This window comes from Schistosoma mansoni, chromosome 3 (assembly GCF_000237925.1).
Source record: "Schistosoma mansoni strain Puerto Rico chromosome 3, complete genome".
Classification (NCBI taxonomy): domain Eukaryota; kingdom Metazoa; phylum Platyhelminthes; class Trematoda; order Strigeidida; family Schistosomatidae; genus Schistosoma; species Schistosoma mansoni.
In genome coordinates this window covers 9,223,064-9,367,242 of record NC_031497.1, presented here as the reverse complement: position 1 = coordinate 9,367,242, position 144,179 = coordinate 9,223,064, and the positions used below count along the sequence as shown (strand labels likewise).

Sequence of the window (144,179 nt, the reverse complement as noted above, 5' to 3'; positions counted from 1 at the left end):
TGAAGCTATAAAAATTGGCAGTACAGTTGTGTCTTATTTGAACTACTTTGAAACTAATAAGTTTTACTAATATAAACTACAGCCAAGTCTTTTTTAATAAAATTCGAATGTCCATGTATTCGCATGATTTTTAACAATATCAACGTCACATCTTTGTGAGACTAGACAGTAATGATTATAGTAATCTTGTATTGTTCTTTTAAAAGTAATGATTATGAATCAAACCATTTGGAAGTATCAAAAATCTTTATATGTCTGTAATGAAATATAACGTAATAAGAGCCAGTTAGAAAAGAATATTTAATCAATACAATGTCTGAAAGCATAAACTTATCAAAACAGCCATGTCTCAGAGATAACGAACTAATATATAGTGAATAACTGTTGAAATTAGAATGCGTCAATGAGTCTCAGTGTTTTAATGGTTTGAAACTTCTAAAATGCAGTATTTTAGAACGGTATACATAAAATCTGTATGGTTTGAACTTAATTCTAGGAAAGATTTATTAACGATGAGCTTCAAAATGAAACGGAACAATCAACTAATAGATTTGGATTTTTAACACAACTCTCGAGAATATTTGAATCCTTGACCAAATAGTCAACAGGTTAGTTACTTAACATTAAAATCTACGTTTGGATACATTCTAATATATTGTTTTTGGATCGTAGCTAGTATTGAGAGGCATTACACTCGTTTCCTCTCATTCAGAACTTTTCAGCTGAATGCACCTGCATCTCAAAGCTTATTTACAAATCAAACCGAGTGCCTAACGCTTCAAACGGCAACATACTGTTCACCGAGCAACTAAATTTAAATGGATAATAACTTATTTAACCGGAAAACATGTTAATTGTTCGTGAGTGTCTGTATTTTTGAAGTGTCAGTATCTAAAATTGAATTTCCCTGTAGTTAAAAAGCATACTCTTAAGGTGCAGGTATCCCAAAAAAAAATGAGCAGAATTTAGTCCTGAACATTACCGATGAAGAAATACAAACCTTTATGAACATATTCTTATATATTTTAAAACAATATATACACAACACTATCCGAATGAATACCTTTTATAGGTACACACAGGTAAGAGATGTCTTTGAACTTTTATACTCACACATGATAACCTTTGAGAGGATTTATTAAGCTTACTACGTTTATTCCTAGTAAAATCTCTCTTGCATAATGACATTAATTCAGATTCTATAAGATACAGTATTTACATGGTACTATGCAAATCTATGTTTAATTATCAGTAACTATTTACGTAGTCCATCTATTCACTTGTGATTTTCTCTACTAAAATTTAGATTTATTTAAGTGACTTTCAATTACTCACTCATATACATCATAAATACTATACCAAATACTTTAGAATTGCATTTCAAAGACAATTTTAATGTTATCAGAAAGGGATTTTGTGGAGATTTTAGTAATTTCATATAGTTGAAATTATGGATTGATTGAAGTTAGACATTAACAACGTTGGATGCCGGCCAGCTCAGTGATCTAGAGGTTAAGCTCTCGTGCGCGAGACTGATAGGTTCTGGGTTCGAACCTCGCAAGGCGGGATCGTGGATGCGCACTGCTGAGGAGTTCCGCAATAGGAAGAAACAGCCATCCAGTGCTCCCAGGTTTCCCATGGTGCTCTAGCTTCAATTGACTCATGATTTCAACTATATAAAATTCTAATGTTGTTTAGTCTGTTTTTCGTAATCAATCAAATCTTTACTTTTATACACATCCGTTTACTTGGTAAACTGACATTTTTATTAGCAATTATAAAAACATGATATATGTAAGACTATAAGTATACACACACACACCTATATATACCATGCCTTATGTAATTTATTAATACAGAAATGAGTTACAAACTCATCAACAACTATTTGTTTAATATAGCTTGTATAAAGTTTTCTTTGATGTAATTCTTTTCATTCTATAGCTTATTACTTTATGTTACATTCTAATGAACATTTTATTGTTGTCTAGAATGAAAAATTTTCTACTATGCTTAGTGAAAACCTAAAAGTCAATATTTAAACATACATTAAACGATATTTTTATTCATTTAAACAATAATAATGATAATAAACAGACAACTATACATTGAGACATTAAGACCTTGACCCGAAATTCAATTCACATCATTCACAGAGCAGATAGAAAAAGAATTCTGTAAGATATTAGGAAGAGAAATACGTATTAATTTTATATAGTTGAAATCATGAGTCAATTGAAGCTAGACCACCATGGAAAGCCTGGAAGTACTGATAGGTCCTGCGTTCGAATCTCGTGAGGTGGGATCGTGGATACGCAATGCTGAGGAGTCCCATAATAGAACAAAACGTCCATTCAGTGCTTCCAGGTTTTCCATGGTGTTCTAGCTTCGATTGACTCATGATTTAAACTATATAAAATTACTAAAATCTTCACAAAACCCCCTTCTGACATATTAATTTGTTCAACGTACGTTATTATTATTATAAATGATTAACGGTGAATCTTTAGACTTCGTTTTCTCTAAACTTTAATTCATGAATTTTTCAATACTCATTGGAAAGACAGATCACTTGAATTACAAAATTTTATTGAGAATTTTTTGGATAGCAATGTCACTAGGACTGCGATACCTTAACTTAATTTGAAACTTCACATATGCGCTTCATTGTTCTCTATTTGTTTTTTTGTTTCCAACTTTACTCCTTCTTAACTTTCTGCCACTACTGTTATTGTTACCATTGTTAACTAACAGTGAGCATTTTACATTTAACCAAGAGTTATCTCACAATTTTCTATTGGCCTTCTGACTGGATTAACTACTTATATCTCTTTAGTTATTTACTTCATTATCGATATCCTGTTTAATTAAAAATTACTAGCAATACTACGGTTATTGTTTTTTTAGCGAGTTAGTTTTTCTACGGGATGGGGTCGCTAACCGCATGCCCAACCCTCCTCCTTTACCGGGTCTTGGGACCGGCAGAAACTCTAGAAGAGCTACAGGCGGAGTTAATACTAAGGTGAATATAATTGATATTACATTAATTGATCAACTGTTTAATACAAATTAATATATGATAACAGTTGAAATGCATGTATGATTACTGGTTTCGGTTTCTTAGTATCTGAACAACACTTATAAATATTCCCAAACTTGAACTCAGAAGTCTCAGAGCTAATTAGCCAAAAGTTTCACTATAGCTGAAAATTCTTTAGTGTTTAGTGAGGAGTAAAATATTTTATCGTCTAGCATTTAAGACTCTGGGCTCCAATTAAGTTTAAAATGAAGATATAAGGAATTTGTAGTTAAACTTCTTGTCAGCTGAGTGCTGGTTAACCCTATGTGAATCTATCCTTGTTTAAACAAATATCATACCAAACAATCATGTCAGTATAGGTGTATCATTTGTATCTGTCTAGTAATTTTGTACTGATTTCTATTAATTTCGATAGTTCAGATCATGAGTCAATTGAAGCTAGACTCATGATCTCAACTGTCGAAATTACTATAATATCCACAAAAACTCATCCTGATTTCTATTAGTTAACTGTTACCTTACATAAATGTACATTTTCTACATCTTCACCAGCATGTACATTTGTTTATCCATTTATTGTACATAATCTAAGGATTAACGTTTAACATTATTATTATTACCTTTACTCAATATTATATTTTTGGTACAATACAGGATTCTCAGCACAAAGTATTTCAACAAGTTTCTGTTCCTTATAAGAAACGAAGAAGTATACTTCTTGGTCGATCCTGACGATAAATATTGAGTGATCACCAGTTAGAAGCTAGCAGTACGGTCAATCGACATCTGAATAGTGTACATTGTTTTCGCTGCATATTGTCAGGAACCACGATATCTCTGATCAGGCCTTTTGTAACCTTTATATCGAAAGGTTGTACACTTTTCAGAAACACACCTGAATTAGGTTGTACGATTAATAACCATAGTGATGTATTAAAACAAACGAAACTACATAACTTGTTGAAATATCTAGTTCACAGGAACAGGTAGCCCAGATGTTTAAGCAGGCGACCAGTATATATATAATTCATTCAACGATTTTGACTTTCAAGTTCAATTCGTGCTCCATACGCTTCATTTACATGCATAAAATATGATACTTCTAACACATTTTGTACTGGACTTTTAATATCACGTTTCCAGTTAGTCTAATTATATAAATACTCCGTCTATATGTTATATAGCAAATAAAAATGGAATAGATCAATTATAGAGTGAGATGCATCTATAGAGAAGAAAAAACATCAAAAAAAAGTTCAGAATATTCGACTGTTAATTATGCTACAAGTATACTACAAGTATTATGCACTCCAACTCAGTTTAATTTGCAGGTACATTACTATAATCACTGAAAATAACCTTTGTTGATTTCTCTAATTGTTTATCCATCATGGTATATGAGAATTTTAGTCTATTGTTAAAAGTTATCATATGCATTTTTCATGTTTAGAAATTTGAAGTAATAATCTTTCAATAGTTGAAATCATGAATCAATTGAAGCTAGACCAATATGGCAAACCTCAACTACTGAAATTACTATAGCATCCACTAAAACCTCCATCTAATAATAATCTTTCTTTACTAATATCGAATATTGATGAAATCTATTATACGAACTATCAGTAAATGTAATTTTCATCAATGATAGTTTATACACTTCTAATAAAAATGAATAATATTCCATTACCTGCTGAGTTTGTAAACATTAGAAAGAAAATTTATCATCTATTTAGATTTAAACAAATAAGAATTTTTATTTTCAAACTGAAATTACAATAAAACAATTTCAAATCAACATAGAAGTTTACATACTACTATCATTTATCCAATACATTCTATGTGATTTTATATTGTTGTTAGCACAAACTTTTGTATTAATCTATCTTTTTTTCCCTTACCTACATATGATTTTTCCTATCCTACTCCTTTTTCGCCTACACAGTTTTGGTGCAGAACAGCAACTAAATAATACACATAATCATTCTATTTCTTTTGCCAATGCAGAAATTACAAAATTCACAGTTACTAGCAATTGAAAAGAAAGAGATACATGAAAAAAAGGATAAATAATTGGATGAAATTGTAAAATTCTTAATTCTATCCCCTCCCCCATTAGAAAATTTCCTACTTTTGGATTCCATCGGTCGGTTTATTTTTCAAGGCATAAAAAATACATATAATTTCCTCCCTTTTCATGATACTTTTACATATGGTGAAGTTGCTTTTGCTGATGCAATCAATGCCAGGTATCGTTTATTCACATATATAGGTTTGTAGTGTTATAGTGACCAGGTTACTTGTTAGGTTACCAGGATTCAAAGCTCTATTCCCTAGACCAACACAAAATGTATTTCTCCCACCTTATTCATTTATTGTTTAATTGGTAGAAAAATGACCAAACACTTATGAAAATGTGCAACTGTGTAAGTATGTATGGCTATACATTTTCATATAAGGTATACTGAAATAAACATTAGACTCCTATGATAGATATATTGTTGTAAAGATTAAATTTTCTATAAATATCTTTCGCTGGTATTGTTACTAACTTGATAATATAGATAAATATAACAATCTGTAACTATATTTACCGTTCCATTTAATATATGCTTCGAACAAACTTGTCTGAAAGGAATAATTATACACAGTGATAATACGGAATATCAAAATGAATGTTATTGAAACACCTCATTAAACTTACCGTTAATTGACAAGCAAGAATTATAAAACATAAAAAGTACTGTTATATAAATTTCATATTGCGCTTAATACTTCTGATTCCAAATTACCCAATTTAAACAACAATAACAACAACAAAGAGAGTTAAATACATATGCATTATATTTGTTTTTGGAACATATAGTCATTACACTTATAGATCAACTAACTTCTTTTAAACATAATTTCACCTAAATTTCTCAAATTTTAAATAATTAACTTGTGGATTGTGATTCTTTCATTAGAAATGCCGTTCATTTGCTTCAGCAGGTATTACACAAATATATATATACGTATGTATAATCTGAAACGCAAAAATATTTCTGCTAATAGTACTTTTATTATCAAAACTATTTTAATACTGTTATCAATACCATAGAGAATTTACTTTCCAATTTCAACCATACAGTTAACTTTATATTAAAAGTCAAAATATATAAACAAATAAACACGTGATATGATCACAAAAGATACTATGGAATTTATTTTATTAGTATTTAAGTAATATAGTTCCCTTTGTTGTTTTTTTTAATTTTAGTATCAAGAAACATTTACATATATAATGGAAGAAATTTGAATGATACACATGTATCTATATATAAATAAACATCTGAATTATCCGGTAAAAAATTAACTTATATGTGCATATTGTAATATTCATCTGAACAGTTTGCTTATCTACATTATGAGTATAAATAATCTGAATAATTATTAATAATATACCTTTTACGGATCATTTTACAATTTCATTATATGTAACAAGAAAAAATTATTAAAATTCTACTGTTTACACAAGAATATCAGTCAAAAGATTGAAGGAAAGATTGACGAAACAAAATAAAAGACAACATTCATCATATAATACAATGATTGATTTACCCTTTCAATGTCGGAACGAACAACGAATGGTAAGATATTCTCTTCACATTTGATAAAAATAAATTTTAGATCAAAGGGGGTTTTGTGGAGAATTTAGTATTTTCATAGTTGAAATCATGAGTCAATTGAAGCTAGACCACCATGGAAAACCTGGAAGCACTGGGCGGCCGTTTCGTTCTATTATGGGAATCATTGATTCTAGTTGGAAGCAGTGACCAGTGGAGTTCTACCAAGTCTGTTGTAGAGATATCAACTCACTGAAGACATTTGGTGAATGGTTGCTCAAAATCGTGGATTGGCTTAAGTTAGATATTAACACCGTTGGATGCCGGCTCACTGGTCTATTGGTTAAATGCTCTGGCTCGAGTCTGGTAGGTCCTGGGTTCGAATCTCGCGAGTGTGGGATCGTGGATGCGCACTGCCGAGGAGTCCCATAATAGGACGAAACGGCCGTCCAATGCTCCCAGGTTTTTCGTGGTAGTCTAGCTTCAATTGACTCATGATTTTCAACTATGAAAGAATAAATTTTCCTTATGTTAAATTACAAATAAATCGTCTATTATACCTGTTTAAATGAATGTAAACTTTCAGTTGTCATTTTTAAAAGTATTTTTTTAAATAAGAATCATGGAAATAATTGGTGAATAACTCTAGGATATAAGTATATCCAACTAACGAGTGTCAAGTAAGATGAAACCTATGTCCTGTATTTCATTACTAACAACTAACTAAATTCATTAATATATCTCTGACTTATTTATTTATTTAAACACACAAGCATTGGTACATGGATGCACCAGATATATGTGCGCCACACAAATCTCATTTGATTTGGGTGAGGGCTGTGATACTTCCCAGGTGCCCAGACCGAAGCAGGTGGCTTTCTTAGGGAGCCTTTGACCTAAAGGCCTAATCCACAAGGCAATGGAGCATCGTGAGGAGATATAGTCCCATGGTAGTCGGTGGCCAACGATTGATTCATACGCCACTTGTTCCCTCAGGATACTGGAGCCCATGTGCACTATTGGTTTGGAATCAGGGTTTTCCAACTCCCCTAAGTGGACTCTCCGTGCCCACCAACCCGGTTAATGCGCCGAACATTCGCTTTCGTGCTCTCACTTTCGTAAACAACACCCCTGGTGTGAGAAGGCAGTGAGTAGGACTTCCCTGGCAGAGGCTATATATGCGTGGCCATGTGAGAGCGTTCCGAGAGGAAGAGCAGACTCTCCCCACTTTCGGCCGTACCAGGGCATTTGTGGGTAATGTCCAGTCAATACATTTTGGACTAACATATGCCAATAGGAGATGATTAATTATGATCCTTAAAATATCACCAACGACAAGATTCAAACATAAAATTTCAATTGCCTCATTTAAAAACATTCCAAAGATATTTCAATATTATTTTGCATAGTTTTTCATATAATTCATTAAAAATAGTTCTTAAATAGAAATAATTGATAAATAATCAGATAAAATTCCCAAAGAATAATAAAAAAACAAAAAGTATTAAAGCGAACGTTCATTTTCAATAACCTCTTCGGCGAAACAATTATTATTATTGTATTACAAAAGATAAATCATCAACGTTGAAGTTAGACATTAACACCGTTGGATGCTGGCTCAGTGGTCTTGAGGTTAAGCGTTCGCGTACGAAACTGTAGGTCATAGGTTCGAATCCCATGTGCGGGATCGTGGATAAGCACTGCCGAGGAGTCCCATACTAAGACGAAACGGTCGTCCAATGATTCCGGGTTTTCCATGGTGGTCTAGATTTAATCGACTCATGAATTCAACTATCAACGTTGAATTCATCCATGTTATAAGTTGAAAACGGTAATTTTTATGTTGAATAAATAGTACAAAATACTAACAAATCAAAATGAAGTTATTGGTAAGATTGAGAATAGATCGTACATAAAGGCTAAGAAAATGAGTTCTAATTATTAAAATTTTATGTAAAAAATTTATACAAAATAGGAATTGTTCCATAGTGCTTATTTGAAACAGTAATCGTAACAATAATAATGATAATAATAATAACAATAGAAATAGTTATTGACAAAAACACCATGGAAAACAAAAAAGACGAGTGTATACATTAGTATAGGAAAAATGTCATGAAAGAGAGTGTAAATCATAATGAAGGGGTAAGGATAAAATTGAAATTAAAAATAAAACAATCCCAATCTAGGCCAAAATAAACAAACATGCTGAATCTATCTCGTTTGTATACACAAGTTAGGTTAATTAGAATTGGTGCCAAGTGATTCAGCCGTATAGCGTAAACATAATCTTGCACCTTTTGGTAGATTACTAGGAAACCGATAAGCTTTAGAAATGGATAGATTGCCCTGTCCAGGTTTCTATTTTAAACACATTCCATTCTATTGAACCATCCGACCTTCTGAAGAGGAGGACGACAAGAAATGTTATCTTATTGTTAAATTTTTCTTTTCACCCAAAACTGATCGAGTTGTCGTAAGTTGGTCGTTTTGTAGTAGATAGTTAATGTGTCATCTGTGTAGCGACAGTAGTATACTGGCTTATTAAGAGTATCGTACAATGGTCCGTTTCCCAGTTTGGATAGAAAAGGATTCTATTGACATAAAGTATGCTATTTTCAACTTATAAAATAGATTCATTCAATTTTAATACTTAAGTTATTACAGCTTACGACCATACAAAACTTGTGGTTTGTTAAGATATTCAGAATCATATAAATTCCCTCTTATTGTTGCCTGCGATGGTGTATACTAGCTTACTTGTACGTGTCAAAATTTGATATTAAATGGATCTATTAAGAGATTAAAAAAACTAAAGACAAAATGAATAGAGAAGCAACAGCTCGCCATTTGCTTAATAGAACATTGGTGTTTCAAAAATTTTCAAAATATTCGATATGTAAACAGTTCCTTGTTCATTGAGTTTTATTAAGTCCATCAACACAAAAATGTTTGGATTATTTTTATCCATTCGGGTAACAATATTGCCAACTTCATATAATTGTGATAACCTCAGTTTCCAACAATTACTTAGGTAATATCGTATATCACTGCATCATTTATAAATTCTTCTACTTTCTTGTTTTCAATATCAGATTTTCTTAATCTATACCATTAATCAATTCTTTTTGTAACTATCACTAATTAACTCATAACAGTAATGCTTCACCTAAAGAGAACTATCTTTATGAACTGCTCCTTTTTTATAATTCTCCTACATTTATTTCACTTACCTAGCTTAATAGTATTCCCAATCTTGCTCAACACTTTCTTTATATTATAGTCATAAAGTATGCAAACTTTTTGCTTGAAAATTAATGTAATGGTATAGAATCAGTTGTAAATGGCGAAAGAGGATCTGTGAAATAAATTTATAGAGGGGATGATCTGTAATATACATCATTATTACTAAATTTTGAAATTCAATTAATTTAGTCAATATTTATTTTTCCATTTATCCCTAGAATAACAATACTGATGTCATTAATAACAGTAATTCTTCTATGAATACAAATTCCTGTAGAGAAACTACCCTTCATTCTGATATTTCACCTTTGTTAAAACATCAATCACTTAGACAAGAACTAAATGAACCATGCCCAAAAAAGAAATTCAAATATCAACCTAAATCATCATCTTCAATTACATGCAATGATACGTTTAAACTTGTTCAAGATTATCATAAAAGTAAATTGAAAAGTTTAAAACATAATTCAACCATTAATCGAATAAACAATAAAATGAAATGTCATTATATCCGAAATGATAAAATGAATTATGAACTAGACACAATACATAATCCTTATGTTTTCTGTTCTAATTTATCAACAAATCATCAAAAATATGCACTATGGAATAATCATCGTAAACGAATTTCTACATTAGGATCTTCTATAAGATCTAAGAAGAAGACATCACAGCATGTAACAAAATCTATGAATAGATTGAATACAAATAATTTAATAGATTTAAAATCAAAATTATTAAAAAATGAATTTTCTAATAAAAATTTACCGCCTAAAATCATAAATCCGATTCAATTTAAAACAATAAATACAGAATACTTTTCACATCAAACAGAAACTATTGGTGATAATGATAATAATAGTCAAGATTGTGACAATCTTCACGATAAAATCTTCAAAGCAATGAATACAATTCATAGTAACTATGCATTTAATTATTTTAAAACTTCTGTTAATAATCAGAATAATAACTTTGAAAATAAGATCAATGATATTTTACAGCCTTTAACTCCATCAAATGAAATTAATCAAATTGTTCATGATAGCCATCTTCTTAAAAAGAATAATTATCTAACAAATTTATCTTTATCATCATCATCATCATCTACAGCAACAACATTAGCCCTACCAACAATATCATCATCTCATTTATCGGTATTACCAATCAAATCTTTATATGATAAAGAGAAACTATGCTCAAAACAAAATAATCTATTCATACAAAGTAATATAAGAAAACATTATCATAAATTAACAGATTCAATATTCAATTATAATCCATTATATTTAAATACATTATATACAATAAATAATGATAAACCATTAGATTTAAGAAATCCATTACAAATTAATTTAAATACTAAATTATATAAAAATTATAATAATGAAATTGAAAAATTGAATTCAAATGAAATTTGGTTAACAATTATGAAATTGTTAAATAAAAAATTGAATCATACTACTCAAATGGATCAAAGTAAAAATTTTTGGGTTTTAATTAATTTATATGTTTAAAGTAATTAGTCCCTTTTGATAAACTATTGATAGTGTAATTAAGAAAACGAAGGTTATCAGAATTCTGTGATGAGATATTAGCGCAATACACTTCGAACAACCTGATCACACATATACTTGGTAAGAACATTTATATATGAAAATAAAAAGTCAACTAGACTGGAAATGGGGGTAAGAGGAGACAAGGCTAATAACAATGTGGATGTGCACTGCTGAGGAGTCCCATAATAGGACGAAACGGCCGTCCAGTGCTTCCAGGTTTTCCATGGTGGTCTAGCTTCAATTGACTCATGATTTCAACTATGAAAATACTAAATTCTCCACAAAACCCCCTCTGATTAATAATAATGTGACAACAATTTGAAACCTAATCACTCTGGATAATAAGGTAATATTATCAGGGTAGGTTTAAGGTGAGAACAAATTGTTTTTGATTACACAAAAGGGGGGGGTTTTAATTCTCGTATGGCCAAGGCTTCAATAAACCTCAATATACGCCCTTTTACACTTTTATACAACACAACAAAAGCCGAGTTAAGATAAATATTATGGCCTGTTTCGATTACATATTTGGAAATAGAGAATGATGGATGTTTTCCTCTACTCTTATTGGGTCATTTGATTCTATTTGTTCCTGCAACCATTTCGGTACATGTTCACCCACCCTAATTTTCAGATCACGATTGCACCTCCCTATGTATGTGTGACCACACATATACATTTAAATTGGTGAATGCAGTAATTTTGCATTGGTTTTCAGGAGAACCAGACATTATCCAGACATCCACGTGACAACCCAAACAGTGCAGCTCAATCCCGTTTAACAGGAGAGCCAAACACTGCCCAGGCTTATCTTGAGCAGTGCAGCTCAATCCCTCCCCCTATTTCCAGTGTAGTTGACTTTTTATTTTCATATATAAATGTTCTTAACAAGTATATGTGTGATCAGACTGTTCGAAATGTGTTGAGCTCTTACATCACATAATTATAATAATCTTCGTCTTCTTATTACGCTATCGAAATTTATATATTTAAATAAGTACATTTGATTGTGTTTATATATAAAGTTGATTATATCGAAAGTTATGCTATTGAAAGTTATTCAAAACGCCTTAAATGTAGGTTTTATGTTTATCGGACTCACTAAACAAGTCATTTCTGCAATCTAGAATAACTCCAAACTTTCTCGTTAAGTAAAATTAATATCAAGGAGTTTTAATAAGTCACGAATAGTGAGAAAAAAGTGCACCATTGAAGTTAGACATTAACACCGTTGGATGCCGGCTCAGTGGTCTAGTGGTTAAGTGCTCTGGCGTGAGACTGGTAGGTCCTGGTTTCGAATCTCGCGAGGTGGGGTCGTGGATGCGCACTGCTGAGCAGCCACACAATAGGACTAGTTGGCCGTCCAGTGCTTCCAGGTTTTCCATGGTAGTCTAGCTTTAATTGACTCATGATCTCAACTATATAATATTCAAAAATAGTCATTATCGAATAAGGTAGTCCTAAATACTACTTAACAACTACGGAAAACTGCAATGTGGTTATTTGCCCCAATAAACAGATTAAACCTGACTGTGAGAGATCTATTACCACTAATGGTAGTCAGAGTAACAGTTGATAATCATATGAATATGGTTGTAGCCTATTTTCTTACTTTTAAGCATCATTACAGCAGTTCAAATCAAAATCAGAGCTCAATTTTATTCAATATCTTCACATTTTTCATTTCACAAACACTTTTATAAATAATTTTCGGTTTGACATTGAGAGATTCCTAAAGAAACATATGCACTAACTGTACTGGATTGTGATTTTAATCAACAGTTGAAGCAAATGACTTGTTTCATATTTTACTTTAACCCAGGAATTTAGAGGTTTTTTCTTACTACTGGACCCAATACGTAACATATTTCAAGTATGAGCGATATCAATACATTATAAACATGATTACTGTAATCTACTCCAACCTTAACGCCTTCAACTGACTCTGAGAAACCAGACTTGTTTTTCAGGAGGGCAAGATGATACACTGAGTTAATCAGAAATCAGGCAAATGACAGTTACACGCGATTGGCCACTGAAGTTTTTACATTTTTTAGGAATGAGATATACACTATTGGTGATTTAATTTTCTTAGGGACAGACACATACGCATTTATGTGAGTATACATACAGAACGATTGGATTGGTCAATAAACTTCCTTTATCATTCTTACTCTTTTCACCCGAATAGCCATTGGACTCATGTATGGGAAAACGGTGTATAAGTATCGAAATCGGACATCAAATAATACAACAGTCGCCCCTGACTACCAATGGACTATTAATCTTAAAATTACTATCATAATAACTAATAGCTTAGTGTCTTTTTCAAATATCCTGTTATGTTGTCTGAAATTTAGTTTGATTTCAAAAATTGTGCACACATTACAAAAGCTCATAATGTTTTAGAATCCGATGCAACAAAACTTGACCATACTAAGGAGACTTGTAATGACTTGGATTATTTTCTTAGAGGAATTAATTACTGTATTGATTTACTGATTTCAATTTTATGGTATTAAGCCATGTATGTATGCCAAAGTTAATTTTCTTGCTGAACTTAAACACATCATCAACTTCACGAGGAATAATTTACCATAAGAAGATAACAGTAATGATATTAATCCAAATAATTACACTGAAATACTTTATCCTAACATATTCTACTCTTGATTAGAATGCAATATAAGATTTTCTTAAATACACAAATCTTAATTCATTTTGTATTATTTGTTTAAATCTTCCCATTGATGTTTAGGACTGTAATTGATCCGTCTCTTATTGGTATATGTGCCTCGATATTGTCTTAAGTTACAAGTATTATAGGCAAAGATGGATGGTACATACAGCTGAAGAGTTCCAAATCGGACAAAACGCGCGTCCTGGATTCCACTGCCAGCCACCATATGCCAATAAGAAACTGATCAATTGCAGTCGTAAACATTAATGGGAAGATTCAAACAAACTATAGAAAAAATGAATTTAAACTTCAGCCCATTGCACAAGCGAGTAACTATCAGGACTCAGTAGCTAAATGGATAATGCGATGGCGTTTGAATTCGACAATACTGGGTTTGAGTCTCGGAGTGAATATCAGCTCGGGTGCAGGTATATCCATCTGATGAGTCCCAAATAGGACGTGGCGTGCATCCTGGATTCCGCAGCTAGCCATCTTCCATCTTTGCTTATAATAAAAATTTTAGTTAAAATGTTTTTTATTTAATATTCGATGCGTACGTCAATTTATTTGCAATGATATTCGGATCAGGGTTTCACCAAGTCTTTCCCACCTTTAAATTGAAAAAGTATAAGAAGCTGAACTTACTATTTCTCCTCGTTAATTTTAATGAGAACAAACGGAAATAATATTTATTATGATTTGAACCGTGGAAATACTACAATCTCCACAAATTTTCCCATCTAATAACAATCATGTGCTCACTAGTGATAAGCTTCAAGATTTAACTCCTGGAGTTTTAGTGAGAAGTGGTGACCAGCAGAGCTCAACCGTGTCGCGTTTGAAACAGTTACTCAACACAGGTAACGGATGAAAAGTTATGCAAGATGATGGATTGACTGAAGCTAGACATTCACACTCAGTGGTCTAGAAGTTAAGCGTACATGCGCGAAACCAAATGTCCTGGGCTCCATTCCTGCTTCCGGGATCGTGGATCCGCACTGCTAAGCAGTCTCATACTAGGATGACATGGCCATCCCGTGTTTGAAGGTTTTCAATGCTGGTCTATCGAAAATCGCTTCGTAATTTTAAATGTAAAAGTAATATTTATTTATTTTTGATGTTAGTTCTCTATTCCGATCCTAATACTTTCGTCAACAGGAATTTTTTCATTTATATATCGATAACTTAACACACTTATAACTTGTTCGTCAAATCAACGACCATATCCAAGGAGTTCCACGAACTAACTCTATCATACTATTCATCAAGGAGACTTTTCAGTTTACGAATACCATCCCATCACTTCAATGTTAGTTCACACAAATTTCAATAGCTATTTCATCTTTTATGTAAAGAGCAGGAAGAAACGTTTTTCCTTAGTTTGGTAATTTTTATGTAACCATATTGTACTTTTATTATTAAATTAATATGTTAAAATGTATTAACCTTAAACAGGTGAATATGCACGCCATTCTGTATTTTTGAATGTATTGTAATAAGCTGAAAATATTTAGTCATTTTGTTGTACTGTTTACTAGTCAGTTGTTAGTGCAATGTACTTTACTTGTTTAATCAAACGTTTTACTTTTTTTTAATTAAATGATGTATTACTGAAGTATTTGGAAGATTTCAATCATTATACTGGTAGGAAATAATTATAATACAACACTACAAATGACTATGTTTATAAGATGTATATCGACAGAGAATAAAACTGCTGTTATGAAGTCTTCTATTCTCACAATTATACATTTTTATAGAAATATCTTACGACAAATATTCTACAGTCCCTATATGATACAAAAACCTTTTTTTAATTAAATTCCAGAAGCATAGTGTTACATACTTTTAAAATATGTATTCACGCCATAAAGCTGATTCTTTCCATTAACATATAAGTTCACAGTCATTTAGTTTATAAAACATAAATAATATATTTGTACTTTTTACTCATTCTATTAAAATTATAAAGATTGTAAACATGCTTCAAGATCCTCGAAAAAAATGTTTCCTCCATAGACTGATAATAACTGAAACTAAGGAGCATTGATCAGTTAATTCAGCTAAGTTCCGGACTTCTTTAACCTACTAACCCGAAATTCCACACGATACCTAATACAAAACTTTTGGGTGTCTTTATGATCATGATATATAAAACCTGTTAAGTAATTTTGTTCATACTGATTCTTTTTTAAACAATTGAAAGTATAATCACTTTATGATATTGGAGATTAGATTACACAACAAACTCATGCTGGTTTAGCGAACCAGTAACCATCTGGACTTAATACCTCAGTGGATAACACATTTAAGTTTAACAAAGAGAGAACCATGTTCGAAGTCTCAGTATAAACATTAACATTAGGATGAAAATATATTCACCCGATATAACCCAAATAAGATGACACATATATCCTGGATTCCACTGCTTGTCACTCTTCAAATTTACAAAAAATAATTCAAGATCATTTGATTGAACTAGAATCATATTTCTATGATTCTATAATAATGTTACATTTATCACAAATTTAACAAACAAAATAAGTTTATTAGTAGTGAAATAAGTAGGGTGAAGCTTGAAATTCATTTACCACACACATTACTGTCTCGTTGTACTAGACAAATGAAACAGTTTATTGGTTAGACGATAAAATCAGAAGGGGTTTTGTGGAGATATTAGTATTTTCATAGTTGAAATCATGAGTCAATTGAAGCTAGACAACCATGGAAAACCTGGAAGCACTGGGCGGCCGTTTCGTCCTATTATGGGACACCTCATCAGTGTGCATCCACGATCTTGCCTCGTGGGATTCGAACCCAGAACTTATCGGTCTCGCGTGCGAACGCTTAACCTCTGGTACACTGATCTGGCTGGCATTCAACGGTGTTAGTATGTTACTTTAAGCAATCCACGAAATCGGGCCACCATTTCTAGTTAAACCGATAGGTCGTGGTTTCAAATCTCGAGAGGCAATACCGTGAATGCGCACCGTTGAGGAGTCCCATAATAGGACGAATCGGCCGTCCAGTGCTTCCAGGTTTTCCATGGTAGTCTAGCTTCAGTTGACTCATGATTTCAACTATGAAAAAAACGATAAAATGTCTGCTGTAAAAAAATAGTAACACAAACCCACAGTCAACTTTGAATTCGAATATCATGTTGGTTTTTGTAAAATTTCACTCGAGTCATTGAAAGCTAGTCAAAAACAAAATTCACAACTAAATGATGATAGTGTAAACAGTTAAAGAGGCAACATATTTACAATTATTTAAGTTATATTTATCTGTTATATGCTGAACCATCTTGTATAAACTGAATCTAATCAGTTGGCAAGTCATACAAATATATACACCTTACTACAAGTCAACAACATAACTCGTAATTACTAACAACTATGTGATATGCTGACAAAGATACGCTTATTCGTAACATATACTGTAAACAAAATTTGTCATATTTAGATACAATTTGTCATATTTAGATACAATTTAACGTATTGTGTATACATGTTGTCAAAAAATATACATACGTAGTACATCAAGGTGATTATATATATATATATCCTTAAGTGAATCAAGTTTAATTCATTCATCAATGAAAGTCTATTCTGATAAGTGTGCTACTTGAACGCTAGATACTGAATCCTCAGCCGCCTCTTAGATACTTAAACTTATCCTTCAATTGAGCCTTGGAAGTAGAGAAAACTCGGTAAATATAAAAGAAGTGTTACTCTAGGGTTAATATGGATACATAAACACAAGGTTATTTATAGGTTTACAGATCTCCCCGACCTTCCTGAAACTTTTGAGAGCATACTAAATCTACTGACAAAATGAATGATAATCCAACCAAAGTATGATACATAATTCTTCATTTTTCTAAAAGTTTTTGGAAAGTTCCTATGCAATGTTAATCAGGAGAAATATTCTCAGATTTTTCTTTGCTTTTGGAAGTTTTGCTGAGTAATTTTTTGAAGCTCTGAATCTATTTAATGGAAATATTCCTCATAATTTAATTATGTTGTATTTATTATGAGAATCTAGACAGTCAAACAGAAGTAAGAATACAAGTGTTTTAATAAAAATAAAACCCAATAAATGAGAATTGACTATTTCAAATCATTTTATACTACTCTTTATATACTACTTAAAATTTTATTTTAATAAATTTACTATTTAGAATTAAATCGTGTATTCAAAAATGATCATAATACTTAATAACTGACTATTCACTTTTTTATCAATCTAAATAACAACCTAAATAACTTTACTTCAATTCCCTGATCATTTCTATTTCTGATGTAGTAGTATATTCCACTACTGTACATCATGTTAATATACTATTATATAAGTGTACTATGTAAAAATATGAGCCAAGATTTCAGAATCAAAGCCTATAAATAAATTACTACTTAAAATCACACTATATCAAAAGTACATATATTTATATACCAATGAAATATTTATATGATACTCAAGATACTCATCAGTATAACTTTAATATAATATTGTTTAACAAATCTTAAAATTTTTCTACTTAACCATCTAATCAGGTTAAAAAGGTTAATGATTTATTATTGGAAAATAATCAATGTCATGTTATCCAGGATCCTGAGGGATCATAAGACGTACGAACCTATTCTTGGTTACCTACAATCCTGGGATAGCTATACACTGGGCATTAAACCTCCAGGTCAAAAACTGGGATAATGAATCCCTAGGAAAACTACCTGCATTGCAATGGTAGCCCGGGAAATACTCGAGCGCACACACAACTATGATAATTATCAATAGAGAAAACGCTTTTACTCATCCTCGCTACCTATATAAATTGCTATTGCAAGTAATTGGTTACATATAAATTCATTTTACGCTTCCTTATCCTTTCACTTCTTATCATTTCCATTTTACTTTTACTCTCATTTTCCAAATCACACAGCAGCTCGCCTGGGGTGGAAATTCTCTCTTATCTAAACGATATCAAGTCACTGACTGACTGAAATTTTAGTGCTACCACGTGATTCGTATACTGAAAAAGCCCTTCTGAAGTTACATATGACAATTCAAATCTCCTCCTTCAAAGTTCACACAGTGGTTCAGATTGGGAAAAATATAGGTTTGGCTATTCACTTGTAAAGTTTTAACACTGAAGTCTGTCATCTATCCAGGACCAGTATTCAAGACTCTAACGAAGTACTATGCACTCGCTCCTTATCTGTCGATTCAAAAAGCTCACTTCGCCTGTGTTTATCAGAGGATTCTGTGAAATCATCGTCCTGTTTTGCTGGGATCCGTATCCAACTAACTCCCAGAACTGGAACAACACTAATCCTCACTGATAATCAGCAATTTACTTTTGGAATAGAAAGCTCCAGATTGAGCAGAAATTGATGTAAGAAATGGCAACTTTTCGTTTCACCTACGAGTAGACAGATTGCAAACCGAATGCAGTCGAGAATTGGTTTCACCACCAGTCAAACATTCTTCTTAAGAAAGCATATATGACATAGAGTGTAGTGCTAGCGGGAGATTTAACCGCGTGGCTCGGGTGTCCAGACACAGAGGAGGACCAACTAGGTGGCCAACGGGAGCCCATCAGTCTCAGGTCAGATTACAGTGACCACCTCCTTTAGCTTTGAACAAACTACAACGTGTTTCATACCAGATCAACTTTGGGCGCAGTCATCGCTGATATTTTACTTGTCTTCATCCTTCTGCAACTCAAGCCTGAGCACAGACTGGTAATATCGTGTTCAGCTACAGTTTGCGTGGATATAAACAAAACTGCAGCTCCCTTTAAAGTAATTATATGGACTCTGATTACGCCCTTGTTTGCGCTACTCTTATCTTGAGTTTCAGGGGTCAACAAATTCATCGTCCTAAACGGATTGATGTAAGCTACTTGGCTGTAGCTTCTGTTAAATTCAAATACCAAATCCAGCTAAGTTTACAGTTACCTATAAACCTACGGTAAAGCATAAATGAGCGCTGTCTGTATTTACGTGATTCCATGAAAGTGATGAGTAGAATCATCTACAGCCTCGTGAAACCCACTAATAAGCATTGGGTTTCTGCAGGCTCTATACAACTCATTGAGTTATATTAGTCCGCTCCGGCATTTGACAATAAACGTAAATTCTTACGTAATAAAACTGCATCAAGTGTGTGTAAGGACAAAGAAGCCTGACGACCGGAGAATGCTAATGAGTTGGAAGCAAAAGCTGCATCTGACAACTGCCGGGAGTTCTTTCAACCCATCCAAGTCAACGACAGCAAGAAATCTGGTGCGCGCAAAACAATCTGTAAATCTGATAAAACGCCAATCAATAACCTCTACCGACGTCTTGAATGATGGACAGAGCCGAAGACAACTGATCCACCGGATGAGATGGAAGTCCTCAAGTGACTTTTACTCCCCAAGACCATTGATTCATCAGGCCTAGATGAATTACTTCCGGCTCTCTGTCAAGACGGTGGCGACCTTTTTTATTTCTTTCAAGCAGCTGGGACTCGTGTTTAATGTGACTTGGAACTGGTTAGCCAGTGTAGCTGTTCACATTGAGACTCAAACCAAGCACTTTTTTTTTAAAGCCCTAACATGTTATTCACTAAACTTTTGAGACCAGTTATCCCCTAACTTATATGATTATGAATTTCATTTGTATGCGTTTTTATTTTACCAGCTCAACTAACACTTCTGACTATGTGACAATATCAACATAATCCACTTAGGATCTATACATCCCAGGAGAGACTGATTAACTTCTGTTTTTAACATCTACTACGGCCATTTACAACAACTCACAAAAAATACCTGAAACTTTGACGTTTTACGTAAGTTTATAATTACATATTTAGGAATATCAATCATGTGTCAAAATATATTTCGATTATCCAAAACCATCATTTTGTTGAATCACCATATTAACTAATTCAGCTAACTGCTACATCCTATTCCCTAACTGCTCTACTTTTAAATTAATAGTAAGCAGAAAAATAAAGAACTGGAAATTAATTACAGATCACCAATCATTTCACCTAGTGCATATATATCAGAGACAAAATCAATAAAGTAAATGGCATTAGTAAAACTCTTACCTTAAGAATATCAGTGAATATGACCTTCAATAATAATAATAATAATACTCATTTGTAGCAAGAAAAACAAATAGTTTTACAATATGAGTAATCATAGTATAGTGTTATACAAACGCATATAATGTGTGCAACAGCTATGTTAGTTTATCCTGTGAAGCAATGATATACCATAAATTAGTTTGTGTCTTAAATATGTACTAATAAGGATTATTTCATTAATTGCAAGATATTATTAACATAAGTTTTTACTTTAGTTTTCTCTATCATATTAAAATCACCACAATCTCCACAAACCCAATTCTGATCATAATCGTCATATGGGGACTAGTGACTGGATTCAAGATGATTCCCAGGAATTCTGGTGAGAAGCCATGACTAGTGAAGTCCAATTCGTGTCGAGTAGAGACACGTACCTACCTCAAAGAATGAATATTTGAGCAGCCATTCATGGATCGATGGAAGTTAGACATTAACACCGTTAGATGACGGCCGGCTCAGTGGCCTAGAGGTTAAGCGTTCGTGCGCGAGTTCCTGGACGCACACTGCTGGGGAGTCCCATACTAAGATGAAACGGCCGTCTAACGCTTCCAGGTCTTCAATGGTGGTCTAGCTTACACTGACTCATGAATTCAACTATTAAAATCACTACAATCTCTACAAACCCCATTCCGATTTATCATATAAGACGACACTGTATATTCCGCGCATACATATACAAAAGAGAGTAAGTAGCTTATAATTTCAGGAGAAAAAGAAAGCACTAAAATATTTTTATGCTTATTTAGTCATATTACTAGTGAGGATATTTTAATTCAGTAATTTGTGAATATTGAGTGATAATAATAATACTCACTTTACACACTATCACCTTTGATCATAGCAAAGTACTTAACTGGCGAATATTCAAAAAATAGATATAAACATTAATATACAATGGTTGTTCGGATCTTCCCACTGATGCTTAGGGCTGAGATTGATCATTCTCTCTTGGCATATGTGCATCTTGGGCGGAATGTTTTGGTATTGTCATTAAGTCACAAGCATTTTAGGCTGAGATGGATGATGGCTACGATCCATGTCTATGTTTCGTTAGCATATGACGATTTCAGATTATGAGTTGTAAAAAAGATCTAAAATTCGTTTTCCTCCCCCTACGCACTGTCTTGCAAAGGAAAATTTTACTTTCTCATAATCACTTTGTTTTCAAACTATATACTTAGTGTATGCAATGGACATTTGTGTTATACGAGTTGAATTGTCTTCTCCATCTGGATCATAGATGAAATTTGAGCTGACATTGTATATGGTAAACGGGCAGATATTAGCTAAGATTTGATATACCGATTTTGTTGATGAAACTGCTCGATCGTTTTTTCCTATTGATAACTTTTTACTCATCCTAACTCTATTCTAATAAGGTAATAAAAAGTAAAACATGGAATGTATCTGTTTGCCTTTACATATGCTTTTTTCTTATTGAATTTTAATTAAGAGGTTTATTTTAAAAAGGAATGGATACTAATTTATTTTAATGTAAGATCAAACTTTCCTTAATATTCATTAACAATAGTCTAGATTAATACCTTCACATTTTCAGTCACTTGTATCTGTACTCAATACCAAATTAAATTATTTCAAAACGAACTGCTAGTTATTTCTCGTACGCTCACTATTATTAATGTCCACCCCTTCAACACTTCCTCTTGACCTATTATATTTAATTATTTAATATGTAGATGGCATTATTTTTCGTATCACTAAATCCCCCCTTTGTATGACTCATTACTGGAGGATACCTTGATAACTCGGTTAAACAACTAAACATTTCAATATTAAATGTTCTATTTCTGTTCAAAGTTTCCCAGTTCATTTTATTATCACAGTGTTTTTTTTATCTGATGTTTATACACCAATAACCTTTCCCTTCACAACTTATTTTCGAACTCGGTTTCTTTTTAAAAATGATGGATCATTCTCATCTCTAATCAATTTACCAACTATCAACTGTCAAAATAAATGACAAAATCAGATAGTTAATCACAAAACACACAAGCTATCTAATGTTTAAGAAATGAAGTATAACAAGAAAATATCCCAATCTTTTACATACTGTTTGTATACGTATATCATATCTGCTTACTATCTATTAATGTGAGAATTTTTTAGCAAGATGAATAGGTTACGAAAAGGTCATATCATATTTAACTAGTTAATATGAAATATAATTATTTCCCATTCCATTATTATAAGTAGAATAGTTTATCAGATTATTTATCAATGAATGCTTATAATGGCCATGTAATTTATCCATATTTGTATATAGATATATCTATATAGTATAATTTTCTCTCTAAGTAACTAATTTGAAATGTACAATAATATTAAAGATATTGTCAGGGCATTTTATTGACGTCCTCATCAAAGTATATACACCATTACATACTTGTATATAGATATATATTCATTGATGTGGATATATATATATATATATATATATATATATATATATATATATATATAGAATCTGGCAGAGTGACAACAAAACCTAGAATTTAGCTTAAATTTGACAGTTTGACTTCACGAAAACTATTTTCTTTTAATAATGAACTTACAATCTCTCTTCTATCTCATCCATACATTTTTTCTGTTTTTTCTCCACTTATCTATTTTATTTCTCCACAGAATACCAGTATATCATTTACTGGAATTTACTTATTTAATAACCAGAGAAATAAATCAGTCAGTCAGTAACTATTTCATTGATTTTATTTACAACAAAAACTTTTCACGTATACTACACTCTTTTTTTCTGTCTGTTGAATAATGCCACAACAAATTAATTGAGTGAAATGAATAAATAAATCGTGGGATAAGATTTTACACGTTCAAAAAATGACCTGTAGTTATATTAACCATGATGTGTCAGTTTTTGACAGGTTTATTCTATCAGTTATATATATATATATATATATATATATATATATATATATATATGAATATATATGTTTTGATATGCCTTTTTAAAAACATATCTACACTTAGATACGTGCTAAGTTAATTTCCCTAATGTAAATTCTCCCTATAAACAGTAAAGATGAGAACTGTCCAGAAAAAAAATAAGTGGGGTTGGATAAAGCAAAATTACTTATTGTCTAACTGTATATGTATATAATAAAGTTTCCAGTCGATTCATAAAGTAGGATTTGTGTACACTTGTATTTATATTTAATAGTGTAAATACCAATAGTTTATATATCAACTGTAACTTACCAAGGTACCTGATAAATTCAAAAGTAGTAAATAAACGAAGTTGTTATTTTTAGGTAAACTGTAAAAAGAAAACTAATTTGTATAGAGGAGAGTGAAGAGTGATGTGATTAATCTCCAAGTTCCTGTATTTTATTAGTTAAGTTTTTAAAAAAATATAAATCAAAACAATTAAAATGCAAGTAAGAGAATATAATAGTGGTTTTTATTCCAAGAAAAAATTATTACAAGAATGTTATTAATGGACGATCTTCAATCGACAGTAAAGTGGCCTTAGGAAAGTTCAACCACTTACATCAGTCAAAATAGGATTGTGAATTAGCGTGAGGAATCAGGATTAAAAGTTAGAATTAGAATTTAATGTTAGGAATACAAGTTAGAGTTTTCATCCCGAACCAACATCAGTTACAATGCTAAAATGTAATGTAGACGTATGGATGAATGAATTCCGGGTAAAAGTCTAAGAGTGATTATCTTAAGTCTGATTGGTTAGTTCATAAGTTATAGTGATCAACCGATTGCTTTGAAGACATTCAATGAGTTGCTGAAGTTTAGCATGAACATCTTTGGAACTTATCATTCTGCCCAAACTATTTATTTAACTAATTGATCTTACTTTTATTTCATCTAACAGATCACGGAGATTAGTTCACTTCAGTAGTATAAATGGTATTATGGTCATCATTAAACCCGAAAATGTAGGATTTGATTCAGTATGTGGTTAATAGTATGTAATAGGATTAATTATCTATTCAATCTTCCCTTATTTTCAATGGATATCTAGTTGATACCAGTTCTTCGAGAAAAATATCTCCTGCTCAAGCCTATAAGACACCCAATTTCCAACAATGTAATTATTGAAAACAAACTCCCTATTTTAGATTTGTTTCAAATGAATGATCATAGATCCTTATTGCATATACTCATCTGTCATTATAAAAGACTAACAAATCAATTATTTCCATTAGTCTTTGTTATATAAAATAGCTCACAAATATTAACACATTTCTGCTAAGTTAAATCAACAATTTTCATTATATGTGACTGTAAAGTTGCACTTCTGTTCGCTCTTTTTCCATCTTGTTGAAAAATCAATTAGATGAGTAGTATAGTAATCATAAGATTTCATTCAGTCAGATTTTTTTCATATTAGTCAGTTTTGTTTTTAAGGAACCATAGTATCAACTACTATAATTCATAAATGGTAATAATCCGTTCTATATTTTTTAAAAATAAAGATTTTAGCTAAGCTTTAAAACTACATTGAGATATGACATTTTTATGGAAAATAAAATCAGAAAAATATTCACTGAACTTAAAACTGTCAATTTAAACAGAATCGAAGTATATAAAGATAATTGCTTCGAACAATTTTTCCTTTTTATGCATATATATAGTCAATATCTTTAACTCATATTTATAGAGTAGTACGTTCTACATTATCGTATCTTCAAATAATTAACTTCAGGATATAATTAAGCAACAATTCGGTAACCCTTATTCCAGGCAATACATCAATTATTCTTGAAACTCAAGTAGTAACTTCTATTTCTTTAATGATTCACATAATAATCAGGGACAAAATTTTGCGGTTGCATAGTAACTAGAAGATCTAATAAACTATTACTTTTCATAACTCAATTAGTAAAAACTCAAATTGGTTGTATAAGAGTGATTGGTTTGAAACTTTTTTAGTTACATCCATCAACCATGTATGTAATAAAATCTCTTTTTTTTACTCGCCGGAATATTTTTTTCTATCTATCACACATTAGCCCAAATTGTATTCTGTTAAATTAATTAAAATAAGTTATTTTTTTGTTTAACAGGTGGCATTTTCAAATATACATTTTTCAGAGGGAAAATAAAAAAATCCAAAAGAAAATAAACAATGAAATATTCATATCACTAGGATACCTAATTAGTAAAAGAAAGTTTGTTTAAATGTGTATTTTAAGCATTTCAATATGTAGTTTTACATAAACATGAATTAGTCAAGATGTAAAGCGTCAATCATTGAAAAATAATTATGATCAGTAATAATAGTAATAATCACTTGCATAGAAATCATAATATAGCATGAAAGTTTCGAATCCCATGAGAGATTGAAAGTGTTCACAAATCAAATAGTTTAGAATAACGTAAAACAATTATTAGTGATATCTTGACGGATATGGATAAATAATATTTTGATAATATTCAAGAAATTTATAACTCATTAGGATTGTGGAAGGTTCTTTGTTCTAATACTAATCATGGATATGTGTAAGTTGACAAAAAATCTAAACAAGATGTTACTATCAAGTTCTGTTGACTGCTTGTTTTTATATTTGTTTGATTAAGTTAATTACTTATATTGTTATTAATGTAATCTTCACTTTAATCATAGTTGTCAGGTCAAACTGAAGAGCTAGCGGTACAATTTGATCAACAACTTGTCTTAACAACATATAAATGTTGTCATCTGTTTGTTATAGATAATAATTACTTCTATATGCATTTTGATTGACTTTTTTATCCACATGACTTGTAATTATATCTCGTTAGCTAATGGTCGAACTTCATGTTACAACGTTTGCTATTCAACATGACAGTTGAATATTAGTGTATGAGGTAAATAATTATTATAAAATAATAAGGCTGGGAAGCACTCAAAGAATTTTATTAACAGGAAAACATTTACACTTAGAAGTAGGAAATATTTCTCACACTGTAGATGGACCATTGAAATTGTGTTAAATGAGGTAATTTTCGAAAATTGAAATAAAAAATTACAAGTTTAGAGAAATTTTGATGACAACAGAAAAAATAGATCCACTCTAAATGGACTATTAAATATAGTATTTTAATTTTTTGCAAAAAAGATACTTTGACAATGAAATTTACTAACTAAATAGTGAGGTGTTGAATCTTCTGATCCCAATCAATAAAAGTATTTGAGTGATAAAACTTGATGATAAGTTTAAGTTACTCAGTCGCTCCAACAATTTAAAACAGTTCAATATGTACTAAGGTCAAACAGGCAAGTTAAGTACATTGTATGATACAAAAATAGATTACACTTCCTTTATTCACATTATATCCAAATACAACATATGGTGATAAACGATATTAGCGCCATTTCCAGTTTTACAAAACACCGGATTGTTAAATACCAAATACCGATTTAAATTCTGTTGTGTTTCAAGTTTCTTTTCATCGACAATTAATATCCCAAAATCACTAGAGTATTATGTTCAGGTTATTTGTTCAAGAGAAAAAGATCATTAACAAATGATCACATTAGATTGAAATCACTGACCGGTATAGGTTCTTATTAGACATGGAATAATAATCGTGGGCATAAGTTTCTCAGTTATTTCTTGAGACCATCGGAATCAAGCACGTATCACTGAACTACATAACAACCAGAATAAAATAACTTGAAGACAGGAATTTTTCGATGAGTTGAGTTAGATGGAAGAATATTTGGAATCAAAATGAAATCCAAACCACTGTATGCCTGCTCGGCGGCCTATAAGTTAAAAGATTACCGTGAAATCTGAAGATCCTGAGTTCAAACCCCAATGAGTTCGTGTCGATCATTCATATACTAGAATGAAAAATAAGGTCTATTTCTCACTGATTTTTTTAAACAATCATCTAAGGAATTTCAGTTTGTGATATAAAAACCATGAAATTCAATTGCTGAGCAATCGATCGCTTAATATAAGTTCATAATAAAAATTATCTATAAGTTTTACAAAATCTCTAAAACCCATTTAACTAAATAATTTAGGGTAACATTCGCTATAATTTTAAAACTATCAATGATTTACAGCAAAAGAAAAGTTAATTATATAAGTACATAAACATTATTAGCAATAAGATTAAAGATTCTTGCCAAATAAACCATTAGATTCTATAAAACCTGTTAATAATCCCAAATAATTTAAGTCACAATCAATTAACTGAAACTAATCGTGGATGCGCACTACTGAGGATCCCCACAATAGGACGAAACGGCTGTCCAGTGCTTCCAGGTTTTCCATGGTTGTCTAGCTTCAATTGACTCATGATCTCAACTATTGAAACTTATCTATTAACTAGGAAAAAATTGAAATTTGTAAATTACTGGTCTATAGTTTGTAAGTTATCATTATTTTATTGCATTAGAAGGCTATAAAAGTGTAATTTAATCACTTTAAAATGATTACTCTTACTTTATTATACCGTAAATAACCTATCACTTTGTTCAAGTACTTACCAACATTAAAGCATTCTATTATACGAAGTAGTTACTTTATTATTCTGAGGACATTTTACCACTATTATTTCTTATAGTATTAACATATTATTATAGTGGTAATATCTACCTTTATGTTAGTGTTAGTTTCGAATTGAAAACTAAAAATTATCATACTACTTAATAAATTTAATCTACATAATCATAAGCATAATGAGAAAAATTTAAAACTGATACAAAATTCAAAGCAACAAATCCATCAATCTTCAATCTCATTATTTTATCAACTGTATTTATTAATACATTAAATAGGGATAATATATTTGAAGTTAATCCTTGAAAAAGCTTGGACCAGATTGCCAGGCGAAACGTTTGATTTACTTCAAATTCATTCGCTGAGATTTTACAAATATATTATTCCTATTTAATATCTTACATCAACTCGGCGCCCAAATACTGTGAAACTATTCGCTCTAATTTAGATGAAAGTTCTTATGTATCTGTTAGTTATTAGTGATTAGTCATTTTTAATTTCATTTTTCATTCGTTACAATTTCAGGTTGTTGAAGTCTTTATTTCTTAAATCAAAATTCTAATTAATTCTTGATATTATTTACAAATTAAGAAAATGTTACAATGAATCGTTTGTATAAAACACTTCATTCATTTAGTAAATTATTCATATTTATATAGTTGAAATCATGAGTCAATTGAAGCTAGACCACCATGGAAGACCTGGAAGCACTGCTTGACGTCCGTTTCATCCTATTGTGGGACTCCTCAGTAGTGCGCATCCACGATCCCGCCTCGCGAGATCATATTTGTCACTTTTAACTAGAATTCAATGAAGTTTGTCGTATACAGTAGTCATTTGTTAGTTTATTCAATCAAAAACAAAACTGAATAGATCAGAATTATATGCTTCAATGAAGTCATTTACAAAATAACACAACTGTGATCTGGAATTTCTTTTGGCTTATATTAATAATTCATAGTTTTTGATAGAGTATTGTTCTCTGAGCTGGATGGATTGGTCATGGAGCTTTCATTGTTATTCTGAACGATATCATTAGTACAAACTTCAGATAGAAGTAAAGTGTTTCTTATCAAAAGTTTTCATTATTAGTAGATTAATGATTTTAGTAAACTTTAAAGAATTCCAATGATTTATTTTAAAATCAGCCTAATTTCATAACGATAGATATAAATATTGTTGCTAATAGATTGTGGAATTTCACATGGTACAATTCATTTTATATAAATTGGATTGTTCTTATTGTAAATAGAATAAATTTGGTATGTGTATAGTATTGAAGATATTCTTGACAAAATTATGTAATAAATTTTAATTAGGTAATGACAAACAGTTCAATAGTCAAGAGGATGAAATTTGTTAGACTGACAGGACCCCACTAATAATTGATACACATAAAGTATTAAATGAACTACAAGTGACATTTTATTCTAAATCCATTTTTAATACCTAATTAAATTCCAAGTATTTATGAGATTAAGAAAGAGAGTGGGCACCTAAGTTGAAAAACTATTTTGAATATTCACAAGTCAAATGAATATAAGCTCTTAAACTGTTGCACAACTGAATATATTTCGTTGATACTTCTCTTCTGTAACTGAACATACAGTACTGAATCAAGTCATAATAACTATTATTATTGAGCTAGATAGCACAAATTCGCTGAATATGAAAGAATATGAACACTTAACTTCTCAATTTGCTGTTCATCTATGATGGACCTACTAAAAAACCAAAAAGTTCTATAATGTATGTTGTTAATAAATTAGAAATTTACCTCTGTAAATTTCTTGAACTAATACGGTCTCCAAATCACTAATTTGAATTTTGAAACAATTCTAATGACTTCATATAGCAATTCAATAAATGAATATCTTTGTACCAACCTATACTGAGAATCTAAAATAGCATTAAATAACAGAGATACAGTACAATAAAATTAAAAACAGATTAACTTGTCTCTAACTGTATAATTATATCATGCATTTATCTTTGTTACATTAATAGCAACTTCTTGAGAAATATATCAAAGATCATCTTGTCTTGAGGAACACATATTTCACAAGAACATAGTTCTGTCCCGTTTTGTCAGCAGTAATCATCTGTGCAACAAAATCAAATCCTTCCTAATTATTCATTGTATTCTAACATATTTTCTCAACAAGATTAGTACTTAATGTTTTCACATAGAAGAACTAATAAGCGCTCAAGCCAATAACCGTTGTCTTTGTATGTAAAAAAGGTTCTACCCACTCTATGGTCAAATATGATTTAGTAAATAACTTTACTTCTTTTATCACTTTCCATTCACTAAATTAAAATCTTTTCTTTATAACTTGTAATCGAACTTCACTGAATTTTTACTCCTAGTCCCTTGGTATAAACTAACTTATAATGATGTTTTTTCCTAATATATTTGGTCCATCTTGAATGTTGAGAAAATTTTTATTGAATCATAGATTTCCTGTTATTATCATTATTATTACTAAGATATCTTATATTCCTTTGTAATTTGATTATTATATAACCAGTAAACATAATTCTAATCACTGGTGTACAAAGGATCCTCATTAATTTAGTAGGATATTGAGTCGAAATCAGTATATTTGTTAGATGGATACATACCTCGTCTGGCCATGAGAATTCTGGTTGCTCTGTTTAATCTCACTGAAGTGACAACGAAGATTATTTAATTCTTTTCATTATGTCTTAACATCTTATTAGGGTGTGATTTATGACAGCACATATTCACTATGTCACGCTGTTTTACTACTCAATACATTTTAAGTAGTTTGTACTCATTAAATAAAATAAGATACACAATTTCTAAAGCCAAAGATTTGTCTGATTGTAAAGACAAAACTTAGTAAAAATTACCATGAACATTCATATAACTAATTCTAACCATGCAAATATGTTCAAAAATAACAATGAAACTGTGTTCATGTTCCATGTATCCAAGTTTTCAGGAAGTATGTAGAATCGATTCATTTCATTTACTCTCTAACATTTGTTACCAGTTGAATAATAATACACGTGAACTAACTTATTAACTAAACTTGATCTATTCAAATAACTAAGGCCAATGAAAACCTTAATAAAGAATGAGTTATATAAACTGCTACTTATCGTAATTATTTGAGAAGTTAGTGTCAACAAACACTAGCGAATTTCAAGGGACTACAACTAAGTTAGATTAACAAGATTTCTATTGTATAACAAATTATCATTCATCTTTCTGCTCATTCGAATCATATAACCACCCATTTGTAAATTTTAAATGTTGTAGATACATCCAGCTGAAAAGTTCCGAATAGGACAAAACAAGCATCTAAGATTCTTCTGCTAGACATTGTTCAATTTTAACTTGTCAACTAGCAATTTCTTAACTTGATCTTACAATCCAATAATAAATAAATAAAATCACATCATAGGTAAATTACTGATATTATATTTTACCTAACTTCCTTTCATCGTTGTGACTTTGACGAATCGCGTAAGACCTTAATTGACTTCATCAGAGAATGGTAATTAGAGTTAGTTATTTATTTTCCAGATAATCCTCGATATATCTAAACAGTCTGATTATATTTATTGTGTACAACATTTGATGGTAACTTAACATCAGAAGAACGAATAACATCATCAAGCCTAACATCTAGGCGTAGAAATCCACGTCAATTTCAAGCCAATCAATGATGTATTGTAGTTTCCTTTTCTACAGATGTAACGCACCATTATAATTCATAATCTGTTTGTTCTTTACTAGACAAATCCAATTCTTTACATTTTCTCAGTGGGTTAACATAGCGAATGTAAACCACTGTCATTACTGATTAACAAGAATCAGCATAGGTTCACAATGTAAACACCTATCGATAATAACTATTTGCCTTCGGTAATAAATAAGCTAGACGAGTTAATTTTACTTAAATTGAGTACTCTTTGAATTAATTATACCTCCAATATGAAAACAGTAATTCGGATTTAAACATCTACGAGGGAAGTGAACAGAGCTCTGGCCAACTAGGTTGGAAAGCCAACTGAGTTGTCAAGAAGAAAACTCATGTTCATAAAGAAAGATCATCATAATACCGATGTTACTTCAGGGCATAAAAACGATTAGGAAATGAATTAGGATTATATCTTAAAATCATCACATCACTAACTGGTAGAATCAAATATCTCATCGTTTGGTATCCTTCTTAGACTCAGGCATCTTTCTAACATGATAGAGAGTTGTCTGTTAAGTTTATGATATCCTCACACCATAATAGATATCATATGAACCGCCATTCTCCAAATTATGAAGCATTGCTTACGGTCATAGCTCTGGTATTATACCAGACTTAATAACCCTTACAAACTTAGGTAAAAAAAAGGAACATATGAGCTCCATAACCCATGTTTTTGATACAAAGGGTTTTCTGACTTTACCAATAATACGAGTCAATCTTAGAAAATCAGCAAGTTTACGTTACACGCTTGTATGAAATATATATGCTATAGGCCCATCTAGGGTACACACAGATATAGATTCTGCTGTTAACCGCCCCAGAATAAGCTGTCAGCACCGTTGTTACATTACCTAGTAAGTTTTTTGAGTAATGCAGGTTTACAACAGAGTGTTAGATTAATCCCATTTTTATCAACCACCCATGTTGCTTTTTGAGACAAAACCTTAATATGACTCAAACACCCCATGAAAGTATGTGTCAGATTTTCGCCAGGAATGAAAAAGGTAAACATTTATACACCCTGTATATTACGCTTATTCGATGCATAAAAACTTATATTCATTGTATATGAATTTAAATCATCTAATAGTATGAAAAATTCATGTTTCTTAACTAAATTATACTTCTTTAATTCAGCTCAGATTTATTGAAGGCAACAGCATCTACCTACAATTTTATATTAGATTTTATATTGGACTGTTCAGTGTTGCAGAAAATACAATCCCCTTAGATCATATAGTCTATAATTAAATGATTTAAATGTCTAACTTCAGTTAATTTATGATATAGCGCGATAGTTAGATTAAACAATATTAAAACAAAAATCACAAGGTATTGTGAAAAAAACCCTTTTTAAAGTAAAAACGATCTAGAGTAAATATTAAAAGAAAAATGGTTCATTGTCTCAACTGCATCTTTAATTTCCATTAGTACTGATGCCACTACAACAGTAATAATAATAATGATAATAATAGTAATATTATTATTATTATTAGTAGTAGTAATAGTAGTAGTAGTAGTATAAATGACCTGATATAAATGCATGTGATGATGTGTAGTTACAATTTATAAGTGTAATTGAACCTTAGTTGTTATTGATATCACTATTACTATTATTACAACTGTTGATACTATTTTTAATGATACTACTAATACTACAATGTTTATAACAATTACGACCTGAAAATATTCTATTCTAATTACCACTTTAGAGAAACATATCAGTTTTTCTTTTTTTTCTGAAAAAAATTTTAATTAATGATAAACATCTTTATGAAGTTTACTTAAATGTTTAAAATAAATTTCAAGTAGGTTCCGCTAATATAACTCCTTTTGTAAGTAGATACTTCACTTCATCTGAGCGAAATTATTTACAATTTCATACATTTTACAATTCTTATAAGCACAAGTTTAACATTTTGATTTTGTCCTCGTCAGGACTTATCAGAAGGTATAATTTTTTTTTAATTTTAAAGGAAATTATGTAAGATAAGTTTTGTTTATGATAAATAACATACGGTATATTACCACTTTGGGAGGAAAATAATAATAGGGATTGGTTAGTGGATTGGAAATGAATGATTCTCTACTTAAACTGTGTTAGTTCTTGAAATTAAATCTGCTTGAAATGATCACATGATAAAATAGCGTAAAACTAAGGTAAAGTTGTTGATTATATCTGTATTTTCACTTTTAGTGATTCATTAGTCTACAAAAATATGTATAACTTCTTCTAATTCAGATGTTTGATTGGCAGGTTATCAGATAAAAATTTTATCATAATAGGTAATTGGAGATAGTCGACACAAACCTTAGCATTCACTGGTAGGGTGTAGTTGTTATTGTTAAGGGAACTAATGAGTCCTGACAGATTCAAAATAACGTAACCGAACTTCACAATATAAAGTATTGTCACCAAATTATACGGGCCTCGACTGACTTTCTATGGGACTGAGTTATCGACAATTAATTGACTACTCAGTAGTGACCTATTTCATGTTTATCTAGTCCTTTAAGTGCCGATCGAATACTATCGATCACGTTGCAATGTGGTCATTAGTCTAAGTGACTCAATATCGAGTGCATTGTGTTAATATGTTAATACTTAGAATATGTAGCTTCATAAATACTAATCTAATTAATCTGATATACACAAGCAAAACTTATTTTTCGCAAGAGTTATTTTGTGTAGTATTGTATGTTAACATGATGACTACATGTTTAATGTGAAAAAAATATTTTATAATAAAATAAAATCTGTCAATTGGAAATTTACGTAGTTCTCTTTGCTGTAATATCAATGCTTAACAATCTCATCTTTTATCAATGTGTACTTTCCTTTTTCTCATGGTGGTGTTTACATAACATACTAACAGACAATACATTAACTTATCACTGAATAGTAACCGATATCATATAGCCAATTTCTTATTATAACGTCATTATTAATGTGAGTGAATGATGGCTGAACTGTAATACATTTAATAATAAATAGTTAGGTACTGTCTGTGTAAATACATAAACGTTTTTCGGCACTCTACTCCGTAAGGAAAGTGACATTCCACTGAAGAACCTAACTAGTGTTACATATTTTGGAAGCGCTTTAATTGGTTAATGTGTTAGTTAAACATCTTAAATAAAATTTATCTTTACTCTTTAATATCTGGCTTCACCGTAGATTCATAAACAATAATTTTAATGTTCGTCATTATTATAAATATGTAATATTTCCTAGTGATACCGTATAATAAAAGAGGAACGTAGCTTCATTATCAGACAGTGGATGAACTGTATAATATTGATTTGTTGAACTATTCAATCGTTTGCATCTGATGAGCTTACGTTGACACGAACACACACACACCTGATTTGCTATGGAATCCGGATAATCCTATTCACACATTTTTCACGTGTTGTATAAACTATTGTTATTAGTTGTAGTAACTAAATGTGTTAAAATTATCAGACGTTTGTTAATTGATTATATGTTCCAAAGAAAGCTTTCAATCATACAGCTACAATATCACAGTGTCTATTTATGAACAATGCTTTTGTTATGAAATGAAATACGTTGAGTATTGGCAACAAATTTTGAATTAAATAAAATAGACTTTTGTTATCTAAAGTAAATTTCACATTGTTACTATGCTCTAGATATACAACAGAATGAAAAACTTTTTTGTTTTGGTATAAAAAACAATTATTTCAATGAAATGTCATTGTATGAATATCATCAAATAGTGATTGACTAATAAAATCTGTGATATAGTTGTCCGTTTGTCTGTTGCTTGGACAACAACTTCTGAAGAAAACCATAGCTAATTCTGCATTATATCAACGTCTTATTTCAGTTATCAGTATGGGGTTATGGAGACTGTTGAATTTTTGATTGAAATCAGTTATTTTATGAAAAATATTCCTATTATCACGGAATGGTATAAAAAAATCATCTCAAAGTTCAAAATAATCATAAGTATTCACTGATCTTAAAAATCCTTCATGGCCTGTAGCCCAACTTGAAAAAAACTTCTGTGTTACATATTGTATAGAATTAATTGATAAAACTACTGGGTCAACATTTTGTTCATATTGGTTAAGAACAGGAAAACATTTCGTAAAACAATAGATACCTACTGATAGATCGATAGCATTCGATCAGCACTAAGAAGGACTTGACACGCATGACATTGATCACCACCCAGTGAACAATCAATTGTGACCTACTGATAGGTCATTATTCGTATCACCCAATACTGGAATTAGGAATGCTATTAGTAAGTTATAGGTTCAATTGAAAGATTCAATGTATCAAATGTCGGATTATATTCAGTAACTTCAAAAAACTTCAGAAAACAAAGTTACACATGAGAATTTGTGTAGCTGGCAAATAAACCCCAATCTTACAACAAATCAGAATACATCAGATCGAATATATAATACTTTTAGAACTCTCCAGTTACCGATTTATCCTTCCCTACGATTATGTAATCATAAGCATCTATTTCCTTATTTTATTATAATGTTTCGATGCAAAACATGAATCGACCAGTGTTCAAGTTTGCTATGAATTCATATTCTGATGCTTGGTAATGTCATTAAACATCCTCTTACCATTTTGTGGCAAAAATGCACTTTAATTCATTGATACTAACAGTTCAGATACCATACTCAGTGATTTTTTTCTCTTTGACAATTTGCAACTTAAAATCAGGAAATAAACTAACATTAACTACAAAAATGTATACTCAACCGCTCGTTTTTAATAGTATTTTCCCTCTGCCTTACATTTGGATGCAATTAGACATTAAATTCGAATAAACTATTTAAACACATCTGAACTATTTTTTCCTACTGTTTGTTTCAAATCGGTGTAGGAAACAGATAATTATTAATGTGACAGGTTAATAATTGGTTTTGAATAATTATTTTCTAGCTATACTACTTCTATTTGTAAGTTTTGTTCCGTCACACTAATAGCAGGTGATAGTTACTGTCTTAATGTAGGTAGAAATACATGTGTTATTATTGTAGTTAAAATTCATTTATACTAAAATTAATATTTTCTCCATTTGTTCAATAAAGCTAAAGAATGTCAGTGATTATTGGCACAATAGTTGGAACTCTCAAATTCGTTAGTAGGTTCTAGATTTTTTCCTTGTAATAAATTGGAAATTCAGTTGCGTTTTTTTTAAGTGAAAATAGTACAATATAATAGAAAAGCTAATAACCATCTGAAGCATAATAATATTCTTCCGGCTATCAGCTAATTGAGTTGAAAAGTCGAATAGTCATTTAAACTGATCATTTATTATCATATTTAAGACATTTTTATTGATTTTATTCAATATATGAGGCTTTTTACATGATTTATAATAGGAAGAAAACAACAAAAACCGCTGATAATAATAAAATACAACCAGAATATCCTGATAAATAAATAGATAATCATTTAGAATGTAAATTGAGTTTGCGTCCCATCGTTAAAATCAACGCTGGGACGCCAGTAGTACATTCAACTGATGAGTTCCAAATAGAATGGAATAGAGGTCTAGTTACCACTACTAGCCGTTATCCAACTTTTATCAACTGGTTATGTTTTTAGATCTTACCATAAGTGTAATTTCATTTCATTTCATAACACTTGAATTAAACTAAATAAACTTTGTGAATTTCATTAATAACTGTAAATAAATTGATTATCATCTTATTAGCAATCAGAAAAATTAAATAGGTAAATGATAATTTAATCAGGAAGAAAGAAAACATGTTTATCATAGTTTTACTTGTCAAAGACAACTTTAGTCATTAATTGATATCGCTAGTAAACATTTATAAAGTTTACAAGAACAATAAAACTAATTCATGTTAAACTTAAAGGCTGATTCGGAACGTATTTCTTTCAGAAAGCAATGCACCATGAGTGAACCTACATCTAATTATCATTGTTTGCTGAATTCTGATCACTTATAATGTCATATTTCCTACAATTAAAGAGTATCTGGAACTCAAAATGACTCATCCAGCATCAAAGTCAGAGTTCTCAATACAAACATCAAGACAGTTCTGTTGTACATAACTGAAACTTGGAGAACTATTACAACCATTATCAAACATGTACAAGTATATATAAACATGTTTACTCAAGATATTCCACATCCGTTGAGTGGATACCATCAGCAACAACCGACTGAGGGAGAGAACAAACCAACTTCCAGCTGAAAAGGAAATTAAGAAAAAATAATAGAGATGCATAGGACCTACATTGCAGAAATCATCAAACTACATCACGAGACAAGCCCTAACTTGGAATCCTTAAGGCAAAAGGAAAAGAGAAAGACCAAAGAACACGTTGCGTCGGTAATTGGAAGCAGACATCAAAAGGATGAATAAAAATCAGAAACAACTGGGAAGGAGAGCGCAGGACAGAAATGATTTGAGACTCTTGGTTGACGTCCTTTGCTTCACAAGTGATCACAGGAGTGATCAAGTCAGTAAGTAACGATAGCACACTAACATACTCAAATCATACTGACGAGTCATTGTGTTATTCCTGAATACCTGAAAAACGTTACTCTATACGTTTTTGTACAATTCACAAGCTCATGTTGACTTTCTTCAAGGATTAATATCAACTACGAAACGTATTGAGTATCAGGGAGTATTAGATAACTTCTTAGTTCTAGTATTGGACTTTAAAGTAGTATGCTCCTACAAGTCCATGATAGAATGAATCCAGGATCTTCAGGTTCATACTTACTAGTACAAGTTGTCTAGTGTTCAATAGTTTTCATTGGATTCTTAGTTGAAATCAATCATTGATGAAAACCAACTTTAAACAATCTCCACACACCACTCAATTAAATTATTATTCTATTTATTTTCTGGTCTAATCCACTTATACTTTTGTTAGTCTCGAATTAAAATTTAAAATCATACTAGTTGTAAAAATTAATTAGAAATGATTAAGTGTTACACATTATAATAAAATGGGAAAATTAAAAATGATATCTAGATTCTTTACTCCATTTATCCTCTCATCTTTACAAGATAAGCCTCACCAATATTTAGTATGTAGTAACTAAGATAATTTATTATATAAACAATCACAAAAAATTATTTATTTGTTTTTGACTATTATTCTTTCCTTGATATTTTCTTATTCTCATTAGTTCTGTCTTATTTTTTTCTCTTAGTTTTGTGATTATTTACAGTTTTTACTATGAACAACACATGTCGGATAGTGATATATAACCATATTCATAGCCTAGTAACAAAAAAAACCGATTGAGTTAGATTACTGTTTTATTTTATCTTGTTTTGTTTGCCTACTATCATAATAAGGGATTTTTCACAATGCAGTATGTCATTGACCTTCATAACTATCTGCTTTTCTTCTCTCCTCCCCATTGATATATATAGACACACCCACAAAGGTAAATACTTACAAATAGAAAAATAAATAGATAGACAGATTGAGAATACACAGAATAGAAAATGTGAGTAAAACTGTTTGCAGTTCACGAGTGATTATTATTTACCTAAAACGTGTACATTGGCAACTTTAAAAATATAATATAATATAAGTAACAATTTATAACACAATGCTCTAAGTCAATTCATCGATTGTGAACAAACAATCCACCATAATATTATCATCATTAAAATGAACTTTCCTGAATAACTATTATTGTTTGAAGAAAAAAAAATACTAAAAAGACATTTTCTTTGTTTGAATATTAAGTAACTTTTTTGAAGGTGATTTCGAAAACAAGAAATCTTTGTTAAACAATTAGTATTCTAGATGTATAAGTGTACTTTTGTAATTGTACTCTAAGTTAACGTCAGTTAGACATATAACTTTGCAAACTTTACAAAGTCCCTGAACATTTATCACATATCAAAATCACTGTCAAATTTATTTGAGGTCAGAATAAAAGGAGTTAAAGTCTGTAAATATGATCTTGAAACTTCAACTTTATCTTCGTAGGGTCGATGATCGACTTTTTCATCATAGGATATGAATCTTTGCGGATAATTTATATATTTCAATTAAATCATTCCTAAACTGATTGACTTGATGACATTTTTTGCACGACAAATTAGTGTCAGCACAGAAAAAAAGAAAGCGATGAATAATTCTTCATTGGTTTGCGCGAAAGAAGTTTGGTGAAAATTTTTAAGAGGTACAAATAATTGACTCTACTTTCTAATCATATGTGTTATACATGAATTAATGAAACTGGAATCGGGCTACTATCAGTCTATGACAGAAAATGTCCTGGAAATTAACAATAATGTTAATTCAGCGTCAATTCTATGAGTATACCAACTATGATAATTAATTGATCTCTTAATGGTGAGTAATATCATGTTTGTCTAGACATTATTATAAATTGAGTTCTATAGTATTGTGACCACAAATCAAAGGGATTCGACATGTTCACTGACTGGGAATGTCAGACCGTTAGAGGTAGTCAACAGGAAACTGTTCTTAAACTAGGTTACATTCGGGTTGACATTCGTAACAAGCTTTTATTAAATAATATTGATAATAACTATGATGGTACTAATAATGACGTTGATGACAAAGATGAGTTTATAGTTCACAGATGATCGGACATAATGAAAAAAAATAACAGCACTAAATAGAATAGATAATTTAAACTAAACACATTGTATTAATTCATTTGTAACGGTTGTTAAACATTGTATTGTCAATATTTTAATTATAATTACTACTATATTGACTTGATGTAATAATTACGTATTCTCTGTATATGTATGATGGGAAAATGATAGGAAAATAAATAATTAATCTTCAGGTGTGTTGTATTAGATTGGTTTGTTTTTATGTTTTCATAAAAATTTCCAAATAAACAAACAAATTGGTTCTCATTTATTTTTTAATTAATTGATCTGATCATTAAAAACAAAATAAGTTGTCTACATACATGCATGCACCTTTTGTTCTTTAGAGAGAAAAAAGCATCATATTATTATTAATTACATAAAGTATACACGGATTAAGTGTGTGTACTTACATACCCACCTTTTTGGAAAACAAAACATTTGTACGAGTAAAATAAAGAAAATATGTTTACACTTAATTACTTTTCTATTTGTAATTTATTTTTGACAGATCCGATTTATCTTATGCATTGTTTCTGTATGTGTCAATGTGTGCGAACGAGCCCTTGTCTGGCTAACTGACTAAATGGATGTACAAGCTTCAAACATAAAGTCTCCCAATAGTGAATTTTGATTCTCAGTACTATGAGAATACACGACTAAACTAATCTTTTATGATGAACTAATTGGATGTACAAACTTCACCAATATAAACTTATCAGTTTTGTTTTCTTTTCTATTTGTGGTATCTTCTTTTCGCTTCTTTCATTTATCCAACATGATATGATTAAAAAAAAGGGGGAAATAGAAGTAATATTCTAGGAAAACGTCTAATTATCTCGTTTTTGTCAAGAAATAGTAGTTCTAACGTGATAACATTTTTCCAAATTATGTTTCCTTAATGATCTTCCCTTTTATTTGATTGATTGTTCTTCACTTATAGTGAGTTGACTTTATTTTGTATATCAAAGTTTACCATATATACAGAGTTGTTTTACTTCAAATTTGTCTTCTTAAAAATCAATCTATTCCTGATCTCCTGAATTTCACTCATAGTCTGATGAAGGATAATTGTCAAAGTATTTTATACAGTCTATCGAGTTCATTTAGATCCAGTTCCACATTAGGAGAATATCCTAAATGTCCATAATTAGGGATTACCGCAGGCCAGATAAGAAACGTAATGTATTATAAACAAATAAACAAATGATACAACATTTATTGATCTGTGGTAGATAATTTTCATTATGGACTAATTTCAACTAAAAAGTAACCAATTAAAAATGCAGGAACTTTGAGACCATGAATTTAATCTTTGCCTAAGACTTTTTAGTAATCCCCAACCATATCCTCATGAAAGATCGATTTCAGGATCTTCAGATTACAAGAAAAGTAAGATAATTTAAGAAAAAAAAATGAGTCTTAATCAAGTGATTCTCAACTAATGTTATCTAGAAGCACCATCTTACTTCTGACTTGGTCAACTTTACAAGACACTGTATTCGTTTAGATTCTTACCAAAAAATGACGGTTGCATTTTAGGTATACAATAAAACCAAATAACTTTTTTTTCTATTTAACACTCTTTAATCTAGAAGTTAATAAAATTCCAATAAAAAGTATTTCGCTGTATTTGGAGCATTTAAAATCTTTTCATGTTCTGTGCTTGAAAGTAAACATAATAATGTATTCACGCTTCTATTACGTATAAACCATTGAATTATTGAATTAACGAGCTCATGTAACTAGTCATTTATTATTGGTTTTATTGAAAATCAGAAGTTAAAAGTTTTTATGTAATCAATGATTCTTACGTAACTCAGCATCAACTGTTACATGACTGATGTTAACTTTTAATGGAAGCTGACTATCAAAGTCACAGATATGAACTTTAAACATTAAAATGTTAAATCCAGTTTACCTAAAAATAAAAGTTTGTATAATATTCTATAAATTATGTTCATCATTCACTTATAATGTTTGTTTAAATCGCAATTGAGGAGGCCGAAGTACTATTTGAATAGGAATAAATCCGAGTTCAAATTCGTGACTCATTATGTGGGAATGTATTGTTTAAATCAAGAACTTTATTTTATATTATCTAAAAAGTAACAGTCATAGCTCAGAATTTCTACCTGTTGAACTTTCTTCAATCCATAAATATCATTTTGTAGTTCTACATCACTAACTGATTTGTGTCCGAAAACCGGTGGAAATTACAAAGTAATGGACAGGTGTTTTGTTGCAGTATGGGACTTTTCAGGATTAGGCATTCATGATCTCAGTCTGAAATGAAACCTATAAACCTTAGGTTTTGCTAAGACAACTTAATATTCTGGCTACTGACTTGGCATCTTTTGTAATGTAAATCTAGGCATTGATTTAAAAAAAAATACAAGAAAACAAACATGTATCATTTATTACAAAAACAACTAGATTGTTTATAATTTACTGTCTTATAAAAGATCCTAGTTATTTAACAACAGATCAATATTAGATCACCATTGGAAATCTAGAGGCATTAGACCGCCGTCTCGTCCTAGTATGGTACTCCTCAAAAGTGCGCATGAACGATCCCGCATGTGGGATCCGAACCTGGGACCTTCGGTCTAGCGAGACAACGCTTAACATCTAGACCACTGATCCGATATCCAACAGTGTTAATGTCTAACTCAAACCAATCCACGATAGTGCACGAAAGTCCTTTATTATCTTCAGTGAGAAACAGCCTCACACCACACATGGTCGAACTCCACTGGTCACGGGTTTTCACTAGAACTCCAGGGAATTTATTAATATTTAACAACTTTCATCTTAGTAAAACATATGGATGATAACAGTCTGGTTTAAAGTAAAACACAATGGTTGTTTATTTTTTCTAAATACGAAAGATGAATTTATACTTATAAACTAAATGAAATTAATCCTATTTATTTACTGTTTTCTTCCTTTATTTACATAATAGCAATAGACTTAACATTCGTTCCACTTTTGTTGTCTCTACACCAATACAAATCACCTCATACTTAACGTCATGATTTATGAAAACCACCTAACATTTAAGTACAGTGTAAGGAATATCAAGTCACTTAAACCATTGAGTCATATTACAATTTGATTGATAGAATTCCAACAGTAAGACGAACATGATTTTGGTTATCATTCAGTGATTGGTCAGTCAATGTCAATAACTCACTCTTACGGGAGGTCAACTGTAGCTCGAATAGCTTATTGGCAACGTCTCAGACTGTGAATCTGGGCGATAAGGGTCTATTCCTATAGAGAGCGTCAGTTCCTTCAAGATTACAGGTACACCTTGGTGACAAGTGCCAACAAACATGAAACCTGGTTTAATATATTTTTACCAGCTACCTCCAACCACCTAACAACCACCTAACATCTAAGTACAATGAGTCATTTACATCTATATCATTAAAACATCTACAAATGCTAGTAAACTCATTGTATCCACATTAGTAGTTTGCGAAACATTTTCACATTGAAGATAATAATTGATCATGTTACGACAGGAACTGACGAGTCGCTTAACTAATATTGTACCATCATACACACCCACAATCTATAAACAACATCAATTTTAGGATATGCAAATTTCACAAACCTAAAATATATTTCTTGAAAATTTACTTGAGAAGCTATACTATTTCAATTTAATTAAGTCAGTAATGAAACATTAAGTCATCAATAACATTGAATAAGAATTTCACTGGACCATAAATTAGCTAAAATTAAAAAAATCTGGACAACTAGATTCTCACTTAAATGATCTATACGTATTATGTCGTGATAATTGAAACAAAAAAAGACCTGGATTTCTAGTCAGATCGCATGTTTACGAACTGTAATACCTAATTTATAGAATTTTCAATTATTATTTCACCTTAATAAACAAATATACACACGAAAAAAAAATAAAAACAGCATATGTATTTATATAATATAAAGTAAATAAATTACCAAGGTTACACAATATGAGTAATATCCAAGGTTTAAAATGTTAGAAAACTGATCGATTAATAAAAACAACCATTTTATACTGATCTAATTTAAATTATTGAATTAATAACAGGAAGTTTGTTGTTGAATAACATATACAAAAAATAATCAATAGTGATGATTGAAATAAATATGAATAACAAGTATCATTAATAATTGATTTCACTATTATAACCAATCATAGTGATTAGTATTTTTTTTAAATAATTAATAAATGAACATCATTAAATGTGGATGTGTCGCTCAATTTCGTGGATCTGTTGAAGTTAGACATTAACACCGTTGGATGCCAGCTCAGTGGTCTAGTGGTTCAGCGCTCGCACGAGAAACTGATAGGTCCTGGGTTCGAAACTAGCGAGGCGGGGTCGTGGATGCACACTGGTGAGGAGTCCCAAAATAGGACGAAACGGCCGTCCAGTGCTTCCAGGTTTTCCATGGTGGTCTAGTTTCAACTGATTCATGATTTCAACTATATAAAATCACTAAAATCTCCACAAGACCCCCTTCTAGTAATTATCAGTAAATATTTGATCTAACTTCTTACTTAATGAATTGAATAAAACTTCGATACATTTATTGCACGTTCAGTGATATATTTTTAAGTTTGTAAATCTTAAAAATAAAAGATCATTCTTCTGGAAAATTAAGATTGTTAGATCAATGTTCAATTTATTATCTTCTTATAATAATGTACCATATGTTTTTATCATTAGTGTTACTGTTTTCTTTTTTTCTCCTAAATTTTTTTCAATATTCATTTATCATCATTTTATTTGAACAAATAATTTTGTATGGCGCTTATGGTAATCTATTTTCATTTTGACAGTGATGGATATTTAATTAAGTTGTAACAATTACTTTACTTATCTTGAGCGAAATACGATTGTTTACTTCTTTTTACCCTGTGTAGACTAACTAACATTAATCGGTTGATAATTAACTATTATTCATAAAATGCATAGACAGTTTTTTTTTCCTTTTTCATGTTGTTGAACACTGAAATAAATTTCTTCTCTGTGAGACTCTAATGTATGAACGACCTTAGAGCGATGCTAAAGTGACCTTGAGAGTGTTTACCTACTTACTAGGGCTAAGTGAAGGAATTAAGATTATCATTTACAGATGATAGTTAGGATTAGGTATTAGATTTAGGTTTTTCATGACGAACTGACATCAGCTAAAATGCCAAAACTCTATTTTGCCAAATAGATGAATGGATTTCGCGCCAAAATCCAAAACCTGTTATCTAATTAGTTCGTCCATAAATTATAGTCTCGCCTTTCTTATCTTTTGTAAAAAGAATGAACTAAATATTGATATTTTGACCTAACTTACTTTTATAAGAATGAATAAACAGTTAGATCTGAGTTAGTTGATAATGTTATATGAAGGAGATATTTTGTCTGGAAATAACCTGGTGACTGGGATGTAATCAACAACAAATTGTAAGACAGTATCCCATCAAATTCACTGGAACTCATACTTAAAATAAATTTGATGCACTCATTGCGTCCCCTATATATGTAATTCATGTTGTAGATCGGTACTACAAAATAAAATCACAATGAAATTTCTAACTTAAATCAACAGATGAATTAATAGCGTTCATGAATAACGTTCACAAGTAATAATTCTATGTGTGTTTTAGAATGAATGTATAAAGTTGTAAATATGATTCTTTTCATTGATTAAAGTCCACTGATGAACCATTGGTGAACAAAGAGTAGTAGATATGGATTTAATTTTAGTATAGGTCTTCCCAGTAGTGTAAACCGCACAATTTCCTCAACCATCAAACTCAAGATATTCAGGTCTTATAGTAAGCCCTTTACTTATAAGCCATTACAAAGCATTGTTACATAACGCTAGACTGATATAGCATCTTCTATGTAGCGACATTCAGAATCTATCATCAAGACCCAATGTATTAACTAAATAATGTTATAGATTTCTGAAGAATATAGACAGTTCAATAAAGAGGATTTTCTTTAAGAAGACTTTATTTACTTAAGCTATACAGTCGTATTTATAGTTAATTTACTCGTTAAAAATAGTAGCCTATAATAAAATAGAATAGTGTTGAACAATGAAAAAAATGAAGTGTTAGCCTGTCATGAATTATTTATCAATTTCAGATATTGAAAAGAAGTTACGTAATAATCCATCGACTAATGAAGAATGGTAATGTGAAGATAATTGTCCACTTGATAGATATTGAGAGCAAAATGATGGCTAATTGAAAGTTTTAAAAAAATAATTAGAAAAGAGTAGAGAAATGGTAGAGTATGAAGGATAGGAAGGAACATTAAGATCATGATAGAATGAGCTGTTGAACACAAAGGGATTGTACGCAAAGCCTAGGCTTGAGTCAATGAGTAGCTATGGTCTCTGCTGTATGTAGGTTTTTCATTTCTATTCCTTTTGAATCGATTCTTCTGACAGTAAGAATGATTTTGAAAGATTCTGGTGGAAGAGAATGACTAGAATCAACTAGATGCTCCAAGATTGAGCTTTTGACTGACTTGTGTAGTCGTTTAGATAGACAGGTAGGGTCACGTTCCGCGATCGGCTTCGAAAGAGCTCATTTTGCGCGGCCAATATAATCTGTTCCATATGAGCAATTAAAATGATAGATGTACATTAATTTCGCGTAAAGAGGCATCTCATCATCCACACAGCTACGGATTAATTTCTCAACAACATAAATCCAACTTTAGAAAACTGCTTACTACACCGTTGTAATCGAAAATTATTTCGGTTGACATTGGTGCAAAAATGACCTTAGATTTGAATCTGTTAGGTCAGAGTTGAATCCACATACGAGACTTTTGTTCATAAATGTAATCTGATACTGAAGTGAACGTTTTATGTGAAAAAATTATCTAATTCCTATACAAACCGAATATTAACCATGGAAATTCCATTCAACTATGTTGTCATCCTGTAGACCTGCTAGTTTCATTGGAAATTATGAAATATTTGTATCAATGTCAACAAAAGATAAAATTGGTAAAAACTTAAACTGTGATTTAGATTCTAACAAAACTTAGTAGAAATTCTTTACTGAGATCTGAAATCTAGTGAATACTTTCCAACCCATTTGTCCGAAAGGTGAATGCACTTAAACTCCTCAAGTTAGAGAGAATGTAAACTAAGTTTGGTTCCAAACGGTTTTTTCTAAATGTCAAATACAAAGTCCCATGTTTACCCAAAATAATTTCTAAATATTTCACTTTAGTAAGTTTGTACACGAACTTCACTATGATCTCATATCCCTCATTTAACTCTCATTTCAGTTCTAAAAGCAACACATGTCATTTGAAGAAACAGAAAAGTACTTCAGGTCTGTCGACAAAAATCATTTCCTAGCATTTTTAAATGTAAACAAGCTGTTCCTTATTTCAGTCCTATTTACTTTAACATAAGAATCATAATGAACATATCTAGGGATTAGTAACTAAAGGGAATCCATATATTTAGCTGAACAACTTTTTACGAAGGTTGATTTAGACGGTTATTTTCTTTTATTTATTTCCCTCATTAATCCTGTCAACCTTCTCAGTGCATATTATCATTTCAGATAATTAAAAAGATGTGTCTAATATTAAAATCCAAAAATAGGGTCGCAGAAGTCAAAGGTTAGTTTTTCCAAATCTCTAATTAGACAAGTAACTAATGGGTTTACTTACTATTATGTTAAATTATCTCCTTTTCATATGCAGAATAATGCGAAAAATATAAACAAATGCAATTGATAGAGATTTACATTTTTTGATGTCTACTGGAGTTTAAACAGCTGCTTAGTAACAGCTAACAACACATCAACTTCTTCATACCAAACTAGGTCGTTAGGATATTAAGATAATTGCAACAGACATGTGCCTGTTAGACCATAGTCGTGCTCACTTTATTACTCACTCTTTGTATTTCATGTCACAAAAATATCACTTCAAAAATAAAACATAAGATGTTTCCAAATCAGATTATAATTCAGTTGATCAATCTCTAATGTATTGTTTTGATATAGCTTTGAACTTATTGTTATATGAAACCGATAAGAAGTAACCTAGTGCAGAAAATGATCTATAACCCACTTTGTGAAATACATCCAATTAAATATGTTGAGTGTGCGTCAGATCATTCCTTTGGGGATATTCAATGTAATATGAGAGCTCATTAAAATAGGATTTTTTCTGTAATGACATAGAAACTATTAAACTGCCCCAGAAGAGCAACCACTAACGTAGTGTAGCATGATAAGAATATGCTTTAAAACTTGTTAATACCCATTAATAAGGTTTATTTAAAGTTTGGAAGTAATTTTTCATGGCCTTCAACACAAGTCGCTTTTTTCAACAGTTTCCTAAATTAACTGTTGAAAGTCGAACTGTATTGTTGGCAGATTGTCTAAGAACGATGTTAAGTGGTGTGTGTTCGAATCCATTAGAAGAAATGAGTTGCGTTATCGCAAGCTTTGTAGAATACCGCATATACTCACCAACAGCGAAAAAACTCAATAGGTTTCTAATACAAGTTCCCATTAAGCTTCAAATACGCTTTGGGGATGATAAGAATTTCCGTGAATGGACATCACTTAAATAATAATAATAAATATGTATCTAAATATTGTTTGGTGTTATCAGACATTCCCAAGGATAACCAAAATATTTATCAAATGGAAAAAGTTATTCTATTATCACTGGGTTTTGTGAATGAGGTTGATACACGCAATAAACATGTGAACATTGGTCGACCCATCATAAGTAGAATGCGCTTGAAAGGAGTCATTTGAACCTTCTGAAAAACTATTCGCTAATTACTGGTGTTTTATTTTTAGTTCACTAATGATTATTTACAAATGTAAATAATAAATGGTATCACTTACTATGTGAATACTAACTTCATAGTTATACGTACCAACGCTCACTTATGCCTCTTAGGTGGTCTGAGAAAATCACTAGGTTGCCTTGAACCTAGGCTAGTTGGTCAGTTGTCAGCAAGATTTATCTATAATCTTGAGAAAATTGTTACCTTACCAGAAAGAATTTAAACTTATGTCACCTATAGAAAGGTTACAACTGAGTTATTCGTGTTGCGACTAACCTTTTAACCATCTAACATCCAAACATTCCATGAAACGATGAGTCACTTAGAGTGAAGACCATATTAGACTTGATCAATAAAATGCAGTCAGCACAAACACGGTATCGGTTATCACTCAGAGATCAACTAATGTACCTTTTAATTTGTCTATTCAAAACACTCTATTCAATATAACTAAGAAATTGATAGATAGTTAACTAATTGCTTTCAACTTTTGGTAATCAGTCACTTTAAAGTTGGATATTGAATGTGGTGATTAATTTTACTGATAAAACCAAAGAAATTATCATACTCAATACAGATAAGCAAAGATGGATAGTGGCTAGCAGAGGAATCCAGGACGCGCGTTTGGGACTTGTTAGATGGATGTATCTGCATCTCAGAGTTGATCTTCACTCTGGGAAGATTCAAACAATCAATGCTAAGTGAACTCGATACAGATATTTAATTCACAAAATAAACTGTAATCAACCATTTCTTTTAAGTTCAAATAACTACAAAAGAAGATTTTTGAAATGTAGACATTTCAAATTTTTTAATTAGTTTTAGGAGATTTATTTTAAATGTGATTTCTAGGCAATTTGTTGCCTAGATCATATTTATTCACTGTTAACTTATGTATCGATTGATGTAAACATACATGTGTATGTTCATTATTTATGTCTCAAAACGTTCATTAGATATGATCTGAGAGACCTTAAGCATTTGGTTTCAACCTAAACTAACTATGACATTAACCGGTGGTATGTGAATTAATAATAAATGTAAACCTTTGTAGGAGCTACACATCACAATGACTATAATGTATTTTATTCTTTTGGTTAAATTCCATAAATTATGTTTGCATACATAACATAGTAAGAAAAAAAGGTTACTGAGAGATATTATGTTTGAAAAGAAACAAGTTACGAATGATTCGGTATCAATTACTGTTGTATTGTTCGTTATTGTCTACTAGTTTGATTCCTAGTTATTTCTATTTTTCATAACTGAATATGAAGCATAAAAGTAAACGGCTCACAAATTGAATGTAATGGAGTTTAGATCATTAATTACATTAAAAACTATTTGATTTTAACTGATAAGTACAAGTCCTCAATTATAAGATGTTGAAAGAAACAAAATATCGCAATAGAAGGCTTTTGCTTGACAGGCTTGGGCATGATGTCAGTTCATGAAATTACGCTTTTTTATATATTATTAAAAAAAAACTGTTTCTTTCCTCAATTCAACTGAACGAACTGTTTTTAGGTACCTAAATGACATAATCCAAAAGAACTCTGAAAAAAATAATGCATACACTTTATGCTGTTCCCCAGTACTGATCATTTGTTTTAGTGTCACTCATTCAAGACTATCTGTAAGAATCGTTAAACGTAGATAATAATAGCTTTTTTATGATTGACCAGTCAGTTAAATTCTCAATGTCTCGGAAACTAGTGTTATTTCCTCTGTAAACTCCAACTCATGCTGCTCAGTTTGTAGTCAGGTCCTCTCATTGCTCATCGGTGATGATCCATAATTGATCAGAAGATTTAAGTCATAAAAGTATGAATAAACTTCATAACATTTGTAATTCTTAAATAATTGATTAGCGTACATCAACATATTATTCATGATCTATTTGTCTTTAACGATATGTTTTTTAATCCTTTTTTATTCTGTTCATATTGTTGGAATCCTTTTGTTGATATATTACTTACTTACATTTGTTACCCTCAATGAAGCATAAGTTGCCGACCAGAGTTCTCCAACCAACTCTGTCCTGGGCCTTCCTTTCTAGTTCTATCCAGTTGTTGTTCATTCATCTCATATCTGTTTCTATTTCCCGAAGTAACGTGTTCTTTGGTTTTCCTCTTCTCCTTTGGCCTTGAGGATTCCAAGTGAGGGCTTGTCTTGTGACGCAGTTGGGTGATTTCCTCAATGTATGTCCTATCCACTTCTTCCTGGTTTCTTCCTCCACTGGAATCTGGTTTGTTCTCTCCCACATTACTTGTTGTTGATAGTGTCTGGCCAACGGATCCGAAGTATTTTGTGTAGACAACTGTTAAGAAACACCTGTATCTTCTGGATGATGGCTTTCGTAGTTCTCCAGGTTTCCGCCCCATACAATAGAACTGTCTTGACATTTGTATTGAAAATTCTGATCTTGGTGTTGGTTGACAATTGTTTTGAGCTCCAGATGTTCTTTAGTTGCAAATATGCTGCTCTTGCTTTGCCGACCCGCTCCGTCATATCTGCATCAGATCCACCATGTTCATCAATGATGCTGCCCAGATATGTAAAGTGTTTTACATCCTCCAAAGCTTCTCCGTCATGTGTAGTTCGATTGATGCATGTTGTGTTGTATCGGAGAATCTTGCTTTTCCATTTGTGTATATTGAGACCTACAGATGTTGAGGCTGCTGCTACACTGGTTGTTGATCTATTAGTGTTGAATATTTTTTAAAACTTGCTGACTTAACCCGGTACAGTATTTTAGTTTAACCATGCTAAAAGACCGACTACAAGTAAAATTAGCGTCATTGTCTTCTTCAATACCCTCACAACATATTCATTGAGGTATTTAGTAAACCGGTGCATACACATACACATTCACTAAAAATAGTAGTTTCTTGCTTATCGAAACATTAAAGCAAAAAGAACATAGGAAAAACAAATGGGGCCAAACTAATCATTTAATGAGCTACCCTTATAATAAAGTTAGAACTTGTCATATTTAATAAAGCATTAAAAAGCGTAAATATAAATCTAACGACTATAATATGGGTATGAAAAAACATAATGATATAATTAATTTATTCATTCTGCCACCCATATCTTTCAGTCTTGTGTGAATATGTGTATGTATGAATATTTCTCGCAGTTTATTTTCCTCTTAATCTAAATAAATCGGTCTCCTGCTGTGTATGAAGAATGAACAAAGCGTATTAGAGCAGAAAATCGTTTTTGATAACTTCTTCATCATGATCCTTAGTTATAAATCCTAAATTATCAGTGTCTATAAAATATGATTTTATTGTTTGATCTACTTTGATGAGAAACAACTACAAAATCAATGCTCTCGTTCATTTATTATTATTTTTATCTTTACTGTTGTCCGCGTACTTTGTAACCCTTCGCCCATAAAATGAAAGTGATTTCCCCTTCCTTCCATATTTTCTTGTCTCTTTCATCTCATTACTATGTATGCTGTTGCCGCTTTTGTTGTGTTACAGTGGATTTTTTTCCCACAATTCTGATAATTATCATTGATCAACAGTGTTGTGATTCGTTTATAGGATAGGACATAAACATTATGATCACTCTCACTATAACGTTTAATATTTGATAATATCATATATTTAAATTCCCTTTCTTCTCATTTTCTGAATCTCCTCAAATTTTTCTTGTGGAAGTGGATGTAGAGAGAGACTTACACATATATACACACAGTACAGTAAATGTTTACTAGTACATAATCAAAACTTTAATAACATAGAACTAAAGAGGATGATAATCAATTGAGAAATTAAAATTACTTAAGGCCATTAGAATTTTGTTCTTTTAAGAAAAAAACAGATATTATTTTTTCTATATATCAGGTAAGCGAGGAAAAAAGTGAGTTGGAAAGAGCTCAAAGCTTACAAACACATCTATAAATACGTACATATCATAACTATTTTTATTTAGTTTTATACAACAAACAAATGCCTTAGGCTGAATACAACAGTTAGGACTCTATTCTTCAGTGTGTGTGTGTGCATATACATATTTGTGTTGACTAGTGTATATGTATGTATGTATGTAGGTGAGTGCATCGTAGTAAGATTAAACACCTTTCATTGGACTAGTTCAAACACGTGCGTATGTGTGTCCATAAATAATAATAAAATTCTTACTGTCATACACCCTCGTTCCCCCCTCCCAATTTTCACAATCACTCAATTGAATTTATAAATTAAAATATAAACAATACGACAAAAATAATGTGTGTACATACATAGACAGTATAGAAACTTTGTAAAGAGTGTACCGTGTGAACAAAACCGTGGGAACTAAATGGTTTGGACAGCTGCTAAATAAACCTATAGTTTTTCTTGTTTTCGGTTAAAATTCTCACGCTCTTCCACAATGTTATCATGTCTTTCGTAGATGAGAGAGTGGATTTCTTTCTATCCGTATATACTAAATACAATAAGAATAATAATTATTACACTACTATTATCAATAATAACATTAACCAACGCGGGTTGTAGTTTGTTGTTGTAGTAGTAATAGATAAGCATGATTGTTAGAAATCATCCAATATAAATCTGCCTTTGAATAGTAGTCTTATCATTCACTCATATTATGCATGTGGTAAGGTCACCGATAAGAGTTGGCACATATGCACTAATATAAATATCATGGATCTCTTTTTTAAATATTTCTAACCAATTTATAATTAAGGATTGTACACACTTTGTTTTGCCCATGTACAACTTCTTCGATGTTAGTATTATCTCCGATGAATTCTCATCTTAATTTAAACACTGTTGTTACTGACGGCGATAATAGCAGTCTCGATGAAGACAATGAAGACGAAGAGGCAGAGGAAGAAGCTAATAAATATCATTTTCGTAAGCCTAGTACTGACAATATAAACAATGATTATGTGTATAGTATGAATCGTGAGCCTCCTGTTCAACATCATACTCGTCACAGGTATCACCAAGTGCTAACCAAACGACCAAGATTATCAACAATAACTTCTGATCAAGAAAGTCTTCATAATCAAATCAACACTACAAATAATAATAATACAAATCAACATCAAATGAATTGTTCTCAATTACATCAAAGGGATTTAGCTATCACGTCGACTAGTATGTCAGTTGGATGTACCACCGATTCTGTTAATACTCACAGTAATGAAAATAATAATGGAATTAATCCTTATACAACATTTCGTTCATTATTATTACAATCTGACTACAACACTAATGATAATAGTTCACCAGAGAAAGAAAATCGAAAGTCAATTTTGACATTGAAAAGTAGATTGAATCAGTATGTTAGTGATGATGATGATAATGATGATGATGTTGATGATGATGACGACGATCCTGATACTGAACATGTTGAGAATATGCCTACATCTGAATTGAATTTAATTCTTCGTGAAGCTCATAATATCGATCGTTTTCCATCATTATTAAAACATAGTTCTCACATAAATTATCATCAAGTTTTAAACGATCAAAGTGTTAGTAATAGAAATGACGAACTAGATGAATTTAAAGGTTAGTAGCAGTACAAAAAGTAGAGTATGTATTCAAAAGATATTTTTTAAAAGCTATTTAAATAGCATATAGTTGTTCATTTAACTAAGTAATGGTAATTGTTACTGTATGTTAACAATAATCATGAGTTTTGAGTTATTTTTTCTAATCACACATTAATAAATAGTTAGAAGCTCATGTACTTGTAAAGATTTAATTTGATATCCATAAGAATTATGTCCAGTCATTACAAACTCTGTACAGATTTATTTTAGAGTTCAAAATTGTTTATCTTGGTCACAGTTTTAATTGCCCGCCCTTTATTTACACTTTTCTATCTGTAAAATAAAAAGAGGAATTCTGTATTTAAAAAGGATGGTATCTGATATTTATAATGATATGCTATGAAGTGATTTATATTTAACACAAGAGTACCCATTTTACATTTTTTAAAAATTTACTGGTGTTACTTTCTCATGATGTAGGCTCTACTTATTTAAGCAGTGATCAAACCGAGACATGATATGAAGTCACTGAATGTTAATCTGAGCCATATTATTAGATGAAAACGACTAAGTTGGGTCGATGTAATAATCTCACTCAGTGGTTAGAGACACTAAGGGACCTGGCTCAAAATCAATATCATTGGTCCAGATGCATGAACTCTTTATCTTTATTTAGATTCACAGTTCTAGTACTACCTCATTCATATCCTTTCTTTTTGAGTTTTCGGACCATATTCTTAATGCACAATCGTTTACATTATGATTGTTACCATAATTCTTTTGACTCCTTCACCATTCATCTTCATAGTTTTATCTAATCATGTTAATATGGTATGACAACTTGATCTAGCGCATATCTGTGTAAAGCTCTAAGCTGTTTATAACCAATTAACTGAATGACTGATTTATTTAAGAATACATTAAAAAATGAAATGTATTGTGATTTTCTGACAAAAAGGGAACTGATGTTGCTTTCTTTCCTTTCACTGTATAGTCTGCTTATTTTTCCACTGATTTCACAACTAATTACTTTCTTCAGCACATATTAAACAAGCATTTGGCAATAAAATTAAATTAACAGTGAATCGTGACATAACTCAAGACTTGCTTTCAATAGTTCAAAACTTTATTCATTTGTCGAATTTTACTAGTATTACTGATATAAAGTTAATCTGTTTCAACCGAAGTGAATCCATGATTGGTTTCATATTTCTTATGATTGAGTAGTTAACTAAGAATATATCACATTGGATAAGTCAAGTAGATTTAGCACTGAGTTGATAATGTGTAAGTCTCTATCTAAAATTTTGTTAGGACCTCAATTTTAGATCAGTCTATTTTATTGAAGCTCCACACTGACACCCCATTAATAAGTTTTCATTTTATAAATACATGACTTTGCAGTTTTAATTATAAATGAAGTGAAGTTTTATGTTAACTTTAAAATCTATCTGGATCCTGATTAGGCATCGAGGATATATATTGGAAGTAGAATGCTTACCAGTAGAAGAGTGAAATAAAGAGAAAAGGAAAGAAAATGAAGAGCTATCAGAATAATTATGTGTAGGACAACTGAAGGAAGATTTGCAAATGATCATCCTACGAGTTTTAAAGTGATGAATACTGCAATAATTAACTGTAACTAAAGATGGAATAGTTTCATTCGAATCCATAATTGAAGTTTCAATGTGATACGCTCTAAGCTATCAGTGTTAAATGCAGTTTATAGCTAACGTTGGTTTAACTATCTTAATGACCATAGATCAAAATTGACTGGTAGGTTTTTTATCAGTACTGATAACTTACCACACTATTTGATTAACATTTAATCCCCTTAATTGAAGTGTCAATGTTTGATCGATTCCTGGTACTATGTGACTTGTAATGACGCGTCACACAATTGAATGAGAAAGATGCATTTGCAATATTGTTTACGATAAAATTGGGTAAAACAACGGTTACAAATGAAATCTTTTATAACGTATTTTGTTAATATTTTTTAGTATTCAAGACTTAATCAATATAAAACTTTTAATTTATAACATGGATTAATTCAAGTTTATTATTTTGTCTAATGTAATAGTAATTTTGATTTAATAACTGTAAAGCTTCATCAAGAAGCTATCAAAAATTATTATTCACCTTAATATACATTGTTTCTGATTATTCTATTGGGATTTTAAAACTGTTAAGATGTAGTACAGTTTCAATTTCCCTGAAGGCATTCAATGACTGACTAAAGTATAGTACAAGACTCACCATTATTCTTAACAGTATTTTAAAAAAATGATTCTGTCGACTGATTTAAAATATCTTTTTATTTTGCTTTTAAGTTCCACAAATCAAAATCGGTAAAGTTATTTCCGAAGTGTGAACTAATAATATTAGAGAAACTGCTATTCATTTTACTTACTAAAACGTGTTACTCCTTTTACAGCATAGGCTACCAATCAGGGTTCCTGGTTAAATCATTTTTTGACAAAGTTCTTTTCTTTATCATCTGGAATCAATAACCCTACTTCCAACCTTCCACTTTTAGCCTGCTTGGGATCGACAATAACCTTAGATGGTCTCCAGGACGAGTTGTAATTCTTATTACATATAGTGAAAATTTTGTTGTAGAATAATAGGGATTAAAATCAAGTTCTTTCATTAGTGTGTATATATGTGAAGTTATTATTATTATTATTATTATTATTAAACTTTCTTGTTTATCTACTATTCCTTCTCATCTTTACCAGGTAAGGTTAGTGTTTTTTTTGTTTCATATTTATTGTTCTTTTACTTTAAGCTTGTAAACCTGACATCTGGAAACATATTAGTGAATATATTTCCAATAAATGACATTTTAATTAAGCAATGAAAACGAAATGTTTATCAAATTTTAACACATTGTACATTTAATAACAAAGGTCATGACTATATTTTGTATATATTTATAAAACAAAACATAACAAAACAATAATTTGAATAGGTCATTCACTATTATTCAATGGTTAACAAATATTGGTGTGTTAATAGTAGAAAGTTCATTTATTGATTTTTTTTTGTTCAACATGTAATAAAATCTTAGTGACTAAAAAAAGTGAAGTTATCTTTGGTCGAATCAATTATTACTCTCTGATTGAATTGAGTTCAAGACAGAGTACCTTTACCATTTTCTAGAAATTAAAACTTTCAGTTTACATTAAAGATAACAATTATCAATCTAAATCTGATTTAAAATTGTTTTCTCGATGAGAGTTTTTTCATGTTAAAATTCAATTCAATGAGAACATATATATAGACCATTTAAAGAAATTAAAAAGAGGGAATCACCTCAACACACTTCTTATGTTCATGTGTAACCTCAAGTGTGTAAGAGTAATAAGTTACACCAAGGTTAAAAGTACTCATTATGATGAACAATTTCTCAAAGATTATTTCCAAATATGAAATACTGAAATCAAAAGTTATCACCATGAGACAATCAATAATCAAGCCTTACTAAAGGAAACTTATCATACATATTAAGCTGTCAAATAACTGTATATTATAAATTCAAGCTTGTCAGATATAGAATAACAATATCAATGAATACTCATTGATGGTTAGTTATGGGCGTTGAATAATTGATCATCATGCTTACAAAGTTGGGGAGTTTTAGTTTCATCATGAAGAAATATTTGAATATGACAATATAGATTGTTTCTTCTAATTTGAATCGTGTTTAAATAGTTATATTTCACAATGAAAATGTCTACAGTTTGTAAATGATCATTCTATTCCTCACCTAATATCCTATGGTCGATCAATCCACCTTGATCTAAGGGCAAAAGAAAAATCAGTATTTTAATATTAAACAACAGAAATGAATTATGTCCCATGTACTATCAACAGTTTACTATTGCTATAAAAATTTGTAAAATAGTGACAAAACATATGCAAAGCAAGTATAGATGATTTTAAAAAAAATAAAACTCATGTAATACTATAAATTCAATAGTACTTGAGACTATTGTACAGGCTCAGTAAATGAATATTTGTAGCATGTTTGTATTACTATCATAACTTAAGGTTCCCAAACATTTATCACTAAATTCCTCTTTTTCCTATATATATATATATATATATATATATATATATATATATATATATATATATATATAGGACAGACTGAATCGCCATTCTGTATTACACATAAGTAAACCTCAGCCTATTAGTTCCCACGTTTTGTGTGAAAATATATACTTCGGTCCGACAGGATGTTTTTTTTTCGACTATAGGTGTATTTATGCACATACATGATTATAACTGGCATGCACATCAATAATGTGCTTGAATAAGAGAGATACACCTTTTATACCATTCATATATATCCATATGTATATGTGTACGCGAACAAAAATAGCTACAATTAAAATTAATGAACATGACTGTAGAGAGAATGTAGTTGTGATACAAATAGTACTGTAAAATTAGTAGACAACAGAAAGATATTTTAGTGAAAGTACTAAGATATCGTTATAGTAGGACTACATTTCTTTAAGATTCAATCATGATAACAAGTACATTAATGATTAGTACAATTATATCATTGAATTGGTGAATAGTTATCAAACATACCTGGTTTAATATGATGGATAATACTACATAAACAATAGCTATCTATGAATTTCACTGTGTATTCGAGTGAATGGTAAAACTTATTGATCGATTTCAAAAATATCAATCTATATTCCGCAGTAAGTAATTATCCACTATAGGATTGGTGGTCTTGAAGAGTGCAATTTGTGGAAATTTTCATTTCTAATGTGATCAAACTCAAGTAAGCAATAGTTCATAGACTTCATGGCTTTTTTTTTAAATATTATTCTATGATATTTTCATCAGAGTAACAAATTTATGTTGTTGTTTTTTCTTTTTCTTTTTTTTTGGTAAAATTTTAAAACTTAGTTATGAGTCTAAATAGATTAGACTAGTTCGTACTTTAAATTATTTGGCTACTCTCTGTTGGAAATGAACACTATAAAGTGTAGATCGAACTGTTTACACATTTTTTTTTGTTCCCGATATGTATGTCGTATCCAGCATTTCCGGGCATTTTTACTATTATTCAGTGGATATGTGCTGAATATGAGTGCAATTTTCACTATATTTGTGTTTTTTATGTAGCATGTTGGGATGAGTTATACTGACGTGTTTATGGAAGATGGATGTGAGTAACATCAGAGATCAAAATGCTCAATGAAAACCAAATTCTTAAGTACAGAATTCGCCCATTAGATGAACGAAAAAATGCCTGAAAATGCTGGATACAGAGCACTTGTTGAAAAACGAAAGACGGATAGACAAATTTACTCTGTTATTAGTCAATGACAGCTTCAATTTAATTTCCTTTAGTGTTTAAAATCCAAAAGACACCATGGAAATAATTTATGCTGGTGAAAATTTCTCGATTGCATCACATATGCATACTAAGTGATTTACATTATTCATAGTTTATGATGTTACATTAGACAGATGTGATTATATTTATCTCTATTTTTCTTGTTAATTTAATCTACTACTTCTTTTTCTAAATGATAACTACATAACTATATATCATTTCATTATAGTAAACATTTCTTTCTATAGTTAGATATGAGAATCACCTTTTCTAGGTGAGTGCTTTATGGTCAAAAGGAAGAAAAAAGATAGTTTTACATCACAGACTGGCATCAGCTGACGAACTGGGGAATCGCTGGATATCTTCCATATTTCCTTATATAATCTTAGTTACGTCACGGTTTACTCATAAATTCAACTCTCCAACGTTCGTTCCATAGGATCTATTTGGAGGTTGATTATAAACTATACACCTGTCAGTGTCTTGGATTTAGCAGTAGTTATAGGTTTAAATTTAGGGAAGAGAAGGACCAAGTAAAACCCACTTACGCTGGAAAAAATTTCGAAAAATAGTTTTAATTCAATTGATAAGCTTTTGATTAGTCTGAAATAATCTTGACTGATAAACAAAACTTATAGATTATTTCAACCGAGTTTATCAAAAAAAGATTTCAGTTACATTATAGGGTCATCTACAGCGTCTTGGATGCTTGTAAAAATCTTATGATGGTCGAAAAATAACTTGCTGGCAAGCAACGTAAAAATATTTGAGTAAACCAAAATCTGGACACAATCGTCTTAATGGCAATCGGTCTCTAGGTCAAAATTAAAAATGCAGAAATGACGCATCCGTCGTCTCTGACTAAAATTACTTTAACAAAGTCTCAGCTGTGGTTGGTTATCCCTTTGACCTTGTAATTAAGAGTCACATCTTATTGATTAATGCGTTGGTGGAGACTTATGTCTAACATTTGATACAACATATACAACTGTTAAGTGTGTGAATCAAATTTTGCCTAAAAAATAGTTTGACTATACAACTTGCCTTATTGAAACAATCTATTAACTCGGACTGTCATCTATGCAGATGGCTGCCAAAAATGAAACACATTAAAGGCGCACCAGTTCATACCGAATTTTGGTATTACTTTCCACAGGTGAGTTTACAATATAATGTGATTAGAATACTCTATTGGTAGACCTGGATTTGTAATGGTACCTAAGACTGTGACTGGTAAATTTTTTATTTCAATCAATATTCAGAAAGAGTAAGTACTCTCAAACCATCATCAAGAAATAAGTTGATTATTGCTTAAGTTTTGTTTCAATGGATTGTCATAGCTTTCTCAAAATATATCTTTGTTTTCATAAAGGAAGTTATCGGCTTCATATTAGTTTCGAGTTTATCTCCGCTATCAATAATTTATACAGTCATTTTTGGTCTCCTTTAGTTAGACTAAGCGACTGTTTCTTCCGTCACTTAAAAACTTACAAATGAGGGTTTTTCCATAGATTTAAAAGTCTTGGTAGTGTTAGCGAACATCATGTATATATTAGAAAGAAATTTGCCCCTTTGATTATCAGTACATGGAAGGGAGGATGGTGGATTCACTGTCCCGGCAACATTAGGTATTATTTATAACATCCATAAACCCTGCATTTGTTTGGAACTATATAATGAAACTAAAAAATGTCAGGTTAGATGTGTTGTTAACCATTTAAACTTTTAAAACGAGGTTTTAATCCAAGTCCTTGTGGATTTTTATAGCGATCAGATATTTTGGTAATATATAGGATATCTGAAGTTGACTAAATACAATGATATGACAAACCAACAGTACTACAGATAAGTACATGCTTATATGAGAAAGATTATTAAGTTCTAAGTTAGGTTTGTTAAGATGTATAATAATCAAGATTGATTGTGTTATGTAGAAGTAATACAATTATCCTAGAAAACATGTTCTAACAATTGTTGCTTTCACTTAGCTTAGAATACATTGATTTCTTTAATTTTGATGTTTAAAGTAAACAGTCAGTTGGAAAAATATCGTTGACAAGAAAGTCAATATTATTATGGCTGCATCAAAGTAGTAGGATAAAAGACATACAGAGAGAACACTTCTGTTTAGTAATTGGATAAGTTTCAGGGATCGAGAATAATTAACTAACCTCGTAGTTTCAGAAGTCCAACTTCTATGAGTTATCACATACACAATACAACTCCCTTTGACTTCTTGATCAAAGAAATAGATGTTCAGTATTAGGACTTTTTAAATTTGAATTTAAACTGTATTACAGTAGAGAAGCTTTCCTTCATCTGATTAGTGGGTTCTTTTTTTACTTTTTCTTACATCAATGGATTATTCCGTTGGTCAAAAATTACACGAGAATTCAGATAGGCAAACGGAAATCATCTAGGGCAAAAATTCCAGAGCCAATATCAATGAAATCGAAGTTATAGTATTGAGAATTTAACTATATTCTACAGAAGGAAGGTAAAATTAACTAAATGTTACTTTCCCTGAAATAATTCATTGTGACTATAAAACAGTAAGGACGTTTGTGAAGTAACTAGGGAAACATACGCCTATTACATAAGTCTGTACATTGGTGTATGGAGTTTACTCTATGTTTAACTTTTTTCCAATATTTCACGTATCTTTAATCTAGCTTAAATTTATTGTAATGTACGAATATGACACCGCTATAAGTTTTAACAGGAGTTCCTCAGTTTAAATGTTCAATCTTTCACTCCTATCTGTTTCTTAGACTGTAGGCAGTTATCTGTATCGATTGTCGTGCAGTGATGTAAGATTAAGTATAGACCTGAGTAGTTATCGTGTCGGTGCCAATATATATATATATATATATATACGTGGATGTCATATACTTAAAGAATTCTGATCTTGTTGTCATTCCGGGTGCACAAATAATAATTCCAAAATCTAATAATCATTTTTTTCCAGTCCATCGAATTCTGTTAACGTTTGGCACAATATTGGATTTATGAAATCTGTTTGCTATATAAAAATTGATCATTGATTTACGAACAATCATTATATATTCCGACTATGTTAATCTTAATTTGAAGTTTGTTGATATGTGAATTCGAACCAATATCAATCTAGTTTCAACTTTTAAAAAAAAACTAGTTAGCATATTGGTCATATGTATTCACCGGAATATTTTCTATCTGAATGGATAAGGTTGTGTCGGTGGCTTATGTTTTTCTAAATGGTCAGCCGATGGATGTCTGATTTGTTTGGTTTCCAATCATTACACTCGCTAGGAATCACTTCCTCACTATTACACCATTGGAATACCAAGTTAAACATTTATTACACAACGTTCGTTAAAAGTTGTGACGAGGTGGTAAACCATTATGTATTCGAATTTAAGTGACAGTGAAATACTTTATTTATCAATAGCGTGTTCTGGAAGATTTATGTATTTCAAAGTGCTTGGACTGAACCCATCAGCATAGTTACTAATGTGTGATAAGTTACTGAACATAATAGTTCGACTAAATGTAATCTATATATCTTTTATAGGATACTGTCGGCATTACAAATAATTGTGTCTGTAATGTGGTGCATCGTTTCAGTTTATCACACCTATATAAACATTCAGGATTTCTAAAACTGGCATGTAAAACCTGTTATTAGTGTAAACATCTGTATTTGAACTACAGAGCTAAACGAGGAAACTGTTTGTTCTTTATTTGCAACTTTTTAGATACAGATGCTCTATGTTTTTACAACACCCACACGTTGCTTGGATGTTCACATGATTGTTCTGTTCAATTCGTTTTGTTTTGTTGTTTACATCATTAGTTGATAGCTAGTAAGATCACGATGACCCTTCTAAATTTCACACAATAAGTGTTAAATATTAGTTTTTAGGCCACAAGTTTCTGTATCCAGTATATTAGTTATTCTTAAATTGTCACCACTCGTGAAAGCCTAGTTTTAACGGCCCCTCTTCACCAATCCATATCATTGCATAGAGTGAATATAGAATAATTATAGGTACAATTATAAGCATTTCTCATTTACACTAGATTGTCTCAAATAATGGTCATTAATTTTACTTACTACTCTGAACTCATTTTGTCTTATAGTTTGAATAGGTTTTTAAAATGTTAACTATGAAAAAAGTACCTATACACTCAAGTTTTCCCATTAATAGATGTATAACGTTTTCGGCTAAATAATTTCACAGATCATTTTATCATTATCAAAATTATTTTTATAGCGGTAGCAACTATCAGTGCATTTGTCCCATGTGTGTCTGTACGTGTGTGTAACTGTTGAATAAAGTCTGACTAGTGGTACTGCTTCTCTTCCTAATACTACTATTTCGATATATATATATATATATATATATATATATATATGAAAAGAACGTGGGTATTTCTTTCCCAGCACATACATAGTACAAAAAATCCTCTATTCCGATTGTTTTGTCTGTTGTTGTCGTTGTTACAGTTGTATTTTATTACTTCTCATTCCAGTCAACCCATATTTCACTACAAGTAGTGAGAGAGAATGACCTTTTGGGGGAATAGTCGCCTTCTTTTTTTCACAAAGCTCTTCGATTCTTAACCTTTTTTTCTCGTCTTTTTAGACAAAAAAATTAACATTCCACTGTATTCCCACTTTTTTCCTGTATAAATCCGCTTACGTTATAAATATTTGTTTGCTTCCCATACATTTTCTTTTCATTAATAGTCGTCCTCTAGTCAGTACTTTATCATTTGTGTGTATGCATTATTACATGTGAAGAGCGTGGTATATATGTCACTGGAATAACCTATAAATATTACTTTTACAATACACTGACTAAGCATATTTCTATGACCACGACGAATGACAAGATTTGTTGGAATGACTAGACTTCTTTCTTAATTTTTGATGAAATGTAAGTTTTGTGTGTGTTAGGTGTGATGGCATATTGGTGATATGCTGTACGTATATGTATATATTTTCTCGGTAAATTGCGTCATTCATTTAAAAAAAACTTAGGAAAGTGCAGCTATTTCCAATCATGTAGCTGCACACAGATTCCTAATTATACTAGTTATTTGAGTAAATTGTCCAATTCACAAACTTTTCGAATTCCTATGATTCATTAATCTTGCGAATAATTCATTTACCTAATGTTGTTGGCTAGCCAAAGGTACAACCTTTAATATAAAGTATAAATATTCATTTCATTTCTTGAACAGATAGTTTTGTATACGATTTAATGAGTCTGAAGATTGATTTCGTCAAATCATAAAACTATTTATAGAGACTTTGAAAAGTAGGAGAAATTGGATGAATGTTTCTTCAACGTTATATAACGTCGACTATTTAGGAGAGTAGTCAGAAAATTTAGATTATTTACCCTGTTGAATAGAAGTTGGGCAGAGAATCCGGTTCTCCACACTTTTCAGTAGTAGCTGGATTATCATTTGTCATCGAGGGTGCTAATAGATAGAGTGTTTTAGCTAGTGTTAGTGATTTTATAGGAAACTATTTCTAAATTAAATTCACTTAGTATTGTTTGTTTGAATCTTCCCATCGATGTGTCAGGACTGCAACTGGTCAGTCTCTAATTGGCATATGTGCATACTGTGCGTATTGTATTAGGACTCAGTGGCCGAGTGGATAACGCGATGGCGTTTGAAGCGAGGGTACTGGGTTCGAGTCCCAGAGTGAACATCAACTCTGAGATGCAGGTACATCCAGCTGACGAGTCCCAAATAGGACGAAACGCGCGTCCTGGATTCCACTGCTAGCCACTATACATCTCTGCTTACTATTTCTAAATTAGTTTGTCTCCTGTTACTCGAATATTATTTGCCTTTTCCTAGAATTCATTTTTATAGATTCTCTTTCCTTGTATGAATTTATCAATTTGAAATAATGTCTAAATTATTATCCACGTAATTTTTCAGTGGAAAATATACAACTTTATTATACAACACTGGCATAATGAGTAAACAAGTAGAGTTTGGTTAACTTCTAGGTATACTTGGTTTAGATTGGTGGTTTTTGACCTTCTTCAACCAAGTTCACCCTGGCTTAAACTCATGGTCATGCTGTAAATTTTTAATTATCAAATATGACAGGTTTTGTTGATGGGACTTCATAACTTCGACTACTTATCAATAGCCAATAAGTTTATCTAATACAATCCTACAAAGGATTAGTCCCTAAGTATCCTGTCAGTAAAATCACCCAGCTACATTTCAGAATGATACAAATTTCAATTACTGAAATAGTATAAAATTTCTTGTTACTGTAAATATCCATTACTCATGATTAACAAGTTTGGAACTAGGAGTTAAGTTATGTTATTAATATCCTACCGTAGCTGCTACCTTGATGTAGTAGTCGCGTTTATTTATCATAACAACCCAATTGAGTTACACTGGCTAGGACACTTGTTCTTTCTGCTATTGTCATGCCAAACAGGTCGTTTGAAGAGCAGTAAGATCAAAAGCAGCAGACCAAACGTCCAAGGGTAAATTCGTACTATCAACTGTACTGGGGAGTAATTGCAATAAGATGTATACCGTGGATAATAAGAATTCCTAGCTATTCTGGCTTTTCACAATTGATCAGAAAAGGCTGATCATAGAATTACCACATTTAATTTGGGCGGTCGTTCAATTCTGGCACTGATATATGCGCATCCGATACGCTAGCTCAACCAACTACTTAAGGGAGAATATAAGGGATAAACGGGAACGTTTATTGAAGAAAACTGGATGGAAGTATGTACACAAACTCAATCATAAATATAGATATGTGTTTCTCGGATAAATAAGCTAAACCTAGACTAGTTGTGTGCACCTATCAGCATCTCTTACCTGACAAACCCAGTTCATCAAACACCACCTTTACCCCGCAAAACTTTGAGAAGTACCTATTCTCTTCGTTGGTAATAAAGAAAAGTTATATCCCAAAGAAGCGTATCATAATATCCACACAACCATAAAGGTAGAGGTGATGAAAATGACGGGAAGCACTCTTAGTTTAAGAAATGTGAATGACCAAAGAAACGCTTTGAGGAACATTTCAATTGGCTTCCAGTTACCAATCCAAAACAATCTAATTAATTGACAGAAGTTTCTCAACTCTTTGAATTTGAAAAAATAGTTTCTAACTTGAAGTCAAGGGAAGTATTAGGACCAAATAATTTTGAATGTAATGTGATTGGTGCACATTTTATTGATTCAAAACAAGACTGAAATGGAATATTTCGCAGTCCGCAAAGTTAATCATTTCTAGTAAATTGTTATTATACCAGGAATAAATATCTTTAATTCTTCAGTGAAACCATAGGTTACTGTCATTAGCCTTGAAACATATGATAAAGAGAAAAGTGTGTGATAACTGTAATATAGGCATAATTCTGATCTGTTTAGAAAGGTTTTTAATTGTAGTTTTAATTCTTTGCATTTGTAGATAGGCAGTAGAAGGTACTAGAACTATGTATCATGTTTATTGGTACCAATCACTGACTTACGCATAGAAATTTTGAAGAAATTCACAAGTATTTTACGACTAAACCCAGCGTTCCAGTTAATATCATTCATATTGACCTACTCAATCTGTGCAAGATCTCCATCAGTAATGATTTATATGATTTAATTAATTCTCAGTTGATTTAAGCGGCGTTCAGGTCTTAAATGATTGATCATATTCATTCATAAGTAACCTTTCTATGTAAAATATTTATAAAGTAAGAACTATTAAAATCTTCCTACTTTCATCAATTACTTATTTGGACAGTAGCTAAATATTTTGTAAATTCTTTTTCTCGTAGTCTCATTAATTTGTATTTTACTGGGCTTATATTATTAATTTTCATAATATTCAAAACATAAAACAATTAACAAACAGTTCGTTTCTCAATGTAGAGGATACGGTATTCAGCGTTCAACCAATTATTCTTGAGCTCAAATTTGTTCGACGTTTTTCAGTATAAACACCATAGTTTTACTGTTGAACATTATGAAATAGATATGTTGCCTACATACTGATAGTTCGGTCAGTAATCATTCATGTGTGATTGTTGTTTTTCGCATAGTTTCTAATATCATCATTCATATTATTAAGTCAGAAAATTTTAAATTTAATCATAAAATTAAATTATGCAATCATTTCTAATTATTTAGTGCCTCAGCCATCATCAATGGCTTCTACAGATCAAATGAATTTCATGACTACAAACACAAATGGATCTTATGGTAATTATTATCCTCCTCATTATCAACACCATCAGACGACGAATTCACAATCAGATTTTAGTCATTTATTTCATTCAAATATAACATATCCTTCTTTACTGCTTACACCATCGGTTTCGAATCCAGCATCTCCTATCTTTCCTCCTCCTCCACTACCACCAGTTAATACAAATTCTGGGAATATTTTTATGTCTTCCAGTCATACAACAAATCCTACTGCTTCTGGTGTTTATCCTGTTGCTGCTGCCGCTGCCGCCGTAGCTGCTGCTTCTTTTCAATCCCTTTCATCATCTGTTTATGATCAATTTTATTCGGCAATATCATCAAATAATCTAACAACTGTTAATAATAATAGTAGTACAAATATGCATCAACATCTTACTCATAATTATAACTCTCATTGTACTTCACAACAGGCAGAAGATTCAGCTCATAATGAATCAATTTCTTCATCTTATAGAAATCCGAACTTAACTGGTTATTCCGAGATTACGCGAACAACATATCCTTTAATGTCTACTCATTTATTTAATCAACAGCGTCAGACTTCTTTATTTCCTACTTCATCTTATGGTACTGAGTAAGTGAAAGGTTTCAGTTTATTTAACTGTTAATCACCTTTTGTGAATTTTGTTTAGGGAAAATAATTTATGGTTTCCATTTTATGATTTCGTTAAATGATAGTGGTCCGTAGTCTGTATATTGCTGTAGTTCTTGAAACACTAAGTTTAATAATGCCTCCCTACCCTAGCTGCTACCTTGATGTGGTGGTCAGGCTTGCCTATCGTGATGACTCAAAAGAACTTTGTTGGCTGGAAAATATGTTCCTTTAGGTCCTACCATGCGGGGAAGGTCGGCTGGAGAATGGTAAGACTAAAAGTAGCGACTTAAGACCCGAGGGCGAAGTCGTACTGCTGACTGTAGAGAGTCGTGACAGCAGTAAAATGTTTCCTTCGGACAACCATCATCTACAGTGATGTTGCTTTCTCAAAGTCGACTCAGGTGGGCTCAAATAGATCGTATTGCCACTAGCCATCCTCGGAGGGGCTCGACAGAAAACCGTCGCTCGTTCTGGAGCACATATTTAGACACATATCATACTCTAGTTCGAGCACGTATTTGTCTGCTTCTTACGAGAAAAGTCACAGAGAGAAAATATCCCTTAGAGTCTGACTTACTGATGAAAAGTTAAGAAAATATTTCAGAAGCAAATATAAAAGGAGTTAGTCAACTATGAGAGTGATATCCACCCTGAGGTAGCTTGGTATAATATCCAAAAAATAGTGGAAACGGTAGTGATATCTAATAGTAACTCAAACTAAACTCTTAGGAAAAATCAGTGGATTTCAGCGGCGTCTACAGAACTGATAGATGCTCGGGAACTCATCCCGTCCGGCTCCGAACAAGATGAGGAGCTTAGGCAGCTTAGAAGTAGGCTGTTCAAAAGCCTACGTAATGGTCGTGAACAATGACGGCTAGCGAAAGCAAAAGAGATGGAAAAGGCAGCAGGGATAGGCGATAGTGGACAACTGTTCAGAATTATCAAGGAAACGGATATTAAGTATCCGGGTGTTAGTGAAACTATCTCGGAAAAAGACGGGAGTATTATTCACTCTCAATCCAGGAGATTGGACCGTTGAGAAGAATACTTTGTGAAGCAATTCAACTATCCTTCAGCATCACTTCATTTACCTACTATATCCAAGCAACCTGAATAGCAAACTGATGTAGGTCTGCTAACTCTTAGTGAGGTTGAAAAGACTATAACTAATCTAAGGTGAGGGAGAGCAGCAGGGCCTGATGAACTAACCCGGTAATTTTAAGGATGGTAGTCCAATTTTAGCGGTTAGATAAACTAAAATCTTAGCTTAAATCTGAGAATTGGACGTAATCCTTCCTATCTGACTGGTCTCGATCACTGATTGTCTCAGGTTATAAAAAAGGACAGAAATCCTTTTGCGATGCTCACTGACGAATCAGATTAATATTATGTCTAAAATATTGGCCTCAATAATACTTTGATGTATGACTAGAGCTCGTGCACGTATTGAGAATTTAAGACATTACAAATAGCCACAATCATCTCAATTTCTGTCAAGTTCCAGACCTAAAATTCCTTGATTGATTGGATTTACTAACTATTGACCCAATTTTCGCTCAAAGTGCATTGTCTCCGTACTTTACAAATAAGAGTCAACAAGATTTTAGAGACTATATTCTACGGGTTCTACCTATTGAAGGTAGATTTTAGTATCTACTGTGAATTACATCGATAAATTTTTCTCTGCAATATCTTAGTATTTTCAAACATTTACTAAGCATATATATATTCACCGTTAAAAAAGTGAATTAAATTGTATACTAGCCAAATTACTTTACCAAATTTATGCGCATATACATTGTAAATGTATATGATTTGTTTTTAGCTTTTCCGTAGTACATAAACAACACAATTAGTCAGTACGTTAGTATTTACATTATTGAACGCGTAGTATTTTTGGTTATTGTTTTTCTAGTTAATTATGTTCATGACTAATCCAGTTATATCATAAAATTATACACGAAAAAATCATTCAATAAATTTTGCTTATATCCGTAGTGTGAGAAATTTATTTTAGTCAATAAGTAGTCCAGGTATTGGTTGTGTATACGTGTGTGTGCTTTGAAGTTAATTCATTTCAGTGATCTAGTTGGGCATCACATTGTATGCATTGTTTTGGTTATTTTGACATATCAATACGAAAAGTAAATAAATGGGTAGCAAGAGGTTGCTCACATAAGAGTGTTTTCTAATTTTCGATGGGAGTCTACCTAAAATCAGTTCGTGATTTAAACTGAAGAAAGGAAAACTTATGCATTCCAGTATTTTTCTACATAGCATAGCTGTCATACTGGCGACTGAATGTTAGGATAGTCTGAGAACTATTGACTGAACAGCATTGTCACCTCTTACTTATCATAAACAGATTGGTGTGAATATTACTTACGCTTGTTACCCCTCATGGAGAAACATAGGTCTCTCACCAGCATTCTCCATCTCACTCTCTCCTGGGCAATCCTTTCCAGTTCTTTCCAGTTGCTATTCATCCTTTTCATGCCTCCTTCCAGTTCTCGGTGCAGTGTGTTCTTTGGCCTTCCTCTCTTTCGTTTCCTTTTAGGATTCCAAGTTAGAGCTTGTCTCGTTATGGAGTTTGATGATTTCCTCAATATGTGTCCTATCCACTTGCATTGTCTTTTCCTAGTTTCCTCCTCAGCTGGAAGTTGGTTTGTTCTCTTCCACAATAGGTCGTTGCTGATGGTATCCGGCCAACGGACATTTAGTATCTAACGTAGACAATTGTTTATAAATACTTATGCCTTTTTGATGATGATTTTGTTTGTTCTCCAAGTTTCGACTCCGTACAGTAGAACTGTCTTGACGTTCGTATCGAAGATTGTGACTTTATTGGTTGAGAGTTGTTTTGAGTCTCATATGTTCTCTAACTGTAGGAACGCTGTCTTAACCTTGTCAATCCTTACCTTTAAGTCTACATCGGATCTTCCACGTTCTTCGATGATGCTACCCAGATATGTGAGTTTCTCCACCTCTTCCCGAGTTTATCCAAGTATGATTGGTTTATTGCTCTATATGTTGTATTTGAGGATGTTGCTTTTTCCCTTGTGTATGTTGAAGCCTACTGATGTAGAGGCTGCTGCCACCCTGACTGTCTTCACCTGCATTTGTTCATGTGTATAAAATAGAAAAGCTAGGTCATATGCGAAGTCCGAATCGTCTAGTTGCATCCAACTTGTCCATTATATTCCGTGCTTCTCCTCAGATGTGGTCTTAATAATTCAGTCAACCACCAGAAGAAAGAGAAAAGACGATTGTAAGAAGCCTTGCCTGACTCCGGTCCTCACTCAGAATGCGTCTATCAGCTGTCCTTCAAGTATCACTTCGCAGTGTAGTCCGTCGTACGAATTACATATGATGTCAGCGATTTTCTTATGTACACCATGGTGTCGAAGAAGGCTCCGTAAGGTCCTCCTACCCACACTATCAAATGCCTTCTCATAGTCAAGGAAGTTGATGTATAGTGACGAGTCTCATTCAACTGATTGTTCAGCGATGATCCATAGTGTCTCGATTTGGTTTGTGCACGACTGATCAAGAGTTCCTCGAAGTGTTCTACCCATCTGTTCCTATATCCTTGAATTTCAGTGATTGTCTTTACCTTCTTTGTCCCTGACCGATCTCTCTGGTTCACCATATTTCCCCGCCAGTTTCTTCGTTGTGCCTCATAGTTGTCTGATATTTCTTTCTTTTACAGCTTTTTTCTACTGCCGTTGCTAGCTCTTCCACGCGTTTCTGCTTGTCGACTCTAATGTTCTTCTTCACTTGCTTGTTTGCTTCAGTTTATTCAGCTTGTGTCTTGACTTTCTCTGTTCTTGTTCGACTGTTGTTAATTGCTGTTCTTGTTCTTCCTTTCTTGAATCTCGTCTAGGGTTACGATAGAGATCCATTCCTTATGATGATGCTTCTTGCGTCCCAGTACCTGCTGAGATGTTGAAGCCAGTACTTCTTTAATCCCTTTCCATTTGTTCTCCAGCATAGTTTCTTCTTTCAGTAGATGCTGTAAGGCTTGGAACCTGTTGTTGAGAGTTATCTTGAATTGGTTGAAATTGTTAGTATCTCAAAGAAAGGCTGTATTGAACCTTCGTAATACTGTTTGTCTAGTTGTCCAATGCTTTTTTGGCCTCAGTTTCATCTTGGCAACCATCAGATGGTAAGATGAAGCTATGTCAGCTCCTCTCCTGGTTCTCAAGTCTTTCATTTTCATTCTGAGATTTCTGCTGATGCAAATATGACCTATCTGGTTCTCCGTGGTGTGGTCCGGTGTATGTGTTTTTGTGGAGATATTTTGCCGTCTATAACCAATTTGTTGAATGCGCATAGATTTGCTAATCTCTCGCCATTCTTGTTCGTTTCTCCCAGTCAATCTATATCTTCCTATGATGTGATAATTATTCCTTCAACTTTTAGGACAGAGTTTAAATGGTTATTCTGCTTAGTGTTTTTGTTAGCAATGTTGTTTTGTATGGGACGGTGTTGATGATCCCACACCCAACCTTCCTCCTTTACCTGGGCTTGGGACCGGCAGTAGCCCTTGAAGAGCTACGAATGGAGTTGGTGTGAATGTACTCAATATTGTTAATTTTTAATCTGTTAAACTTAAATGTTGTTCCGTTTTAAATTTTAGACATATTGAAAAATGAGTTCACTAAATTCATCACAGACTCAAGTCCGACTAAAAATTTTAGTGATGAGATTTTGGTAACTTAAACAAAAAATTGAGCATTCAAACAGAAGCTTGACATACAAAAACAAAGCATATCTGATTTACAATGACATTTAGATATTCGGTTACAAGAAATTTGTTGTCACTAATTTCATGACTTCAGCAATTTATTTCAGCCAGTTATAATTTATGAAAATATCTCATAGATATTTTACAGTTGTACGAGTTTAATGTATTTTTTTTATAACTATTACTACCAAGGATTGTTTGTTGAATATTGTTTTTGAAAATAAATAAATAGTTTTTTCGAAATGGCGAACCGATCTAAGTTGGACAGCCATTGAAAGTACCGGATGAACGTTTCACTTTAGTATAGGACTCTTCAGTAGAGCTCAACTATAACCTGGCCACCTAGAATCGATCCGTTCGTGATTTCAATAAAATTCAGCAATCTCCCTATACTGAAAATAGTTCTTGCTTTAATATTATTGAGTTAAATGCTTATTCAGTTAGTATCTACAACAGATCTCTACAATTTTTTAACAAAGGAATCAAAGCATAAAGTTTAACTGGCGAAATCTTCTGGCTATCAATATGTATAGTATTCAACAGGCTGTAATAAAGTGATACATATTCGTGTACATATCGTCAGATCACCTTGATAATTCATTATTACAAAAGTAAGGTTTCATAATTAATACTGACTTATATTTGAGCGTAAAACTGTTTTTCCACCTAAAACCTAATTCAAAACGTAACTTTTTAAAACTTTATTAGTCTGTGTGAGTAGTAAATGGTATTTACGTAAATTAGAAGTTATAATTGTGATCAAAATTATTGTTTTAGATATTGAAAGAAACTTTGTTTATTTTTCAGTAATAAATTGGAAAATCAATCCATTCCTGACAGATTATTACTTGATCAACAATTGTCTAAGATAATTGACAAAGAAGAACAAATACTTCAGCAACAAGAGCGAGCTAACAATTCAGATCATATTGATTTTTTCAATACACGAGTTCAACCTTCAAAAAATTTAGTGAATCATTTATCTGTAGATAATCAATTTGCTCCAAGATCATCATTGTCATCGGAATCATCATCGTCATCAACATCATCATCATGTTCAGAGACTTATATGAATTCTTCTCTACAACAAGTAGACCGAAATGCTAATGAACACAATAGTAGTAAACAATTATCTAACGATTTTACACAATTTAGTAAAACATTCCAGTTGAGTACATGTGAATCGGGCAATTATCATACTAATCATAATAATCCACTTATTTTATCATCATTAAAAGAATTTCAACTTGATCAAAACAGATTATTCAATCTTTCCAATCATTTACTAATAAACAATAGTAATTGTCAATATACCATCAAAACCACTATTAACAATGGTACTATCAGTACTACTACCACAACTACTACTGTGACCGCTACCAGTACTACTAATAATACAAACAATAATAAATTATATAGGGAATCACTAAATTCTTTGAATTTGCCAGTATTTGATGAAAATTATGACCAAATCAACAGGAGTAGAATAGATCAAAGGGAAACTACAAATAATATTCAATTAGATATTTTACAACCAACATCATTAATACTTAAAGCAGAAGAGAATTTACTGAATTTCCCATCAAGCTCTTCATCATCAACATTATTATCTAATCGATCGAAAGAAACCGATAGTTCATATATAGCCACCATGAGTAGTGGTGAGAGTGATGGCGGTATTGTTGCTGTTCCCGCAAATACTGGTTGTTGTGAATCATTAGGTATATTGACACGAGCTATGATGAGAGCCTATCTAGTTGATCGACGCGATCAAATTTTAATCATACTCCATGCAAAAGTTGCTCAAAAATCATACGGAACAGAAAAACGGTAAGTAGTTTATATCTCTTTTAAAGTTATAGGGAAAGTACAAGACTTACTTTATATAGTGTGTTCAGGTTGAAAATAAACATTTGCTATCAAAAAAATATATTGCTACGTATTGTCAGTATCGATCGACAAAACAAAACTTATTGAATTATTCTCATCAGATGTTGTTATTCATTAACCGTTAGAAATGAAAAACAAATTACCGTAATTGAAAGGTAACGATTCACGATGCTGTAATGCAGTTCTTTGTTTATGAGGTAGTATGTTTTTTAATCTCACATTCAACCTCCATCTGTTACTCGGGCTCGAGAACTGTAGTAGTAGCTTCAGAGGCGGCTTCAGGTAGAGTTACTGATCTTTAAATTATTATTTTTAGCTGGGGGAAAACTTGTTAGCTCAGCACATAGTACATGATCGATAAAAGAAAGTCATGTGATATTGAGCTCACTATCTGATTTTAGCTCTAATGGTACTGATCGAAACCCTAAAAAATGGTTCATTCTGGTTTTCTTTCAGAAATGTCATCCAGCAATTAATTTCTTGTCAAGCAAAGAAAAAAGTAGAACTCGATTAGAATTGTTGTTGTTATTTCTAAGGTTCTAATGATATGATTCTCATATGTATTCTTTTCGGGGGGGGGACCCCACAGACATACTAGAAAACTATGATACATATTGTCACTGAATAAACAATAGTGTTACTTTCTCATTAATATACTGCTTTAAACATTCATAAAACATTTAATGCTTCTACAATGATGAAAGGTAAAATGCATATTTTTGAAGCGGTTAGTGAGTGCCGATTAGCATTAAGAAGCCGTAGGGCTTCTAACTGTTTATCTCCGAATAGTTATCATCGAATGTTTATTAGTTAAACTACGTTAAATTGTGTATGGGACTTATTAAGTATTGAGGATACAAGTGGTTGGTTATTGAGTGGTGACCAGTGTTATGAATGTCATGAAGCTCTTCTTGGTGCTCATCAAATTTTGTCGGGAAAGTTGAGATGTATCTATTAGTCCAAGTAACTGAAAGTAATATGAACTATTTTTGAATGTTAGGTGATTGGAAGTCATCAATAGGAAACATTTCTTGACCTAGGTTTCGTACTAGTTTTTACTAATCAACAAAGTGTACTTGTAAGCTTGAGTGAACTAACTCTCGTTGGATTAGAATCCAAGTTGCCTAGCTGCTCGGTCTGATAATTTATCATTGTGTTGACTAAATACTGCATGAAATCAACCAATTTCAGTTTATTTTTCTATTTCTTTCATCATATTTTTTTTATGTAAAGAGTAATAATGCAACTTAATAATCAAGAGTGTATGTTCATGCACTTAACATCATTTGAAACTAGTTAATGACAATGACATTCCCAATGATACATTGTTATTGATTTTCTAAAGCTTCAACGATTATTAAAATGACCATCTCTTTAATATTATTCATGAATTGTATATATATATATATATATATATATATATATATATATATATATAAAGAGAGAGGTGTTTTTCATCAAAATAGATGATAATTACTTGAATTAAACAAGTTTGAACAAAGAATACATATTTTTATGATTTTGAATGATATTCAATTCATGTGGTATTTCATTTTTTATCTTTTTTTTTCAATTTTGAGTAAGAAAAATTTTTAGAAGGGGGTTTGTTAGTAATATTACTAAAATCTCCACAAACCCCCATCTGATAACGATCATATGCTCACTAGTGACTGGCTTCATGAGGTATTTCCTGGAGTTCTAGTGAGAAGCAGTAACCAGTGGAGTTCAGCCAGGTCTGTTGTGAGATATCAACTCACTGAAGACATCGGTGAATGGTTGCTCGACTTCGTAGATTGGTTGAAGTTAGACATTAACACCGTTGGATGCCGGCTCAGTGGTCTATCGGTTAAGTGCTCTGGCGCGAGTCTGGTAGGTCCTGGGTTCGAATCTCGCGAGACGGGATCGTGGATACGCACTGTTAAGGAGTCCCACAATAGGACGAGACGGCCGTCAAGCAGTGCTTCCAGGTTTTCGATGGTGGTCTAGCTTCAACCGCTAGCTTTCAACTATATAAGAAAAATTTATTTTATTTTAGAAAGGGTACGCAATTTAATATTCCAAACTTTGTTTTATTCTTTTTGATAAATATCATTACACATTCACAAATTATAATAAACCATAATAAAATACATATTGTACTTAATGAAATGAAATTACATTGATACATTGATAGGTTATTGTAGACAACATTTTTTGTGATGTATTAGTTTTAATTTTTACTTTTAGTTATTATCATTAGTATGAGGATTTGTGGGGATTGAAAACATTGTAGTTAACTTCATAAACTGATCTTGATTAGATAGTCGTTAGGAATCAGGAAACACTAAACTGCTATTTCGATCTAGTATGTGACTTTTCAACAGTGTAAGTTCACGATCTCACAGAGAATCAAACCTGGGATTGTTAGTTCTCCCGGCTAAAGCTTAATCATCAGACTGTTGAGCCAACATTCAATAGGATATATGTTTATATTCAATCAACCCGCGGTATTATGTAAACATCTTTCATAACCTTCGGTTGGTAACCGCCTCTCTGTTGGATGCCGACTCGTACGGATAAGTTCTCACCACGAAACCTGCAAAACCTGGGTTCGATCCCCAGTAACATTATGGATGTCCGCTGCTGAGGAGTCCCATGCCGGGTCAAAACCCTAGTCTAGTTCTTCTTGGTCTTCATATATTTTTATTATTAGACTTTTCAGCTTTAATGGTCAACGTAAAGTTATGACGTGTTTGTTTTATGTTGGTTATTTACTCTCTCCCTCCCTCTCTAAGGTGGGATATGATTCGTCCACACACACATACACAAAGACAACTACATTTTGAAGCTATTTAAACATAAACCTAGTGGAGAAATACAACTTACTGATTAACGTAATTAATTTAAAACTCCAATGTAAATACTGTAAACAATTGGGTGGTTGATTACATATAGATACGTGTAAGCATATTTACCAATATGGGCAGAGAAATAATATATATATTTATCATATATCAAAGATTTTATATAATTAAAATTAGTGGAACAGCAGTATGTTGGAGGTGGGGAATGATGATTTTCTGTTATCGTTGCGCAAGATAAATTTGTTCAGATGAAATCAACAACAATTTACCGAAGATATTAAGGTTAACATTCATCCAAAAAAGCAGTTCTAATAGTACCACAAAGAGAATTTGTTTTCCTCCCAATTTATTTATGAACTGATCAAGGTTTTTGATAAAAGATTTCCCAATATTTGACACAATTAATTTCTGTATGAATAGTTTATTGTAGTTATATGGACGGAAACTGCAAATTTTTTTTAGTCAAGAATTTTTAAAAACAACTTTTTATGGTAGGCAACATGTATACTTAGATCAAAAAAATTTGTTGTATATTTTCTGTCCTACCGCTTTATGCCCCATGCAGAGTTTGTATGTTACATTCATATATCTATAGATATGTGGCAGCCAGTTAATATGGTAGGAGAGAACCAGGTGAGAGTACACAAAAATCTAGAGTAAAGCGGTATCTCAGCAGGTTTCATTCAGTATGGATAATATTATCACATAGAAATTGTGGTCGTTTTTGTATTCTGTACTTAAATGAACACTGGAATTTTTTAAAACAAAGAAAAGACTAGAGGTTTCTTGTTATATCATTTTCAAACACAAATATATATCATAAACGTTAACTAATTTTTCAGTTTTTTATCATTCGATTATTATGCTTAGTTTTTGTTCGAAATTTTAGTTTTGAGCTATTTATACCATTGAATACAAACAATCATTTCACGATAAGTATAATGACCAATTGTGTCATATTTTGAGAAATAGATTCACATGGAAAACAGTAGTAGACTTTTTAATTTCCCAGAATCAAATATCTATTTCTTATCAGTTAATTGTAAACATTGAGTGATATGGGCCGGAATCAGTCGTAGTTGTTGCAGATTCATTCAGTTTCTATCTTGGATTAGATCTTATGTTCCAGTATTCCTTCATCGATAACTCTCCACTCCCTTTTCAAACTATAGACTAGGACTTCAGTCATTCTGATTATCTTTGCTGCTACACTATTTTCCATTCCTTTGCCATTGATTTTTTTAAAACTCCATCTCGCTATACTGATGCAGTATGGAGATTTAAGCTGACTCATCTACTTCCCTGATGTGCTTTTATTATGACTGAATGACTTTTTATAAACTGACTGACTACACTGATCAGTAATTTTTCCAAACTCACTAGTATGTTACGTAATAATGAAGTGTGAATAGTTAGTGCGCAGTTGATAAACTGCTTTAAAGTGATATTATCCCTCTTTCTTCAACAAAAACGTTTTAAGAGAAATTATACTAGGATTTCTATGATATTCTATGAATTGTCGATGAAGTTCAGTGGTTTTTGAAGTCCTATTGATATCTTCCAACTTTTAATAGTTGATTATTTTTACAAATACTTGTTCGGTAACTTTAAGTCATGCGAATTTAATTTTAGAATTATCACTTTACTTAGTTACTAAGTAGTGAACGATTTTCAGTTGAATTAATTCAATTGTTCTTCTATATTAGCATTCATTCTCTCGAGGTTTTTGTAATAATAAGTGAAACTGAATAAGAACTAGTTGTCAAACTGTTTACAGCCTACAAGTCATTATTGTAAATAGGGATTTACAATATTTTGAATTGGCATTTCATTTAATATCAGTGAAAATTGAAAATAACCTTTAAATCTATCTGTTCCGCTTTCATTTAATCAATTATCATTCGATATTTTGTTTTACATTAGTTAAAACCTAAAAATACACTGAGCCTTTACGATACATATAAATTAGTCAAACTTCAGTATTTTGTGTGAACCAACAATGTTAATTAAATGATAATTCAGTAATACGTGTACATCTTTATTGTATTAAGCTTAATAATTATTATCTTATTTGAGTATCTAGATCAAGGTATGTTGAAAGTATTTCAGTTAAGTTATAGTTATATGTCTTGACGTGAAATGACATTAATCTCTTTTTTTCTGTTAGTTACCTTAATACAACACATTCAATTTAGGAATAATGAGTTAAAATAATCTACACAGTAAATTAATGCGTATAAGAAACTAGGACTTAATGCACAAAAATGTCTAATTGTTTAAAACTAAGTATTCTTGTAAAGTACAACATATATGTTTACTAGAAATTGTACACCTAAGATTTTGTCTCTCTCTGTAATTATTGAGTAGGTAAAAGAGAAAATGTATCAGCAGATCAGAATATTATAAAGACGTTCAACATGTAACAATTGGTATGATCAAAGCTAAAGAGAAACAAAGTAGAAGTGGTTATTGTCACAGATTTAGATCAGTTGAAGTACCAGGTAGCGTACTGAACAGTTATTTCATTCCTAGTATATGATTCTTCGATAGTGCAAACCCACAACCCAGATTAAGGTTAAATCCAGAATCTTTGTTTCTCTCGATCACAAAAAAGAGAGTAGTTTATTATGAGAATCACTTTTTTATGGCACCTTTCATGATATATATATATATATATATATATATTGCAAAGCTTTGATTATCTTTTATCAAGAATTCTCTGTATGTGTACAAACATCCATTTTGCTCAACTAACTTCACCGATAAACTTTGAAACGTATGAATTCCGTCTTATCACGATAATCTCAAGAAAAAAGATGTGAAAAGATTGAATACATGAAATATGAATGGTATTGTTAGTTATTTCTAAAAACATAAATTCTATTTTGACCAACCGTCAGGAAAGTTACCATGTAACTGTTTTCTTAATATTTGATTGTATGAGACATTAATTATATTTATTTATCCACATATACAATATATATGAATGATTAAATCTACATTAAAATGATTTATATATGCATATTACCAGCGGATTATCGTCGCAATATGTAAAGCTATATGTATGTAGTATGGAGGTACAATTTTTAACAAACTTTTCTAGCCCCTCGTTCTTTCTATTTACAGTTTTCTAACAAACTGCTTAGTGCATCATACTAGAAGTTTCCTTATATAACATAGTCTACTTTAAGTAGTAGGTAAAAAGTCAAGGGGAAAAGGTATGTTTAGAACTAAGTACAAAGCATTTGCGAACACAGAATATACACACGTTCATATGCATTTGGGATATTATTTGATGTGTTATAAAACTCGGTGGTACGTATGGATTAAGACTTTAAAATGACAATGTAAGTGGTAGACAAGTAAGTACCATATTTACAACGGTTTGTACTATTCAATTGTCAGTGTTTTAGGATTGAAATTTACCGGTCTCATTCTGAGTCGATTTTCTTGATATTGTCTTGTAGTCATAAGTTCTAGTAAAGTTTGATTATCTCTGTCAATCGCCTCCAAAATGCTCGTTTCTTATTTGTGACTCATCAACTGGGTGTACCTGTATCAGTTATTAGCTACCATCGGATTTTACTGAAGTAAATATTCTTCCTAATATACGTATATTTTCAGGTAATTTTCTTTATTCTTCAAATTGATAATTTAGATCAAATATTGTTACTTCTAAGGTGTTTTATTTAGAAATTTATAACTATATTTGTAAAATATGGATTATTAGTTCTGAATAGGACAGTATTGCTAATTAATTGAAAGATAAGTTACTGCTAAACTGGGAGAAGTGTATATCTATCTATATGTATACAATTAATGCAACTACTTTGTAATTTAATGATTAACTCTACAATATTTTAAACCAACTTTTAATCTGTAGCTTCATTCAAGAAATGTCTATTTCGAGGAGTTATAATGGAACAGTAGGCACAGTAAATAATGTTTATTTAATGGGACGGGCATCTGTAAAAACCTACTTTTATGTCGTAATCAACTCTAGATTCATATTTTTTACACTATACAGAATTGTTCATTTTTTCATTAAATTTCCCATCGAAAATAAATAAATGCTCAATATTTTGTGAATTTCATTCAAGAAAATTTAATTTAGTCTTTGATGATGTTCTGATCAGTATAAAAAGAAATAAATACACATACTTAGTAATACTTATTTTTTAAATTGTAGGAAACCACAGGATTAAAGTCTTTAGAACTAGGTATGATAAGTTGGACAAGTTATTCCATCCTCTAATATATTAACATCACAAGTGACCGTACTATTTTTAGATAATATCATAACTAGAGATTGTAATAATAATATAATTACAAAGCTATTGGCTATCTGGACTCATAAGCTCAGTGGATAACGGGTTGGGATTTCGAAGCGAATGATAGTGGTTTTGAGTTCCAACATGAACATCGGGATGAAGGTATATCGATCCGATGAGCCCTAAACAGGATGAAACACACTCACTCACGACTTTTATCTTTCTTTTTCTGTTGACTATTTATAGATTGTTATTGTCCATTTTATGCCTCATAGAGATTGTCTTGTGGTTTTGAGCGTGTAAACTTTCATTTCTCACCAATATTTGTTTAGGAATTGATGTATATATTTTCATATTTCCATGGAAAAAGAACACTAAGGAGGAGACATTTGTGATATCAGTGTTGGATTGTATTTCATATACGTTGAGATTTTGTTAATATTTAGTTACGTTTGTTCAGAGAAAGTTCACCTGTTCATGGATAGAGTATGTACATAGCTGTTGGATTGTATATTTATCTTTGTCAGTTAAGAACAATATTTATTTGATGAATTATTGAGCGAGATTGTTCAGTGTCATCAAGCTGCTCTTCTTAAGAATTCGAGAAAAAGTTGTAAACATTTCACCGGTTTTAATTCCGTAAAAACCAAAGGCCTAGAGATAATATTTGTCTACCATTAGCTTACATTTATAGTATCAATACATATTACTTAGAGTGTTATAAGTAAGCGAACTTAAAGTAACGAAAATGCGTGACTGAATTTTAAAAAATCTAGTGGTTTCAATGAACTCAAATTAAACGGAATAATTTTATGCAATAAGAGAGGAAAAAATCCTATCATAAATTCCTTGAGATCTATGCGGTCTGTAATCGCGTGGTCATGGTTTTTTGTTATTCAGTACCTGTGTAATAAAATGCATTAGTTAAGTGTTTATTTTGAGCAAATGAAAAGGGGACAATTTTATTTTTTTATAAAGTTTACATCAGACGTTGCAAGCAATCACGTATGATTTAGTTGTTAGGCTGTATTATTTTCCAATAATATAATAGGACTGAACGCATTTTCTTGTCAATACTAAGAAATATAAGCTTTATATAAAGATTATCTTCTAAGATGTTCTTCCTCGACTTTCGTACAAAATACTGAAATTCATTCATCAACAGTATAGCTGAGTTGTACCCCGATTTTGCATAAACTTCTGAGAAAATTCACCTTCAAATTTATAAAAATATAGGTTGTGATACAGTGTCAGTTTCACATGGTGAATAATAGTGACTTGAATGGGTAGAAACAAGAACACATTTTTTGAATAACCCACCCAGTTCATTTGACCGAAATTAACTGACTTACATAGCGCTAGACGGTGAGAATTAATACATCAAATCACAGTCTATTATATACCTCTTGCATATATTCCAGTCAAACGATATGACTAAGGACACTAAAAACATACAAATGTTTAACAAATATAAATATAATATAACCAATAAATATCTGTAAGCCTATCATATATCATGTTACTAATCTCTTAATCTAAAGTTCATTTACTTTCATAAACGGGTCTTTTCAAATTTTTTACCCCTTACTAATAGAACAGTGTCGGAAGTCGTTGCTTTTTATGTTACGCTCAGTAAAAAGCACAATTTTTCCTCAAGTTGTCTTTTAAAAAAGTCTTTAGTAATTTGTTAAAAAAAATATTGCCATTTATCAAATAGCATTATTAATAAATATATATGACTAAAAATCATCATATGTACAATATGGTAGAATAGTTAAAAGTTGGTATTTTTGAATTGTTAACAAAACTAAAACGATAGAAACTGTCTCGTATACTTCTTGCCATTAACTGATAACAGTTCATCTAAATATCTATTTGATTTTGCATTGACCTTTAATAGGTCCATAGATTGAAAAAAAACGTTAAGCAACTCATGTTTTTTAGTTCATCATTAACGTAGTTTTTTTCTATTAAACTTCAGTAAACTATTTTTTCTACACCGTTTCTCTTGAAATTCACTAAAAAATGTTATTTGTTTACTTAACAGTTTTTTCTGCCCTCCACCTTGTGTATATCTTCGTGGTGAAGGGTGGGGATTACAATATAATCAAACATCACATGATGAATCAAAATTAAGCTCCAGTCATGAACATGTTGATCAAACGGATTTAGTGAGTTATTCCACAAATAATGTTCGAACTTATTCTCTACAAAATAATTCATCATGTTCAACAGCTACTCCTATTCCAGGACCTTCACATTTATCGTCTTCATTTACAGGAGAGCAATCTCAAGTGAGTAATGAATCTTATTTCTTATTAAAATATATAAAGTGACTAAAAAACAAAGTATGCTCACCTTGGTTTCGCTTTCATGTATGTGTAGAAAATTAGAATGATTAATTCTATAATTTGATTAGAATTTCAATAGTCAGTGATAACTTACTTGATCATGTGTTGAAGAGTGATAGTTTTGGTAAGTAGTTAAATGTTTGTCTTCAAAAAAAAGATAAGTCATACACCTAAAAAAGTCATGTTATTACGATTGAGAATTTTGATCTAAAGTTATTCATAAAAAATATTGTTATAGCCTTACATTAAAATCTCATTATCAGTTAAAAGGGATTTTGTTTAGTACACTATGAAGGAATGTGAGAAATCTCAATGTCTTTGATCATTGACGCCTTAAATGAATTTAGTTATTAGATTTATGGTTGAGGTAAATGAATTAAATTAAGTAGTGATGTATGTGAAAGAGACTTCTAACGATGTGGTTTGGAAATATACTTAGTATTTAGAATGAACAATTTTGATGAAGTATATTTAACAGTAATAGGAGAATGAAGAAGCTTCATAATGTTGTAATCAAAACGGTGGGTGACCACATTGTATCTAACTAGTAGTATATCTTAAAAGAAGCTGTATATTCGATGGTGTTATTAAGGTATCAAATAAGGAGAGATATAACAGAAATGAGTTTACTCTTCATCTTATTCTAACTCAGCTAAAAAAAATGTATGTAAGCTTAAGTGTTGATTAGTGTTATCTATCAGACATTATTTCAATCTGAATAGTCAAAAACTATCCAGGTCGGTAGTTCATATATGAGTTCTTTAATAGTATAGAATGTCGTGCTTGTAGTTGGATGTTATTATTAGTCTAGAAACTGCCAACCAACCATACATACCGATCAATGGTATGCCTGATGAACTTTACAAATTTTATTTTAAATGAAGGTATGTGAAGTTTAAGATTAATTAAAGGTGATGAAAACAATAGAGAAGTATACGATACAAGACTGCTTGTGATTTACACAAAATTCATCAAATATAGAAAGGATTAAGTGTTTATTTGAAAAAATGACTAAGCTAATGTAAGAAAGACGTGACTTATTGTGACATATTTTAGGTAAATCTGGTATGTGACCAACAATGGAATCTAGAAAGCTCGTTTTGTCCGATCAGGTACTAAGATGGATAAACTTGTATCTCATTATAAGTGTTCACATTAAAACTAGACCTAAGTACCTTTCACTTCAAACGCAGTCCTGAATATAAACAACAAGAACTTACAATCTCATGTGAAAAAAGCTGCAAATCAAATCCTTGTATTCTATTTTAGGAATCAGGAACACACTGATGGCTATGAAGTATAACATAAACATAAGAACTGAGCAGGAAATATAATCATTTGTAGATTGGTGAAAGCTGTTACTAAAGCCCATAAAATGTTGTTTGAAGCTTATTAGGAATTAATTAATAAATTATTCAGTTGAGAAATGATTTTATTTCTTTGATCCCATCGTCAAGTAGATCACTGAAAAATTTATTGTATTGTAACCTCAAGATATTCCCTACATAACTGAATTCATCATAAACTGATATGTCATTAATTTGGTTGATATCTGGAATAAGATGTTTAGTGTTTTTTACTTTTTGGTAACTTCATAAAATTTATTCTTTGTCATCCAATAATAGTAAACTGTCTTCGTTTTCTGATGGATTAATCCAGATGATAACAAGTGATTTTTACATTTATTAAAGTGTAAATCTGACATTTAGTATAACACCATAGTTACTCACTTTAAAAGACGAAATTTGGTGAACAAATAAGGAAAAACGATAAGTGCCGCCATATCTATATAACTGAAATTAACAAAGGAAAGAAAAAAAGCATTTAACTGATAACTCAATGTAATGCTTCAAGAAAATATAAAATGGGAAATAACAGTACCATTGTCTATTGTACTTATGACTGAGGTATTTTGAAACTTATTGAAATATTAATAAGGAAGGTAATGACAATAGAGAATGAGATACAAGACAAATACTATTTGATAAAGAATATTAAAAATTAATCAAAGCGTAAAAGCTTGAGAAAAGCGAAGATTACTGATGAACATAGTCAGCTTGGACCGTTTTTGTAGATCATTATCAATACGATTCAGTGAAATTTACCAACATTTTATTTATTGTTTTTTAACTATTTAATTTCAATATTCACAATGTCATTTTATTACAGAAATAAATGATAATAATACCAATATTCTGAGTTGTTATTTTCCCTTTTATACAGATACTTGCTTTTATGGGTATTGGTGGATCAACTACTCCAGTTGAAATGATTCAACTAAATTTAGATGATGGAAGAGATTATTCAAATGCTAAAACATTATTTATTTCGGATTCAGATAAACGAAAGTATTTTATGTTAACATTGAAAATGTTTTATAAAAATGGTAAAGATTTAGGTCAATTTTATTCAAGACGTATTAAAGTTATTTCAAAACCAAGTAAAAAGAAACAGTCATTGAAAAATACTGATTGTAAGTAATAAATTTTTTTTCTCTTTTTGACACTTCATTATGAATAGCAATGATTGAATAGTTGTTCAATGGTTAAATTTCACTCAATATTCATTAAATATTTAGTCTGGTGGGTGTTTTTGAAGATTGGTTTGGTTTTTAAGTTGTATTGATTACAGGATGATCTCAACAAAACTCCTTCAACTAAATTGTGATAATCAGATCACTAGTAACTTACTTCAAGATGTTCCTGAAGTTCTTGTAAGAATTCATGACTAGTGGAGCCTAGACATGCCGAAAGTGAAGTAATTGGATGTAAGTCAAGTTATATTAAAATTGGATTAGTATAATTATAAATACTAAACAAGCGATTCTAGCGGTTAGCATTTGTTGCGTGGCCTTGAAGACCTAGTTTCGATCCATGGCAGGGCTGTGTATGCACATTTTTGACAAGTCTCGTACTAGGGCTAAACAACAGTCCAGTGCTACCTACTTTTCAAATGGTGCCCTAATCGAGAACATTCTGTGACAAATACGACTTACAAACTTGTTAAATGTGTTTGGTTTGTAATTATTTTTAAAGAATTTATAATATGGAATCAATAGATTATTTTATGTGCATAAAGAAATCTTATATAATCTCTATCATGTGTACCATACCTCAATAGTTGTATTTATGATTAAAACACTAGATTAAATGCGTTTTGATGCTATCACTAGCGTTAGTTTCATATTTATAAATGAATGCTGTATTGATCTAAACATTGCCGATACTCAGGAAACATTTTGACATATATATGAATCTCGAATATATTCCAAAGATCACTAGTGAGTTTTTATTCACTCCGTCGGATCGCGTATTTAATCTTTCAGAGGTTAGTTTCACGATTTAAAGAGACAATATTTAGAAGCTTGACCACTGTACATGAATATCTATAGTCGTAAATATAGTTGTCAATGATTAATTTGCCAAGTAGGGAGACTTTTTGTTTGTATTAGATTCATTAAAGGTTTCTTTGTATGGATAAGATTTATTGAAATCCTAGAACAAATAAAACAAGTCTTTTTCGTAGGAGAAATAATAGTACTTATCATTTTGAAAATATTCATTATTTTCTTAGAAAGATTGTTTCATAATGTACTGATATCTCAAATGATGCCAGGAAGTGTTTAGTCAATAGACTGTTTCATACTACTTCAAAACTCCTCTACAACTGATATTTACAACTCCCCATGTGACTGAATTTAAGACCTCTAGGTTTACCAGTGAGCTAGTGAAGTGAAATCATTGGTCTAGGTTCTACAGTTTCAACAAAATCTGTGACAGTACGACTAGTATTTAAATTCATCAACTGTTTTATAAGTTTTAATACTGAATGTATTTCTATGCAAATTGGTTATTACATTATGAACAACGTTTTCCCCTCTACATTTATCGGTAACCAATCAAGCTATGCGCAATGAGCACTATTAGGCACATATAAGGAATTACTTTGGTGGCATACTGTATTTGATGATACTTGTAAAGAGTTTGCTACAGTGTGTTCATTAACTCATTGATTAGAATTAATAATATTTTAAATATATTTTACTTTCAATGTTTTAGTATGTATTGCATCTGGTACAAAGATAGCCTTATTCAATAGATTACGTTCACAAACCGTCAGTACACGGTATTTACATGTTGAAGATGCTAGTTTTCATGCAAGTTCAAGTCGTTGGGGCTCATTTACAATCAATTTATTAGCTGATGATCAAGATGAAGCTGAACAGTTCACTGTACAAGACGGTTATATACACTATGGTCATACAGTGAAATTGGTCTGTTCAGAAACTGGTATGGCACTTCCTCGTTTAGTAAGTCTATATATATATATATATATATATATATATATATATATATATATATATATATATATAATTAGTTTTTCTTTATTAGCCTACGGTAATTCCTAATTACGAACTGTTGATGTTTTCATTCGAATGGGATCCAGTGCGAACACGAGAGACTAGGCGATTGACACATTACTTTTTGACTATTATACCCTAAATGATGTAAGAAGTCAATAATTCATGGAAATCACGATTTTTAGTGAAGGCAATTCGGAAGTCAAACAACTCAGTGTCTGTAGTAACAACACATGACTTTTGAATATGGTGAAATTAACGGAGTAAAAGTAACAATAATCAGTTGAATTTACAATAAAGTTAAATGGGGAGAGATATGTATTAAAAAAATAGTTTAGTTATCCTTATAAAAAAGAGCTAATATTTATTGACAAGAACTATGTAATACGAAGTCACCTTAGCAATATATCAATCACGTATGAAATATAGGTTTCCATGTATTTAATAGACATTCCTACTGCACAAATGTATTTCCTTATTTTTAGTGAAACCCCCTGGTAAATATTAAATCCTCTGACTCAATGTGATCATCTTAGTATGAAAATAGGATTTAAGTACTATGTTAATTTATTATGTTATTCAATGTTTACTGAATACTAATTATTATGTTATACACAGTTCATTGTATATTATCCAATGAATGGCACTTTTAGTGTGTGACGTAACTAACAGATTTATTTAAAGTGAAATGTATTTGCTATGTACTTGACCAATAACCTTTTACTGTGATTCTAAAAGAATATACTTTGGAAAGTACGTAAAATAATCAGTAATCGGTTACAAAAAACCAAGCAGTTATGCTTATTGACTTTCATTCATTTTTCTTACGGATTACCGAAATTATAAACTTGACTGGGCTGATTTCAGTCTAGGCATATTACTTACCTTCACAAACGTCGGACGGCTTACATAACATTTCCGAGTCAAGAATTACTTTATAATGTACTGCTGAGTTACGGTATTAAGTGGAGTCACTTGTGTATCTACTCAAAGTATTAACCTACATGTCCCTGCTTAGGCCAGAAGGACAAATGTACGCATACCTATCATCTGTGCATGTTAGAATTTGGTTTCGGCAATTATACCCTCCTACTCATTTTGATTTTTTTCATTTGCTAAGTAAGTTCGATATACTGTAGGGAGTATATATATGGTAATTAAATCAAACCACAATACACAACAGAACTATTTTATAATAATTAAATAAATTTATTCACAACCCAATGAGTAATAATTATCAAATTAATATTTATCCCATTATTTCGTTTTCTTTAAAGATTGTAAGGAAAGTAGACAAAACAACTGTTCTATTAGATGCTGATGATCCAGTTAGTCAACTTCATAAATGTGCATTTCATTTAAAAGATACGGATAGAATGTATTTATGTCTTTCACAAGATAAAATTGTTCAATTGCCATCTACACCATGTGATGAAAATCCTTTGCGTGAGAAAATAAATGATGCCGCAGCATGGACTATTATTAGTACAGATAGAGCGGAATATCGTTGGTTTGAACCTAGTCATTTACCAAGTACATACAGAACAAAAGATGGACAAATTAAACCAATCACACCTCCTCCACCATGTCTGACACCAGTTACACCTGTACCAATTGTACGAGATATGCGAGTGAATGGTGGTGGAGATGTTGCAATGCTTGAAATAATTGGTGAAAATTTCAGTCCTAGGCATCAAGTATGGTTTGGTGACGTTCCAGCCCAGACATTTTATCGTTGTGAAGAGCTGATACTATGTTTTGTTCCAGATATATCAGAATTTCACAGAGATTGGACATATATTCAGAAAACTTTAGAGGTAAGCTAGATAAATTTAATTTATTTCTTCGATTGTTAACAAAGTCCATCACTATAGACTAGTCCCCAAATCCTTTTGCTGCTATCTCTATACATGCAAACAGTCTGCTATATATGTATATAAGGTGTCCTGCCACTAGTATTCTGAAAACATTATTTATATCAAGTCGCAACGCCTAATTCGAACTGTTGATGTAAAAGAGAGTGGATACATTTCTTGATAATGAAGGTGTAAAAATTGAAGCTACTTGAAGTCTTTTATTTTTCAATTCGCTCCTAATAATGATGTATGATATAATTGATTTGAATTGTCTGACAAACTTTAAATGTAATTAGTGAAGATGTCAATACGGTTTAACCAACATTGATGAGATTTAATGAGAAATGTAATTATGTTATAGGTAGACGTAGACCTTATAGTCAAATACTATACTTGTTGTGATCCTCTGACGTTGCATTTTCCGATTGTATGAATGTGAAGCAAATAGTTATTTAGTCCGTCAGATCCTTGATGAAATCGGTCTTGAGTAATATTTAACATGGGGAACTTCAATCTTCTAACCTTCGTTCATTTTCATGACATATTATTGAAGCATGGTTTAAATAACATTTAAAACAAGTTTAAGTAGAGAGCTAAAGATTGTTAACTTGACATTAAAAAAGATCTGGTCTTAATTTACTGTCTAACATTTTTGCAGAGAATTTAATTACTTCATATATATGTAGCTGAATAATCAATTAAATACAATGTAAAACGTGAATGACACAATAGTTTACTTGTTTCAAATCTCACCGGTGAATTGATCAGAAAAAATGTCATACATTCCATATTTCTTCTGCTACTTCTTTATATGAATTGTTTTTATTTGTCTCTTTGTATCTACTCATCTTCCTACTTGGTGTTGTACATCGTACATATCGGTAAAATTTAATAACGTGACCTAATACGATGATTAATATATATTTTATGTAGTTATGATTAGTAAATAACTGAAGGATATCAAAAGATTATCATTGCATTAATAACGTTGACAAAACTTGTTTCCGTTGTCCTTCAATAAATAATGGACAATACTTGGTACGCTAGATAACAATCATTAAAATTACTAGGTGATACACTAGATAGGTCACATGATATGGATAATCACATAATATCCGACCAACAATTGGAAATCGCATTTAAGTCAGACAGTACAAGCGGTCAACACGGTGAAGACCAAATTAGAGTGTCTTTACTATATAATCTAATATATTTAGCATCATCGAATATGTTTATCGTCGCTCACTATCATTGGACTCATTTCACCTTCGTTTTATTTGTCAAAATATAAAAATTAGTTTATGTGAGTCAAGAACAAACATGGTTTATTTCAAAGTTATAAGTTTGTTTGTTGTATTGTTGCCTAAATTTGATTAAAAGTGACTACAGTTCAGTTCCATTTCTAATTTTTTTCATGTTCTCTAAGAAGAATACAACATCTGTAACTCCATGGTGTTGACTAGGAATTAATTTAAGGAGAAATATTTCGTCCTAGTTTAACAGATGTATGTAGTGTGCGTGTGACCCTTACGCTTTAGCGAATGAAAATCTGAATTTCGAAATTACTTTGTTTCCCGCTGTACTACTGGTGTGGTGAATGCTACTCATAAGACTGCCTATAGGCGGTATGTAGCAGAACGTCGCGTGGAAGTTGCTGTGGTCGCAGCCGAGGAGAAGGGTTCTTGGAGGTCAAGAACATGGAATACGCAGGGTACTTTGAAGATTAAGAGAGAGCGAAAGAAGATATTCCTTTAGCCAGTGGTGTCACTGCCCAAGGACAAGATGAAGGTGCCCTGACCTCTACCATTTAAGGATGAGGATGTTAAGAGTTTCCTGGGGCAGTTTTAAGCCACTACAGAGCTGATAGAGATACGGGAGCTGGGGGCAGAGTCGACGACTCTAGAGACACTGCTGCGGGGCTCGACAAAGGTGGGGCTTGGTGGAATAGACTTTGTCGACTAGGGGACACGGGACGTCCTGGTTCCCCAGCTGATTACCAGGCAGAGTTACAGCAGTTCGGAGCTCTGTATCACACGCTGCATGGGGACTAGCTGGAAAGGTGAGTTGAAAGAACAGTTGCTGGTATCCCAGTCCGTCGAGTGTCTCGGGGTCGATAATTGCCCTTTCGACTCATCGTCAAGTGCAGGTAATGCACGTCAGAGCGGGTTCGTTACACCAGACGCAAAAAAATTCGTACAGTAAGCGTCAACAATTATTTTTACCATTGGTAGTTCACAACATTTCATTAGTGTATCCAAATAATCTATTTTGCTTACATTCACTTCTTAACAAATAGACTTACGATACAATTTTAACTTTATTTAGTCTTAGCTTAATTTCAATAAAGTCTAACAAATTGGAGCATTCTACAGATTATGTTAAGTAAAATTTCCACAATCTTTTTTGAATGAACAGTCTACTTTCATATTGTGTATATTGTTTTCTCTACAATTTACTATATACCCCAGGTGCCAATTAGTTTAGTGCGACAAGATGGTATTATCTATGCGAGTGGTTTAACATTTACTTACCATCCAGAATCTGGACCAAGACAACATTGTCAACCAGCACTTGAAATTATACGTGCAGCAAGTATTGCCGCTGTTGCAGCGGCGGCAGCAGCTGCGTCTGCTGTTACCTCATCAAATTCTTTGTCAACATCAGAAGAATTATTATTAGAACCTTCATGTTCTTCTAGATCAGGTATTGTAGTATCTTCTTCAACAATTGAATGTAATAATGTTGTACCACAACAATCATCTGAATTCAATTTATCTCAACATAATAAAGATTCAATGTGCCTTGATAATAATCATAATTCATTTCTTGCCTCAGTATCATCATCATATCAAATGATAAGTCGATTAAATAATTGTAATAATACTACTAGTGGTTATTATGAAGATGAAACTTTTAATCAACAACATAACTATTCTCATCCTCATCATCAGGAGCATCAATTACAACAGTCACATCAACAACATCATTATGCTGTTGACACTCAGGAACATCATCTTCTGAGGAATAATAATAATAATTCAAACTCTTTAACTACAACAGATCGTCTATTTTATATTCCAGTGAATACAAGTTGAATCTCTTAGTAAATAAAAGAATTGCTTCAGTTGTTTTTTTTCCTTTTTCATTTATCAGTTTGTTAAATAGATATTCACGATATTCTTTTCATTTACATACAATAAACCAATAAAAATGATTTATATCTTAAGTCTTTCTTTATGTTCACTTTTTTTGTTTTAATTATTGGTTGAATCCAACAAATAATACTGTAGACAAACGTTTATTCACACATTTATCCGATCCTACTCAATCTTGGATTTATTTTATTATGGAACTTTAAAAACATCAACAAAATTTTAATAATTTCAGTAACTTTATACGCGCGTATCCATGACTTCTTGCTGATATATTATCCTCTCCTTCCGCATCCCCATTTTTTGATGGATTCTTTCTTTTTTTTTGTTTATTATAAATACAATTTGTTGGAAATTAAACAAAATAACTGTTTAACTATTTCTTTTTTCTCTTTTGTCCAAGTGATTTTACATGATCCCTTCTTTGTAAGTAATTACATCCAGTTTTCTTTTTCCATTAGAAATAAAGTCTATGTACAGTTAAGAAAAGCTTTTTTGAGACAGAGCTGCAGGAAATTCATTTTATTTTTGCTGAAAGTTAAAAATTTATTAAGCAAAACTTAGAAAAGCTGTAAATGTTTCACCTAATTTTTATAGGCCCTATCAACATAATAAAACCATAGAATAGATGGAATGTGGCTGGCAGTGGACAGAATGAGCATCATGAATCCCACCGCTAGCCAAATACGATCTATTGTCTATCATCTTGTATCATAATGGCTATATCGAGGCAATAAGCATAGGATGCCCATATGTCAACCAGGATTAATTAAATTTCAGTCGAAAATACTAACAACAGGATAACCTAAACCATTTCAAACTGAAATAATAAAAAGTATTTGTTGTCACAAGATACTTTTTATACCATTAGATATTTGCAAACAGCACGACAGTGTTTATTGTGAATATAGTTCGAAATAGGTCCTAAGCGACATAAACTTTGGTTAGTAAGTGGTACACTATTCTGGATCGAAACAACTTTTAGAATTAGTTCTAAGTAATAATAGGTCGATAGATCGTTGCTTGAATAAAATTCAAAAACGTCTTAGCTACTATAATTATGTAGTACTTAGATCAACGCTACAGACATTGTTGGAACTTGGTCTTAAATCTGATGTGATAGCTATAGCGAGGTCAGGTTGACGCAATATTCACGAATTAAGAGCTGTCTTAACTTTTTTCAACAATTTTATAGATTAGGAGTTACACAATACTGTACAGTATATATAAAACCAAATAGCATCTTGATATTATACAAAATGCTATCATACAATTGATAAATGCTTTGATGAACAACAAAATACATTAATCGTTGGTTCACTTATGAAACAAGTTCAAAGGGTGAATTAAAAACTGAAAACAATCTAGGAACTTGTTAATCAATGACAGCAAGAAGAACGTTATCACCTTGCAAACCAAAATAACGGATCAGTTTACAATTTTAAGTGCGCAAAAACAATTGTATTTTACCCCGCCTCGCCAACTACAAACACCTTGCAATTACAAGGAGTAGTGTATTTGTAAAGAGATTCTTGATCTACTTTCCTTAGTGAGGCTGAAATGGATGTTCAATACGAAATCGGAAATCATAATAAGAAGAATAGCAAATAAATTAAGTGATTAAACATGGATAAGATAAGCACATATTTACGAGTTGAAAAGATAAGTTATACAGAGTATAACAGGTAATGCTATGGTTACTAATAATCACGGTTACAAAAAAGATTACGCAATGAAAATAAGTGGTGATATGTATCAATACCAAGGTTGGACTTGATAGTTTCACATAAATTGAGCATTGGGTATAAAGTTAGTAATAAATATATTTTTGTTATATCTCAATGAGTAGAAAAATTGTATTTCTGACGTTTCGTGACCTAATGTAAGCCACTTCTTCAAAGTAAATAAATAACCGAAATTAAATTAACACAAGTTTAAATAGTATAAAGGAAACAGTGCAAAATATTTTTCGTACAATCAAAATCATAATAGGTCTGAATATGTCAATGTCAAGTTATTCTTGGTCAAGGCGAATTTGTATGACCTGTCACTGTATTGATCTATGTGTCAGCATGTGGGTATGGAAAATGTACGCATTTGTGATATGAAATAGTGGGTTGAGGATGTATGTCTATTCAGAAATAATGAAGTCAAATATGGTCACCTGGAAAAACAATCCAGATTGGATAAATATTCAGGCCTTCTTTCCTATTTAGGGCAGAGGGATTTATCATTATGTGAAACGCTTCGGCTACTCACCTCTCTTTGTAGTTGGAAAAGCCTTTGTGAATTAATTTGATATTTTTAACATCGATTTGATTATTCAAAGTAGCATGTACTGCTATTGCTGATTTAACTTGTAAATTGTCCAATTCTACAAGATTATTAGGTCTTTTGTGTAAGTTTTCGTTAGCACGAGTGGAGATCTCACGGGAAGACTCTCCAATATAGAACGCATCACAGCTAACACAACCTAATCTGTAGACACAAATTTGAGTAAAAGTGAACGGAATTTTATTTGAAGTCCTAACCAAAGCGTTCCTTAAAGTGTTAGCTGTCTTATAGAAAGCTTTAATTTTATAAGTTTTCAATATCAGGTGCAATTCCTTTGTCGTACCTTGGCGGTAAGGTAAAACTACGGTGCCAATCTAGGAAATTTCATTAGGATTGTTATTTACAGAAGAACAGTTTTGTTTTAATGTGCTTTTAATAATATTTTTAGGACACAATTTCAACCCACTACTTCATATCACAAATGCGTACATTTTCCATACCCACATGCTGACACATAGATCAATACAGTGACAGGTCATACAAATTCGCCTTGACCAAGAATAACTTGACATTGACATATTCAGACCTATTATGATTTTGATTGTACGAAAAATATTTTGCACTGTTTCCTTTATACTATTTAAACTTGTGTTAATTTAATTTCGGTTATTTATTTACTTTGAAGAAGTGGCTTACATTAGGTCACGAAACGTCAGAAATACAATTTTTCTACTCATTGAGATATAACAAAAATATATTTATTACTAACTTTATACCCAATGCTCAATTTATGTGAAACTATCAAGTCCAACCTTGGTATTGATACATATCACCACTTATTTTCATTGCGTAATCTTTTTTGTAACCGTGATTATTAGTAACCATAGCATTACCTGTTATACTCTGTATAACTTATCTTTTCAACTCGTAAATATGTGCTTATCTTATCCATGTTTAATCACTTAATTTATTTGCTATTCTTCTTATTATGATTTCCGATTTCGTATTGAACATCCATTTCAGCCTCACTAAGGAAAGTAGATCAAGAATCTCTTTACAAATACACTACTCCTTGTAATTGCAAGGTGTTTGTAGTTGGCGAGGTGGGGTAAAATACAATGAATCCAATTGTTTCTAAAAGCATTGTTCTTGCTTTGTTTATATTTATCAAGAATTCAAATTGTAAGCAATTTTCAAGTGTATTTAACGATTGGGTTAAATATCTTCATTTTATCAAACCAACTAATTTCAATAATTCTATTTTTATTACAATTTTATGGATGATTTTTCAGTTAATCTGTTTCAGTTCTTCTTATGATACACAGAGGACAAAATATCAAATATGAAGCAGTATGATTTTTGGATTGAGAAAAAAATTTGTAAGTGCTATAAGTAATGCCCGTTTTTGCAAAATTGATTGTTAAATATTCTTAGAAGGGGGTTTTGTGGAGATTTTAGTAATTTTTTTATATAGTTGAGATCATGAGTCAATTGAAGCTAGACCACCATGGAAAACCTGCAAGCATTGCTTGACGGCCGTTTCGTTCTATTGTGGGACTCCTCTGCAGTGCGTATTCACGATCCCGCCTTACGGGATTCGAACCCAGGACCTACCAGACTCGCGCCAGAGCACTTAACCTCTAGACCACTGAGTTGGCCGGCATTCAACGGTGTTAATGTCTAATTTCAACCAATCCACGAAATTGAGCAACCATTCACCGATGTCTTCAGTGAGTTGATATCTCCCAACAGACCTGATAGAACTCCACTGGTTACTGCGTATCACTAGAAATCCAGGAAATATTCAACAAAAAGCGCAATAAATTCTTATTCTATGCATCGTTTATATAATTGATACTGTGAAAAGTACTTGACAATCATTATGTGATTTTCACATTGTATTATGATTAAATGACATAATGAGTTTATATTTCTTAAAACTTATAACTTCGATGAGGATAAAAAAATTCATCACAATTTAGTAGGTTTTCTTTCTCAACTTATTATTTTAACAAATATTCTATTAAATTTTGCGGATACTCATTGAAGCTTTTCAAATTTGTGAACTAATGTAACAATAGATAAATATATTAGACCATTTTAATTTGACTAGTTAATTCGAACAGGATACTATTAAAAAAAAAGAAGTATTACATCGTTATACTGACCTTGAGACCGAAAACTTATCCATAACACTCTACTTATAAATGTTTATATTTTATAGAATAAGATTAATGTTACATCGAAGTTAAGAATTCCAATGGTTTGTTCTATATTCAAGAAAAAATCACATGATAGTATGGAAACAACAAATACATGTACTTATCAAACAAAACTAATAGAATAATGAACTAAACAGCATATGTTTATTCTTGAAGATTTTTAAAAAAATAAATGACAAAGGTATAAATAATAAAGAAGTAAACTTTTAACAATCTTCATGAAAGTTTGAAATTAAAATTAAACCTGGCTAGGAGTTTATGTAATGAAGTCCCTGGTTAGTTCGTACCTTGTAAAAACTAGTCTGAGTATCATCAATTTTTATTCGAATTTATTTATCGTATAATATGATTTAGAAAAATTGTCTTTTTGATGAAAATATCACAAACTTGAAATAAAAATACATCTATGGTAAACACAACAAAGGGTAGGTATTATTTAACATAAACTAAACAAATTAGTTATCACAGCAAAAAGACCAATAGGTAAAACAAAATAATACAAGGGTGTACTTTAGTGAACAGAAAATAAAAACAATAAAACACAAACAAGAAAAGACAACAACAACCGAACACTATTTTCTTTTGATCAATGAATTGTTTAACAGCAGCTATGATACACTGTCGGATGATGCTGAATCGCTGATAACTTTTGTGGTTTGAATGAAATGATTTTGAATATTCGACGTCGAACTCACCTGGTGTAACTTCATATGAATGAATAGAACACAAGTACCATGACTCATAACATTTACAACGGTACGTAATCGATCACTAAAGCAAAATAATATGAAGAAAATAAATATTAAATGGTATCAGTTGTTCATAGGTGACAGGAAATAACTTAACGTAAAAATTCAATGAATGCATCAAATTACTGAAAAAGATTTATAAAACCAAGAACAATTTCTAAATTAGTCCGACAGACAATTATCAACAATCAACAGAAGTTGTTTAAAAACATGATGTTTAGCAAAGGGGCCTCTTTTCAGCGAATTCAACATCGACCTGTTCAATGAAATTTTAGGAGTTTAGAAAGTAGAAAATGCAGAAATGGAGTAAATTTGAATACTCCCCATTACATAATCCTTTTATTTTAATTTCTATTTGAAAAAAGATCCCACTAACATTCACTAACAGTGCTAAACCTTAATTTTATGTCGACTAGGTGATTGGGTTATATAATAAACCACTTCATCGCCTAATTATTATTTATGATATTATTTCCTTCTTTATATGACTTTGTTTTCAATATATAAATACTAGTTAATCTTAACTACAATGTTAAATATTTTTTGTTCATATTCTGTTTCTGACATTTTTCCAACTTTATTTTGTTGATAAAAGGATACCAGCCTATTTTTTATAAGAAGATAAATAATTGTAAATTTAGGTCGTTTGCAGCTGATGAGAAAACTTGAAATATAATGAATTTACGTTATTCTGTAAACCTTGTTCTTTTCTTTTTAAATTTACCAAGGGATTAAGATGTGTGAAATTTAAACAAACTAAATTAGGAGTTTATTGAAGTAATCAGTTAAGAATAAATGATAATTAAAATGCAACAGAATTAATTTGAAATACAATTTTGAATACCATTGAATTTTGCAGAAATATACCACTTAGTTAAATGTTTAACGCAACTCTTTACGTAGCACCATGAATGGTATTATTCGAATACGAAGATAAATAAAAGTTGTACATTTTGAAAAGCACATTAAATTGTGTTTATGTACAGGTAATTAGTTATTCCATCAGAGCAATATAACCATATCATTAATTTAATTATTACAAATATATCTAACACAGATTAATTAATTTCAGGACGAACTAAATTGCCTTGCATTTATTAGAAACATGTGATGGTTTATTCATTTAACTGTAAAAATAAATCAAGGTATTTACTTTGACTTTTTTTTAATTAAAAGATATGTTGCTAAGATATTTAAAGATGTGCGTTTCGTCCTGGTTGGGACTGGATCAATCAGCTGTTATTAAATTAACATATCGGATAGTTACAAAATCTGGTGGATTAGAATAAATCAACAGTTTATTTTTACAGAATACTTTAGTCGGATGAAGATATTACACTAATTTTTAAAGTCGCAAAAATATCAATCTGTATAGAGAAGTGTAGACTTTGAGTTTTTTTTACCGTGTTTTATCCTGAAAAGGCCTAACGCAAAAGAGCTAGCATAAAAAATGCACATAGGTAAAGGTGAGTATTCAAAGAGAATGAACGAAAAATAGCAGCCAGTTCGTTTTAAAACGATTTAGTTAGGTATTCACTACATTTCCAAGTGACAGAAAACATAAAAATATCGAACTAAACTACGATTAGTGAATTGTAATTACAGTGTGATTGTTTATAAAATCAATTAGTATACATTTGTCCAAAACAATACACAATATATATTTAAAGGTATTAAACTACATTAAAGGCTATGTTTTTTATGCCTTATCGGAATAGAAGTGGAAGGTGTGAAAAGCAGCAACGGTACTGATTTTTCTAGTAGTGAACGGTTACAACTTCGGAAAAGAAAAACTGATTAACGACAAGATTTGGAAATCTACGGAATGTCGTACGGTGAAGTGCCGCTATACGTAATATGAAGTTTTATAGTTGAATTCATGAGTCATTTGAAGCTAGAGCACCATGGAAAACCTGGAAGCACTGGACGGCCGTTTCGTCCTATTGTGGGACTTCTCAGCAGTGCGCATCCACGATCCCGCCTCGCGAAATTCAAACCCAGGACCGGCTGTGGTCTAGAGGTTAAGCGCTCGCGCGCGAGACTGATAAGTTCTGGGTTCGGATCTCGCGGGGCGGGATCGTGGATGCGCACTGCTGAGTCCCACAATAGGACAAAACGTCTGTCCATCATAGAGGTAAATTCAGTATAATAAAATTGTTTTTCACCATGAACTGACACTAGTTGTAAAGTCATCGAAAACAAGTAGGCATTGGAAAATTGTTTTGTTTTTGGGAAATCACTCTTCAGAAATGTTTTCACATTAGTGAATAGTGTTGAGATGGATTCTCGAAGTTCTAGCGAAAAACGAAAGCCAGTCGTCTATAACTATATCAATGGTGAAACATATCACTGATGATAATCACGAAATTAATGAGGTTGGGAATACGAACCATTGGATTTCGGCATAATGATATAAAAGTATTGAGTCAACTGTGAGATTTGAAGGTCTAGAGTTTGTTCATTAGGAAGTTTTGTGGGTTAACAGAGCTGACAGATCCAAGGCTAGTATAAAACAACTATCTAATCCCCTCTGGATTTCTTAAATGCTCTTTAACTGATGCTAATTCATGAAAAGTAATTCAAAATTGAATATTTTCTTCAAACCGCTCTACCCTAATTGAAAATAACGTATTCATTCATTACAGCTTATGTCGATACAGTCATCAATCACCTATGATATTAAAATGTTATTTATTTACAACTGACACATTTCTTAATTCCCTAGTAGATATTACGACTACTGAATATGCAAAGTTGACTAGTGAGTGAAAATATCAAAGAATGAAATAATCTAACATAGAACTGAAGTAACTAAACTGACAGTTAACGCATTATTTTTCAATGGCTACAACATTCTAGAACTTCGAAATGAACACTATGATAGGAATGTTGGTTGGGTGATCTTTCTTTACTGATTTGAAGGGTATATCAATGAAATAGATAGCTTGCAGAGAAAGTGCTTTCCTGATAAGGGGTTATAACCTAGGACGAAATAGATATCCAGTGCTCTTTTTTTCTGGATGATGTCAGTTTGTGATGAAAAATACATTACAAGTATATATAGCACAATGTTATGCACTAACCAAATACCGTTTGATATTTTTTTAAAAACTGGTTGTGTTTAAATTCATCGTCATTGTTATTCTATAAAAATGAGACGATGTCACTTGAGACAAAGTAAACGAGGAAACGGTCAAGAATTAACAGCTGATGTCGTAGGATTATTAGTAGTATTTATTAAGACAGTTAAACGACTAGTTTTAAAGAAGATTAATTAGGATGCTTAAATCACATTCTGTATTTTATGTATTGAATGATATTTAAAAGTCTGAATAATTTGTAAGAGGATGTTGGAAGACCGAACAGAAACAATGACACAACAATGTATTATATCATTAACACAAACAGGAAAATACGAGGTGCTGCATCAACATGGTATGATAGACGGAAGTGAAAAATTATTAATTACATCATGAAGTTTCATTATTATCCTTGATTAGACATTTCTAACTCAGTTATGCCAGTTTGGTTAAATATTGTGTCATAAATAACATTTTTTGGCTGATCAATTAGTTAGTCAGTGGTAACATACTCTGAAAACGATGCGTTCATCATTAAAAAGATTAATACAGTCAGTGCATTTATAGTTTAGCTATCTCATTCCAGAATCCCCATAAGTTACATACGTTCTTACAAAAGAAGTCTGTAAATTAGTAAGGGTTCATAGATGAGCAGTAATCATCATCTACCGCAGGAGAGGTTCCAGACCGTTGCTGTTACCTTGACATGGTGGTCGGGCTTGTTTATCGCAATAAAACAGTCGATCTATGCTGGCCGGAACAATCGTTCTTCGGGGTCCTACCATGCAAGACAGGTTGGTTGAAGAGCGGTAAGATTAAAAGCAGCAAACCCAAGGTCCTAAGGCAAAGTCTTACTGCTGACTGTACAGAGGTGTGTCGGCAGTAAGGTGTTTCCTTCAGACAACCAGCATAATAGCGATGCTGCCTTCCCACAAACGAAGAAGGGGGTTTGAACACGTCGACCCTAAAAATGCACACCTCACCTCATTCCATGGATACCCGTCTCCGGCGGTAAGGTCCTTTAAAGAACGGAGCTAACACGGAAATTACTCACAAAAAGTCCGTGTGTGACCGACCTTGAGCAGTTGTCTCTTGAGCACTGCAGTCACACTCTCAAGTCACTAAGACCACTTCCTATTCAATTTCTTTTTCAGGTACCTTTGGAAGAACCCTTCGACGATGTGGGCAACCGGGAAGTGATAACCACCCTCATACCTCTAACAGCACTCAAGATCATTGTGTTCATAATCAATCTCCTTCTTCAATTCCCATTATTCCTCCTACATCGACTCTTAACACTAAACTGCCTCTTTCGGTTTCTTCCTCAAGTGTCACCACAGACAACGATTCTAGTGCGCGAAACACTGTCACAGGTCTACCTAAACCTCACTCGTAAGCTCATTTCATCAGGCTCTGAATGCGATGAAGAGCGAAAGCAAATCAAATCTAGGTTAACAAAATGTCTAAGGAACGATCGTGAGCAGTGGTGGGCGACGAAAGCAAAAGTGATGGAAAAGGCAGTGTCTGTAGTTAACATCAGACAGCTTTTCAGACTAATAAAAGAAACCGGAATTAAGAATTCAATTGTAAGAGAGACAATCTCGGAAAAAGACAAGACTCTTATCTGCTCTCAGTCCAGACGTTTAGAACGATGGGCAGAACACTTTAGTGAACAGTTTAGCTGTCCCTCAGCTACTCTACAGTTAATCGTAAAAGACAATAGTACACCATAAATTTGTGTCAGATTTTAAATTAGGTTAAAGTAAAACAAACTAATGATATAGGAATTTTAATTATATTCTCTGTGATTGATTATTCAAAAGAAATTTTAATCTTTAATAAATTACTGCAATTATAATGATCATGTAACAGAAATCACTTCATATTTTATTTGCAATTACGAGCTATGATGGTGGCGCTGTCGTCAATAAGAGTAAAATTTTTATTCAAAGAAAAAACGCATTGCATAGAATATGAAAGTCATTGGTAACACTGTGCTTTCTTTATTCACTGACGACCTACTAAAGAGATATTGATCGTAACAATATAATCATACATACATAACGTTTACTTTTATTTATCTGTTAGATTTTATTTTGTAAACAATGAATAAAAGTTTGCGGACGATAATATTTTCTGCAGAAAAAGAAGAAGCACACAAATTCTTTTACGTGTATGTAATCATAGCAATGCAGATAAACAGAAATACAAGACAGTGATAGAAATTAAAAAGTGCAAAAATGATATCTTAGATTTTGTCCAGTAAACTTACTTTTATTGAACTGTACAAATTATTTTAAGAAGTTGACCATTTATACTAATTTAAGAGTTTTAGTTCAAGATTATGCATATTTTCACATACTCATTGCTTCGTGGACTTAACTTTAAAAACACACTTTAAGTATGGGAGCCGGTGATATTAGCCGGTTAATCAAACTGAAGTAAAGTGGAGTTTGAATACGCACGTTATTGGCTGAAAGCCGAACGCCTTGATCATTGAGGCACAGCTCCACGTTTTTTTATAAGCGTTTCTTTGTTCAGGAATGGCAACAGTACCCGAGGTAAAGTTTCTTTCCTCAATTTTTGATGGAGATTATTTCTAGTTTTTTGTTTACAAAAGGTTGATGTTAATAGTTCTGATTAATACAAAATGGTTATTACTCATTAATTTGAAATGAAGATATTCTTTATAGATCATTTGTTATCTATAGCTGGAGCATTATATCATCAACTAACTAAGAGTTATGACTACTAAAATTGAGAACATTAACCACTACATTCAAGATAGCGATGATTGTATGTAGAAAAATAAAACTGAAACTGAACACACATACATACAAAATTCTAATACTTACGCGATAAACTCAGTAACAAAAAGTAATGATACGGAGGTAGATTCAGAAATGTCAAATGCACGTGTTATTAGAATAACAGTTATAATACTTGCACTTGGAATTGCAGGCAGTGCCATCACATTGACACTGGATAAAAATCTAAATTCAGAGGAAGGCAAAACAAAACACAATTAAATATGACAAATATAAATTAGAATTATAAGACAAATTTCAACAAAATAGAGATGATTATGAATATCATATATTAAATATGACATTGTTTGTTCAAGGCATACCGACCTCCTAACATGTCATTAAATGATATACTGAAGCAATACATATATATCTTGTGAAGGCTCATTTTTATTCGAACACTATTTGGTTAAGTTAAGCTTATGTCAAACTGTCATCGGAATTGTCACTCTCAAGTGTTGTTTATCATAGTTTCTCACATTTTTATTTAACTTTGTCACAAGAAGAGTTTCACAGATAACGCTTTTTTCTCTTACCGTTTTAGAAATTGGTCTGCCAGGAAATTCACTTATCGATTTGGAAGGTAACGATGACAGTTTGGCTGGTTGAAAACTGACAAACTCTGTCTTCTGATTGCACGGAGCAACAATTCAAGAGAGTTTACTATGCGTTTCTCTTCTCATAACTGTAAAATATTCGTTGGTATCAAACCCTAAACTAGTGGTTGGGAGTAAAATTGTTGGACGCATCCACCACTCACTTATTTTGGAAGCTTCACTAGTCCTAGTGGTTTGATTGCCTGACGAAATCTCAAAAATTCAGATCCATTCACTCACTAACTTCCCTTAGATTCTGAGTTCAAAACAGTTTTATACATTTCATTAATCGACCCCATTCTTTCTTCTCTATGCCTAATCTTTTTTATCATCACTGGTGCTACCACTACTATTACTACTGATTATATAGGTTTTGAATAAATTTTGATGATTTTATCTTGCTACGTTGATGTATTGTGACAGCTAAGACTATATATATCAGGGTTCATCGTTTATGACTAACTGGCTGATTGCTTTGTTATGACTAGAAAGGTAAGACAAAAACTCGCTAAAATTCTTGGGCGAGTTGAAGTGAATAACCGATATTGGATCTTGTAAATAAAAAAGCAATTAGGTAGGAGGATAAAATCGCTACTCAGTTGTCAATAATAGTGTTGTGATAGCGAAAATACTGGATAAAATTACTAAAGCTCATCTGACGAATGTAAAGGTAGCCAACTAATCATTGCGTACAAGTCCAATAAGTGAATATAAAAAAAGCAGAACAGGTGGCCAGATAACTTTTTTATTTCGCTTGGAAATTACGCATACAAAAGTAGGTATTTCGATAATTTATTTTAAGTACAAGGGATTCAAGGACGAATGGTTGCATCCTCAATACCAGGCTTACGCCATTTGTCATACGCAATTGATTTATCATGAAAATATTTTACATCACATTAGTGAAAGTAACTGAGGAGAGATGAAGCTCAATGTCTTGCATCACATTTCTACACCATAGAGTTCGAAGTTATCGATAAAATTCTAGTGAATATTATCAAGATATAAAATAATACAGTATACTGAAGTCTTTTGGGCATGGGGTTAGCGACCCTATCCCGCAGAAAAGCTAACTCGCTAAAAAACGCTAACCAGAAGAAATAATTCAAACCATTTAAACTCTGCCCTGGGAGTTGAAGGAATAATTATGACGTCTCATGATGAAAGCCGAAATTCTTCGGAAGTCACGAGACCGATGCACCTTCTAACAACCAGAGCAACACTCTTTATAGGTACATGGAACGTCCGGACAATGTGGGAGACAGGAAAGACCAGCCAAATAGCAATGGAAATGAGGAGATACAACTTGGCAGTACTCGGAATCAGTGAAACGCATTGGACACAAACTGGACAACAAAGGCTAGGGATGGTTGGAAGAGAGTTAGGGGCGGCCAAACCGAAACATGGCATCAGTGCTTGAAGTCACTAATCTCTAGTCTGAGCCATGTTGGCAGATGCAGACTACCTGGTTGGGGTCCGCGTGACTATCGTAATAAATGGTTGGAGACTGTGTGACATGACTCAGAGTCGATCACAATGGCGTAGGTGTATACACTCTTTATCTTCCCTTAAACCTTGAGATTAAAATTGCTTCATAACTTTTTTCCTTCCTATACTATATCCTTATATACAACCTTTCTTTATATACTACCACCACTAAATTAATTACTTCTATGAATCCGGTGTTCATCTTGTTGTGCTAACGAGGTATGGCAACTTGGACCGATGCATATATGTGCCTGGTCCTACGTTGTCGCTGACTGACTGACTGACAGGAGAGATGCTGCTGTACTCCGGTCACGAAGGGGAAAATGCTCCACACACTCAGGGAGTTGCTCTAATGCTGTCCAAAGAAGCACGAAATGCAATTGTGGGATGGGAATCTCATGGACCTAGGATAATTAAAGCATCATTCAGAACAAAGAAGCAAGGGATCACAATGAACGTTATCCAATGTTATGCACCCACCAACGACGATGATAAAGATCAGTTCTATGAAAGGCTGCAATCAATTATAGAGAAGTGCTCACGAAAGGACCTCACCATCCTGATGGGAGATCTAAATGCTAAAGTTGGAGTGGACAACACAGGATATGAAGATGTAATTGGACGACATGGATTAGGAGAGAGAAATGAAAATGGGGAGAGACTTGCAAACCTATGTGCATTCAACAAATTGGTTATAGGCGGCACAATATTCCCACACAAGCGCATACACAAAGCTACATGGATCTCACCGGACCAAACCACAGAGAACCAGATAGATCATATCTGTATCAACAAAAAATTCCGAAGATCAATGGAAGATGTGAGAACCAGGAGAGGAGCTGACATAGCTTCAGATCACCACCTGGTTGTGGCCAAGATCAGACTGAAGCTAAAGAAAGACTGGACAAGTGGACAAACAGCACTACAAAGGTTCAATACAGCCTTCCTTCGAGATACTGACAAGCTCCATGAATTCAAGATAACTCTCAACAACAGGTTCCAAGCTCTACAGGATCTACTGAATGAACAAGAAACTACTTTGGAGGACAACTGGAAAGGGATAAAAGAAGCACTAACTTCAACGTGTCAGGAGGTTCTTGGTCCTAAGAAGCATCATCACAAGGAATGGATCTCTATGGGAACCCTGGACAAAATTCAAGAAAGGAAGAATAAGAAACTAGCAATTAACAACAGCCAAACACGAGCAGAGAAAGCCAAATCACAAGCAGACTACGCAGAAGCAAACAGGGAAGTGAAGAAAAGCATTAAAGCCGACAAGCAGAAATACATGGGAGAACTAGCAACGACGGCGGAAAAAGCTGCAAGAGAAGGGAATATGAGACAACTATATGATACGACGAAGAAATTGGCAGGAAGATATAACAAACCAGAGAGACCAGTCAAGGACAAAGAAGGAAAGACAATTACTGAGATTCAAGAACAGAGGAAAAGATGGGCAGAATACTTCGAGGAACTGTTGAATAGACCAGCCCCATTGAACCCACCGAACATCGAAGCAGCACACACTGACCTTCCTATAGATGTCACTCCACCAACGATCAAAGAAGTCAAGATGGCCATCAGACAAATCAAAAGTGGGAAGGCGGCAGGACCTGACAATATACCAGCAGAAGCACTGAAGTCAGACATTGAATTAACTGCAAACATGCTTCACCTTCTACTCAAGAAGATTTGGGAAGAGGAACAAGTGCCAATGGACTGGAAAGAAGGATATCTCATCAAGATACCAAAGAAAGGAGATCTGAGCAAATGTGAAAACTACAGAGGCATCAGTTTGCTATCAGTACCAGGAAAAGTTTTCAACAGAGTGCTGCTGAATCGGATGAAAGACGCAGTAGACGCCGAACTTAGGGATCAACAGGCTGGATTCCGTAAGGATAGGTCGTGCACAGACCAGATTGCGACACTATGGATCATCGTTGAACAATCAGTTGAGTGGAACTCATCACTATACGTCAACTTCATTGACTATGAGAAGGCGTTTGACAGCGTGGACAGAAGAACATTATGGAAGCTTCTTCGACACTATGGAGTTCCTGAAAAGATTGTCAACATTATCCAAAACTCATACGATGGATTACAGTGCAAAGTCATGCATGGAGGACAGCTGACAGATGCATTTCCAGTAAGGACCGGAGTCAGACAAGGCTGTCTACTCTCCCCATTCCTCTTCCTTCTAGTGATTGACTGGATTATGAAGAATTCGACATCTGACGGGAAATACGGAATACAATGGACAGCTCAGAATCAATTAGATGATTTGGACTTCGCAGATGACCTAGCCCTCCTCTCTCATACACACGAACAAATGCATATGAAAACAGCAAATGTAGCAGCAGCCTCCGCATCGATAGGCCTCCACATTCACAAAGGAAAAAGCAAGATTCTCAAATGCAATACGGAGAACACCAACCCAATCACACTTGATGGCGAAACTCTGGAGGAGGTGGAAACATTCAAGTACCTGGGAAGCATCGTTGATAAACAAGGAGGATCGGATGCAGATGTAAAGGCGAGGATTGGCAAAGCAAGGGCAGCATTTTTACAATTGAAGAACATATGGAACTCAAAACAACTCTCAACCAATTTCAAGGTCAGAATCTTTAATACCAACGTCAAGACAGTCCTACTGTATGGAGCTGAAACGTGGAGAACTACTACGACCATCATCAGGAAGGTACAAGTATTTATAAATAGTTGTCTACGCAAAATACTCAACATCCATTGGCCGGATACTATCAGCAACAGCGTTTTATGGGAGAGGACAAACCAGCTTCCAGCTGAAGAGGGAATTAGGAAAAGACGTTGGAAGTGGATTGGACATACATTAAGGAAATCACCAATGTGCATCACTACTCAATCCCTAACTTGGAATCCGGAAGGGAAGCGGAAAAGAGGAAGGCCAAAGAACACACTACGCCGGGAAATAGAAGCAGATATGAAAAGGATGAATAGCAACTGGAAAGAACTGGAAAGGAAGGCTCAGGTCAGAGTTGGATGGAGAATGCTGGTGAGCGGCCTATGCTCCTCGACGAGGGGTAACAGGCGTAAGTAAGTAAGTATACTGAAGTCTTAATTAACAGGGGAAAGTGGTGTACTCTTCCAAAACAATGAAGAAATAAATGACCTAAAAAACAAATTATTCACTTGTGCAATGATTTTTTAATTTTTCGTTTAGAAAGTTATGCTCAGTACAGTGGTAGAAAGTAACCAGTTTTAGTTGAGTGAACTTAGTTGTTTGGTAGTATAATGAATCTACACACTGTTAGATATATTGAGTTATGTTTATCCTCAAGTCTAAAACCTAGACATGATCGAATTAGATAAACAGAAATAGTGGTCTGTTACTGTTCATGAAAAAAGAGAAAAAAAGGAAGTCATGATAGCAATTAATAAAGTTGCTAAATCTCAAAAATCAATAATTTGTTTAGAGTTTTAGTACTCTTTCAGAGAAACAAATTAGACATTGTCCTGTTAGATAAAGTGGGAAAATTGGAAGTTACATGGACAATTTAGATTAAAAAATGAGGATATTTGACATAAATTTCACACCTATTAGATAACTTATTATACGGCAAAGCAGATTTCTACCTACGTCTAGAAAAAATTAGGAAGATGATGTGTTCAAATTTATCAACATCTCAGTTAGATTCGAATAGTAAAGGAGCTCTGTTGATCTACGTATCAAGTGAATCTCGGTAATCATAGCAAAATACCAACTGACACTTAATAACTTACATTACTTGTGTTATTTCCAAGATATTTATTTGGATATGAAGGTCGAGTATGAAACATAATGGTGAACCTTGAAAGATGATCATTAGAGTTTTGTGACATCGAAAGGTTACAAATACTTTTGTGTGACAGTATACACAGTAATTAAATGGGATTTGAGTAAGGAGACTAAATTTGTTGTAGGTGTGTATTAACTGGTAGAACTGAAACATGTGTTGCATCAGTCCAGTTGATATGTATCTCGACTCTTTCTATATTGCCTACAGAGAGAGAGAGAAAGGGATAGCGGAAGAAGTCACAATACAGCTAAGCTATGGAACTAATTCTAAAATGTACAAATACAAGTTTAACAACTTGTGCTTATGGATGACAAAAACCTCTTTCATTCATCCATTCTTTCCGGACATATTTTTTTATTTTTTATTCTTTGTTAAGTACTTTTCTGTGTTGTAAAATCGAAAGAATATGCTACTTCATGAAATTTAACAATGGTTCAATCATTCAGTTAATAGGTAATTAATAAGAGATGCACACTATCAAAACGTAGTTGATAATGTGGAGATTTGACATGGCCATGACTAGTTTAAATCAAAGCATTTATTACTACATATTTTATACATGCAATCTTGGACTGACAAAAACGAAGACATATGAGATATATAAAGTTTAGAGTTGCTTCTCAATCCTTAGACTGAAGTTACATTCAAGAAATTTTAGAAATACAACAGACAAAATAAGTCATTGTTTTATTAAAATGTAACTATAACGATGGCGGTTTGTGTGCAGCTATTATATTCGTGTGTGTGTTTTTCTAATGAAAGTGATTTTGTGACTTTTTAACAATAAAAGAAAAATATTTAAACTTACCCAATTGCAATAAACTGACCAGCATTTAAAGATTGTTTAGTTAATTGGGCTACAAAGCAAACAGCAGATGCAATAAATGCAGCAGATCCATTTGCATTGAAACTTGTGAGAAACGGTGCTACAGTTCGTACCAAATCTGACTCAATTCCATAACGATCACAAACTTGAAAAAGTTGTGGAAGAGCAATTAAACTGGAAGATATTTTTTAACGGAAAAAATATTTAAATTTATTAGAAGCGGTTAAATTGACGTGTTGTACTGTAATGCATTAGAAACTGTAGGCTATCAACTTCTAGGTTCGATTATCAGATTATTTTAATTTCACATTTGTGTTAATTCTGATTATTATCGATCAATTTCATTATTAAATTTAAGTGCATTATATAAACCCACTGAATTGTTGGCTCACTTTTTCTCTTATTTTATTCTGTTACAGATTCTATCATATACTGTTTCTCACAATTCCCCAGCACACAAAGTACCTTCAGGCTAAATGAAAACCTGCCAAAGACTGAACGCTAAAGTACAATCTGGCAAGTTGAGTGTAGAGGATACATTCAGATTTTGATAAATTTAATTATTATTTCATTTAAATGAATGTTTAAGTAGATTTAGGTAGAAACTATTTAGGATGTCCGTACTCGCTCATACCCATCTTTTTGTCATTATGACGACGTTTCGTAACACGGTACCTCTATCTCTTAAACATACTGGGAGACTGTTATTTGGAAACTAAAGGCAAAAATATTTTATATATGCCATTTTGTGAAGTTATGCATTGATGTCTATTCCAATGATCAGAAGCAAGGTGTCTGAGTGAACCTGTCCATTCACTTTACTAAGGAATAATAACAGCATGACAGATTAACTGATGAAATACAAGTAAAAAATAATACTCATTTTACATTCGCCACTGTATGTTCCCAGTTGGATACAACAAGTACTTGAATAACAATGTGTTCCACCTTAGTCTGCAATTAAAAGACAATGTGGTTGGGGATTTTAAACACAGACAAAAACCAGCCATGTGAAAGAACCAGTGAATAAGTGATGTAGCTGGAATGATAAGATAGTGTTATATTTCCTCTTATTACAACCCAGAAATTCCTATTGCTTAGTATTCTTGGACACTGATTCACTCGACAAGTCCCCAAATCAGAACACGGTTGAACAGGAAGAAATTATATTCTGAATAACAAGGGTAGATGGAAGGAAGAAGCACAATAAGAGATACGTTAGTATATATATAGTTTTTACGTGAGATTCTAGAATCTTCTCCAAGTATCGACTAGCGCTGACTGGATAAGAATTAGCCAATCAACATGCGCCAAATCAATCGTGTACAGAACATGATTTAATCCAATCTATGTGCAGCTAACAGATAGATAGATAAAAGGTACAGTATATAGTATGAGTGTTTTAGGGCTAGTAGTCATGATTTCCATAAATGGAGTAAAAGTAAATCAATAAACAAGAAATCAAAGGACTGAAAAAAACGATACTAACAGTAGCGAGGAAGTAAAGGAAAAGACAGGAAATGGAACTTTGGGGGTTGGATAATGAAAGACAAAGCATGTGTATTTTTATCAAGCTATTGAACTAGCTTAAAGGTTAAACCGCTGATTTATGGAGTGTAATTGTCAGCTGTCAAATCAATTTCAAAAACACAAATAAAATTGACGGTTGCAAAGTGAGTGATACAATTTAAAACCAATTACAGTGGGATTATTGACTAACTCCGTTAATCTTGAAAGCAACAAATATTTGAAAAAATTGTAGTTATTCAGTTGAACATGTATTTAAAGCTCTTTTTAAAGCAGTCTCGTTCGCTTTATTACTTTAGCGGGGATGATTTAACAAAAGTGAGAAGAGGGGAATTGGAATTCCAGGAATTTAACTACGTTGGTGTGTATGCACACATCCTGTCTAGGGGGGGGGGTATAAGACATTGTTACTCAACGCAGTCTTTTGATAGCACTAAGTAACAATGCAAGGATGTTTGAAATGCGTTTCTCCTCCTCTAAGTTCAAATTGTTGCTTCAGGACTGACCTGCATCAACACATGAACTAAGGATAGGGAGTGAAATAGTCGAACGCGTCGACAACTTCACTTATCTCAGAAGTCTGATTAGCCCTAATGGGTTGGTGTCTGACGAAGTCTTTGCACGAATTCAAAAGGCTCGTTTGGCTTTTGCCAACTTACGTCACCTATGGTGATGGCGTAATATCCGTCTGTCGATTAGGGGATGAGTATACTGCGCAGCAGTTCGCTCTGTTCTACTTTACGGCTGCGAAACGTGGCCATTAAGAGTGGAAGATACTTCTAAGTCACTAGTATTTGACCAAAGATGCCTTAGAAATATTGCTCGCATCTGCTGGGATCACCGGGTAAGTAATAGTGAGGTTAGACGCAGGGTATTAGGTAACGATGGTAAATCAGTTGATGAGGTCATGAATCTTCATCGACTGAGATGGTTGGGCCATGTGTTACGTATGCCTGAACACCGATTGCCACGACGCGCTATGATGACTAGTATTGGGGACGGTTGGAAGAGAGTTAGGGGCGGCCAAACCAAAACATGGCATCAATGCTTGAAATCACTAATCTCTAGTCTGAGCCATGTTGGTAGATGTAGACTTGGTTGTGGTCCAGGTGATTAGCGTAACCAATGGTTGGAGACTCTGTGTGACATGGCTCAGAATCGATCACCATGGTGTAGATGTATACACTCTTTGTTTTCCTTTAAACCTTGAGATTAAAGTTGCTTTACATCTTTCTTTCTACGAATTAATTCTTTCTTCCTGTACTATATCCTTACACACAATCTTTCTTTCATATATTACCACCGTTAAATTAACTACTTGTATGAATTCGGTGTTCATCTTTTTGTGCTAATGAGGTATGGCAACTTGGACCGATGGATATGTGTGCCTGGTCCTACGTTGTAGTTGACTGACTGACTGAGAAAACGTTAAGATTAATCCAAAGGATCATAAACATGCAAGTGAAGTGTAAATCCATTTTGATTACTTGGTATTATAGGAATCCGTCTCCAATATGAAATGACTTGAAACATCTTTAATGTTTAGCTTTTTAGCTGAAATCTTAAGAATAAACTATAAACTAGTCTTATAAAGATAGTTACATGTTAGTGATTGAAAATTACACATCAGCTAAGTTTATATACAAGCTTCTGTGCAACTATACAAGATGTTTCACCAGACGAATCAACAAAATGTGAAGTTAATACTTGGTAAATAGTTGAGTTTCATAGAATAACTAGTCGAGAGTCTGAGGAGACTGCTTTAAATCGTTTTGTAACTTTAACTCCTTTGTCCTATAAAAATATAATAAATTCCGATAGATTTAAAGAAAATAGTTCATCAGAATAAAAATTCAAACAACAAACTTACGAACTGGTCGAACTGAAAGCAGTCAATATAGGCTCAGATAAACAGCAATAGAAGCGAAATAAATTTCGTCTTACTGCTATGAAGTAAAATACTGGCATGATCACAAGTACAATGATTGAAAGAAATGTAATTGACGATGCTACGAACAGAATTAATGCGACAAAATTATCGCCAATTCTTTCCATTCGTGCAATTGCATATGCGATTAAACTTATCATGGCGATTGGGAGCAATCTAAATAAAATGTTAAATAACAGTTTTAACTTCGAAAAGATATTAAAAATTCTTAAAGAAAAATCTCAATTAACTATTGAATACATTGATTGGGATTCAGTAGAATTTCTTGCACTTGATTTTGGATTACATAGATTTTGTGAAGCATTTAGCGGTACTACTTGACTCATTGACCAACAGGACTGGTTTGAAACTATACAATTCAGTGGTTACAAATAGTGTTTCAAATGTTTAATCATTCCTTCATCAAGTGATTGGCAATGTACTTTTGTTAACTAAGTAGAATAATAATAATTTCAAACATTATATTCCAGTGGAGCCTTGACCAATTGACTGTGTACATATCTAGATTTTTTTGTACTACACTTAGTATTATTTTCATTGACTGATAACTAAATTGGGGATGTGTTAAAGATAAGCTATTGTTGTATGTTAGATCAACGTATATCAACAAGCTAATTAACGCCAACTGAAATTGTTACCATTACATGCAGAATACGCTTTTTCAAATTGATTTTCGAGAACTATCTAGCCTGAATCCTGAGATAATAACATGAATTCACTAACAACTTAATAATGGATAGTTACTTACATGTTGTTGCTAATATAAAAAATCTACCTGGATAGTTTACGGACAGGTTTCATGAGATTTAAAATTGACGACAGTAAATCCAGTATTCTGTTTGCGAGTCATTTTATAAATGATTACAAATTTCGATTAAGACTATAAATTTCTTTAATAAAAAATGAGCAATGTTTTGTTAAAAACTCAAATATATGGAATCAAAAATAAAATTCTCACTTGATAATAAACTCAATAATTATGGTCATTATTTCGGAAATACACTCAAACATTGCAATTAATGGACGTAATTTTTCCCTTCGAGAACCCGCAACTAAACCAATAACAAGGCTAGTGGTAAACAATCCTATGAAGAAAAAAAATTGAATAAAAACAAAATGACGTTGTCGCATTACTAATAGCAATAATAAAAAGTAGAAGAGTGAATACAGTCAAGTAACAAATGTATTACAAATGCATGAATCATGTGAAGTTGTTCAACATTGTTATTCACTTGAAACAATGCCTTAATGATTAAGGGATTTGGTGTTTTACTACGTTTCTATTACGTCCTATTGGATTTACTTCGAGTGCTGTGAACGAACACTCACGTGGGGACAACCAAGTTTTAATTAATACAAAATTACAGAGTATCTTGGTAAAATATGAGAATCAAACACTGAATATTTTGTTGGAGATTTCCATCAGTTGTCCTTCACGTTCTGCATAGTTCTTCCAGTTCACAATTCCTTTCTGTTCCCATTTCTATTATCTTCAGTTCGATCTTCTTAGCCTTCTGCTGCCAGCTTTTCCACTTCCGACCAGTGTGACATACTATTTATATAGACAGACATAAGTAGAATACACCACACGTGTACTTAAATGGTGTACGTAATTCATGCATAGCTCTTTATTGGTCGAATTCCAGTAAGTCAGTCAGCTAAAACATAGGACCAGGCACACATATGCATCGGTCCGAGTTGCCATACCTCACCCTTCAATGACAGATACTGTCATAGAACCTCTAGGTCTACAGAATCAAATGCTGCTTTTAAGTGAAGAAAAAAATATTATTTTTGGACGCCGATAGGCATGCCTGTGTTCTAAGATCTGATGAATGGCGAATATGTGGTCGATACAGCCACGACCGGGTCTGAAGCCAGCCTGATTTTCTCGTGTTTTCAGTTCACGAGTCTTTGTTACGCACCGAATAATTATTGAGGTATTTCGGCTGCAATACTTTATACGAGACGGGTGAAAAGTAGCTTTATACTGGGTAGTTAATTCGAACATTGAATGAATCTTACAGCCCAACAGGATTGGAGGTTTTTGTTGAACAATGCAACTTTACCTTTAGGCTTGAATAAAACAGTATTAGATCGGAAATTTAAGCTAAGTATTCCACAGAAAAACGCGTATATGATACATGTTTCGATTCAACAGATGTAATAAAACCTATTCAGAGCGTTATACCTAACTTGAATTATATTTTTTGAAATACAGCAGGTACATACACAATAGTCTTTTGGTAGCTTATTCAAATCTAGTCTGTCTGTTATGTATCATAGTGCACATTAAAAGACGAAAAGTTAAAACAAGATGCGTAGTCTAAAAATGCTTAAATCAAACCTAACACTTCAATACAGTCTTAGATAGTTACTGAGAATTTCTGAACAATACGAATATTTTATGGCTCCCGAATAACAACCAAAAACAAGGTTTATAAACAGAGATGGATGGTGGCTACTAGTGGAATCCAGGACGCACTTGACGTCCTACTTGGGACTCGTCAGCTGGATGTATCAACAACCAATACAAAAATGAAAAAGAAAACAAAGATGATGTGGGGTATATACGAATTAGTTTACAATTAAAAATTCATTGCAAGGTTTGGGGAAATTTTAAGTATAAAACAAAAACGAAGTTCCATGATTGGTATAATTCGTTCATCAAAACACGACCATTCATACATAAACACATTCAAATAAAAACACACTAAAGAAATTTACCAAAAAACTAAATCAGACATAATAGTCGGTTTTAGGTACTTTTTTGAACGTTATTCATCCATGTAGTGAAAGGTTGATAAAATACTAGCATCTTACTAAAGACAAACAGAGAAAATGTATCTCACCTAGGATATTTGTTTGTTCCACATGCTTAATTACTCGTTTGTATGTTATAGATGAAGATAAATTACCATTTGAGTTAGGAAAAGATTCAACTGGCTCGTATGTTGTAACTGTCTTTAACATAAATGAGAGTAAAGAATGATAGTAACAGTCAAATAAAACCAACCAAATGATAAGAGGTGAATTTTAAAAACAATTTATTTAATATTCAAATATAATACAGTAGATTCTAAGTAACACATGCTGAGAGTAAGGAATAAAAGAACATGGATACAATTTTGAATATATAATCCAGTGGTTGAAACTCTAATGCCTAATTGCTTGGATCACAACCAAAATATTGTAAAAACAACATTTACAACTTTTTCTCAAAGTAAATTTATCTAATCGGCAGAAATTATAAACAAAGGTTTGTAGAAGATTTACTGTAATTACATCAGTCTGAACTAGTTAACCGAGAATCCTAATTAATCTAAGGATAAAGGGAAAAGCAAAGTTCATACAAAACCCCTGATTAAGACTCATCATTATTTTAGACTAACTGAGAAACCAGACTAAAATATCGAGATTTCAATTTAAATTGTGCAATTGTGGAACCTAAAGAGAATTTATTGCAAAGAATATTCTTCGTACATACATTAGTATTTTAATATATATATATTCTTTGTTTATCTATCAAGTGTTATCTTGAGTACTTAGACTAAACACCGTATACATGATGAGGCAAATACTCAAGTACCATCATATTTTGAATAGCAATAATACATATCGCAGTGGTGAATTACAAAAGAATATAGATAATTGTCTGGATTGTTGATGATAACAGAAATGTTTACAATGAGGCTCATTAAATTATAATAACTTATGAGTTTTGTGTAGACTGACTAGTTAAACAACGTAGAATACGTCTCGATCAGATAGATATCTTATACATAATAAATTCAAGTTAATTACTTGTATGGATTTGTTCTTCATACTTTTTATACTATCATGTGGGTTGAATAGACTAATATCTCGACAATTTTTGCGTTTTCCAAACTAAATATACTTCGGATGGTGGATGGAAGTTGAACTTATAACGCATATAGTCCATTAAGCTGCTGATTCATCATGATCACCAACATTTTCAGAGTAGTTGTAAGTTAGTGCTAATCAAATAGCATCGTCTAAAATTGCCGTACGTTTCTAACATCCGATAATAGAAATGAAAACGAAATGCTACCATGAGTTAAATGAGTACTGTGGAGGTAAAATAAAAACCGTTGGTTATAATACTACCATTACGATTTTAACCACAGTAGTCGTCCGCGCAAATATATGGTGAAATCATCCTCTAAATATTACTATATTAGTGATGTAAACTCTTTTAATTAAACATTAGAATGTTGATTTTATAATCTATTTGAATGGGATAAATAACCCTTAAATTATGCACTTAAGCTACAAACAAATGACGTGAAGTGAGTTACATGGATGCTGACAGACTTTGAAAGGGAAATATACAAAATTTTGTTTACAATTATTTAAATAATGACATTATCATTGATAATCGCCCGCTGAAAACTTACCGAAAACAAAAACATCCTAACAATGTTATCAGGAATCATATTTCTAAAAATATTTAAGTGAAAAAAAACTTTTATTTGAATGCAGATCGTATATATTGTACTGAGAATGCAATCAGAATATCAGTGAATTTATTTTTAAGAATTGTTAGAATTCGTAGAATATGATAAACCTTCATTGATAATTAAAACCATAGTCAATATAATTTGTGCCTATGCAACAATCATCAACAACCATCAAAATGCATACAAATATTCCTGTAAAAGAAGAAAAGTTATGTGATACCTTGAGAAACCCCAACCAAGTCTAACTTCTAGGTACCCATTATAAACCTATTTTGAATAAGTAAAATGATCTCTTTACTATTTTCATGACCATTTCAGTAAACTAGACAGTCTAGAGGAACTTATTTGTTTCTGCTAATCGCTGACTAGTAGTATCCCACAAACCCTGATAAAGTCGCTTCTTTAGACATGGGAGTCAAGTCAGTAGTTCGTCAATTTTTAGGTCTAGTTACTTATTTTCTAGTTCACTAATGGACCTAAATATATATCATCAACTTTGAGGAAGCTACTACGTCTTATTTAAATTTTCTGTACCTACAAGTTTTATACCCCATTAGTATACATGAACTGAAGCCATTCACGAAGTAAGAAGTGTCATTCATACAATCCCTATTACACAAGATGAAACTAAATGTCGTTGTTAACTAAACTTTACGAGTTATTTTACATTCTATAGAGGCGAGGCATAGATTAAAACAGATTTATTTCCGTACCTAAAAATAAGTTGCAATTGACACTACATATTCTACCCAGTGGATCTATAGATACGTTAACATAAAAAGTAAAACAACCAATAGCTATTATGATTGACTTCATAAAGACTACAAATGAAAGTACAAGACGCAAAATGATGTCTTTAGTAGATGAAATCTGCCAGGTTGTTTGTTTTAAAATAGTCAGAGACTTGGAACATGATCAAACAGGTTAAGCAGTACGGAGACTCCCTGATATTATGGGTATAAGGCTAAGTTAAATAGCCGAAATAAAAAACACTAAAGTGACAAGTAACTGGAATGAAAAAGCCATAATCCTATCGTTTACTAATATAGGAAGTCGACATTATAAGTTGTGTAAGCAAAATAATAAATACATGCGTTTTATTTAATATAAAATGTACTGAGTGTAGGTAACAAGATAATCAGAGAGGGAGAGAGGAACTGGTAACATCATAGTCACGGGATTGAAAAATATCCAAAACACTTCAGGAAACTGAAATCATCAAGAGTAACGGAATCGTGCTTCTCCCATGAGCATTTGGGGTCGCAGTCACCAAGTCAAATACCCTTGCTCTTAAACATGTGAGTCAGTATACTTGAAATTATGACACGGTGTATATTATATTACATCCGGACAGAATTTATGAAATGTTAGGTGATATGTTAAGAAAACCACTTAATAAAGGGTTTGGAACTTGTTATAATTACAATGATATTTGACAAGTTCTTATAGGAGAAGAGAGTTACAATGTGTATTGAGTGAATAAATGCAAAATAATAATACCACTCTGACAACAAAAATACGTTCAGAAACTGTGAAGTAGCTTTTTTTAAAAGCCTACTTCTAGCTCCTGAGTAAAGTGGTTGACAAGAGGTTAATATATAGTAGTAAGTTTTTCAGAATTATTGTTACCAATGACACAAACTGTCAATATTTTTTCACAAAGCATATGCACTTACAGATAACTTAGTACCGTAAAATTAAGGGGTTCCTCACACTTAGACTGACCTGAAGAAGTCTAGAAATACGTCCGAGATTTCGATTTTCCTGGAGCCTTTTGACAATCTGTTCGTCTCTTTAACACTTGTGGTGTATCTACCACCTAAAATAAACAGTTAGGCACAAAATGTCATGGACCTGGATCGATAAGTGCGGTAATACCGAGACCAAGAAAAGCTCCACAAATATTCATCGAAACACAGTATCCCAAAGCAAGCACCGCCATTTTCCCTTGCACTGAAGGCTTCAGCTTAGACGACACTACACATAATAGACGTTTGGGAATTCTGCAGAACACAGAGATTACTTGACATTATATTCGTGGTTATCAGAGGGATAACAGCCAAATTTAATGACCTGATAAAAAGTTCCCCAGGTAGACCTATTATTGACTAACAGTTTACATATAATTACCTATCCATAATAAGACAGGTTCTGGGACGGTAAGAAAATTTAGCATAACACCCAGGATGATTCCTACTACAATTCCTATGAGAGTGGACAGAAGAACAAGATTGTTTTGCAGCATAGCTTTCCACCTGTAAAAAGTAGTATTCAGTGTTTGACAGAAACTATGACAACAGTTTGCCAAACCTCATGATTATTTCTCAAAGCGTTTTCGAAACCTTAGATGCAGTTTGATCCTGTTGTGTATATCCACATAGAGCTGTTGTATTCGATCATTTATATGTAGCGCATCTAAACTAAAACGGCCGATAGTCTGATTGGTTCATTCGGCAGATGGTGGTCTTTAGGCCGACCTTCAACCGTAGCGCACCAGACTTCACGCTACCGAATTTTTATAGTCAGATTGTCCAAGTCTCACCCCTGTACTAATGCTGGTTTTCGTCGATTGCTTTCATTATCAAGGTTAAGAGCATTTCTGTGCCTACTGAGTCGTCCGACTTTCCAGGTGCCCAGACCGAAACAGGTGGTTTTCTCAAGAGGCCACACCCGGAGCCTTTGACCTAAAGGTATAACCCACAAGGCAGTGGCACAACGTCAGGAGATGAAGTCCCATGGTAGTCGGTGACCAAGGGTTGGTTCATACGCCATTCGTTCCCTCAAAATACTGAAGCCCATGTGCACCATTGGTTTGGAATCAGGATTTTTCAACTCACCTGAGTGGATCCTCCATATCCACCAACCCGGTTAACGTGCCGGATATTCGCTTTTCATCCTCTCAATTTCATAAACAACACCTCTTTGCGAGAAGGCAGTGAGTAGGACTTTCCTGGAAGTGGTTGTATGCACGTAGCCATGTGAGAGCTGATTCTCCCCACTCTCGGTCATACCAGGGCATTTGAGGGCACGGCTGAGAAATGTGGTCACTAAGAATAGTAGATACTTCTAAGTCACTAGTATTTGACCAAAGATGCCTTAGAAATATTACTCGCATCTGCTGGGATCACCGGGTAAGTTATAGTAAAGTTAGACGCAGGGTATTAGGGAATGATGGCAAATCAGTTGATGAGGTGATGAATCTTCATCAACTGTGATGACTGGGCCACATGTTACGTATGCCTGAACACCGATTACCACGACACGCAATGTTGACTAGTATAAGGGATGGTTGGAAGAGAGTTAGGGGCGGCCAAACCAAATCACTGCATTATGTTAACGTAGGTTTGGTTGGTCGTTTACCGTATTTCAATGGCTGTAACTACATGCAAAATTGATTCATGAGGTTGCCAATCGTCATGCCGTTGTCCGGCCTCAAGGCTAAGGAAACGACCACAGCTTTCACTCATAATTGGGTCGCCATTCTTAGTGCTACAATCACGAAAACAACTGATAGCTGAGTTCAATTTGAATCTGGGTACTCAACAATTGAACGAAACTTTTTGGTTCTAACAGAATACGTTACGTAGCATATAGTCCTCAGGTCAGTCGGTTGGTAGGACGTTTCCACCATCACTTAAAAGCTGGCCTTATGCCACACTGTCACTCCATTCTGTGGACAGAATTCATAGCATTTTTTATGTTAGGAATAATGATAGTCTTCAAAGCTGATTCATAGTGCTAATAGGTAGAACTAGTTGTTGGAATAACTTTCAGTCTACCTGGCGAGTTTATCAATTCTTGTAGTGAATGTAAAAAGCATGACCGAGAAGTTCCTCCGATCAACTACAAGGCTTAGACCGGTTTATATTAGTTAACAGTTACGAGCTACGCACACACTGGGATAAAAACTTGCAAAACACCTGAGTAAGGTGAAAGAATCCAAAAACACCACTCAGCCTTCAATTTGAAGGCTTTTTTGAGATGGTTGCAGTAAAACCCAAATATCTTTTTGTGAAAAAGACGAATAGACAGAGACAATGAGTATCGATAGACTGAAACCAACTCATCTATATAATGAACCACCATTTACTTGACAAAGAAACTACAGAGTTGACAAGTGACAACAGTAATTACCCACGTGTTACCTAAAAGATGAGGTTGTCGTATCCGATCATTCATTTCTATATATCTTCACAGTCAGCTTCATACAGAAATGTCACCACATGTATACCGAAGTTTCGGTTTTTTGTAAGTATTTGAAAACACCGAAATGTTTTTTGCATATCACTGCACTGTTTCATTTTTTAAACACGAAATTAATATGAAATAGTAGTGAGTTTAATTGATATTACATTCTTTCCTCCTCAGATCTCTCATGTTTTGTATGTGAGTATTAAATTCGTTTACGTTAAAAAATATATTATATGAGCGACGTGCTTTCTAAATAATACAGCGAGAACTGTAAAACAAGAACGGTACGACAGTTTTGGTAAGCCACATAGGAACGGAGAGTCTGTGACTGATATGAGCCGAGTTTACAGGCTACGACTTTGAAGTTAGACATCATTCTTGGCTTTGTGCCAACATAAGCAGATTGTGTGACAATTTGATGGAGGCAAAGAACAAAAACTCTGTAAACACTTATTTCATAACCTTATAAGTAAACCCTCGAAATGGTTACTAATATGAAAGTAACTGTAGAAAGCTAACCCGTTTCACTGGACGCCTAAAGATGCACAACTATTCGAAGACTGAAAACGCTCTTACACGTAACACTTTATTAGTCGAAGTATACTGACCCGGTCAAATCAGAAGTCAGAAGGGAAGGAGTTCAAAAACATATTTAGAAGGCTGTTGATTTGTCGAGAAACGCTCGGTCTAGGATGGCTGGTAGTTGGAAGGGATACTCAACAAGGCGTACCCACTCGTGATTTGGTGCGGATGTGTGACCGGGAGCCTTCATTTAGGTCTGTCCGTTAAAACTGGTGAGGTCAGCATGTCGAAGAAATGCACTGTAATGGAAAGAAAACACTGAAAATCCCCCCACAGCATTTCGTTGGACAGTGCTGCCATTTGTTTGTTTTTCTCCCTCCCGTGTGTTTTAACCTTTATTCAGACCTCTTTTAGTCACACTTTGTGTTCTGTTCCTTGTCTGAGCTTTTCCTATGTGACGTTGATTAAAGACTTATCTTTTGTTACCTAATTCTTCTGTTTCATTTTGCCGGACTATTGGCAATAAGGTCGTATTTTACTAAGCTCGATATCACGGTGTGGTTCAGTTTGTGACTGTTAACTTTTGGCTGTCTGCTTGGAAAGGTTGAAAGAATTCGATTCTTTGGAGAATATTTTTGTTGATTCTCAGCGCGTTTATTTATGTTAAAGAAACCCTTGACTCCATAGCACAGGCTGTACTATTTGAGATCACTTTAAATTGGGCACAGAGTTTGTGTTTTAATATAATCTAATAGGAGTAACTCAAAAACGCTTTGCACGCTATACAGAAGAACGTAGCCTGGTCTAATCGAACAACTTTCGATTCGTTAGTTCTACGTTCAAACCGAATATTGGCGATTCAGTCGTTACGTCTAAAACTATTTATTTTTGGGATTTGTTTGCCTCTACAGCTCACTCCTCCCTAGTGCGGTAATGATGACCCTAAGGTGTGGCCAGCAAAAGGTTTTAATCAAACGAGCTCACCACTTGTAAACACTCCTATGATAATTATCAGAGTGGATGTTTGTAGAGATTATAGTAATTTAATAGTTGAATCCATGAGTCGATTAAAGCTAGACCACCATGGATAACCTGGAAGCACTGGACGGCCTTTTCGTCATAGTACGAAACTCCTTAACAGTGCGTATCCACAATCTTGCACGCAGGACTTGAACTCAAAACATTCGGTTTCGCACGCAGACTCTTAACCTCTAGACCACTGAGCCGGTATTCAACAATGTTGATGTCTAAGACCTCCGATAACTTGTCATGTTCAGCAGCATCTAATCGTCTTTTCCTAAAATAAGGGACCACACGGTACAACGTGGAAATGGAAACTTTTATTAATTGCATTCCTCGTCGGTTTTTCATCGTTTCCGTCGGCCCCGGAAGGTAAAAGAGAAATCGTGTTCGTCAAAATGCACTCATACGTGCGTGAGGACACAAAACGTGCGAAAAAAGGAAAACGAACTGGTATACATGTGTATTGTCGACATGAAACATAAACAATTTTCAAGCAATGATTTTTTTGGGAAAAATAAATTGACAAAAATGAACACATATATATTAGCATATTAGGAAAAAATAATGTTTGTTTTTGTCTTCGACACCATAATGCGAAAAATCGGGATAAAAAATGTTACGTGGTTTCCTAAGCGCAGTCATCGTTTAAGTGTTCCGGAAACTTTATTCTTCGTCCAGAGCGCATGGTTTTGGGCCAGTTGTTAGATAACGGTGAGGTTTCGTCGTCGTTGTTGACTATTGGGCAAGGTACCTCAATTGTGAGGTTCGTGTTGTCTGAGTTTGCAAGACAAAAATCAACATTATTAGGGTCTTTTAGATAAGCCGCTTTAAGACGGTGAATTCTGACGTTATCGTTAGTTCCGTTCTTATCGGTGATATAGTATTTGGTTTTACAATGAAGGACTTTAAAGGGTCCTTCGTGTGTCATTTCCAGAGATCATCGTAATGATTCGTGGTATACAAAAACGTGTGTACTATATCGTGAGACAGATTGAACGAAAACTTCTGTTGACTACAGTTGAGTGGAAGCAGGTTTCGCTGAAATCACGGCATATGTAAGCCTGTCCGTGTAAGAGTTTGGATCTGTATTCATTGAAGAAGACGGAGGATACACGAATCCTCCTGGGAGTCAGAGTATCGTTCAGCAAACAAGTTTTATTGCGACGTATCCGACATGAATTTTTACTGCATTGCAAATACCGAGTAGCACGAGTGGAGGAGCCTCAGTATAGTGTGAAACACTTGCAGCTGAGACTGAAGCTTTCCAGTGTTGGTGAAAGCGTTCTACCGTTATGTAGGCTTGTCAGTCATTCGTAATCGTTTGATTCCTAGTAGTGTATCTAGGCAGCAAAAAGTCCAGATTCGAACCGATGTCCACGGTCTGTAGTGATGGTTGAGGGGCAGCCGAAGTTTCTTTGCCCATCATTTGACGAAGGCGCCGGCCACTGTTTTAACAGTAATTTCCTTGATGTGCACTGCTTCTGCCCTTGATGTTAAACGGTCCACACTCGTTGAAAGGTAAGTGTCCATTTGAATCTGGTAGGGGACTTACCAAATCCAAATGAACATGATCGAAACGAGCGTCAGAGGTTTTGAATGAGCCCAAGGGACATTTATTGCGTCTAAATACCTAAGATTTTCGGCAGTTTACACAGGGGCATGCCCACTCCCTCACGTCTTTATTCATACCAGGCCAACGAGATAGTTCTTGATAGTCGCTCTAACACCATTGTGAGAAAGCCTGTACAGCGTACCTAAGTCGTTGAGCCAATAATGTTTCGGCACGACCGGACAATCCCCACCGATGGATGTGTCACATAGAAAAGTTTCCTTACCTGTTCCCATTTGTTCAGTACACGGTTTCAGGAGAGTACCTGTCTCAAGATGAGCCTAAAAAGGAAGTAAGAGGTTTGTGACCGGTGAAAAGAGTGAATTCTAGCCCTTCCACAGTATATCGAAAGTTCGTACAGCACAATACATGGCTAGGGGTTCCTGCCGAATGTACTGTACCTCGATTCTGTGTACTGCAACTGTTTCGAGAAGAATCTCAAAGACAATCAGGTGTTGTTTACTCATTGTTGTAAGACTCTTCTGACTACCTATCCGGATGCTTCTACTAAAATAGTAATGAGTACTTTGATACCCTGGCGCGCGAGCATAGTAGCTTTTGCGTTAAGTTCCTTAACTGTGAAGAATGTTTTTTTGCGTTGTCGTCCAACTTGATGAGTTGCGCATCTCCACGAAGTTGTTTTGTTAAGAGTCTTTTAAGATTCTACACGAACGGTTGATAAAGATTGCCAGACCATTGAACGTACGTTATTGCTGGGCTGTGGTTGGTTAGTAACAACAATTTACTCTCAAATAGCACTCTGTTACATGGGGCACGCCAGTTTACAGGCATGGTTCTGAGTGGTCGAGAATTACCGCCATTTAGCTTTTCAGAGGGCAGACGCCTTGAGCATCGATAGTGTGTCCGAGAAAACTTATGATGTTGGCGTCAATGTCAAAGACTGACAGAATTATTTTTTTGAGGATTTATTTGCAGCTACAAGCTCTACTATATTCACGACATTTAAGTCTTTAGGTTCCATTTATTTACTGGAATTCGGCTATCACGGCAAGTTTCTAAGCAAACGTTCAACAAGCCCAATAGAAAGAGAGCTTAGGTTTTGTCACCGTCGACCTTGATCAATCGTGCTAACATTCGATATTTTAGCTTCAGTATCTCCGTATTGTAGTTCTGGTCCTGACTAGTATTCTGTTCGAAGTTTGCAGCTCGTGCTTACGGTCTATAACCAGTACGAACGTGCGCATAATATCTATTGTTTCTTTTAGCGAATAGCTTGAGACCTTGCTAGTCTAATTATTAATTTAGTGACAGTTATTTGTTTAATTCATCAGTGTTAGCAGCCGGGCTGATTTCTTACAAATTATAGGCATCTTTGTTAAATTCACTCCAAAAGTGACGAACATTTACACCGCTATCGCATGCAAGCTGCCACTGGTCACAACTTATGCTCTATCTGATAATCACACATGTCGCACTTACCATTTTTTATGTAAATCTTTATTTAGCTAATAACATCTTGGAACAATATGTCACCCATAATTGCGATGTGTACGTTATATCTATCCCAACGACTTACGGTCAATTAATTTCTGGCAGATCGGCTTCCATTCTATTTCAAAATCACTGGGTGCAACTGCATGGCACGCGTCACCAAACTATAGGCAGAAATATAAACAATCTTTTTAATGCATATCATAGCACTAAGTATAGATCATGTCTATCGCAGATGCACTAATGTTGAAGTAAATTCTATCAGTTGTTTCCGAAGTTTATATAATTATCAGTATTGTTATGTATTAATGGAATAATTGTTTATAACGAATAAAACATATAAGTTGTATTACTAAATCCGACCATGGTCAAGCAAGATCAAACAAATCTCCCAACTTATTAAACCACACCTAATTTGCCAGAATAACCAGAACAGTAACTAGAATCCTTCTCTTATTCTCTTTCTTCAGTTAGAGTGCTAACACACCTGTAGTTGGCAATCATCACATATGAATAGAACGCCATCAAAAACATAAACTGACTTTTGACTTTAAGCCAAAAAAGACTTTATATTTAAAGTTTGTAACGCACTGACTGGTTCGTCACTTGACGTTTATTAGCCTAAGCACAAAGTGTACTACTGATACGTAAAACTGTTAACCACCTATTGTTGCTACGGAACTTGTGCGTTAGCCACTTGGTTAACGCAGAATATGATATACAGCCAACGGCACTTGGGCATATAGAACCTCCACAGTCGCAAGTCAGAAGACAGAAGAAGCAGGAGAAGTGATCGTTCGGTAAGAATTAAAAATGTACAGAAAATCATGGTATTTATAGATGTTAGTATTTGCTATAAAATTATTATAATTCTGCCAGTCCGCAAAGAGGCATGTTATTCTATCTTCCGATAGCAGCGTTCCAAGTTGATATTCTATAAAGCATCATCAGGTTCTGATTGAGTGGAAACCTTTCGGCCCATTCAGTGACTCTGGAGGCTCCGTCGTGTTTCTCGAAAGCCATCCCAACACCTCCCAGGAGTAATATTTTCTCCTTGGGTCCACTTGTAGCCTGAAAACTGGTTTGCGGTGGCGTTCCATCTTTCTATTGTCTTTCTTGTTCAAATATTCAATCTTCTGTTCTTTCTGGCATTCCTGGACACGTGTGTCGTTGACGTATCTGCGATTAACTATAACGGAAGATTAACCTGGTTGTCCCCAGAGTGCATCATTTTTTATCTTTGTAAATTTGGTTCGTGTCTCTGATACATATCTCAAAGTCTCGTCGGACTGCATACAAAACTATTCCAAATCTTCATATAGTCATCCCTGATTCCCATCGATTCTTTCCGGGGTATGACTTGACAAAACTTCATCGCCCATACTTAAATATCGGATATTAGGATTTTGTCTGTTGTCATCCACTACTTTAGGTGGTAACATAACACCGAAAATAATCCCAGTAGTCCAAACATGGCTTCGTCAGGAAACCTCCAATCTTGGACAGTAGGGTTTGGCGTAGTTCTGTAAGCCGTTAAACATTTTATGATTACCTGACTAGCTGTCCCTTCATCTCTCCCTTTCAGTAAGGCTCTTTCTATCTGTTCATTCGATTGGGGATAATAAAGTGGAGATCGTAGATGCGTTACTCCATTTATACTATAATGTGCTTCAATGAGTCAGAAAAGAATTGTGAGCCACTATCAGACACTAAGGTCTCTGGAACTCCTAAACAACTAAACAAAGTAGACAACTTGTAGACTGTTTATGAAGCTGTACAGTTAAGAATACTGTACACTTTTGGCTACGTCGCAAATGCATCCGCAGTAACTAGAGACATTTTACCATGAACTCGATCGGCGAAATCTACATGAAGTCTCTCCAAAGGTCCAGAAAGCTTAGGCCACTGCTGTAGTTCGCGTTTCGAAAGGTTTTAACAGCTTGCTGAAATGATGAACAGTCACGGCATTTATAGGTATCAATAACAAGTTTTCATTTCCTAATTTTGAATAAATTGAGCATTGGGCAAATTGTTATAAATAGATAGTATATTTGTAATATCCCAATGAGTAAAAAAATTAGATTTTCTGACGTTTCGTGACTCACTGTAAGCCACTCCAGAGAGCAAATAACCAAAATTAACATTAATCCACGTCTAAACAGTACAACGGAACAGCACTAATATTATGTGCGATCAATCAAAAAACAGGTCTGAATAAATCAGTGTCATATCATTTCGGTCAGGATAATTCGTAATTAGTATCTTACAATTTAATAATTTTCCTATGAAGATTATTAGAAGTATGTTAAAACAAAATAGTTCAGTGCTCAATAATAATAATTCGAATGAGAAACCATGGATTGGTACTGCAGTTTCACCATACCGTTATGGTACAACAGAACTCCAAATAATCTTAAAACAACACAGAATCAAAGCATATTACAAAACGATGAACACACTTTGAAATACTTAAGTTCTCTTACAAGAAAAATTCCCTTTGTGTCAACATAGAACTGTGTCTACAAATTAGGTTGTGTCAGTTGCGATGCCTTCTATATTGGAAAGTCATCTCCCGAAATCTTGACTCGTGCCAAAGAACATATTAGATACACGGAGAAACCTCCTAATAATCCTGTATAACAGGATAGACTTCAAATTAAATCGGCAATAGCAGTTCACGCCATTCTCAACAACCATCAAATTGATCTCAAAAATATCAAAATGCTACAAAAAGGCTTTTTTAATCACAAAGAAAGGAGAGTAGCTGAGGCGTTCCATATAATACTTAATCCTACCGCTCTCAATAGAAAGGAAGGCCTTACCATGCATCCTACTTGGGCTATCTATCCTAGTCACCTAGTATGATATTATTTACTGTTCACGCCTTTACATTACAAATTAAATTCTGTCCTTTGTCATTATAAAGGTCACACATTTTTTATCATTAACAGTGCACACATACACACACAAATTTACATACATATCGCTTACTAATCACCTTGACCGAAATGACACGACACTGATTTATTCAGACCTGTTTTTTGATTGATCGCACATAATATTAGTGCTGTTCCGTTGTACTGTTTAGACGTGGATTAATGTTAATTTTGGTTATTTACTCTCTGGAGTGGCTTACACTGAGTCACGAAACGTCAGAAAATCTAATTTTTTTACTCATTGGGATACTACAAATATATTATTCACTCATTTATAGTCACGGCATTTGTTTTTAAAATCGCTGTTCATTGCGGGTGATCAAGTGTTACTATGAACCAATTATTTGATCTTACTAATCCCAGGGCAACCACTGTAAAATTGCTTGAGCACCTTGTGGCGCAGTAATTCTGGAATAAAATTTGATTGACAAACGTAATACATGAGTCCACAATCACTAAAGAGTGACTTCGATGAAAGTGCTGCAAAAGTTCCCCTTTAAAGCAATAGATTGGCCATTTAGTGGAAAGATAACTCCTAACACTTCCTAATGTCTTGTCCATTTCAGTGGTTTTTACAATAGATTTGAAGGTGACCTGCAGTCCGTCGACTGAGTCATCCAATACACAATGAACTTATTTATCAGCCTTTATATTCGCAACAAGAGTTTCTTTTGACGTTTTTGTCTGAGAATCTATTGCTCTCGATAGAGAATCAGCTTGCCCAAAAGCCGTAGTAGACAGGTATTTGATTTTGAGATCGTAACTCAGGGGTGTTGTTGCCCAACGTTGCAGTCGGTTAGTCGTGTGAGCAGGAATCCCATTATTTGACCCAGATACGGCAAGTATTGATCTATGGTTTGTTAGTGGGTTGAATTTCAGACCGAATATCATCTTGTGGAGACAGACATGACCTACAACACTCATCGTCTCTCTTGGTCCTAATTTTCACACACAGTGACGATATCAGTCAGGTACCTTTCCTCCGACCTTTAGGGAGAAGCGATTATGCGATCATCTCAAACAGATTCATGACCAAGATGGCCTGTCAAGCAGTTGCTCCGGCCCGTCCTAACATATGGAAGGTAAACATGAAGGCGATCAATTCTGCAGCCTCGACTGAAAACTGGATAATTGATTCAGAAGCGTTAGTAGAAGAGGGGTGGATTCATTTATGACAGTTATAAGATCAAGCAAGTCAACCATTTATACCATGGACGGGACCATAGTACAAGAAGCACGGCCATCTGTGGACAGACTGGGTTGTTTGGCGTTTACTAAGATAAAAGAAGAGATGTTGGAACGTCACCATAAGCCTTCTAACGCTAAATACGATGGAATTCTACAGGTAGGTACGAAATAAGCGTGTAATTACAATCCAGAAAGCTCAACGAAAATATGAAAAGCAGTCGGCCCAATCTTAATCAGAACGCCTAAAAGACGATTCTGATATATAAATTACGGAACAAAGATACAGCATTAGATAACCGGCCCAAAATCACAAGGGAGTGGATCTCGAATGACAGAGAATGATCAGAACAAAGCATAGGCTATGAAAGTTTATTTCGAGACATTTTTCACTCAGTAGCCTCTTCTAGGAAAGAACTAGACCCTGACACAGAGTCACAAAATCGACTGCTCACTGTGGACTTCAATCGATACGATGTACTTTAGGCCCCTGAAACTTAAGACACGGGAACATCAATAGTATCGGATGAACTCTCCCCTTAAATCTTGAGAAATTGCACAATATATTGCTGCCCTGTTGGCTACGATATTCAGTGTCACTTGACCAAGATGAGTTACTCACTTCGATACACCAAAATGGATCAGCACAACTTCCATCAAATTACAGAATTGTCAGTCTGACTAGTGTCGTGGTTGAAATACTGTAAGGAATAATCAACAAGACTGTAATGACATTCGTGGAAACCAACAACTTGTTAAACAGCGGATACCATTGTTTCGGAAAAGGTTTATCTTGCACAACAAATCTCCTCATAGCAAGAGAGAAATGGATAGAGGCTCTAGATAATGGAAAATCAGTGAATGCTGTCTTCATAGATAAGGTGCCAACAAACAGACTGCTCTTGAAGTTGGAAAATCTAGGCATTGCCGGACCTCTCCCGAAATGACTTACGGATTTCTTGGCAGGTCGTAGACAGAAAGTAAAAATGAGTTCCAAGTTTTCTGCCTGAAAATTCGAGCTTAGTGGAGTACTTCGAAGCTCCTTAGGTAAATGAACACCTAAGTATAGTTGAGTCCCCAATGCTACTTCACGCTGATGATGTGAAAATCTAGCGAGTAATGACAGGAGACACAGATGCACGAGCACTTCAGACAGACCAAGATATTCTGATTAGTTGATCTCAAAAGTTTCTTCAGCCTATCAACGCGTCCAAGTGTGTCTACATGCACTTTGGGGATACGAAAGTAATTAGGGACAACATAGGGGAAGTGCCTGTTCCCGTGGTTCGGCCTCACAAAGATCTTGGGGTGACAGTGATTAGTGGTCGTAAGACCACCATCCACTGTCTTGAGGCTGCGGCTAAGGGTTTGATAATCCTATGGGCTCTAAGACGAGCATTTACCAAGTTAGATAAAACCATGTCCACTACACTGTACACAACCTTGGTGAGAACTAAACTTGACAACTGCGTTTAGGTTGCAAGACCCCGTTTAAAGGATGACTGGGACATCCTGTAGGAAGAGCAGAGGGCAGCTAGTCATGCAGTTCCAGAACTCCGGAGTTTACTATGCAAAGAGCGTCTTGAAAAGCTAGACATCCTTACTCTGTTTTACCTCAGACTAAGAGGTGGTTTGATTTTGATGTACAGAATAATAAAAATGATATTTGACCTGATGTGTCCTCTGTATTTCTTTCTACAGGATCAGAGCAACTCAGAGGACATAGCAGGTGAGTAGAAAAACCAAGAACGAACAAAATACCAGTGGCAAACAAGTTGTCAAACCGAGTCATCAATTCCTGGAACCTGTTACGTGGAGCAGTTGTGTCCGGACCTTTAATTAACTTGTTCACGAAAAGACTAGGCACTCACATAAGCTTACTAAGAAAGGATTAACACAGGCCGTCGGCCTTCTGCCCTCACTACACAAATCTGAATCTGAAGGTCACCGATAATTCAAATTCTCAAGGACAAACCTAATGACTACTTGGGTGTGCAGCTTACGAAAGATACTGTTCATCAGGAGAAAAATTCTAATTTTTTCCGCTGCTACCAGATACAAGCGATTTATTTCGAATTTCGCTTACCCTTCGTCTTGGCGATTCACCAAGCTCCCGTTGTTTGCTCTGGCATTCCCTACCATTCAGCTCAATACGATTGGTTTTGACCTTAACAGATTTAAAAACCCTGATATATTTGAATGCATTCTATCTATGAACAGAAATTCTCTCTCTAGGTTTAATTAATTCTCGTTAATGACTTTTTACAGCATTTTGAGGGGCAGTAAGGACGCTGTTAAAGAAAGACATTCTTTAGGATGGACTCCACTAATGCTTGCAGTGGTTACCAAGAATTACGAGTAGTTTTTTCTTATTATCACTTAATGAACTGAAGGGCAGTGAGAGAATTATTGAAGGCAGGCTCAAATCCTAATGACGTTGATAATTATGCTGGTATCGTAAGAACTGCACATGATTTGAGAATGATGTCTTCGGAAGGTAATTTGCCTGTGCTTCTCAATTACGCTCAGTTGAGTGGATAAGGCTTACACAGTTCAGTGACTTCCTGAATCCATCGGCTGATTTTCGTGGTTGTTCTGCACTCCACTATGCTGTGTTAATAAATGACTCCAAATTGGTTCATTTATTGCTGGAATTCGGTAAGTTGTCTTGTTTTTTCAGTCAGCACTATAAACTCGCCTCACTTAACTGGGTCAATGGACGCAAGACAGTAAACGTATCAATGATAAAATGTATAATACACATTAGACTTTAGGATTGTGGAAGCTTACACTAAGCCAATTACTCCGTGATGATTTTACACATAATTTTGCAAATCGCTTCTGCGGTAAACCTCACCAGTCCCCCTATGCAAGGTCTTTATAACTGTTAATATTTAAACAACATTAGAAAGATGTGTGTAGTAAATATCAACAAATCATTAAGTGTGTGAGCTTTAGATTTTACTCTTTCTAGCTCCATATACTTACATATTTTAGTCTCCTTCAGTTTGGGCGCCCGGGCAGCATTCCAGCCCCCACACAAATTGGTTGATGAAGTGTGGAGTATATATATTTGGTGCCGCCTTGTACCAATGTTTGTTTAAATAAATAAAGAAATAGTTTTAGTTCGGCACTGATTTTGGGTATGTTCAAAGCAAATGTCCTAGAGGTACGTTCGTAAGTTATTTGGAGTTAAAAAACGTGACTGAAATCTAATAATCAAAATTTGGTATCTCTGTAAGTCAAAAGCAAGGAAATTAGTTCTGTAAAAATATATTCCCAAAAATTATAATAAGGAAATAAACTAATTAAAGTCAGGTCATTGACACTGAAATGATCCAAGGTTTCACATCTTGTCCTTCAGCTCCAGTATAGCACAATCACTACCGACTTCAGTTTAAAGACATTATTTACCTGGCCATTCGGCCTTCGAATGTCTACAACTCTACATAGTCTGTTGGAAACGTAACTCAGCGACTCAGTGCATTATTCTATACTTGGTTTTGAGCTACATTTGTTTTGTTGGGACCGATAAATCTACTTGAATTTCTTAACCAGAACAGATAAGGTGGAATTATTCGAAAACCCAGTTGTTCAGATCCTAGTGTCTGCATAACTAAGTCGTAGTTTTCTAACTCGAAACGATCACATCATTTCGGAGCACTACTTAGTTTTGTGGCAGTACTTATTTCTTCTAGTCATCCAGTGTGAGATATGTAGATTACCAAAATGCCAACTAGTGTTCTCCCGAAAATCTACGAAACAGCTCTTATCATTGTATTTTTGGTTGGCACTAAGTATCAAAGCGTGATATCAAACTTTATTCACTGTTCATTTCTTCATAGATCATTCATTTAGAGAATTGTTCGCCTCCCCAATTCTTCAAAACGGTTTCATTTGTAATCCCATTTTATTAGCTAAAGGGCACTGGTTACTTTTCATGTCGGATCTTACGACACATGCTCTACTAGATAACAGGGTATTGGCCTATAAGTTTACCGTTCCGGTTTATCATAAGTAAATATTTGCCGGTTATACAAAGCGTTGTTGTGGTATGCCTTCCTTAGTTACTTTCAGTCAAGGCTTTGTGTTATCTAGATTTTTCACATTAGTCAGATACTTAATATTCTTTGTATTCACAATTCTACCAATTTAAGTTAATAGGTAAATTCTGACAGTATTTAGACGATGTGACCATGTGACAAGACACAATTTTAATTTCGCGTTCCTAATTTACTGTCATTTTAATGTCTATAGGGGCTGATCCGACTATAGTGAACGAACGTGGTCACCGTCCAGCTATGTACGCTAAAGACTCCTCTATCAGGGAGTTGCTAGCTGAGGCTGAGTCTAAGGTATGTTTTCATGATCATATGCTCTGTCATAATATCACTTACATTTCTCAACGGAAGACACCAAATACCACGAGATTGTAAATCCCAATAAAATGGGTTAAGATACTACGCTATATAACTGCTGTGTAAATCCGAGTAAAAACAAACCAGTCGCAAAAACTTCCCTTTTTAAATAGTTAAAAATTGGAACGTACATGTTTAATTATAGTTTAAAGCCTTACTCAAATCTACACGAAGTAGAAAATAAATCAAATATTGCTGAACGTAATTAATTTTCACACCCAAATTAGACAAGTTTTTACACATTTCTACTGGAGTCATTCAAAGGTAAGCAACGCAGTACGATACTCAGTTTGAACTGCCATATTCTTTTTGGATATGGGCAATTGACAGAATCGAACTAAAATGGCATCAATAATTCAAATCATGGTAGTGAACTATGATTGACTGTAGTCGTAGAAATTCTGGGACAAAACTTGGAAAATAAGGGTGGAACGCAGGTAAATATATCTGCAATTTAAATCGTGCCGAAAAGTTTCCAACCATAGACTGTCTCACGGACTCTAGACACAAATTACTCACTTCCTGATAGGGTTTAGAACGGCGATCGCTTTCTTTATCCACTTATGCCGTGTGTTTGTATGAATGTTCTTAGTCTCTTCACAAGCAGTCAGCAATAACTGAGCATGGGTGACACATATCTCAACCATATCCCTCCTAAATGAAACTAGATTGAGTAAAACCCGTCATTAAATTTAGTTTCTGTTTTATACTAATTTCATAAGTCCATAACTTTATAAGGCAGACTGCGAGTACCAGCTTATGTGTGATTCACGATTACTTTAATAACTGGTTAGAACCCTGTACCTTGGTGGTAATGGTTACTGGATTGTTACTGTGAGTTGTTCCACATTATCCATGTCAGTAGCAATAACAAGTTTGGTATCAACTAGATAATCGGTAAGGTAGGTGGTGCGCCTAATGACAGCCTTCAAAAATATCCGAAACTCTTGGAAAGGCAGGTCCAGCTATTTGGAACAAATTTTTTTTTTCTTCATGGCTGATAAATATCAACCAACCTAATGGATTAAAGACTTATTAGTAACTATAAATATGTTACCAGAAAGGATTTGGTTTGGAAAGTCTACTCCATGACCTCTAGAGGTCTTGAGGGCACATTTTAGACAGTTATGGAGCTAATGTATCTTCACTTAAAATAGCGTTCAAAGAGCCCCCAAATGCCCTGGTACGGCCGAGAGTGGAGAGAGTCCGCTCTCCCTCTCCAAATGCTCTCACATGGCCAGCGAATATATAGCCTCTGCCAGGGAAGTCCTACTCACTGCCTTCTCCTGGCATTACTGTTGTTTACGAAATTGAGAGGACGAAAAGCGAATGTCCGGCGCTTTAACCGGGTTGGTGGACAAGGCGAGTCCACCTAGGGGAGTTGGAAAACCCTGATTCCAAACCAATGGTGCACATGGGCTCCAGTATCCTGAGGAAACAAATGGCGTACGAATCAATCGTTGATCACCGGCTACCATGGGACTGCATCTCCTCACGATGCTCCACTGCCTTGTGGATCAGATCTTCCGATCAAAGGCTCCGGGTGTGGGCCCCTAAGAAAACCACCTGCTTCAGTTCGGGCACCTGGGCAGTATCACAGCCCTCAAGCAAATCGAATGAGATTTGTATAGCGCATATGTATCTGGTGCTTCCTTGTACCAATATTTGTGTGTTTAAATAAAATAAAATAAAATAAGCGTTCAAAGTGGAATCGAAGTTTCAATCAGCATTTAAAGTTGCAATTGCAGTGTTAAAGCTTTTTAATGCTGACAATTCGGGGGAATTTCGCAAAGTTATCAAGTATACTTTATATTACTACTATTTAATGCATGCTTCGTGATCATTTTTGTCGTTTACATAGTTTTAATCTAAATGGAAAATCAACAACTCTCATACGCACGTTACATCATTTTTCTCTCCATCCTCATTTTTATCGCGTGGCTCATATATATCTGGTGTCCCCTTGTACCAATATTTATATGTTCAAATAAATAAATATAGCAAGAGGTGTTAGGGTATATCAGTTTGTAGATGCATGGATGTCTTCAACCTTCTCCAGACCCTCTTGCGCTATCGTACTTATTTCTGTCCAACATTCATTGTTTCGTAACACGAGAACTACTTTTAATTCGTTAAACGCGGCTGTTCTTTATCTGAGAGCGGTGCTTGTGAATTCTGTCGGTATCTTAAAAGCTCTACAAACCAACACAGATATGTGCAATGGGTACTTCACACCTTTGAGGTTTAGAACGCGTCTATAATATTGGGAGGAATGTATTCGTACACTCCTTCCTAGTGAACAATTTAACATAATTAAGAAGTTTATATCTTTTAAGGGCCATCGTGACATTATTATAGCTGTGAAACGGGTGTATAATGCTTTAATACGAGTCCCACGCTTGTTAAACTGATTTTCAAGGTTAAAAATGTTTAACAACCTCCTGTTGCTGGTTATCGTTGTTTCCAGAGAGTTCCTTACATCTAATAACAGCATAAAATAATCCTGAGATCTGTTCATGTTTAAATGTACTAGGGGATCATTATTCGATTGGTGATGTCAACTTAAAATATCAGCTAAGATGACTTGAACACGTTTTACCCATTATATGTTAGTGGCTGCCATACTGAGGATCGTTTGTTTCTGTTGCATTCGCTACGTTTTATATTTGTATCTCACAATATGAAAAACAAACCATGGCCTCTGACTTAAACAATATGAATACATATTCTATTTTGTTATCTTAAGCGTTTAAAGTATTCTTCCCTTATAATAATCGGCTTTTGCAGAAGGCAGAAGAAGTGGCTGCCAAAGAGCGAGAGGAAAGACGCCTTCAACCACTAGAAAATCGTTTACGTAAAGTAATTGTTGGTCAAGAAGCTGCTATTCGCACTGTTAGTGCAGGTTAGTTTATTGTACGCCTTTCTGTTTTCATCATTTCTATTACTGTTGTAACGGACGAAGATTTAGGTGGGGAAAACGAGTTTATTATTTTATGCAATATTACACAGTGTCTTGGTAGAATATGAAAACCATACACTGAATACATTATTTGCACATCTTCCTTCACTTCTCCTTTACATGCTTCATGATTCTTCCAATTATCTTGCTATTACAATTGTTCTGTTTTCCTTCTTCTCTTCAATTCAATCTTCTGCTAACAGGCATCGTACTTCTGGTTGTTACTACATACTACTTATATCTGTCAGCATAAACAGTGTACACTACACCATAATGCTTTTAAATACTTTCTGTTATACTTCTCTAGTCTATTCTATAAGTTCCCGTAAAACCTGTGAATGAAAAAGTTGTTTTCAGTATCCTGTATATTATTACTTAATAACAGTACGCTCAAATCTGAGTTTTTGTCTCTTGATAACTTTAAAAATTTATCTCGTGGATTTTAGTATAGTAAAAATTTCCCCTCTTACTATAATGAATATCTGTACTGTTCACACTGACAAGTGTTAATTGATTCTCACTTTTACACTTCGACAATCATCCCGTACCCATTAACAAAATGAGGTCGAGAGTTGTTATGGTTGTAGATATGTATTCATACAATCAGCCATTCCCACACTATGGTTGATCATATATATATATATATATATATATATATATATATATATGACAGTTCAGTATTATTCTGTCTAATAAATGCAAAAAATAAAAATGTGACTGGAGTATCAAAGATGTATCTAGTATTTTACAATTCCTTAATATGTACCACTGAGTCCTACATTAATCATTCACGTTAATATTCGGTAATATTACTTAGTGGAACGATACATGTATGATGACTTTTACGCATTCTGGTTATCAGGCGAGTGAGCGTGGGAGAACTGCGTTCTAGACCAATAGTTTTTAGATGTTATTTTAGTCTGTCATCTCACTACTATCGTATAATTGATACTACATAGACGATCAAAGCAGAATAATCAACACTCGTACTAAACCATACTACTGATCTCACATGATTATAGCTCGGTCATGCGGAGTCCAGTACAATCCAAGGAGGTCGGCTTATATATTTCTTTTAGTTGTAATAACAACATAAAGCTGCCGAATAAACAGATATGAAAAATCCAATAAATAAAAAGCAAATCAAACTTATTCTATATCAGTGATCAGTTAGCTTACTGTTGAGACTTTTAAAACGACATGAATATCGTGAGTTGCTCCATTGATCCAAGCTAAAAAAAGTCCAAATAATTCAAAAATAAGTTACACGTTATTGAACAGCTAAAGATTGTGAGCATTCTAGTATTTTGTTAATTAGTTGGGAAGTTGTAAAAGCTTGTTGGTCATAATACTAGATATGTATAGAGTCCCCCATAATCTTGAATTTGCGATATTTTTCGAATTATGGAATGTTCATAATTTTTGAAGTTATAAGCCATTATGTTTTATGAGGCGTAGAAAAACAATTTATTTCAACAGTTGAATCCACGAGTCGACCTAAGAGAGACCACCATTTAAAACCTGGAAGTACTGGACGGCTTAGATCGATTCGTGAATTCAACTATTAAAATACTACAATCTTCAGAAATCCCCATACTGAAAATAATTTACTAACAAATATTTCTGTGGTTACAGGAATTTCGAGGGATGTTTCTAAATAATATTTTAAGCCAATAATTACACTTCCTTTTAAATTTAACGTAATGTAAAACATCATATTTATATGTTATGCCTAAAGTGTTTTAGAGTTGTATGTATCTAGTTCATATTTTGTATTTCCTAATTTAGTAGATACATTCTGTAGTTATTTACTTTGGCTTAACAGTACTTAGCTACTGTAGATAAAACTAGTAGTACAAAAAGCACTTCAATATTTTCATGCATAGTTAAAATGGTTGCATATTTGTATCTTGTAGTCAACTTTGAGTTTCAGTTTTTGTGCATGCGCTGATGACACTAAAAAACTACCGGAGGCGAATGAAGCGAACCGAATTTAGAACCTGTGATTCACTGGTTAAAACTCCATTGTTTTAAATAAATCGTCATTTTACCAGCGTTCACGAAGTTATCATATTTTGTAGGTTAAAATGTCAACATTTCCATGAATTTACAAACTCCAATTTTAGTTTTATGTTCCATCTATGGATTTTTATTGTATGAATCTCTGTGACAGATTGTCAGATGTATGGACTTCAGGCTTAAAGTCGTGTTGCTGCACTCTCACTATTAATATTTAAATCAAATGTTTTCAGCGCTGTGGTCATTTATCTCTTTAAAAGTTTAGATAACTTTGTTAGAAAATCTTGTGTAACTTTTTAAGGAAAATTTTGAAAGAAAATGATTTTGTAATTTACTTATCATATGCATTGTGTACATATGAACTAGGCATTCTCCATGGTATTGTAACCTATTAGCCAAACTAGTCTGTGTTTAATTTCATCAAAACAACGTATGGGTGGGTCATTATAATGATATGTTGCTCATTATTTAGTTGGCCTAGTATAAATCATAAGCAAATTTTACTTATATCCGGATTATACAGGATTATGTAAAATAACTGCTTGTGATATGAATCGGTTCACAAGTTTTCTAAATTCAATAAATTAACTTATCATAATTCAAATGTAAAATGGTTGTTTTAAAATATATTTTCAACATTTTACTCCTTGTATTTCTTTCATTTAGCTATAAGACGTAAAGAAAATGGTTGGTATGATGAAGATCATCCACTTGTATTTCTGTTTCTTGGTTCCTCCGGTATAGGCAAAACAGAGTTGGCTAAACAAGTAGCAGCATACTTACATAAAGACATTAAAAAGGGCTTTATACGTATTGATATGTCAGAATACCAAGAAAAACATGAAGTATGTATTTTTCAAGTTCTTTGTTAAAATAGTTTACTAGCTC

General features: G+C 32.9%; 5 protein-coding genes across 6 annotated transcripts in view; 4 read left to right on the top strand and 1 right to left on the bottom strand.

The window, feature by feature from the left end:
* Positions 1-8,757: 8,757 nt before the first annotated feature.
* Smp_145950 (hypothetical protein) lies at positions 8,758-13,749 on the top strand (the record flags this gene model as incomplete). Its single annotated transcript, XM_018799144.1, has 3 exons — positions 8,758-8,787; positions 10,107-10,565; positions 13,636-13,749. The coding sequence occupies 3 exons, from the start codon at positions 8,758-8,760 to the stop codon at positions 13,747-13,749; spliced, it is 603 nt and encodes a 200-aa protein (XP_018650962.1).
* A 40,973-nt stretch (positions 13,750-54,722) lies between these two features.
* Smp_145960 (hypothetical protein) lies at positions 54,723-68,091 on the top strand (the record flags this gene model as incomplete). The annotated part of the gene is made up of 2 exons (XM_018799143.1): positions 54,723-55,080; positions 67,967-68,091. 2 exons carry the CDS (start codon positions 54,723-54,725, stop codon positions 68,089-68,091), a joined length of 483 nt encoding a protein of 160 aa, XP_018650961.1.
* Positions 68,092-69,458: 1,367 nt separating this feature from the next.
* Smp_145970 (putative recombining binding protein suppressor of hairless) lies at positions 69,459-95,107 on the top strand (the record flags this gene model as incomplete). The annotated part of the gene is made up of 7 exons (XM_018799141.1): positions 69,459-69,673; positions 75,861-76,271; positions 85,493-85,739; positions 88,020-88,269; positions 89,855-90,105; positions 91,434-91,973; positions 94,481-95,107. 7 exons carry the CDS (start codon positions 69,459-69,461, stop codon positions 95,105-95,107), a joined length of 2,541 nt encoding a protein of 846 aa, XP_018650960.1.
* A 4,528-nt stretch (positions 95,108-99,635) lies between these two features.
* Smp_145980.1 (sodium/dicarboxylate symporter-related) lies at positions 99,636-123,432 on the bottom strand (the record flags this gene model as incomplete). Of its 2 annotated transcripts, XM_018799139.1 has the most annotated exons (11): positions 123,108-123,432; positions 123,001-123,075; positions 122,832-122,954; positions 122,703-122,796; positions 120,915-120,957; positions 119,349-119,460; positions 117,455-117,581; positions 116,419-116,652; positions 113,023-113,195; positions 106,345-106,482; positions 99,636-100,431 (listed from the first exon to the last, which is right to left on the bottom strand). In XM_018799139.1, exons 1-10 carry the CDS (start codon positions 123,220-123,222, stop codon positions 106,460-106,462), a joined length of 1,119 nt encoding a protein of 372 aa, XP_018650958.1. In that variant the 5' UTR covers positions 123,223-123,432. The 2 variants fall into 2 exon arrangements, with proteins under 2 accessions (XP_018650958.1, XP_018650959.1); XM_018799140.1 differs by having other exon boundaries at positions 100,269-100,431; positions 113,004-113,195; positions 122,703-123,432.
* A 12,717-nt stretch (positions 123,433-136,149) lies between these two features.
* Positions 136,150-144,179, top strand: part of Smp_145990 (putative suppressor of potassium transport defect 3 (skd3 protein)) — a gene marked incomplete at its 5' end in the record, with an annotated part of 20,735 nt that continues 12,705 nt past the window's right edge. The window contains 6 exons of the mRNA XM_018799138.1: positions 136,150-136,253; positions 136,289-136,392; positions 136,425-136,553; positions 138,153-138,250; positions 141,101-141,215; positions 143,958-144,136. Of these exons, the coding sequence (XP_018650957.1) occupies positions 136,150-136,253; positions 136,289-136,392; positions 136,425-136,553; positions 138,153-138,250; positions 141,101-141,215; positions 143,958-144,136 (729 nt within the window). The remainder of the gene's footprint in view (positions 136,254-136,288; positions 136,393-136,424; positions 136,554-138,152; positions 138,251-141,100; positions 141,216-143,957; positions 144,137-144,179) is intronic.